The sequence below is a fragment of the Nicotiana tomentosiformis genome, chromosome 11 (assembly GCF_000390325.3).
Source record: "Nicotiana tomentosiformis chromosome 11, ASM39032v3, whole genome shotgun sequence".
Lineage (NCBI taxonomy): Eukaryota > Viridiplantae > Streptophyta > Magnoliopsida > Solanales > Solanaceae > Nicotiana > Nicotiana tomentosiformis.
The window spans coordinates 2012672-2156850 of record NC_090822.1 but is presented as its reverse complement, the minus strand read 5'-3'; the positions used below and the strand labels follow the sequence as shown (position 1 = coordinate 2156850).

General features: G+C 37.8%; 5 protein-coding genes across 7 annotated transcripts; 4 read left to right on the top strand and 1 right to left on the bottom strand.

The window, feature by feature from the left end:
- Window positions 1-64574: 64574 nt before the first annotated feature.
- LOC104116049 (probable alpha,alpha-trehalose-phosphate synthase [UDP-forming] 11) lies at window positions 64575-68008 on the top strand. 2 transcript variants are annotated; one of them, XM_009626821.4, is made up of 4 exons: window positions 64576-64891; window positions 65039-66937; window positions 67036-67309; window positions 67404-68008. In XM_009626821.4, exons 2-4 carry the CDS (start codon window positions 65058-65060, stop codon window positions 67734-67736), a joined length of 2487 nt encoding a protein of 828 aa, XP_009625116.1. In that variant the 5' UTR covers window positions 64576-64891; window positions 65039-65057; the 3' UTR covers window positions 67737-68008. The 2 variants fall into 2 exon arrangements, with proteins under 2 accessions (XP_009625114.1, XP_009625116.1); XM_009626819.4 differs by having other exon boundaries at window positions 64575-66937.
- Window positions 68009-94132: 26124 nt separating this feature from the next.
- LOC104096287 (cyclic nucleotide-gated ion channel 17) lies at window positions 94133-109199 on the top strand. 2 transcript variants are annotated; one of them, XM_009602642.4, is made up of 7 exons: window positions 94133-94469; window positions 95196-95748; window positions 99204-99416; window positions 99617-99918; window positions 100940-101051; window positions 107520-107756; window positions 108107-109199. In XM_009602642.4, exons 1-7 carry the CDS (start codon window positions 94441-94443, stop codon window positions 108833-108835), a joined length of 2175 nt encoding a protein of 724 aa, XP_009600937.1. In that variant the 5' UTR covers window positions 94133-94440; the 3' UTR covers window positions 108836-109199. The 2 variants fall into 2 exon arrangements, with proteins under 2 accessions (XP_009600937.1, XP_070044769.1); XM_070188668.1 differs by lacking the exon at window positions 94133-94469 and adding an exon at window positions 94669-94679.
- A 1966-nt stretch (window positions 109200-111165) lies between these two features.
- On the bottom strand, window positions 111166-118605 carry LOC104096288 (preprotein translocase subunit SECY, chloroplastic). The gene is made up of 8 exons (XM_070188678.1): window positions 118056-118605; window positions 115302-115403; window positions 114826-115211; window positions 113934-114233; window positions 113750-113842; window positions 113114-113237; window positions 112410-112573; window positions 111166-111635 (listed from the first exon to the last, which is right to left on the bottom strand). The coding sequence occupies exons 1-8, from the start codon at window positions 118117-118119 to the stop codon at window positions 111408-111410; spliced, it is 1461 nt and encodes a 486-aa protein (XP_070044779.1). The 5' UTR covers window positions 118120-118605; the 3' UTR covers window positions 111166-111407.
- Window positions 118606-127657: 9052 nt separating this feature from the next.
- LOC104086292 (uncharacterized) lies at window positions 127658-134067 on the top strand. Its single transcript, XM_009590526.4, has 10 exons — window positions 127658-127977; window positions 129863-130015; window positions 130295-130510; window positions 130677-130859; window positions 131250-131471; window positions 131988-132104; window positions 132188-132331; window positions 132723-132824; window positions 133069-133137; window positions 133424-134067. Exons 1-10 carry the CDS (start codon window positions 127780-127782, stop codon window positions 133655-133657), a joined length of 1638 nt encoding a protein of 545 aa, XP_009588821.1. The 5' UTR covers window positions 127658-127779; the 3' UTR covers window positions 133658-134067.
- Window positions 134068-136724: 2657 nt separating this feature from the next.
- Window positions 136725-141464, top strand: LOC108943403 (uncharacterized). The gene is made up of 7 exons (XM_018767369.3): window positions 136725-136882; window positions 138070-138246; window positions 138454-138536; window positions 139259-139414; window positions 140248-140358; window positions 140707-140773; window positions 140855-141464. Exons 2-7 carry the CDS (start codon window positions 138129-138131, stop codon window positions 141133-141135), a joined length of 816 nt encoding a protein of 271 aa, XP_018622885.1. The 5' UTR covers window positions 136725-136882; window positions 138070-138128; the 3' UTR covers window positions 141136-141464.
- The last annotated feature ends 2715 nt before the right edge of the window (window positions 141465-144179 follow it).

Sequence of the window (144179 nt, the reverse complement as noted above, 5' to 3'; positions counted from 1 at the left end):
ATCAATATTTTTGTTCAGATTTATCTTTACATGAAAAATGATTAAATTTCGATTACTTTTGAAATTATAATTATTTTTCAATTATCCCTTTGTAAATCTGACTTTTTTTAATTTCACGTGGTTTGCAAATAGAACTGCTATTTTACATGTCAATGTACAAAATTTGCTATTTATCACGCTCCTTAGTCCGATCCATTCCCTACTTATCATCATATACCCGAGTCCTCCTCGCCTTGAAAATTAATTTAAAATTTTGAAAATATAAACAAAAAATTAACTACGGTAGTGACAAAAATTAGAGGAACCCTAATCCTATATATTTGAAAGCGGATTTAGAATTTGAAGGGAAGGGAGCACATAAGCTAATTTCTTAACCAGTGTCTTGATCAGACTTTTGAACTTAAGGACTCTAAGCAAAATGTATAAACGTTCTCAAAATAAAAGTAATATATATATATATATATATTCAAAACTCTGCTGAGGTTAATGGAGTTTGATGACGCCTCTGCTCAATACATAGGTGTGCATCTGTTTATATCTAGTCAATGATTAACAACTCATGAATTGGTAAACCCAAGTCAAGTGGAGAGGTTGAGACCTCAAGTGTATACATATAAGCTTTGACTTAATTAAAAAGCATGTAAGTTACATTATGATTTCGTTTAGATATTGAAAAACCCCAAATGCGGTGCGGTCCTTTGTCTAATCCATTAGTCCGAGCCATAATTTTTATTAAGTAATGTCAAAATATATAAAAATAAACATATCAGAAAATTAAGGGGAGTCAACACATAGTATATATACATATAAATTTCTTTTTACCTACTTATACGGTATATTTTTTTCGCGAAGAGGTGTCATTTGACAAACTTTTCTGTAAGATGGCTCCACCACTGATTAGGTGATCAGATACATATCCATGCATTTTTCCCATGTAATAAAATCAGATTTTATGGTGGAGTAAATTGACTTTTACCATGCTCAGGGTGGAGGTGGAAGTTCACGGACAGAAATTTGTTGTTTTTGTTCCAACGGTATATTTCTTTTTGGGTAATAAAAATATTATATTAATCACCAGTGAAAACATTATAAAACAAGCATAGCTACACACAACTAGCTTCTCTGAGAAAAACAAAACAGTCTACCTCCTATTGGTTCTTCTATCCAGCAATGTAAGTCTATACATGTAAAGTTGGGCTTATGGATTGTATATTTGTATAAAAAAAAATCATTAAATATATTTACTTATTAAATTTAGAATTCATATAAAATTGTTGTTATAAAATTTTAAATACATAAAATTTTAACCTTGGCTCACCTTTAATTAATAAAGACAAATGTATATAATAGCGATAACTAATGCGCTAGCTTTTTGTATTTTTTTTCTTTATTTTGATATGATAACGTTGTTCCAATATAACGATTACGCAAATACTTATTCCTGTTCTACTTATATTTCTTCTCCAACCAAAATTGTACCGAAGTGTGGACCACACATGGGCGAATTTATAAGTTTAATTATGGATTCGTGAATCTATAATTTCTATGTAAATTTAGATATTTTATGTACATAATTTCTAAATTGGTATAATATTAGCTTATGACACTCATATTCTAAAAAGGTTGAATAGAGCACTTGGTCGACGGTTGAATTATTTACCAAGAGGTATAATGATCAATTCACACTAGATACATTTTTGTCTTCTTTTTTTAGAAGTGTGCACTCATCTACTAGAAAAAGTCAAGAAAATTAAACATATAGTATATGTATATAATATAATTTTTATACCTAACTACAAAGCATATTTTTCCCACGAAGAGTTGTCAATTAACACCATTTCGTATAAGGTGACTCCGTCACATATGACAACCAATATCAAACTTATTAATTTGTGATGAATCAATCTAACTCATGAAATATATGACTGATTAAGGACTTGATTAACATCCCAGTTGCAGTTATCAGCTTATGACTTTTCAAGAGATAAAGTGCATCCTATTTAACAATTGAAGGCTTATTTTTGTGTTATTGGTGATATAATTATTATCTCTAGACTATTAGTACACTAAGTTCCATTCTCACTAGAAGTCTCGAGTCGACTGCAAGTCCTGAAATAAAAAAAAAATCTCGATTAATGACTCTTTCTTTTTAATAAGTTTCTTGCGGTATGAATTCGGAATGTCGATACCGAACACTGAGATGGAATTAAAAAAGGTGAAGCCTTTGCTCCAACAAACAGAAAATATTTATTTATTTATTATTATTTTGGTAATGAAAAGTATATAGACTGCGGCTGCAATAAGTACATATATACTAATCATTTTTATTTCTGAAATGAGCATTGTAACTTATAAGTTGCTTCAACTTGATGATATTTTGGCTTTTCCTTTAATTGCAATGCCTGCAAATCTTTTGCAATCTTATACATTCAATTTAGAGAATCTACATTCAAGTTGTGCTATAGCCTATAAGCCTATGTTTTAGCCACCTTTTCTCCATAAAAGATGGTCTACACATCCCACCTCTACACCTACTATTTTACTCATTAATGAAAATTAAAAGTATAACTACATAAAGCGTGATTATTCAGAGTTTCTCCAATCCAAATGGTTTTAACTTATATAGACGGATAATGCTGAAATTTACTGACCCGACTCACCAAGTAGGTTGTTATAGTCAATTTCAAAGGTATGAAACATGAGTTCCACATCGGTGTTTTAATACGCTGATGTGTGGTTTATATATATCTTTGACTCTTCTAATATAATAGTTAGCTTTTGGGGTATGGTTCTATGAGGGTTGTATCAATAGTATTAGAGTCATCCACTACCGTATGTGCACATCATGCCATGGATGTTCGTTCGGGGTGCGAAGCGTGGTAGTTTGTTATGGTTGTACGGGAGTTAAGTCCCACATCGTTATTTCAATATGTTGATTGTGGGTTTTATATAGTTTTAGAGCATGTTTGACCATGAAATATTTTTCACTTTTTTTCGAAATTTTTTTACTTTTTTTCGAAATTAGTGTTTGGCCACAAAATTTTTAATTTTTACTTGAAAATAAATTTTGAAATTTTTAAAAATTTGAAAAACTCTAAAAAAATTATTTTTCAAAATTTTTACTCAGATCACTCAAAAAAATTCAAAAACAATCCAAAATTATATTTATGTCCAAACACAATTCTAAATTTCAAATATCATTTTAACTTGAATTTATTTTTTACTTTTATCGGAATTTTACAATTCTTATGTCCAAACGCACACTTAATCTCTCCCACCTTAATAACTAGCTTTGGAAATATGATTTTCCCTGGATTGTATCACAAACAGGGACGACTTAATACATTAGGGGGCCTAAAGTCAAACATTATTTAGAGGCCTTAAGTTTTTTCTTATATTTAAGAATCATATATATTTTTATGTAAAATATATTTTTCTAACTTGTTTGAGATTGGTTAATAATTTTTTTTATAATCAGTTTCTTCTAATAATTTTTTTTGAATTGAGAATACAGTCAATCTATTTAAACCTTTTCTGAGGCATTGTTTAAAGAGCTCCATGTTGAGATTGTATTAACGTTTCAATCCCTCTTTCTCTTCCTTTTAATTGTACGATTAATTAATCTCATTGATATTTTCTAATTGACAAATTTAAATTCTAAGGTAATATATAATATAAGAATAATACTTATATTAGGTAAAAATAACAAATGTCATATTAAAAGAAAAAGATAATAGACAATGAAAACATTAATAAAACATGATTCTAGAAACTGAATTACTTGATATTAAAAGAAAATTTATTGCTCTAATGCTTAAAAACTTGAGAAATAATGAAAAAGTATGTGCAATTTGTTCTTTGTGTTATTTTTGAGAGAATAGACAGTTCAATATGAAAAATAAAAGAATGTGCATAGTATAAATTTTAATAAGACTCGACCAAAAAAGAAAAGTATATTGATGACAAAAAATAAATTACTAAATGATTACTATTTAATAACTTTTTACATAAAAATATTGAACGCGTGATCCACTATTGGGGATAAAACTTTATCACTAACGATAATTAATTAATATATATTAAAAATTTAATATAATATTTTATTGTAATAAATTAACATGATTTGGTATAAATAATGAATTATATTGGATAAACAATCATAATGTGAACATAACAAAAGTGTAGGATCTTCTACTTTTAAAATATATATAAAGAAAATTTATGATATAATTACTAGCACATCATTTATTCAATGAGCCACCCAGCCGGCCTTTGTTCATACTGCTATTAGCCTTCTAGTGACTAATTATTATAATAATAATTACAAGAATTAATAAACAAAAATAAAATAAGGAAAACGTTATCATCAATATCTCTCTTCAGAATGGATAAAGTGGGACCCATTTACCCAATTGCCATCTGGCTAATTTTGGTAGGTCCTACAAGTCGGCCTGTTAATGGATAATAACTATCTAATCCAACCAACAGAAACCGAAAAAAAAGAGGAATAAATTTAATAGTTGAAAGAGATAAATTAAAATAGAAAAACTAGAGTTATATTGATGAGACATAAACCCGGGCACGAAATTGCTAAGATTAAATAATTTCTGAAAAACAGAAAAGTGTTCGTTTTTTAGACAGAATAAAGAATAAATGTCACATAAAATATGCAAAAGAAATACTCCTAACATTTTAGATCTAAATTGACTTGTTGCAAAAACATATATATATAAGAGTAGTTATTCTACTCGTTCTAATTTGTACAACACTCTCCTCAGTTCGGAACTATTCAAAATGTCAAATATCATTCCATTTTATAACTTTTTTACTAGTTTCAAAATTTTAAATACATAAACAATTCTAATTTTAAATGGTACAATATTTTTCTATCAATTTGATCACTCAATCATTATTTTATTTTAAAGCTATCACTAAAAACTTAGTCAAAATTAACATCTTTAATTTTGTTTCTAGTTAATTCGTCGTATGAAATTATTTAACATTATTAAAATAATATTTGAATTTTTTAAGCTCTAACATCAGAGGTTATCAGTTCGAGCCTTGTGATAACAAAAATCCTACAAAGAACACCTTTTTGATGGGTGTTATGTGGTACAATCATTAGTTAGCGATCGTTTGGTACATGAGATAAGAATAATAATCTCGAAATAAAGTTTGGATTAACTTTATTTTATGATTGATTTGGATATTAGTTAATCCGGGATAACATTTACACTAAAATGGTAAATTAGTTATCCCATTTAGAATGTGGGATAATTAATCTCATTGAATATCGCATCGGCGCATCATCTGGAATATCACACTATTGTATCAAACGACCCCTTAAAGTAAATCAAAAATTAATTAAAATCTAAAATATCACACAACTGTCATTACAGACCCACGAAAAATAGCCACGTGTATAACTTAACGACCACTCTCAGGGATAGAGGATTTTAGTTAGGTGACGTGTTTGGTTACCGAAACTCATGTCGTAAATTCGTAACTGAGCACGTCAAAGCGTGAAGTGGATTTAAAACTTAATAAAAAGGGAGTCAACGCCAAAAACGAAAAAGTGGAAGTGCAGGGTCCGTGATATTCTATTTACATTACATCTCTCCCAACCGAACTGGACATTGCCGCGTTTGGCTTCTATGCATGACACGTGTCCAATTGTAGGTGTGGGGTTCTCGTGCTTGCATGGACTAGGAAGATATTTCAAGACTCAAGTCCATTGGAGTGGGCTGAGGCACAAGCCGAACTACAGGTTCAGCCGAATTCAGTAGATTTTATTCAAACCATGTATTTAATATTTTGAATTCATAATATATATATATATAAATATTAAATTTAGAACTCAATCGTTAGCACTTAAAGTTATGATTTCAAAATTTAGAATCTATAAGGTTGAAATACTTACTCCGTCTCTGATTGCAGTATTGTCTTCTTTGGCACAACAAATCTCATGGATTTGTTCCTCTCGCTTTGTTATCATCGAGTTCAAAAGTGCGTGTACTTTTGTGAATTTATGTTATGTCGTATAAAGCTTTTCACTTTCATCTTCTATTCCAATATGAGATTCGCCTAAGGTGACATAATCTTTTTTCCGTAAGCTGGCCATCCAAAAAAACTTTTAATCCCGATTGACCTGTTCTCTATGCTAGTGAACGGAAGCCCCCCTTATCAAGCAAGAGGGAAGCTGCTCTTCCCATGGCAGGTTTTGGAGTGCCTGTCAAGAGTGCTAGCACATACCCTATGGTGATCATCACTGGTTGCACCTCACATCTCGACGAAGTTGATGCTGAAGTAGAAAGAAGGCTAATAAACGGATAAGAAGTCTTAAAACAATTAAGGATTTAAAATTTGTAATTTCACATATGTCATGGAAATGTGTATAAAAATTAACTGTAAATTATCTTATTAAAAATAAATTGAGATATTTTAAATTTCCTTGGACAAACTGATAAAAAGAAGGCATGCACGTGAAATAGGATAAAGGAAGTATTTTTTTATGCGAAGGTAATGACTTTGGTAATTTTGAATTTAACTTTAGTCGGTTTAATTTTTAGACAATTGCAACTGAATTCATTATACCTTATAATTTTGAATTCATAAATTTAATATTTTTAATTCCCTTTAAGTACTAAGACTGACCTATCTACTAACGTCGGCTCTAAATAAATATTAGAAACCAGCACAAGACATTTATAATCTTTTGGGCAAAGATGCACAAATTTTTCAATTTGACTCTTTTTTTCTAAATAAATGAGAAAGCATATTAATTAAATAAACCAATTTTCATGAAGAGATAAGTCCAAGGTTGAACGACTAGAGAATAAAATTACTAAATAAGGAAAAACAAGAGGTTAGTGTTTGTGGAAAAAATCAAGCTTTGCGTCTTTGTGCTCTTTTCTTGGATGGCCTATGTTTGTGTTCGCAATGCTTTTAGGTAGGGAATATTGACTTCTTTTATTTATTTATTTATTTTATTAAAGTATTGGGAGAAAAAGAAACAACCTAGTCAATATAGGAGATCGTCGTTTGAAAAGAGAAATAAACTAATCAATGAGTGTATTAGATTAAAATATAGTTTTATTATTGTGGTTTTTTAATATACTCTCGCACGTTCAGGACTAGACAATGTGGAACGTGGACAAAATAGCAAGGGGACGTGATATTGGGTAAACCAAGAATATAAATAGATCAGTATATGACACAACGTTAAGAGAATAAATCTTGAATTTAACACAACTTATAAGCTAGTATGAGGTGAGTAAAAAGGGCAGCTCGCCCAACACGCAAAATATTCTGTATTCACGGCTCAAGATTCGAAGAAGAGCCACATATATTAAAAGTTGTTTTTATGGCTTAAATATGTGATCTATAGGTCATACAGAGGTGAATATTACGCAAACATAATAACTTAGATAGTACGGCAAAGTGTCAAATATATCTCTCTACTTTCGAAAATAATCTAAGAATACCTCTCGTTATACTATTGGGTTATATATACCCTTGCAGTCATACTTTGGGTACAAATATACCCCTCTTTTAAACGGAGGGACACGTGTCATCGTCCTGTTGGTCAATTTTAAATATCTTCTAATTAATTAAAAAAACTCATTAATCATATACGAAAAGCAATTTTTTAAAGCAACTTTTTTTTTTTTGTGTAAAAACTGAAAAAAACTGAAATTATTTTTAATAAAAACTGAAAAAAAGATTTTTTTTTCAATTTTTTCAAAAAAACTGCTTTAGAAAAAACTGAAAAATATTTTCTAAAACAATATTTTTGAAAAAAATAAAATAAAAAACTGAAAATCAATTTTCTAAAGCAATATTTTTTGTAAAAACTGAAATTGTTTTTACTAAAAACTGAAAAAAACGAAAATATTTTTTTTTCCAGTTTTTACAAAAAACACTGTTTTAAAAAAAGCTGAAAAATATTTTCTAAAATAATATTTTTGTAAAAACTGAAAAAAACTAAAAAGCAAATTTCTAAAGCAGTATTTTTTTGTAAAAACTGAAAAAACATATATTTTCTTTTTTTTTTCCAGTTTTTAATTGCTTTAGAAAATTGCTTTTCAGTATTTATAAAAATATTATTTTAAAAAATATTTTTCAATTTTTTTAAAATAATTTTTTGTAAAAACTGAAAAAAAAATATTTTCGTTTTTTCCAGTTTTTAATAAAAATGTTTTTTTTTTTTTTCTTCAAGTTTTTACAAAAAAAAATATTATTTTTCGGGTATGAATAATGAGTTTCTTTAATTAATTAGGAGATATTTAGAATTGACCAACAGGACGATGACACGTGTCCCTCCGTTTAAATGAGGGGTATATTTGAACCCAAAGTATGACGGCAGGGGTATAGATAACCCAATAGTATAACGAGGGGTATTCTTAGACCATTATCGAAAATAGAGGGGTATATTTGGCCATTTGCCGTACTATCATGAAATTAAATGTATAAAGACATTATTAGCCCTATATCCTTTTGGATAAGGAGCAGGTTGTCCATTTTTCTTGTTTTCCTTCTTTTTTTTTCTTTTTTATTGTTAGAGTGGATTGGTTCTTGGTTATCCATATTGGTACTGAAGCTTATCAGACTAGGTAAATAAAGCAGAATTGAAATGAAAATCCAAAAGATACAGCTATACATAGTCAAAATTTTAATTGCTCTTGATTCTTGAAGATCTAGTGTAATAATATCAAATCTAATAAATTTTTGCATGAAAGTCAAAATTTACTGCTAAAGTTAGAAAAGGGCTTTAAATTGTCAAAAGTTGTGAAATTGACCTTATCCAGCTTTCATCAACCATATATATAGGTGCCTAAGTAATTTACTTTATGTCAAAATGGCAGAGAGATAATTAGCTTGAAATGGTCCAAATTTGAAATCCGAATATCATCCATTTGTAATGAGGATTTGATAACATAAAGTTTTTAAACTAAAAATAAATAAATTTTTGAACAAAGAAAAAAAAGACTAATATTATACATTTGTACTTAAATTAATATATCCTAATTTTCATGATAAATAGTTTACTTAATAAAAGTAGTGCGATAGTCTCAAATCGATAAATGCATAATACATAACTTATTATTATTATTATTATTATTATTATTATTATTATTTTACATAGATTTAACCGTCAACAATTCTTTTTTTATAATACCGTTTGACCTTAATATGAAAATCAATTACACATAATCAAGTGGAACATATTAATTGAGACGCTTATTACCGCATTAACGTTAATACAATAGTCTAAACCTTCATCCTTTTATAACCTATCCTTTTTCGCTCCCCCATTCTTTTATTTTAATCTCTCTAATTAAATTAGTCACCATTTTATTAATTAACGGTCAAAACTACTGGATAATCATTAATTAGCGTAAATTAAAGTTGCAATTTTCTTGGAACGGTGGGGCTGGCCGTTACATAGGGAGTGAAATGAAGAATATATATAACGGTGGGGCTGGCTATATATATATATATATATATATATATATATATATATATATATATATATAACTACCAAAACAATTAGAATAAGCTACAAATTTCGTCGCTAATCTGCCGCTAAATCGTTTGTAACCAACATAATTTCTTGTAAATTTATTGCTAAATAAAATTAGCAATAGATATTTCTATTGTAATGACCCAACCGGTCATTTTGACTTTTAGAAACTCGTTCCCTAAGATAAAACTTCTCGTATGTGCTTTTAATGATTTATGACTTGCGGGGATGGTTGGTTCGGGATTTGAAAGTGTTTGGGTTGAAATCGAAACACTTGGTTTCTTAAGATGGCTTTAAAAGGCCAAGTTTGACTTCGGTCAACATTTTGAGAAAATGACCCCGAAATAGAATTTTGACGATTCCAGCAGCTCCGTATGGTGATTTTGGACTTAGGAGCGTGTTCGGAATTTTATTTGGAAGTCCGTAATTAAATTAGGCTTGAAATGGCTAAAATAGGAATTTAAGTTTGGAAGTTTGACCGGGGAGTTGACTTTTTGATATCGGAGTCGGAATCCAGTTCCGAAAATTTTCATAGCTCCTTTATGTCATTTAAGACTTGCACGCAAAATTTAGTATCATTCAAAGTAGTATAAATATGATTCGGCGCGTTCAGAGGAAATTAGAAACTTGAAGTTCAAAGTTTGATCCAATTTGGTTTTGGGGTGTGATTCTTGAATTTGTTGTTGAATTTCGCATTTTGAGAGTTCGAGCAAGTCTGTATTATGTTTACAGACTTGTTGGTGCCTTTGGACGGGGTCCCGAAGGGCTCGGGTGTGTTTTGAACCATCCGGAGCTAAGTCGGAAAAACAAAAAAATTTCAGTTCTAGTTTCCTTCTTCGCGAACGCGTAAGTTCCCTCGCGTTCGCGATGAAGGAAATATGGGACTGGCAATTGCCCTTCGCGTTCGCGTGAAAGGCGACGCATTTGCGAAGCCTTGGGTTTTTGCCCTACACGTTCGCGAGGCAGGCGACGCGTTCGCGAAAGAGGATTGGGACCAGATGAAGTTTCCTTACGCGTTCGCGAAGGAGCTCACGTGTTCGCGAAAGGGCAAGCCAGGAGCCTTCGTGTTCGCGAAGGGAAATTTTGAGGCTGAGAAAATTGGCCTTCGCGAACACGAAGCCCTGACCGCGTTCGCGATGAATGAGTCTACTGTTCTGGACATAATGTCTTAAAAATGGGGTTTCACCATTTTTAACCCCATTTTTTCCATTGTTGGGCGATTTTGGAGCTTTTTGAGAGGGGAGTTCAACTAGCAACTTTAAGATAAGTTAAGTCTACACACTTTGAGTTAAACACATAGATTATGGGTAGATTATAACTTGTAAATCTTGGAAATCAAGGATTAGAGGAAAAACCCATATTTGTATAAAAATGAGATTTTAACCATGAAAATGGTTATGGAATTGGATAGAAATTATATATTTGAGTTCTTGAGATTATGGGTAACGTTTTCATCCGAGAATTTCCGGAATCCGGGCACGTGAGCCCGGGGTGAATTTTAAAAATTTTACCATTTTGGGTTAGGTAATTTATTTAATAGCCTAAATTTGAATTATTGAACATGTATTAATTATGTTATATAACATTTGGATAGTTTCGGATTTTTTCGGCATCAAATTGAGAATTTAATACGATGTGGTAATCGAAAAGTGGTCTTTGAGACAAGGTAAGTCTCTTGTCTAATCTTGTGAGGGAAAAATTATCCCATAGGTGATTAAATTAATAATTGTTGTTAATTGTGGGGTCTACGTACGCACGAGGTGACGAGAGTCCGTACGTAGCTACTATTAATGCTTAAGTCCGGGTAGTTTAGGACTCAAAAGCATGAATTACTTGTGTAAATTATATTCTTTACCTAATTAAATTATTTGATATATATTGTGAATTGTTAGGGAAGATATTAAAAGATGAAAATCTCATATGGTTAATTTTCTGTTTAAATTAATTAATTGTTAAAAGAAATTATTCATTCTCCCGAATTTATCTTATAATAAATATACTCTCTTTTTGGAGGTACATAAGAAAATGTCCTCCTTTCTTGTGGAGCGGGCCGAACGCCTCAGCATGATAGATGCATTTATATATCGCGCCGCACGTCCCTCGGCAGTGTACACGACACTCTGGATCAGGTCGTATGACCTCGGCAGGAATCGTGCCTAATAATAAGAATTACACAATACTTGGATAGTTTATTGCAGCTTGTAAAGCTAATTGATAAATTGAAAATTCATTGGAATTAAAGAAATTTAATTAATATATTGAGAATTGTTGCATTTGAAGGAATTTAATTATTTCTGCTAATTAAATAAAATTATTGTTGACTTTGTGAATCATGTTGAGTTAAATAAATTCTGTTTTATTCTATTTAATATTGTTGACCCTTAGTGAGTGTCAAAGTCGACCATCTCGTCTCTACCATTTCGAGATTAGGCTTGATACTTAGTGGGTACACGTTGTTTACGTACTCATACTATACTTGCTGCACTTTTTGTGCAGGATCTGAGACAGGCACTAGTGGAGGACCTATCATCGCACATCCCCGTTATTCAGAGGCGTAGTGGTGAGCTGCCTTTCTGAGCCGTTCTGCAGCTACCAGTGTCTCTTCTTGCATTTTATTCTGTCTATTTGTATTTCAGACAGTATTTGGAGTTTTGTATAATCTACTAGATGCTCATACACTTGTGACACCAGGTCTTGGCATACACATTGGTAGAATTTGGAATTGTATTATTTTCTTGTATTTAAGTTAATCAGTATCTTTTCAAATTTCTTTAATATTTCTCAAAAAAAAAAAAAATTACTTAGAAAATTATTCTGAAAATAATTGATATATGTTTAATTTATTTGTTGGCTTGCCTACTGTACTGATGGGCGCCATCATGACCTATAGGTGAAATTGGATCGTGACAACATGGTATCAGAGCACTAGGTTCACGTAGGTCTCACAAGTTATGAGCAGACCTAATAGAGTCTTGCGGATCGGTATGGAGATGTCCGTACTTATCTTTGAGAGGCTATAGGGTGTTAGGAAACTACCTTTCTTCATATTCCATCGTGTAATTAATGTAGTACTAAATATCTTTCTCTTATTCTCTCACAGATGGTGAGAACGCGCTCTAATGAGGTTCCAGACCAGGGAAGAGCTACTCCCCCAATTGCTAGAGGCCGAGGCAGACGGCGAGGGAGGGCTCCAGCCCATTGTAGGGGGCGAGGACGTCCCAGGACTGTTCCAGTTATGCCGCCAGTGGGTAAGGCAGAGAATCCCATTATTGAGGAACAAGGTGAGGTGCTTGTGACAGAGCCAACTCCGGTGGATTTCACATCTGCACCTGGATTTCAGGATATCATGGGTCATATGCTGCGGTTCATGGACAATATGACTCAGGTCGGTTTATTTCCGGCAGACCCACCCACATCTCAGGAGGGCGGGGGAGCACATACCCCTACAGCACAGACTCATGGATAAGCAGCTGCTATATATCAGACCCACGGTGCACACCCGTGGGTGGAGCCCAGCCAGTGGCAGCAGCTATACCTGAGCCCAGGCCAGCTGCAGCCGCTGATCCTCAGAAACTATTGGACAGATGGACTAGACTACATCCTCCTGTCTTGGGGGGTGAGCGACATGAGGATCCCCAGGATTTCATTGATCGGTGCAAGGATAGACTGTACAATATGAGGATATTGGTGTCCCATGGGGTAGACTTTGCTACTTTTCAGCTAAAGGGCAAAGCCCGTAGATGGTGGCAGTCTTATGTTCTTGGTAGACCAGCAAATTCTTCTCCCATGACTTGGGACATATTCACTCGTATTTTCCTGGACAAGTATATTCCACCCTCCCAGAGGGAAGAGTTGAGGTTTCTATTTGAGCAGCTCCAGCAGGGTCAGATGTCAGTGACCAATTATGAGGCAAGGTTTTCTGAGTTATCTCGCCATGCACTTATGATACTCCCTACTGAGACGGAGAGAATGTAGAGGTTTGTTGCGGGTTTACATATTGGCCTTCAGGCCACTATGGCTCGAGAGGTTGAGATGGGTACTTCTTATGAGCTAGTCATGGAGATAGCCCGCAGGATTGAGGATGTACGTCAGCGGAGCCAAGAGCAAGTTATGAGAGATAAGCGGTTCAGGTATTCTGGAGATTTTAGAGGTGCTCCGTCTGGGGGCAGAGGTCAGTTCGTTAGAGGGCAGTCCAACAGGCCCCCATATCCAACACCACCGCCTCCTCGAGGTGCTCCAGTGCAACCTTATCTCAGTACTATACCAGAGAGTTCTTATAGCCCACCAGCTATTCAGGGTCCTTCCAGTGGGTATTCAGGTCTCCAGGGCCAGACACTTAGTCAGCAGCCTATCGCACCGAAGAGTTGTTATGAGTGCGGGAATCCCAGTCACATACGGAGATTCTGCCCCAAGCTTCGAGGTTGTCACGGCCCAAACCGATAGACCGTGACGAGTGCCCGAGTTATACCTATCGAACACCCATAAGCATTCGTCTAAGATATAAACATGAAATAAGTGTAGGTCATGCATAACGTCTGGAAATAAACTATTAATTCATATGAACAACCTACGTGGGAAAACATGCCCAAAAGACAAATATATATACATACATATATATACTGTATGGCGAGCCGACAAGGCCACATACTATATAACTATACATGACTGTCTACAGACCCCTAATAGAGTGTACAACTGTATAAAGGAAGAGACTGGGCCCCGTCGTACCCATATATATATGTAAACACACCCTACCAAAACTCAAAGTAGCTCCGAATCAAATGGAGCACACCAACTCTCGCTGATCAAGGATCCTAAGAAGGGGGACCGTCAGCCTGCCTACCTGCACCTGCGGGCATGAAACGCAGCGTCCCCAGGCAAAAGGGGACGTCAGTACAAATAATGTACTAAGTATGTAAAGCATGAAAATCAGTACATAAAAGACATAGATGAAACATGGGGTAAAGAATTCCACCTATGAGTCTAAATAACTTTCTGAATCTTAAAACATTTATAATATCATGCACGTGCATGTAAATGTCGTATCATGCATAGGTATAGGTTTACATAACATCATCAAGCCTCTGAGGGTATCCCATCATATCATCTCGACCACTGTGGGCAAAATCATCAACATATACCAACTGATCAGGTGGTGGTGCGTATATAACGCCTTAACCTTTTCCCATATCCCATTTACATATAATATATGCGTATATAATTCCTTCTGGTCATACGGGACCTTCAATACAACAAAATCCCCAAATATACCATAATACACCCAATCAACAAATTATCAATTAGCCTGCAACTACAACGACGAGCGACCAGCCTACTACCCTAACACATGTGACGTTTCTCCATGCCATTTTTATCCTTCCAAACTCCATAAATCAGCAGCACAATAGACATCCCAAAAGCAACACAAAACAGTCCACTACAAATCAAATAACTCAAACTCACGGCTTCCGATCACCGTCTCGTGAGGTCTAACTATTAGGAGCGAATTTATCAACTTTTCTTGATATTTTAAAACTTAAATACAGAAATTATAAATTTTTATTAACTATTAAATACATTCCAAAACTCAAAATACAAAGAAAAAGAAAGGTGATATAGTGATACTTACGTCGTAGGGATCGTTCTGATATTATCGCTTCTCGATTTCATACCCGGGATGTTAGTATTATTTGAAGCTATTAGAGAGCTCAAAGACCATTCTTTTATGGTGTCTCTGGTCAGATTCTATGTAAAATGAAGAGAGAGAGAGAGAGAGAGAGAGAGAGAGAGAGAGAGAGAGAGAGAGAGAGAGAGAGAGAGACGAGTTAAAACATATTTATCAAACTTTTAAAAATTCAAAAGGTGCTAGCTTGGCACCCTCTGATTCGCCCATTTTCCAATGCTTATATTTTTTATCTGGATATCGTATGAATGAACGGTTAAGAGCGTTGGAAACTATATTCCAAGACCTTACATTTGGTATATAATATGTCCCAAAAATACCTCATAAAGCATACGAAATTTATTTCTCAAAAAGCTCTGTTATAGGGCAGATTCTTAGTCGGTTTTTCCGCAACTTTAATCCGATTTTCCCCAAACTTTATGTGTTTTGTCCAACCATCATATATAGTCATATTATGACTTTAAACTCATTTAAATCATGATTAACAAGTCTCATATTCATTATACGTCACCTTCAGACGTACATGGTGTAACAATCTTTCCCCATTAGAAACATTCGTCCTCGAATGTTAAACTCCTAGAGATTTATAGAAATTTTGGCAGAGTCTCCTCTATAATGGTATCACTACCAACCTGTTAGACAGAAAACCCAACAATACAAATCCACACAGGTCCACAATCATCAATAACACCAATGGTCTCACATAACCAATGACAATAACTAACATAAGAATCAAGTACCATATACGTACCTAAGGCTGTGATGTCTCAGTATGATCCTCCTTCGGAAGCGGAAACAAGTGAGGATACCTAGACTTCATGTATTCTTCAGCTTCCCAAGTCATCTCCTCCACATTAGTGTTCCTCCAAAGTACTTTAACCGAAGATACGTCTTTAGTTCTCAATCTCCGAACTTGTCTATCTAGTATAGCAATGGGAGCTTACTTATATGATAGATGTTCTGTGACCTGAATATAGTCAACTAGAACGACTCTAGAAATATCTCTAATATACTTGCGGAGAATAGACACGTGAAAAACTGGATGTACTGACTCCAAGTTGGAAGGCAAGTCTAACTCATATGCCACCTGGCCTACTCTGCGTATGATCTTATAAGGTCTAATGTACCGAGGGCTAAGCTTTCCTTTCTTACTGAATCTCATAACGCCTTTCATCGGTGATACCTTTAGGAATACCCAGTTATCTACCTGAAACTCCAAGTCTCGTCGTCGATTATCTGCATATGACTTCTGACGACTCTGAGCTGCTAATAGACTTTCCCGTATAAGCTTAATCTTTTCAACTGCCTGTTGTACCAACTCTAGTCGTACTAACTTAGTTTCCCCAACCTCGAACCATTCGATAGGTGACCTACACTTTCGTCCGTAAAGAGCTTCGTATGGAGCCATCCGAATGCTGGAATGATAACTATTATTATATGCGAACTCAATAAGTGGAAGATGATCATCCCAGTTACCCCTGAAGTCCATCACACAATCCCGTAGCATATCCTCTAGTGTTTGAATAGTACGCTCAGCTTGACCATATGTTTGGGGATGAAATGATGTACTAAAACTTATTTGAGTCCCCAATCCTTTTTGGAAGGACCTCCAGAAATTAGCTGTAAATTGAGCACATTTATCTGATATAATAGATATAGAGACACCATGAAGTCGTACTATCTCCTTAATGTAAATCCTTGCATAATCCTCTGCTGAATACGTAGCCCTGACAGGCAGAAAATGGGCTGATTTTTTAAGTCAATCAATAATAACCCATATAGAATCGAACTTACGCTGGGTACGAGGTAAGCCTATGATTAAATCCATGTTAATCACTTCCCATTTCCAAGTCGGAATCTCTATAGCCTGCAATAATCCACCGGGTTTCTGATGCTCAATTTTAACCTGCTGACAATTTGGGCACTGAGCAACAAACTCTGCTATATCCTTCTTCATTCCGTCCCACCAGTATATTACCCTGATATCATGATACATCTTCGTCGCTCCTAGATGAATGGAATAACGAGAATATTGAGCTTCTCCCATAACCTGTTGGCGCAACCCTGCTACATTAGGAACACATAATCGACCTCGATTTCTGAGGACTCCATCTCCTGTAATCTCCAATGGTGTCTTCTCCTTTTAAGGGGTTGTAGCTCTATAGTGAGCTAGCACAGGATCTTCATACTGGTGTTCCTTCACTTCAGTTACTAGAGAGGATATTGTCGTGTCCTGAATAGTAACTATGGTACCACCTGAATCTAATAATCGAACTCCAAGATTAGCTAGCTGATGAATCTCATAAGTTATCTCACTCTTCTCTGGCTGTAAATATGATAAGCTACCCATAGATCTACGGCTGAGGGCGTCGGCCACTACATTCGCCTTTCCTGGATGGTATAAAATATCCACATCATAGTCTTTTAGTAGCTCCAACCATTTCCTCTGACGTAAATTAAATTCCTTTTGCTTAAATATATACTGAAGGCTCTTATGGTCCGTATAGATATCTACATGAATGCCATACTAATAGTGCCTCCATATCTTTAGTGCATGAATCACCGCGGCTAACTCTAAATCGTGGGTGAGGTAATTCTTCTCGTGGTTTCTTATTTGTCTAGAAGCATAAGCGATAACCTTACCATGTTGCATCAATACACAACCCAATCCAACGCCCAAAGCGTCATAATAGATAACATAACCATCGGTCCCTTATGGAAGTGTCAGAACCGGTGCTGAAGTCAATATGTCCTTCAATGCTTGGAAACTCCGCTCACAAGCATCAGTCCACTGAAACTTGGTTGCCTTCTGAGTCAACTTTGTCAATGGTGCTGAAAGGGAAGAAAACCCCTCTACAAATATCCTGTAATAACCTGCCAAACCCAAGAAACTACGAACCTCTGTCGGTGTCGTGGGTCTAGGCCAAGTCTTCACTGCCTCAATATTCTGTGTATCGACCCAGATACCCTCACCCGAAATAATATGACCAAGGAAGGCTACATAATTCAACCAGAATTTACATTTAGAGAATTTTGCATACAACTTCCTTTCTTTTAGATCTCTGAGCACAGTACGCAAATGATCTGCATGCTCAACCTCTGGACGAGAATAAACCAAAATATCATCTATAAATAAAATCACGAACAGATCTAGAAAGGGTCTGAACACACGGTTCATCAAGTCCATGAATATCACTGGGGCATTTGTCAAATCGAATGACATAACACGAAACTCAAAGTGTCTGTATCTGGTCCTGAATGCTGTCTTCGGAATATCCTTTTCTCTAACCCTTACCTGATGGTACCCTGACCTTAAGTCTATCTTTGAGAAACACATGGTACCCTGCAACTGATCAAATAAATCATCAATCCTCGGGAGTGGGTACTTATTCAACTGTCTGTAATCAATACACATCCGCAAGGAACCATCTTTCTTTCTCACAAATAACACAGGTGTTCCCCACGGTGATGTACTAGGTCTAATAAAGCCTTTTTCAAGCAAATCCCTAAGTTGTTCTTTCAACTCTCTCAGCTCTGCAGGTGCCATTCTATAAGGAGGAATAGATATCGGCTGAGTATCTAGTAATGTGTCAATAGCAAACTCAATCTCCCGCTATGGCGGAAGGCCTGGAAGCTCATCGGGAAAACATCGGGAAACTCATTAACCACCAGAATATATTGAAGGGTCGGCGACTCTGCTTTCACATCCTGTACCTGAACTAAGTGATAAATATAACCCTTTCTGATCATCTTCCTTGCCTTGAGATAGGAAATAAACCTACCTCTCGGCGATGCAGTTTTACCTTTCCACTCTAGAACTGGCTCCCCTGGAAACTGGAACCGAACCATCTTTGATCTACAATCAACGTTAGCATAACAAGAAGCCAACCAATCCATACCCATTATAACATCAAATTCTACCATATATAGCTCAATCAGGTCTGCTACTGTAGAACGACTAAGAACTCCTACTATACAATCTCTATATACCAGTCTAGCTATCACTGTATCCCCAACAGGTGTAGACACCTCAAAAGGTTTAATCAACTCAGGTTCTATCCCAAACTTGCTAACAACCAACGGAGTGACATACGATAAGGTGGAACCTGGATCAATCAATGCATATACATCATATGAAGAGGCTGATAATATACCTGTAACAACATCAGGTAACGACTCCTGATCCTATCGACCCACTAATGCATAAATGCGGTTCTGAGGACCACTCGAGCTAGATGTTCCACTTCTGCCTCTACCACGACCGACTGATGCCTGTGATCCTTGCCCAGGGGGGAGTACTGATGATGACAAACTAGCTACAGATCCCGCTGACTGGACTATACCTGCACCACCTCTCGTCGGACAATCTCTCATAATGTGGCATGGATAACCACAAGTATAACAAATACCCAACCCCACGAGACACTGCCCGACATGATACTTACAGCACATCATGGCAAGGGTGCCTCATCTGACTTGACTCACCCCTATACTAAGAACGAGAGGCCCTGGAACTCTGACTGGGCCCTGAATATGTGGAACGATCAAATCTCCTACCAGAAAACTAAGGGGGTGCACTAGATGATGGCTGAGCTGGATACCTCGGGTACTGCTGTCTCTGACCACCTCGAAACTCACCAGAAGGACCTGAAGATCTCGCTCTCTTACTATAGCCCCTATCATGTTCACGATCGGCCCTCTACTTCTCCTTACGCTCCTCTACACCCTAAGCGTATGCCTGAATACGAGAAATATCAATGCCTGGATGAAGTGAGACCGACATACAGTCATTGAGCAGGTGCGGCTCCAACCCCATCACAAACCAGTGAACCCGATCCTCCATCTTAGCTACAATAGTGGGAGCATACCTCGCCAAAGAATCAAACTGAAGGATGTACTCCCGAACACTCATATTACCCTATCGAAGGGTCAAGAACCTATCAACCCTGGCCCGTCTAAGCTCTGGTGGCAAATAATGATGAAGAAAAGCCTATGTAAAATCCTGCCATACTGTTGGAAGGGCATCCTCACCTCTGGACAACTCCCAAGACTCGTACCAATTAATTGCAATATCCCGAAGTCTATAGGAAGCTAGCTCAACTGACTCAGTCATAGTGGCCTTCATTACTCTCAAATTCCTCTGCATCCTATCGATAAATACTTGAGGGTCCTCATTTGGATCTGCTCCAGTGAATATCGGAGGGTCCAAATTAATGAAATCACGAACCCTCACACTAATGGCCCTATCTGCATGACCAATACCAACCTCCTGACGTCGAGCTTGTGCGGCCACTAACCGAGTCAATAACTGAATAGCATATCTCAACTCCTGACCCGGTGCATCTGGATGAAGAGTTGGGGGTACTGGAGCGAGTGCTAGAGCTGGTGCCCCTCGGATCTCCTCTGGAAAGGGCAGGGTGTGTGAAGTCTGAGATGGAGTCTCACTATGCGATTCTCCCCGAGAACTGGTAACTCGTGGCGCTCTACTTGTAGTTTCATCATCCACGGACTTCCCTTTCTGGGCGGATGTAGCCTTCTTGGGCACCACTAAAAACATAACATGTCAGTAGGAAAATGAATTCTTATATCGCACGATCTAAGATAAGAAAGAAGAGTAACCATCCTAAATATCTTGTAGCCTCATGTCTATAAGTGTGGTGCACAACACACCCATAAACAAGACTCTACTAGACACGGTCTGTAGACAACCCTAGGACAGAACAGCTCTGATACCACTTTTGTCACGACCCAAACCGATAGGCCGTGACGAGTGCCCGAGTTCTACCTATCAAACACCCATAAGCATTCGTCTAAGATATAAACATTAAATAAGTGTAGGTCATGCATAACGTTTGGAAATAAACTATTAATTCATATGAACAACCTACGTGGGAAAACATGCCCAAAAGACATATATATATATATATATATATATATATATATATATATATATACTGTAGGGCAAGCCGACAAGGGCACATACTATATAACTATACATGACTGTCTACAGACCTCTAATAAAGTGTACAACTATATAAAGGAAGAGACAGATCCCCGTCGTACCCATATATATATATATATATGTAAACACACCGTACCAAAACTCAAAGCAGCTCCGGATCAAATGGAGTACACCAACTCTCGCTGATCAAGGATCCTAAGAAGGGGGACCGTCAGTCTGTCTACCTGCACCTGCCTGCATGAAACGCAGCGTCCCCAGGCAAAAAGGGACGTCAGGACGAATAATGTACTAAGTATGTAAAGCATGAAAATTAGTACATAAAAGACATAGATGAAACATGGAGTAAAGAATTCCACCTGTGAGTCTAAATAACTTTCTGAATCTTAAAACATTTATAATATCATGCACGTGCATGTAAATGTCGCATTATGCATAGGTATAGGTGTACATAACATCATCAAGCCTCTGAGGGCATCCCATCATATCATCTCGGCCACTGTGGGCAAAATCATCAACATATACTAGCTGATCAGGTGGTGGTGCGTATATAACGCCTTAACCTTTTCCCATATCCCATATACATATAATATACACGTATATAACGCCTTCTGGTCATGGGTCAATGTACATGTATAAATGCATGAAATGCATAAGAAATACGTTAATAAGATTTCTCGAATATCACAAAATTTATATTCCTTTCGGACAAACTTTATCAAATACATATTTTTCTGGGACCCATGAATAGAGGATATAATAATAATTCACATGGGGAATCAATAATATAGACACCCCTAGTATTTCTATGAATAGAGTCATTTATAAAAGTTGCGTATTTTGCTCGTTTCGTTTGTATCATTTGGATCATGCCAAAAAAAAAAGAAGGGATAGCCTTAACATACCTCAAGTCGTCAATGAAACTCAACAAAAAGCTTATGACAACTAAAGTGCCAACCTTATAGCAAAGATTTACGTGTACGATTTAGATAGCGGTAGTATATTACGTATCTCAAACGATAACTCGATTCTAAAATAAAACAGGCAGCATTTCCCCTGATTTTACTACTCCCGCAAGCCTACTATAGGCGACATACAAACATAATACAATCAGTAACTTAAAACCAACCTAATTACAATCCGGGACCTTCAATACAACAAAACCCCCAAATATACCATAATACACCCAATCAACAAATTATCAATTAGCCTGCAACTACAACGACGAGCGACCAGCCTACTACCCTACCACATGTGGCGTTTCTCAATGCCATTTTTATCCTTCCAAACTCTATAAATTAGCATCACAATAGACATCCCAAAAGCAATACAAAACAGTCCACTACAAATCAAATAACTCGAACTCACGGCTTTCGATCACCGTCCCGTGAGGTCTAACTATTAGAAAATGAATTTATCAACTTTTCTTGATATTTTAAAGCTTAAATACAGAAATTATAAATTTTTATTAACTATTAAATACATTCCAAAACTCAAACTACAAAGAAAAAGAGAGGTGATATAGTGATACTTACGTCGTAGGGATCGTTCTGATGTTATCGCTTCTCAATTTCATACCTGGGATGTTAGTATTATTTGAAGCTATTAGAGAGCTCAAAGACTGTTCTTTTATGGTGTCTCTGGTCAGATTCTATGTAAAAATGAAGAGAGAGAGAGACGAGTTAAAACATATTTATCAAACTTTTGAAAAGTCAAAAGGTGCTATCTTGGCACCCTCTGATTCGCCCATTTTCCAATGCTTATATCCTTTTATCCGAATATCGTATGAATGAACGGTTAAGAGCATTGGAAACTACATTCCAATACCTTCAATTTGGTATATAATATATTCCAAAAAGACCTCACATAGCATACGAAATGTATTTCTCAAAAAGCTTTGTTATAGGGCAAATTCTTAGTCGGTGTTTCCGCAACTTTAATCCGATTTTCCCCAAACTTTATGTGTTTTGTCCAACCATTATATATAGTCATATTATGACTTAAAACTCATTTAAATTATGATTAACAAGTCTCATATTCATTATACGTTACCTTCGGACGTACATGGTGTAACAAGGGTAAACTAGTGCAACAGTGTCGGCAACCTATGATTACCGGACTAGTTGCTCCACCAGTTGTCCGACCACCATGAGGTGGAGTACAGGTAGGTAGGGGCCATCCTAGAGGTGGAGGTCAGCCAGTGGAGGCCAGCCAGTTGGCGCTCCAGCTCGGTTCTATGCTTTTCCGGCCAGACCAGATGTAGAGGCCTTAGATGCTGTGATTACAGGTATTATTTCTGTTTGCGGCAAAGATACCTCAGTATTATTTGATCCAGATTCTACGTATTCATATGTGTCATCTCTATTTGCTCCATTCCTGGGTGTTTCTCGTGAGTCCTTGAGTACTCATGTTTATGTGTCCACTCTTGTGAGCGATTCTGTTATTGTGAACCGGATCTACCGGTCCTGTATTATTACATTCTGTGGTTATGAAACTTTAGCGAATCTTCTACTGCTTGAGATGACAGACTTTGAAATTATTCTAGGCATGGATTGGTTATCTCTATATCATGCTATTCTAGATTGTCATGCTAAGACTGTTACCTTGGCTATTCCAGCATTGCCTAAGCTAGAGTGGAAGGGTTCGTCTGTTAGTTCATTTAATCGAGTTATTTCTTTTATGAAGGCTCAACACATGGTTGAGAAGGGTTGTTTAGGTTATCTAGCCTATTTTCAGGATACTACTGCAGAAACTCCGGCTATTGATTCAGTGCCTGTAGTTCGGGAGTTCTCCGATGTATTTCCTTCAGATCTTCCAGGCATGCCACCTGATCGTGATATTGATTTCTGTATTGATTTGGCTCCAGATACCTAGCCTATATCTATCCCACCGTATCGCATGGCTCCGAAAGAATTGAAAGAATTGAAAGAACAACTTGAAAAGTTACTAGCATAAGGGTTCGTCAGACCGAGCGTATCACCTTGGGGTCCACCGATGTTATTTGTGAAGAAGAAGGATGGAACGATGCGAATGTGTATTGATTATCGTCAATTAAACAAAGTCACTATTAAGAACAAGTACCCGTTGACGCATATTGATGATATATTTGACCAGTTACATGGTGCTAGGGTGTTCTCTAAGATCGACTTGAGGTCGGGGTACCATCAGTTGAAGATTCGGGATTCGGATGTTCCGAAGACTGCTTTCCGGACTAGATATGGTCATTATGAGTTTCTGGTGATGTCCTTCGGTTTAACTAACGCCCCGACAGCGTTTATGGATCTGATGAATAGGGTATTCAGGCCATATATTGATTCATTTGTCATTGTTTTCATTGATGACATTTTGATCTACTCACGCAGTAAGGAGGAGCTTGAGCAGCATATGAGAGTAGTGCTTCAGACGCCGCGGGAACAAAAGCTATATGCTAAGTTCTCTAAATGTGAGTTTTGGCTAGAGTTTGTAGCATTTTTGGGGCATATTGTATCGGGCGAGGGTATTAAGGTTGATCCCAAAAAGATTGAGGCAGTTCAGAATTGGCATCGTCCCACTTCGGCGACTGAGATTAGGAGTTTTCTGGGTTTAGCAGGTTATTATCATCTCTTTGTGGACTATTTTTCATCTATTGTAGTACCTTTGACCAAATTAACCCAGAAGGGTGCTCTGTTCCGATGGTCCGATGATTGTGAATTGAGCTTTCAGAAGCTCAAGACACTATTGACTACACTTGTCTTCCGGTTCGGGGATGTATACAGTGTATTGTGACACTTTACGTGTTGGCTTGGGTTGTGTATTGACACAGGAAGGGTGAGTTATTGCATATGCTTCACGCCAGCTGAAGCCCCACGAAAAGAATTATCCGGCACACGATTTGGAGTTAGCTGCAATTGTTCACGCTTTTAATATTTGGAGGCATTATCTTTATGGGGTGTCTTGTGAAGTTTACACTGATCATCGCAGTTTGCAGCATTTGTTCAAGCAAAGGGACCTAAATTTGAGGCAGCGCAGATGGCTGGAATTACTGAAAGATTATGATATTACTATCCTATATCATCCGGGCAAAGCAAATATGGTTGCAGACGCCTTGAATAGAAAGGCGGAGAGTATGGGTAGTTTGGCTTTCATTTCAGTAGAGGAGAGACCATTAGCTTTGGATATTCAGTCCTTAGCCAACAGACTTGTGCGGCTAGATATTTCAGAGCCCAGTCGAGTTATTACATGTGTTGTTGCTCAGTCTTCACTATTTGAGCAGATTAAGGCTTGCCATTATGATGATCCACACTTAATGGTTCTTCGAGAAACGGTACTACAGGGTGGTGCCAAGGAAGTTACTATTGAAGTGAATGGTGTTCTGCGACTCCAGTATCATCTATGTGTTCCTAATGTGGATGGACTGAGGAAAAGGATCCTAGAGGAGGCACACAATTCTCGGTATTCTATTCATCTAGGTGCTACGAAGATGTATCGTGACCTGAGGCAGCATTATTGGTGGCGACGAATGAAAAAGGACATAGTTGAGTATGTAGCCAGGTGTCTAAATTGCCAGCAAGTTAAATATGAGCACCAGAAGCCAGATGGCCTACTTCAGCAGATGACTATACCAGAGTGGAAATGGAAACGCATCACTATGAACTTTGTAGTTGGGTTGTCGCGGACCTTGCGGAAGTTTGATGCAGTTTGGGTCATTGTCGACAGGTTGACCAAGTTGGCACACTTTATTCCTATTGTGACTACGTATACTTCAGAGAGGTTGGACCGGATATATATCCAGGAGATAGTTCGGTTGCACGACGTGCCAATTTCCATCATATCAGATAGGGGCCCTCAGTTTACTTCACATTTCTGGAGAGCAGTACAGAGTGAGTTGGGGACCCGTGTAGAGCTCAGCACAGCTTTTTATCCGCAGACCGACGGGCAGTCAGAGCGGACAATTCAGATTTTGGAGAATATACTCAGGGCATGTGTGATTGACTTTGGAGTTCAGTGGGATCGTTTCTTACATTTGGCCGAGTTTGCTTATAATAACAGTTATCAATCCAGCATCTAGATGGCTCCATTTGAGACTTTATATGGTCGGCGATGTCATTCGCCCATCGGGTGGTTTGAGCCCAGTGAGGCTAAGTTATATGGTACTAATTTGGTGAAGGATACCTTGGAAAAGGTAAAGTTGATTCGGGAGCGACTTCGTACAGCGCAGTCCAGACAGAAGAGTTACGCAGATCAGAAAGCGCGTGATTTATCCTTTATGATGTGTGATAAAGTTCTCTTGAAAGTTTCGCCGATGAAGGGAATCATGAGATTCGGGAAGAAGGGCAAGTTGAGCCCAAGGTTTATAGGCCTATTTGAGGTGTTGAGACGAGTTGGAGAGGTTGCTTATGAGCTTGCATTGCCTCCTAGTATATCGGGAGTTCATCCGGTTTTCCATGTATCTATGTTCCGAAAGTATCATGCCGACCTATCACATATGTTAGACTTCAGCACAGTTCAGCTAGATAATAGTTTGGGCTATGAAGAAGAACCAGTTGCCATTGTTGATAAACAGGTTCGCCAGTTGAGGTCCAAGAGGATTTCTGTAGTAAAAGTCCAGTGGAGGGGCCAACCAGTTGAGGAAGCGACTTGGGAGGCCGAGGAAACATACGGAGCAGATATCCACACTTATTCAGTACTTCAGGTATAATTCTAAATCCGTTCGAGGACGGGCGTTTGTTTAAGATGTGGAGAATGTAATGACCCAACCGATCATTTTGACTTTTAGAACCTCGTTCCCTAAAATAAAACTTTCCGTATGTGTTTGCAATGATTTATGACTTGCGGGGATGGTTGGTTCGAGATTTGAAAGTGTTTGGGTTGAAATCGGAACACTTGGTTCCCTAAGATGGCTTTAAAAGGCCAAGTTTGACTTTGGTCAACATTTTGAGAAAATAACCCCAGAATAGAATTTTGACGATTCCAACAGGTCTGTATGGTGATTTTGGACTTAGGAGCGTGTTCAGAATTTTATTTGGAAGTTCGTAGTTAAATTAGGCTTGAAATGGCTAAAATAGGAATTTAAGTTTGGAAGTTTGACCGGGGTGTTGACTTTTTGATATCGGAGTCGGAATCCAGTTTCGAAAATTTTTATAGCTCTTTTATGTCATTTAAGACTTACACGCAAAATTTGGTATCATTCAAAGTAGTATAAATATGATTCGGCGTGTTCAGAGGAAGTTAGAAACTTGAAGTTCAAAGTTTGATCCAATTTGGTTTTGGGGTGTGATTCTTGGATTTTTTGTTGAATTTCACGTTTTGAGAGTTCGAGCAAGTCCGTATTATGTTTACAGACTTGTTGGTGCCTTTGAACGGGGTCCCGAGGGGCTCGGGTGTGTTTTGAACCATCCGGAGCTAAGTCGAAAAAACCGAAAAATTCGAGTTCTGGTTTCCTTCTTCGCGAACGCGTAAGTTCCCTCGCGTTCGCGATGAAGAAAATATGGGACTGGGAAATTACCCTTCGCGTTTGCGTGAAAGGCGACGCATTCGCGAAGCCTTGGGTTTATGCCCTACGCATTCGCGAGGCAGGCGATGCGTTCGCGAAAGAGGATTGGGACCAGATGAAGTTTCCTTACGCGTTCGCGAAGGAGCTCACGTGTTCGCGAAAGGGCAAGCCAGGAGCCTTCGTGTTCGCGAAGGGAAATTTTGAGGCTGAGAAAATTGGCCTTCGCGAACGCGAAGCCCTGACCGCGTTCACGATGAATGAGTCTATTGTGCCGGACAGAATGTCTTAAAAACGGGGTTTCACCATTTTTAACCCCATTTCTTCCATTGTTGGGCGATTTTGGAGCTTTTTGAGAGGGGAGTTCAACTAGCAACTAGAAGATAAGTTAAGTCTACACACTTTGAGTTAAATACATAGATTATAGGTAGATTATAACATATAAATCTTGGAAATCCAGGATTAGAGGAAAAACCCATATTTGTATAAAAATAAGATTTTAACCATGAAAATGATTATGGAATTGGATAGAAATTATATATTTGAGTTCTTGATATTATGGGTAACGTTTTCATCCGAGAATTTCCGGAATCCGGGCACGTGGCCCGAGGTGAATTTTAGAAATTTTACCATTTTGGGTTGGGTAATTTATTTAATAGCCTAAATTCGAATTATTGAGCATGTATTAATTATTTTGTATAATATTTGGATAGTTTTGGATTTTTTCGGCATCAAATTGAGAATTTAACACGACGTGGTAATCGAAAAGTGGACTTTGAGACAAGGTAAGTCTCTTGTCTAATCTTGTGAGGGGAAAATTACCTTATAGGTGATTAAATTAATAATTGTTATTAATTTTGGGGGCTACGTACGCACGAGGTGACGGGAGTCCGTACGTAGCTATTATTAATGCTAAAGTCCGGGTAGTTTAGGACTCAAAAGTATGAATTACTTGTGTAAATTATATTCTTTACCTAATTAAATTATTTGATATATATGTATATATATATATTGTGTATTGTTAGGAAAGATATTAAAAGATGAAAATCTCATATGCTTAATTTTCTGTTTAAATTAATTAATTATTAAAAGAAATTATTCATTCTCCCGAATTTATCTTACAATAAATAAACTCTCCTTCCGGAGGTACATAAAAAAATGTCCACCTTTCTTGTGGAGCGGGACGAACGCCTCGGCAGGATAGATGCATCTATGGATCGCGCCGCACGTCTCTCGGCAGTGTACACGACACTCTGGATCGGGCCGTACGACTTCGGCAGAAATCGTGCCTAATAATAATAATTATACGATACTTGGATAGTTTATTGTAGCATGTAAAGCTAATTGATAAATTGGAAATTTATTGGAATTGAAGAAATTTAATTAATATATTGAGAATTGTTGCATTTGAGAGAATTTAATTATTTCTGCTGATTAAATAAAATTATTGTTGACTTTGTGAATCATGCTGAGTTAAATAAATTCTGTTTTATTCTATTTAATACTGTTGACCCCTAGTGGGTGTCAAAGTCGACCATCTCGTCTCTACCACTTCGAGATTAGGCTTGATACTTAGTGGGTACACGTTGTTTACGTACTCATACTACACTTGCTGCATTTTTTGTGCAGGAATTGAGACATGCACTATTGGAGGACCTATCATCGCACATCCACGTTATCTATAGGCGCAGTGGTGAGCTGTCTTTCTGAGCCGTTCTGCAGTTACCAATGCCTCTTCTTGCATTTTATTCTGTCTATTTTTATTTTGAGACATTATTTTGAGTTTTGTATAATCTACTAGATGTTCATACACTTGTGAAATCAGGTCTTAGCACACACATTGGTAGAATTTGGAATTGTATTATTTTCTTGGATTTAAGTTAATCAATATCTTTTCAAATTTCTTTAATATTTCTATATATATATATATATAATTACTTAGAAAATTATTCTGAAAATAATTGATATATGTTTAATTTATTTGTTGGCTTGCCTAGCTGTAGTGTTGGGCGCCATCATAATTTATAGGTGAAATTGAATCGTGACATCTATTTAGCTGCATATTTTGTCCGTCGCTAATTCATATTTTCTTTAGTAGTAATAAATATCGCTTATCTAATTTGTAAGGTAGTAACTCTTCCACGAAAAACGCATAAATTCTATATCCAAACTAATAAACTACAAGCAATTATACTATATAGGGGTTTTATTATATATATTATAGGCTTTTCAGATATTGAAACACGTGATAAACAGTACTACCTCCTGTCCAAGATAATTGTCGTTTTGTTCAAATTAGTTTAGTTTAAGAAAATAGGAGTCGCATTAGAAATTAAGATGTCATTAATTATTTTTTATCCAAATTATACGTCAAAATTCTTTTTATTCCAGTTTAGCCCTTACGGAAAATTTTCACGTTGATCACTTTTTTTCTTTTGGATTGTTTGGCATTATTTCTAGGAGGGAGAAGCAAAACGCCAGAATAATCAGTCCTAAAATTTAGAAAAAACTGAAGGACATATAAAAACAAAAAAGAAACTGTTAAATTCTCTTTTGTATAGAACGTGTTGTTAAAGCCAATGAAAAAGTGATTTGGCGGTGAATTATATATATATAATGTTATCATTTAAGTGATTAATTAGTGTAAATACTTAGTATACATATCAATGTATAGAAGTTAAATTACATATTATATAAGTTAAATTATTTCATTCGGTCTATTTTAAATGTCATTTTAATTAACCTCCAACGTGGAATTTCTCAGCAAGAATTCTGATTAGTCGGACCTCAAAATGGATACTGAATATCGGCTAGAAAATAATTAAAAAACGCTTTAATCAAATAAATTTGATCTAAAATAAGTGTCGTTTCAAAAATAAAAACTAAGAAGGCTTAATTATTTTTTTGTCGAATCCTGCTCATGCTCAAATAAATTATTAATACAATCTATACTATATTAAAAGCACTAAGTCTCTTAGCGAAATATCGTTCGTATTTTTTACCCTTTAAAGTTAGAGTTCTCACTGGATAAAATAGTCATTTTATTATTTATTTTTAATATTTATTATTTAGGACTTCAAATTCGACTAAAATTTTGGTCATTAAATCTTTTGCTATTGAATTAGGTAGAAAGTTGTATAGGGTAAAATATGATATGACACGTGGCTGATTAAAAGGAGGACACATGAAATCCGAGATGGAATGGTCGAGGACCGAACGCAGCCACTGCGCTTGTCACCGGAACGGATAACGTTCATAAAAGAGTATTAAATGCCCTTCGCCCGGTAGCATTTACTAAGGAATATTCTACAGTATTAAGAGCGAAGGTCCGTTACAGAGAATTTGGCATTTATGCTCAACGTTACATCTTCATCAATGACCCTCATAATCGGCATTAAAGGAAGGCACGATCCTAGTACCTCTCTCCCTAGGCATAACTATAAATATTGAGCTCAATTACCATTGTAAATGACACGAAATTTCCGGCAAGAACATAGACTATATTTTACAAAGCTTTATGCAATTTCACTCTCTTACTTTTTGATCTCATCATTGCTATGTCCGAAAATCGTGCTCACGGAATCACTATTTTTGCTATTTCATTAACATTCTAAGGCTAAGTATTGTGTATTTCTTAATTTATTATATAATTTTAGGATAAAATTATTTTACTTTTCTAGAAACTATATATAAATTCAACTGTACCGTTTTACGGGTAAATAGTTTGGCGCCCAACGTGGGGCCTAGACATTCGTGCAATTAAATTGATCCTTGCCTTTTTTACTAACGTGTTTTGACTACTTTGTCTTAGAAAAAGTCGCAAAAATAGCAGATAACACTATTAACGATGCACACAACCCTGAAATTCGAGGGGATCAGCCTTATTTAGAGAACTCAATCAGTGATACCCACAACGAGGGGAATGATGCCACGCCGGTGCATGACAGACGGTACCCTCGACAGGTCCGGGAGAGAACTCTCGATGATGCTGACGAAGAACAAGTAGCGGATGTTGTGAGGATCCTGCAAGAGCAATAGGAAATCATTCTAGGCGATCTCACGCGACAGGATCAGGTTATGACGGAGATGAAGCATGCACTATCAGGTGCTTAGAATAACGCAAACAGGCGCGATTGATTCCTCTCGTTGTTCCCGCAGACCAAACAACACAGAGAGTCGATAACAACACTCCCAAGGGTGAAGTTGGCTCTGACGGGGCTGGGGGGAGCAGATCAGGTCTTAATAACGAGAACGATTCATTCAAAGATGAGCTTTTACGGTTCATGAGGGAAGTAACGCATGCATGGATCAAATCCCGGGTGCACCACCAGTATTGAAAGGCCCGAACTTGAAGAAGTATGTTCAATTACCGTACAAGCCAAGTGCGGCACCAGTACTGATCCCGAAATATTTCAAAATGCCTAAAGTTCCAAAGTATGATGGAACTTCATACCCACAGGAACATATTACCACCTACACAACGGCGGTGAAAGGAAATGATCTAGCTCCTCACGAAATTAAATTTGTGTTGCTAAATAAATTCGACGAAACTCTCACGAGGGGAGCCCTAACGTGGTATTCATTACTTTCCGAGCATTCCATAGATTCCTTTGAGATGCTAGCGGATTCTTTCATTAAAGCCCATGTCGTGGCTAGAAAGGTGCAAGCCCGAAAGGCCGACATATTCAGAATCACACAAGGAGAATCGGAATTGTTATGAGAGTTTGTCACCCGATTCTAGAAAGAAAGAATGTTGCTCCTGGTTGTCCCGGATGAATGGGCAGCTGAAGCATTCACCAAAGGATGAAATCCAAGAAGTTCAGATGCTTCCCGGAAGCGGAAGGAAAGCCTGCTTGAGTTTCAAGCAATAACCTAGGCAGATGTTCACAATCGGTACGAGTCAAAGATAAGGATCGAAGATGACCAGGTCGGTTCTACATCATCAGCCAAAGGACGGGAGAAGAATAGAGAAAAATCAAAGGATGACTACGACGAGAATATACGGATTTCGAGGGGTCATGTTTTGCCCTACGACCGTATAAAAGGATGTGGCAGATATTTTCGAGCAGCAAACAAGTTCATCACTGACGGAGGACTGATCATGGTCGAAACAATAGATTGCATCAAGATAAACAAATATCGGGGCCTCGAGACCTTTCTTACCCCAAGTTGTCAGAATATAACCTTGACGTCAGCGTAGTGGAACTGGTGTCAGTCATGAGGAACATTACAGAAGCACGATTTTCGAGACCTATGAGGTCCGATTCCAGCCATAGGGATCCCGATTTATGGTTCGAATACTACTGGACGAACGGTCACCAGACAGGTGACTGTCGACATCTTTGGGAGGAGGTGGCAACGCTATTAAATAATGGTCATATCCGAGAATTCTTGAGTGATCGATCTAAGAACAATTACGGTTGCAACAATGCGAAATCTTCGAAAGCAGGAGAAGAAGCCCCACGCCAGATGATTAACATGATCTTTGGGGGGGAACGAAATTAATGGGGTCACCTTTTCGGCGGCAAAGAAGACTAAAGTATCAATAACTCACAGCAAAAGACTCTGGGAGGACGATATCACTTTCACGGAGGAAGACGCAGACGGATTACTGTTACCACACAATGACGCACTGGTAATCTCTTTAAATGTGTTAGATTTTAAAATTAAGCGTGTTCTAATGGATCCAGGAAGTTCGGCTAATATCATACAATGGAGGATATTGGAACAAGCTAAACTCACCAGAAGCATTATTCCGGCAACAAAACTCCTCGCTGGATTCAACCTTGCGAGCGTGACAACCTAGGGAGAGATCCTGCTGCTCACGAACGCTGAAGGAGTAGTGAAAACAACTCTCTTCGATGTAGTGGACGGTGATATGGGATATAACATCATCTTAGGAAGGCTATGTCTACACGAGATGAAAGTCATACCTTCGACGTATCACCAATTACTGAAATTTCCAACGCCCGAAAGAATCAAGCAGATAAGAGGTGACCAACCGGCAGCAAGGGAGATGAATGCAATCTCAGTTTCTAGCAGCAAAGGTAAAGAGCGCACGGCATAGAAATTACAGGAACTGACACCTAATCCCGAGTTAGAAGAGGTTATTCCAGGGGCAGAATCACCAGAACTATATCAAGTGCCGAGATATTTCCAAGTTTCAGAAGAAACGGATGCAACAAAATCCACGGTAGAGGAACTAGAGCAAGTGTCATTGTTCGAAGAATTCTTAGAAAGAAAATTTAACTTGGGAACAGGACTGTACCCCGAGCTCAGGTCTAGTTTTATTGAATTCCTTAAAATTAACGTTGATTGTTTTGCATGGTCGCACGAGGATATGACAGGTATACCGACGGAAATAGCCGTGTACAAGCTGAGTTTGGATCCCAACATACCACCGGTACGACAGAAGAAGCACCCTATTGCCGAGGCCAAGAATAAATTCGTAAAAGAAGAGGTAACCCGCTTGCTTAAAATTGGTTCGGCCAGAGAGGTAAGATATCCACACTGGCTAGCCAATATAGTAGTAGTTCCTAAGAAGAAGAATAAATTTCGTATGTGTGTAGACTATAAAGATCTTAATAATGCGTGCCCGAAAGATTTGTTTTCACTGCCAAATGTCGATCAAATGATTGATGCCACGGCGGGGCACGAGTTAATGAGTTTCCTTGATGCTTATTCCGGGTACAACCAAATTAAGATGAACTTGGAAGATCAGGAAAAGACTTCATTTATAACAAATTTCGGTACATATTGTTACAATGTAATGCCCTTCGGGTTGAAGAATGTCGGAGCCACTTATCAACGACTCGTAAATAAGATGTTTGAAAAACAAATAGGAAAGACCATGGGCGTTTATATAGACGATATGTTTGTTAAGTCTTTGAATGTAGGTGACCACCTTAAGCATTTGCAAGAAACATTTGATATCCTGAGGATGTATAGCATGAACCTTAACCCCGAGAAGTGCGCGTTCAGGGTCAGCTCCGGTAAGTTCCTGGGGTTTCTAGTCTCACAAAGGGGAATTGAAGTAAACCTCGATAAAATCAAGGACATAGACGATATCCCAGATCAATTATCAAACGTGAAAGAAGTCTGAAGGCTCACAGCTTTGAGCAGGTTCACTTCCCGATCATCGGAAAAGTGTCATCACTTCTTTACATTGCTAAAAAAGAAGAACAATTTTGAATGGATGGTGGAGTGCCAGCAGGCTTTGAGGGACTTGAAAAAGTACTTATCAAACAAAATAACCAGTGCAGTATAGAAGTATAAAACTAATAACGGAAAGCGAAAATCAATAAATGGCTCCATTGCTCTCGAAATCGAAAGAAGGCGAAACATTGCTAGTCTATCTCACGGTTTCAGAAGTTGCGGTAAGTGCGGTTTTAGTCCGGGAGGACAAATATACGCAGTTTCCTATTTATTACGTTAGCAAAATTTTAACGGGAGCAAAACCTCGCTACCCACATTTGGAAAAACTGGCCTTAACTCTCGTAGACGCCGCTTGGAAGCTGAGGACCTATTTTAAATGCCACCCAATAGCTATGGTGAGTACTTTCCCTTTACGGAACATCCTTTATAAACCCGAGCTCTCGGGCAGATTAGCCAAATGGGACGTCGAAATGAGTGAATTCGACATAGAATATAAATCGAGGATTGCAATTAAGTCACAAGTCTTGGCTGACTTCGTGGCCGATTTTAGTCTAGGACTGCTACCTCTGGCAACCAAGGAGGCAGTAATGGTGTCGGAATCGACATCAGGGGTTTGGACCTTATTTACGGGTAGAGCCTCAAACCTAAAAGGGCCCAGGTTTGGAATAGTTTTAATCACGCCTTCGGGGGAAACCTTAAGGCAAGCCATCAACACGATCTCTTTAACTAACAATGAAACATAGTATGAAGCTTTGATTGCATGGCTCGAATTAGCCCGGGGACTTGATTCTGAGGTTAAAGAAATCAAATGCGACTCACAGTTGGTGGTAAATCAGGTTTACGGGATCTTTGATACTAATGAAGAACGTATGCAACAATACGTGGTAAAGGTCCAGGATCTTTTGGCACGCTTCCGTGAGTGGTCAATAACTCATATCCCGAGAGAGGATAATGCAGAAGCGGATGCATTAGCAAACTTAGGTTCAATGACGGAAATAAAGGGATCGGAGTCCGGAATGGTAGTACAACTGATGAGCTCAGTCCTTGATACAGATTGTTACTACGAGGTGAATTCGACTAGTTTGTTCTGGGAGTGGAGGAACGAAATAATCAACTACCTCGAGCACGGGAAGTTGCCCGACAAACCCAAAGCATCAAGGGCATTACGAACCAAAGCTGCATGTTATAGCTTCAGGAAAGGCCAATAGTATAGGAAATCTTTCCCAGACCCGCTGACCCGGTGTTTAGGTGCCCCAAAGGCTGACTATGTCATAAGAGAAATCTATGAAGCGATATGCAGCAATCACTCGGGCACAAAGTCTTTGGTGCTGAAATTGATACGGGCAGGATATTACTGGCTTCGCATGGAACAAGACATCAAAGATTTCATACGAAAATGTGATAAGTGTCAATGCTACACATTACTAGTACATCAACCGGCAGAACCCTTACATTCGGTTCTGTTCCTATTGTCGTTCATGAAATAGGGGATGGACATCGTCGGACCGCTGTCATCGGCTCACGGAAAGGTAAGGTTTCTTTTAATTTTGACCGATTATTTTTCTAAATGGGTGGAAGCAGGTACTTATCAGAAGATCGGAGAACACAAAGTGGTCGATTTCCTGTGGGAAAACATTATTTGCAGGTTCGGAATACCAAAAGAGAGAGCATGTGACAATGGGCCACAGTTTATAGGTGCAAAAGTTACAAAGTTCCTCGAAGACTTGAAAATAAAGAGAATTACATCTTCGCCTTATCACCCGAGCGCAAACGGTCAAGCGGAGTCGACAAATAAAGTGATCATTCAAAACCCCAAGAAAAGGTTGGGAAAATGGCCCTAGGAGTTGCCCGGAGTTCTATGGACCTATCGAACAACGGCCAAATCAAATACAATAGAAACTCTTTTTTTCCTCGTATACAGTGTTGAAGCCTTAATTCCGGTTGAAGTGGGCGAACCCACTTTGAGATATTCTTAGACAAATGGAGAATCGAATAACGAAGCAATGTTAATCAACTTGGAACTGCTCGAGGGACGCAGGGACTTGGCGCATGTAAGAGTGACAGCTCAAAAGCAGAGGATGGAGCTATATTACAATCGAAGAGCCAATTTTTATTTTTTCAAAGTAGGAGACTTGGTTCTAAGGAAAGTAACAAAAAATACCCGGGAGCTCAATGCAGGAAAGTTAGGTCCAACATGGGAAGGTCCCTAACGGATTTCAGCTGTCACTGGGAAGGGTTCATACGAGTTGGAGAACCAGAATGGGGATAAGTTACCCAACAACTGGAATGTGGCACACCTCAAAAGATATTATTGCTGATGAACAATACTCAAATAGAAAGTATGTGTTGCACTCTTTTTTCCTTCGCTCAGTTTTTGTCCCAATTGAGTTTTTCTGGCAAGGTTTTTAATGAGGCATTGACAGAAAGCATACTACGAAGACAGCAACAATAAGACCTTTGATTGCAAGGCAAACGAACAAGCTTCCACCCGGGGACGATTAGGTAATCTTTGGTTCGATAGCAAATTCCCATCGGGAAGTTAACTTTGCTACGGAACAGAGGTTATCCGACCGTTCACGGGAACAGACCACCAGAGGACTGTTAGGTATTCTTTCACTCGATATCATGGATTCCTAAGCGGAAAAAAAAAATATGTTGTCGAGTGAAGGATTACCTAGCAATTCATTGGTGTGACCTTCGAAGATACAAGACTTCTAGTGTTCCAATTCGCATTCTTCGCCGAACACTGGGGGGAATGGTATAAGGATACGGAAACAATGACTGTCACGTCAACTGGGAATGAAAATCCAGAAACAAAATGCATCATGGGGACTGAGGACTGCGCAGCCAGCCCCGTAGAAACAAGTTGTACAAGATAGCCACAAGTAATGGAAATTGCTTTTCTGCATAGCAAAATGCTTGTGTAATTTCTGAAAATAGAAGGAATAAAATGAAATCCTTTTGCTTTTATCTTGTTTCTTGTCTGAGCGATGAGCTCATTATGTCTTTTTAAAGTTAAACAAGTACTTCAAATGTTAGTGCCGTAATGAACAGGAGACGTCCTATTCAAGAGCACCGTAAACACAAGAGGGCCCTCTCTTATAAAAACCCTCACCTTAAAGGGTTGGTTACGGAAGAATCAATGCCCCAAATCCAAAATTACATCGAGAAAAAATACACCCGAAGTCGCATATGATAGCACGAGCTAGCCAGTTTTCAGACTAGGAATTCAAAAATAGCATGCGTTTGTAAAGTCATTGAAAAATAGCCACTATTTTACTGCAACACGGACCGATCCAGCATAATATACTGGAGATTGGTGTACATGTGTATGAACTTCCAGCATATTATGCTGGAACTCCAACACGCGGAAAGTTCCAGCATAATATACTGGAGATTGAAGCACTTGTATATGAACTTCTAGCATATTATGATGGACCGATATATTATATTGGAACTCCAGTATATTATACTGGAATATTTTTCGAATTTTGAATAGTGTTTTTGTTCAGATTTATCTTTACATGAAAAATGGCTCAATTTCGATTACTTTTGAAATTGTGGCTATTTTTCAATTACCACTTATAAATCTGGCTATTTTTTAGAGGGAGGAGAGAGAAGATCTGGCAAAAAGGAGGCGACTCATAGGTGATTTTTCACGTGAGAGCTCCAATGGCCGCTTCGGCCGGCGGCCAGCTCATTGTTCCGGTTGGTCTGCCTTCCCCCTCCATCGCCCCATCCCCTGCTACAACAAACACTAATACTCAGCCCCTAGATTACAGCCATATATTAAAACCAGTCGCATTGAATTATCCCATGCACGCGAGTTTGAATTCGAAGCCTACTGTTGATTCTATTCCATTCAAACAAGCAACCTTCTTGCATGGACAACCTTTTGTGAAGTTTACAGAATCAGAAATTGATCGCATGAATGTAATAGAAGGCCTGCAATATGCTGTGTTAGGTAAATTCTCATATGGATGGCAAGACCTACAAGAGTTACGTCGAATCATTCCAGTACAATGTGGTATTAAAGGAGATTGCAACATTGGATTCCTAAGAGATAAGCATGTGTTGATTAGATTAACATTATGGGAGGATTTCATTAAGATTACATCCAAAAGCACTTATTATATTAAGGCGAAGGATGGGTATGAATATCAGATGAGGCAGCTTATTTATGATGCAAAGTTCAAAGCCGGAGAAGAAACATCAATGGCTATGGCTTGGATTTCATTCCCACACTTGCTACCTATGTATTTTGTTAAGTAGTGCTTGTTTTCTCTAGCTTTAGCTGTTGGAAAACCTCTACATCTTGACATGGAAACTATAAATAAAACAAGGCCTAGTTGTGCTCGATTTAAGGTGCTTGTTGATCTATTAGCAGATTTGCCAAAAAAGGTTCGCATGGACATAGAGAATGAGGCTACAAGAGAGGTAAGAATTGAATGGGTTAAAATTCAATATGACTTCATGCCAAGGTATTGCAAGTAGTGCAATTTTAAAGGTCATGATATGATCGAGTGTTGGAGGTTACATCCAGAGTTGATGGAGAACAGAGATGCTGAGAAATAGGTTGCTGATGATAAGGCAGTGGAAGGAAGTAAGGAAAAGGTAAAGAAACTACCCCATTGATGATTCTTTCCAGTGAAAAGGCTGTTAGTAATGTAGGTGCACAATGGAAGGAAGTAAGGGATAATTGTGTGCAAGGTAAGGAAAAGCAACTAGGTGAACAAGATAAAACTGGGCAGGAAATTGTGCCAATTGATAATGCTGCTCAACAGGTGCAAATAATGAACAAATTTGCTGTTTTGGAGGTGGAACAAAGTGATGTTAATGAGAACAATCAGTTGGTGTTGGTGGAATAAAAGACAGTTCAAAAAACCAAACCTAATCCTAAGGAAGCTGGGAGTGTAAATCCAGCAGTAGTTGTTGGTAATCCTAAATCACCTAGGATTAAAAAGTCGAGGAATGGGAACAATGCTAATCGTACTGAAACTGGGAAAAGTTTTAATTCAGCAGCCCCAATGAATAGTCCTAATCCAGTTGAGATAGATACAGAAGATGATCGAGAAGATACAAGGCCTACTAGGAGAAGGACTGAAGATTGAACAAATAAAGAATCCACAGCTCAGTGGGTGCAAAGAACTTTCACTGGGAATGTGGTTTCTACTAATACTTCTTGCCAAGACATTCTATCACAGGATACTCGTGTGGAAGGGGAGCTGGCCAAAAAATCTAATGATAGAGTGAGAAATTTAAGAGTAATGAGAAGATACAATGGAGTGGAGGAAGACTATGGGCAGAGCAAATTGAAGAGGATTCTAAGGAAGGGGAAATATCAGATGAAATGCAAAGTGAGGATGAAGTTGTTGATGAACCAATAGAAGAGGAGGATCAAAGTGTGAATGGGGATGTTAATGTTACTAAGCCCACTAAAGATGGGAATTTTATCAATGAAGATGTTGATCCCAAAGAGCAGGAATACACCAATGTGAACCAGGTCAATATAGCAACAAATAAGACAGGTAAACTGATTACTAAAGGAATTGATCAAAATGTTATTGATCCAGGAGGAACTGGAATGGATGTTATAGGTGATGTTGCTGTTAATACAAAGTTAAAGGAAAATGCAAAGTCAGGTAACAAACAGATGACTCAAGCTCAATTACCTGGTGACACTGGAAACACTAAACCAGTAGAAATCACACAGTTGAAGAATAAGAAGAATACTAGGGAGCAGGCTGTGATCATTAAACCTAAGAAATCCAGTATTGTGGCTGCATTAGATGATAAATAAGGAGCAGATCATACTGAACAAACATGCAAGGATTTAGATGAGGAGTCGACTGCCCAGAATTTCCTTAATATTGCTAAGCAAGGTGATCTTTCTCCAAGACACACTGACAAGGTAAAATCAGCTTCTAAAGGAAGAAAGAAACAAGGTAAGGACAACTTCATTGCACCTACAGCTGGAGTACAAACGAGAAGAACTCTAACCAAATCCAATAATTTATAATGGATGCAATTATTTGGAATGTTAGATCAGTGAATACAATGCAAGCTTTTGAGAGGCTTATCACAATGCATATGCATCACCACTTTGAATTTATTGGAATTCTGGAACCAATGCAATATGCTCGAAAAATGGAAAGGTATAGAAGGAGGATTGGATTGGCACAGGCTGTGGTGAATGTTTCAAACAATACCTGGGATTTCATTGATGAGGTATATGAGGTTACTATTTTGTATGACATGGTACAATAATTGTCACTGAGGCTATTTCATACTGAAACATAGGTTGAACTCATTCTCACATTAGTGTATGCAAAATGCGATGCTATTGAGAGAATAGAACTGTGGAACTCTTTGTATTCAATGGCTCGAGACATGACTATCCCATGGCTTGTTGGGGGAGATTTCAATATGATATGGGATGAAGAAGAAAATTTTGAAGGCTTACCAGTTTCATTGAATAATGTGGATGATTTTAGACATTGAATCAATACATGTAATCTATCAGATCTTGGATTCAAAAGAAGTATCTTCACTTGGTGGAATCGCAGGGCAGAGGAGGACTTTATTTTCAAAAGGCTGGATTGTTGTCTTGCTAATATGGAATTCTAGCAGATGTTCCTAGGATTGGAAGTCACACACCTATCCAAGATTGGGTCAGATCATTGTCCTATGTTACTGAAGTGTGATATTGAAACTGCTCCAATTAAGAAATCTTTTAGGTTTCTTAATTTCTAGGTGAAGCATGATACATTTAAGGATGTGGTGAGGGAAAATTGGCATGCAGATTTCAGTGTTGATCCATTCATCCTATTCAACTACAAACTAAAGAAACTGAAGAAGGCACTGTCTACTTGGAGTAAAGCAACCTATGGGGATATATTTCAAAAGATTGCGAGCTTGGAGGAGGTTGTTTTGGTACATGAAAGGCAGTTCGAATCAAGGCCTACTCAGTAGAATAGGGAAAGACTACAAATGGTGCATGCTCAGCTGATTAGATACCTTGCACTGGAAGAAGAATTTTGGCAACAAAAATCTGGTATGGCATGGTTTAAAGATGGTGATAGGAACACAAAGTTCTTTCATGCTCAAGTTAATATTCGAAGAAAATGATTGCAACTCAAGAGGATACAAAACAGTGTAGGCAACTGGATGGAGGAGAACGATCAAATTGCAGAAGAAGCTACCAATTTTTTCAAGGAACAGTTCTGTGAGAATGTAGTTCATACTGATTTTGGAATCATTAATCATGTGCCTTATTTGGTAGACATGGAGCAGAATGCAAGATTGATCAGTCATCCTACAAGAGATGAGGTTAATATAGCAGTGCTTGGATTAAATGGGGAGAGTGCAGGAGGGCCAGATGGCTTCACAAGTGCTTTCTATTATTCATGTTGTGAGATCATTGGTGAGGATATCTATAACATGGTTAGGGAATTCTTCAGTGGTAGGCAGTTACCAAAATGTGTGACACATACTAATGTGGTACTCTTACCAAAGAAGAATGAGGTAGCCATCTTATCATATATGAGGCTTATAAGTTTAAGTAACTTCAGCAACAAAATCTTTTCAAGGGTGATTCATGAGAGATTGGTGGAGTTACTTCCTAACTTAATCTCAGAAGAACAAGAAGGATTTGTGAAAGGGAGAAGTATTGTCGAAAATATGCTTTTAACTCAGGAAATCATCATATATATTAGGCTAAGAACAAGATCTGGACCAAATGTAGTGATTAAGCTCGACATGACAAAAGCCTATGATAGGTTATCATGGATATTTCTGACTAAGGTGTTAAGGATAATGGGATTCTGTGAAAGATTCATTGGCTTGGTGTATGATATTGTTGGAAACAACTGGTATTATGTGCTCGTTAAGGCCAACATCATGGTTTTTTCAAATCTTCAAGGGGTGTTAAGTAAGGTGATCCACTCTCACCCACACTATTAATCCTAGTTGTTGAGGCTTTATCAAGGGGTTTGAATGCTTTGCATTTGAATCTATATTTTTGTGGCTTTGGTTTGCCTAAATGGAGTCCAAAAATTAATCACCTAGCATACGCAGACGACACAATTATCTTCTCGTCTTCAGATGCGACGTCTTTACAGTTGGTGATGGAAGTGTCAAATGTATATGAGGCTGCATCTGGACAGTTGGTGAACAAGAGTAAATCTGCAATTAAATGCATCACTCTACTAGCTTGGAGGTTGTTACAAAGGTAGAGAGGATTACTAGTATAGGAAGGCAGGATTTCCCATTTACATTTCTTGGATGCCCTATATTTTACTCAAGAAAGAAGATGGACTATTATCAAGGCCTTATCTCTAAGGTGCTTGATAAGTTACAGTCGTGGAAAGGTAAGTTACTCTCTATAGGTGGCAGGGTAGTATTGATTTCTCATGTCTTTCAGAGTATGCCAATCTATCTATTGTCTGCTGTTAACCCCCTAGTTATGTCATTAACAAACTCCATAAGTTGTTTGCACAATTTTATTGGAGTAGTTCCATTGGAGGTAACAGTAGGCATTGGGCATCATGGAACACTTTATGCATGCCATGTGAGGAAGGTGGAATAGGCTTTAGATCACTGCACGATGTGTCTAGAGATTTATTCTGCAAATTGTGGTAAAATTTTCGAACAAAGCCAAGCCTTTAGAGTTCGTTTATGAGTCAGAAGTATTGTAAGAAATTAAATGCAGTGATAGTACCATGGAGAGAATGATCACATGTCTGGAGAAAGATGTTGGAATGCAGGGATATCATTGAGCATCAAATTACTTGGCATACGAAAATGGGATCTTCTCTTTTTTGGTTTGATAACTGGACAGGATTGGGAGCTTTGTACTTTCTTGTTCCTTCTCATTTTGGGGTAGATGAATCCATCTATAATGTGTATGATGTACTGGAAGATGGTGGGTGGAATACAGACAGGTTGTTAGAAATCGTACCTGAGGAGTTTGCATAACATATTGTGGAGAAGATTAGACCTTTTGTTGTGGAGGATGTCATTGATGTACCTTATTGGATGCTACAGACTCGTGGTCATTTTACTATCAAATCTGCTTGGGATTATTTAAGAAGGAGGGATGAACCTAAGATAGCTTACAAAATAATATGGGTGAAAGGTTTGCCATTTAAAATAACTTTCTTTATGTGGAAAATGTGGAAAGCTAAACTACCTCTTGATGATTTCATGGGAAGGTTGGGGTATTTCATGCCATCGAGGTGTTGGTGTTGTGCTGAACCTAAGGAGGAAACTCTAGTGCATTTGTTTTTCACATCAAATGTTGCTACTAGAGTTGGGAAGTACTTCTTATCGAGGGCATGAATAGCAATGGATGAGCTGTCAATGCATCAAGTTATTACCAAGTACTGGACTGCCCAGGTAATCCCTCGACTTAAACCAATTATGCAAGCTTTGCCTTCATGTATTGTCTGGGAACTATGGAAGAGAAGGAATAGCTTCAAGTATGGAGAAACAGTATCCATCAGTAGAGTGATCTATCAGGTTTCCACTGCACTGCAATATCTTGTTCAAATCAGAAAGCCTGGCTTAAATGTTCCTCACAAGTGGCATGACCGGTTAACTATGATGGAAAACTATAATCCAAGTCTGAAATATCAAAAAGTTATCTGGGAACTACCAATGGAGGGCTGGATTAAAGTCAATATTGATGGTGCATCGAATGGAAATCCTGGAAGAAGTGCAATTGGATTTTATGTGAGGGATGAAGCAGGGGAGGTCAGATATGCACTGGGAAGGGAGATCAATGAAGGCACAAATACATAAGCAAAAGCAGAAGCAGTTGTGGAGGCACTAAGGCATTGCAGATTGCACAACTACACTCATATATAGTTGCAAATAGATTTGATGCTGCTGAAGAACATAATTGAGGGTTTATGGAAGCCACTCTCGTGTATAGTTTATCAAGTGGAGGAGATTAGGCAACTGATAGAGGGGTGTACAACCAAGGTGACACACATTTATATAGAAGGAAACAAACTCGTTGATCACCTTGCAAATTATGCTCTTGAGGCTGGTACAATTGAATGCCATGATTTTTGGCACTTAGATTCACAAGGCTGAAGGTTAGTGAATGAGGATAAGATGCAATGTCCATATCTAAGAGTAAAAGTGACAAAGAATTAGGAGGTAAAGGAGAAAGATTAACAAAGGGGAAGGTGATCACTCGAGGGCACATACTCAATTTCCATGCTCAAATCCTTATGGAGGAGAGCATGATGATGCTTTTTTACACTAACATGGTTTTCATTTTTGCAGGAGAAACTACTGTATCTATGCCCTATCCTTTGAGGAACTTTCAATTGGTGGTATTAGTACTTTGTACTCATTCCACTGGAGGGGAATTAAAGGTAGGCACAAGCATAGAAGAGAGGAGGAAGGTGAGGGCACCAAGGATTACCAGTACAGTGTGGACCTTTAGATATCGAAGGTTAGTTTTCCACACAACTCACTCTGGTATCCTAGTTCCTATACTGTGTTTCAGTAGCTCCCAATTAGAGCTACACAATGGGGATACAAAAGAAGGGACATATAACATAAGTCTGCCCAGAAAGTTTTTGATAAGCAGGCACTATTGGCAATCCAAAATGAGATCAAAGGAGGTGTTATGGGATGATAACCAAATGTAGATCACTGCCTCAAATTCACAGGAAGGGAGTCACACAATTCTTTATACAGATCAACATTGGAACTCACATGCAAATTTCGTCAAAATGTACTGGTTCAACTATGTGCAAAACTGGTGCATAGTTGAAACTAGTAAGCATGAGTGTGGATGTGCTGTTTTTTGTTATGCTGTAGGCATACTGATGGATCCTACACATCACGAGGAAGAAATAATCACTTGGGATTGGACTGGTAGAAGCAAGGATATACAAGACATGAATCTGGAATATAAAAAACATGGCAACATGGTGGACTTTGCGATAGGAAATGCTAATCGATATGAAGATCTTAGGAATTGCTCAGATCCAGATGTGTCACGACCCAAACCGATGGGCCATGACGAGTGTCCGAGTCCTACCTATCGAATACCCCTAAGCATGCGTCTAAGATATAAAAATAAATTAAGGGTAGGTCATGAATAACATCTGTCAATAAACTGCTGAATCACGTAAATAGCATACGTGAGGAAAACATGTCCAAAATACATATATACATATACATGCAAAATACGGTAGGGCGAGACGACAAGGCTGCTATAGACAATTATATATCCAAAACTAGAAGCCGGCAAGGCCACATACTTTTCAACTATACATGACTGTCTACAGACCTCTAATAGAGTGTACAACTGTATGAAGTACGGGACTGGGCCCCGTCGTACCCATATCTACATACAAAAATAGTGTACCAAAACTAATAACAGCTCCGAATCAAGTAGAGCACACCAACTCTCACTGATCAGGGCTACTAAAAAGGGGACCTCCAGCCTGTCTAACTGCACGTGTAGGCATGAAACGCAGGCCCCAGGAAATAGGGGCGTCAATACGAATAATGTATCGAGTATGTAAGGCATGAAAATCAATACATAAAAGACATAAATGAAACACGGAGTAAAGGAATCCGCCTGTAAGTCTAAATAACTTTGTGAATCCTGAAATATTTATAAAGTCATGCATGTGCATATAAATGTCATATCATGCATAGTTATATGTGTACATAACATCATCAAGCCTCTAAGGGCATCCTGTCATATCATCTCGGACTCTGTGGGCGAAATCATCAATGTATACCAATTGATCAGGTAGTGGTGCATATATAACGCCGTAACCTTTTTTCATATCCCGTATGCATATAATATACGCGTATATAATGCCATCTGATCATGGGTCAATGTACATGTATAAATGAATAAAATGCATAAGAAGTAAGTTTATAAGATTTCTCGGAATGTCATAAGATCAATATGCCTTTCGGATAAACTTTATCAACTACGTATTTTTCTGAGACCCATGAACATAAGATATAATAATAAGACACATGGGGAATCAAGAACATAGGCACCCCTAGCATTCTATGAATAGAGTCATTTATGAAAGTTGCGTATTTGCTCATTTCGTTTGTATCATATGGATCATGCCAAAAGGAAAGAAGGGATAGCCTTAATATACCTGAGCCGATTCTCTTGACAATCCCTCTAACACACGTCAATCGCGACAAAACACATAATGGCAAAATCGGAATAAGGAAAATCAGTATGATATTCTTGAGAAAGATTGCACCATACTCCCTTAGAATCGCAAATCTCACGTTGCTATCGTATTATGAAGTTTCATATGAATTCATTTTTGAGAATTCATCTGTTACCTAGCAACCATAACATCACAATCAATGATGTAGGGAAAATCTCTTATAATTGTAGGTTCATAAGAACTTTTGAAGCCACACCCGTAACTTAGTTAACATGCACATCCCCACTTAAATGGTGTAGGAAATCCTCTTATCTTTGTGATTTGTGGGACCCAATTTTGTGGATTATTTTGCCCAAAATCCCCTAATTGTGCCACCTAATTACATACACCAAAGAGTCATTGCTACTTATGCCCCTTGCTGCCACGTTGAGGATGATGTTTCCTTTAAGCTTATACACCAAAAATCAACTACCATGTTAACCTCCCACTAAAAATCAATAATTAACCAATTATCCACATAACTAAGAATTACCTCAAATTACTTAAAATACTAGTCACTTTTAACATACTTTATATACCTTACTATCATGGTCATGTGGTACCTTATATGGCACTAGTCTATAAATATCGGGTATTATAGCTTGGACCGTATTTTATCCTAAATTGACAAACTTCAATGAATACTTATTCTTTGATTTGTTTAACCTCTAATCTTCACGGCACTCACTTATCACTTGTTACAAATAACATAAATACTTATAACCTCAAAATTAATCTCATTCCCGAGCCTACGTCGATTAACTTACGATGAAACTTTAACATACAGAAACGCGAAATGTAACATCCTTCCCCCCTAGAAACATTCGTCCTCGAATGTTTAATTCCCCGAGATCTATATATATTTTTGCAGAGTCGCCTTTGTAACAGTACCACTACCAACCTTTCCTATAGAAAACTCAATAATCCAATGCCACATAGGGTCGTAATCATCAATAATGACAATAGCCTCACACGACCAATAATAATAACTAACAGAGGAATCCATACACGCACCTTAAGGCTGTGATATCTTAGTTGGATCGTCCTCTGGAAGAGAAAACAAGTGGGGATACCTAGACTTTATGCCTTCTTCGGCTTCCCAAGTCATTTCTTCCACATTATTGTTTCTCCAAAGTACTTTCACCGAAGCTACGTCTTTAGTCCTCAATCTCCGAACCTGTCTATCTAGTATAGCAATGGGAGTTTCCTCATATGATAGCTTCTCTATGACCTGAACATCGTCAACTGACATGACTCTGGAAGGATCTCCGATACATTTACGGAGCATAGACACATGAAAGACTGGATGTACAGACTCCAAGTCATAAGGTAAGTCTAACTCAAATGCCACCTGACCTACCTTGCGTATGATCTTATATGGTCCAATATACCGAGGGCTAAGTTTTCCTATCTTACCGAACCTCATAATGACTTTCATCGGATATACCTTTAGGAATACCCAATTATCAACCTGAAACTCCAAGTCTCATCGTCGATTATCCGCATAAGACTTCTGACGGCTTTGATCTGCTAATAGCCTTTCCTATATAATCTTAATATTCTCGATTTCCTGTTGTACCAACTCTGGTCCTACTAACTTAGTTTCCCCAACATCAAACCATCCTATAGGCGACCTACACTTTCGTCCGTAAAGAGCTTCGTATGGAGCTATCTGAATACCGGAATGATAGCTATTATTATACGCGAACTCAATAAGTGGCAGATGATCATCCCAGCTACCCTTGAAGTCTATCACACAAGCCCGTAACATATCCTCCAGTGTCTGAATAGTACGATCAGCCTGTCCGTCTGTTTGAGGATGAAATGTTATACTAAGACTTACCTGAGTCCCCAATCCTTTTTAGAAGGACCTCCAGAAATAGGATGTAAACTGAGCTCCACTATCCAAGATAATAGATATAGGGACACCATGAAGTCATACTATCTCCTTAATGTAAAGCCTTGCATAATCCTCTACGAAATATGTAGTCCTAACAGGTAGAAAATGGGCTGATTTTGTAAGTTTATCAACGATCACCTATATCGAATCGAACTTACGCTGGGTACGAGGTAAGCCTATGATGAAATCCATATTAATTACTTCCCACTTCCAAGTTGGAATCTCTATAGCCTACAATAATCCACCGGGTTTTTGATGCTCAATCTTAACCTGTTGACAGTTAGGGCACTGAGCAACAAACTCCGCTATATCCTTTTTCATTCTGTCCCACCAATATATTTCCCTGATATCATGACACATATTTGTTGCTCCCGGATGGACAGAATAATGAGAATAGTGAGTCTCTCCCATAACTTGCCGGCGCAGTCCTGCAACATTAGGGACACATTATCGTCCTTGGTATCTGAGGACTCCGTCTCCTGTAATCTTAAATAGCGCATCTCCTTCTGAGGGGTTGTATCCCTGTAATGAGCTAACACTTGATCCTTGTACTGGCGTTCCTTCACTTCAGTTACTAAAGAGGATGTTGTCGTGTCCTGAATAGTAACTCTGGTATCACCTGAGTCTAGTAATCGAATTCCAATACTAGCTAGCTGATAAATCTCATGGGCTATCCCCATCTTCTTTGGCTATAAATACGATAGGCTACCCATAGATCTACGGCTGAGGGCATTGGCTACTACATTCGCCTTCCCTGGATGGTATAAAATATCAACGTCATAATCTTTCAGTAGCTTCAACCATCTCCTTGATGTAAATTCAATTCCTTTTGCTTCAATATATAATGATGGCTTTTATAATCCGTATAGATATCAACATGAATTCCATATAAATAGTGCCTCCACAAATTTAGTGCATGAATCACTGCGGCTAACTCTAGATTGTGGGTCAGGTAATTCTTCTCGTGCTTTCTTAGTTGCCTAGAAGCATAAGCTACAACCTTACCATGTTGCATCAGTAGATAACCCAATCCAACGATTGAAGCATCACAATAGATAGCATAACCATCAGTTCCCTATGGGAGTGTTAGAACTGGTGCTAAAGTTAGCCTGTCCTTTAATGCCTGGAAACTCCGTTCGCGAGCATCGGTCCACTGCAACTTAGCTACCTTCTGAGTTAACTTTGTCAATGGTGCTAAAAGAGAAGAAAATCCCTCTACAAATCTCCTGTAATAACCTGCCAAACCGAGAAAGCTATGAACCTCCGTCGGTATCGTAGGTCTAGGCCAAGTCTTTACTACCTTAATCTTTTGTGTATCAACCCGGATACCTTCACCTAAAATAATATGCCCAAGGAAAGCTACAGAATTCAACCAGAATTTACATTTAGAGAATTTTGCATACAACTTCCCTTTTTGTAGAACTTTGAGCACAGAACGCAAATGATATGCATGCTCCATCTCTGAATGAGAATACACTAATATATCATCAATAAATACAATCACGAACAGATCTAGAAAGGGTCTGAACACACGGTTTATCAAATCCATAAATACTACTGGGGTATTGGTCAAAGCGAATGACATAACACAAAACTCAAAGGGTCTGTATCTGGTCCTGAATGTTGTCTTTGGAAAATCTTTCTCCTTAACAATGGTACCCGGACCTCAAGTCCATCTTTGAGAAACACTTGGCACCTTGCAACTGATCAAATAAATCATCAATCCTCGGGAGCGGGTACTTATTCTTGATCGTCACCTTATTCAACTGTCTATAATCTATACACATCCACAAGGAATCATCTTTCTTCCTCACAAATAACACAGGTGCTCCCCACGGGGATGTACTAGGTCTGATAAAGCCTTTTTCAAGCAAGCCCATTAGTTGTTCCTTCAACTCTCTCAGCTCTGCAGGTGCCATTCTATAGAGAGGAATAGATATTGGTTGAGTATATGGTAATAGGTCAATAGCAAACTCAATTTCTCGCTCTGGCAGAAGACCCGAAAGCTCATCGGGGAAAACATCAAGAAAATCATTAACCACAGGGATAGATTGAATGGTTGGTGACTCTACTTTGACATCATGTACCCGAACTAAGTGATAAATAAAGCCCTTCCTGATCATCTTCCTTGCCTTGAGATAGGAAATAAATCTACCTCTCGGTGATGCCGTATTACCTTTCCACTCTAAAACATACTCCCCTGGAAACTGGAATCGAACCATCTTTGATCTACAATCAACGTTGGCATAACAAGAAGCCAACCAATCCATACCTAGTATAACGTAAAATTCTACCATATCTAACTCAATTAGGTTTGCTACTATTGATCGACTATGAACTACTACTATACAATCTCTATATACCTATCTAGCTATCACTAGATCCCCAACAGGTGTGAACACCTCAAAAGGTTTAACCAACTCAGGTTCTATTCCAAACATACTAGCAACCAACGGAGTAACATATGATAAGGTGGAACCTGGGTCAATAAATGCATATATATCATATGAGGAGACTAATAATATACATTTAATAATATCAGGTGACAACTTCTGATCATGTTGACCTGCTAATGCATAAATATGAACCTGTCTCTACCTCTACCACGACCGATTGGTGCTCGTGAACCTTGCCCAAGGGGTCGTACTGATGATGACGAACCAACTACAAATCCCGCTGGCTAAATTATGCTTGCACCAACTCTCATCGGACAATCTCTCGTAACGTGGCCTGAATAACCACAATATAACAAACACCCAACCCCATACGACACTACCCGGCATGTTGCTTACCACACTGAGCACATCGTGGAAAGGGCGGACTCATCTGACTTTACTCCCCAATACTGAGAACTTGAGGCCCTGAATATGTGGAACGATCAAATCTCCTACCGGCAAACTGAGGGGGTGCGTTAGCCGATGGCTGGGCTGGATACCTCAGGTATTATTTTTCTCTGACCACCTCGAAACTCACCAGAAGAAACCGAAGATCTCGCTCTCTTACTCTGGCCCCTATCATGTTCACGATCAGCCCTCTGCTTCTGCTTCTTCTTACGCCCCTCCACACCCTGAGCGTATGCCTGAATATGAGAAATATCCATGCCTGGCTGAAGTGAGACCGATATACAGTCGTTAAGCAGTTAAGACTCCAACCCCATCACGAACCGGTGAACCCGATCCTTTATTTTAGATACAATAGTGAAAGCATACCTAGCCAACGAATCAAACTAAAGATTAAACTCCTGAACACGCATATTACCCGGCTGAAGGGTCAAGAACCTATCAACTCTAGCCCGTCTAAGCTTTGGTGGCAGATAATGATAAAGCAAAGCCTCTGTAAACTCATGCCATACCGCTAGAGGGGCATCGTCACCTCTGGACAACTCCCAAGACTCGTACCAATTAACTGCAACATCTTGAAGTCTATAGGAAGCTAGCTCAACTGACTCAGTCGTTGTGGCCTTCATTACCCTCAAAGTCCTCTGCATCCTATCGATAAATACCTGAGGGTCCTTGTTCGGATATGCTCCAGTGAATACCGGAGGGTCCAAATTAATGAAATCACGAGCCCTCGCACTGATGACCCTATCTGCATGACCAATACCTACTTCCTGACGCCGAGATTGTGCGGCTACTAGTCAATTTAATAGCTGAATAACATCTCTCATCTCCTGACCCGGTACATCTGGATGAGGAGCTGGATGTACAGGGGCAGGCGCTAGAGCTGGTGCCCCTCGGAGCTCCTCTGGAGAGGGCGGGGTATGTGAAGTCTGAGATGGAATCTCACTATGAGACTCTCCCCTGGTAACTCGTGGCGCTCGACTAGTAGTTTCATCAGCCACAGACTTGCCCTTCTGAGCAGTTGTAGCCTTCTTAGGCATCGCTGAAAACATAACATATCATTAGGTAAATGAATCCTTATATCGCACGATCTAAGATAAGAAAGGAGGATAACATCTTATATGTCATGTAGCCTCCTGTTTATAAATGTGGTGCACAACACACTCATAAACAAGACTCTACTAGACACGGTCTGTAGACAACCCTAGGACAGAACTGCTCTGATACCACTTTTGTCATGACCTAAACCGATGGGCCATGACGAGTGCCCGAGTCCTACCTGTCGAACACCCCTAAGCATGCGTCTAAGATATAAACATGAATTAAGGGTAGGTCATGAATAACATCTGTCAATAAACTGCTGAATCACGTGAATAACATACGTTAGGAAAACATGTCCAAAAGACATATATACATATACATGCGGAATACGGTAGGGCGAGCCGATAAGGCTGCTATAGAAAACTATATATCCAAAACTAGAAGTCGATAAGGCCACATACTTTTCAACTATACATGACTGTGTACAGACCTCTAATAGAGTGTACAACTGTATGAAGGAAGGGGTTGGGCCCCATCGTACCCATATCTGCATACAAAAATAACGTATCAAAACTAATATCAGCTTTGGATCAAGTAGAGCACACCAACTCTCGCTTATCAGAGATCCTAAAAAGGGGGACCGCCAGCATGTCTACCTGCACCTACGGGCATGAAACGCAGGCCCCGGGAAATAGGGGCATCGGTATGAATAATGTACCTAGTATGTAAGGCATGAAAATCAGTACATAAAAGACATAAATGAAACATGGAGTAAAGGAATCCGCCCGTAAGTCTAAATAACTTTGTGAATCCTGAAATATTTATAAAGTCATGCATGTGCATATAAATGTTGTATCATGCATAGGTATATATGTATATAACATCATAAAGCCTCTGAGGGCATCCCGTTATATCCTCTCTGGGCGAAATCATCAACGTATACCAATTGATCGGGTAGGGGTGCGTATATAACGCCGTAACCTTTTCCCATATCCCATATACATATAATATATGCGTATGTAACGGCATCTAGTCATGGATCAATGTACATCTATAAATAAATGAAATGCATAAGAAGTAAGTTTATAAGATTTCTCGGAATGTCATAAGATCAATATGCATTTCGGATAAACTTTATCAACTACGTATTTTTCTGAGACCCATGAATAGAAGATATAATAATAAGACACATGGAGAATCAAGAACATAGGCACCCCTAGCACTTCTATGAATAGAGTCGTTTATGAAAGTTGTGTATTTACTCGTTTCGTTTGTATCATATCGATCATGCCAAAAGGAAAGAAGGGATAGCCTTAACATATCTGAGCCGATTCTCTTGACAATCCCTCTAACACACGTCAATCGCGAAAAAACACGTAACGGCGAGATCGAAATAGGTAAAAATCCGTATGATATTCTTGAGAAAGATTGCACCGTACTCCCTTAGAATCACAAATTTCATGCTGCTATTGTATTATGAAGTTTCATATGAATTCATTTTGGAGAATTTATCTGTTACCTAGCAACCATAACATCACACTCAATGATGTAGGTAAAATCTCTTATAATTGTGGGTTCATAAGAACTTTTGAAGCTACATCCGTAACTTAGTGTAAACATGCACATCCCTCTTAAATGATGTAGGAAATCCTCTTATATTTGTGATTTGTGGCCCCCACTTTTGTGGATTATTTTCCCCAAAAATCCCCTAATTGTGCTACCTAATTACATACACCAAAGAGTCATTGTTACTTATTCCCCTTGATGCCACGTTGAGGATGATGTCTCCTTTAAGCTTATCCACCAAAATCAATTACCTTGTTAACCTCCCACTAAAAATCAATAATTAACTAATTATTCACATAATTAAGAATTACCTCAAATTACTTAAAATACTAATCACTTTTAACATATTTTATATACCTTACTATAATGGTCAAGTATTACCTTGTATGGCACTAGTCCATAAAAACCGAGTATTACAGCTTGGACCATATTTTATCTCAAATTGACAAACTTCAACGAATACTAATTCTTTGATTTGTTTACCCTCTAATCTTCACGGCGCTCACTTATCATTTTTTACAAATAACATAAATACCTATAACCTCAAAAATAATTTCATTCCCGAGCCTACGTCGATTAACTTACACGAAACTTTAACGTACGAAAATACAAAATTTAACAAGATGCACGCTGGAAAAGGAAAAATGTGGATACACAACTGGAGTCACTATGTTTATACTTGGTACAGCAAAATGAAGATGGCCAAAATTGCAACAAGCGGAGATTACATAGGGGCTTCAATTGCGATGACTTAGCATGGCTAGTTTTTATAATTGAGTTTAATTGCTTTAGTAGTTTGCAAATTGTAATATCAGTGTTGAGTACCTCGCCCAACATTGATAATAGGAATTATGTACTCGTCAAAGTTTATTTCTTTCATCGTGTAAGACCTCCTGACATTTTATTTTATTTTTGAATTATATATATAAAAACTAGCCCTAGGCACATTGCCTAGTGAATTTTTTAAAAAAAAGGACGCAAAAGGAAAAAAAGTGCAAATATTCATAAAAACCCTCACATAAAAGGGATAATACTCGGAACCAAAATGCTTCGAAGAAAAGGCATCCGAGACTACACATAGTAAAGAGCGAATTGAATAGCATGCGCAGAATGCTCGAGCAAATGCAAAAGTTAAAAGCTTGCATGGATATTGAAACGAAAGTAAGACTCAAATTACACTTGAACAAAAAAATATGTCTTTATTTACAAGAACATGCCAAAACGTTACAAGTACAAAATAAGAAAAGAAAGGAAAAGCTAAGGTGCAGCGCCTCCGGGACCAAGAGGAAGAGAAGTATTTGCATTGCCGGAAAGAGTAGTTGGTTCTGCCGATGGCTCAATGCTTTCCCTAGTTTGGCCTTCGACCTCATCGCCTTCCAATCCTTCTTCAGTTCCCGAAAACTCGAAGCCGGAATCAGAAGAAGCTGGAGCATCAGACTGCGCCGGGAGTCCATTATTTGCAGCCAACTCAAGCTCTCTCGGGCCTTAGCAATTTCGGCATCAACATCGATGATACCAGCTTTGGCCACTTCCAAGGTTTTTCTCCCCATGCTATACATGGAATAAGTTTTTTCAATAATGAGGGAAGTCGCTCGGCGCTTAAATTCTTCTTTGAGTTGAGTGACCTCGGCGAAAAGGTTTTCCCGAGTGGATCTAGGAGATTGGAGGCTGACGTCAATCTCACGAACAGTTGAACTAAAGAGCCTATTATACTCGATAGTTTTCCTGTAATTCTCTTCTATCTGGGCATGTTTCGCCTCCACGGCAGCAAGCTCTTCACTTTTGGATTTCAAGGTTGCTTCCAAGTTAATCACTCTTTCAGCGGAGGCAGCCTCGCGGTCGGTTGCAATAAGAACGGCGTTCTGAACTTCTGCCCATTTGGCCTTAGCCTCGTCAAATCTAACCCTCAATATGCCTAATTTCTTAGCTAAGGGTTACCATTTCTTGCTTACTTTGCTGCAAATAAGCCTCCAAAACAACGGCCTCAGCAGCTCTGGTTTCCAGTTCTGAGAGGCGAAGAACAGTCTGGTTCCGTTCCGCCAAAAGTTGATCCCGTTCAGAAGTAAGTTCTTCCTTCTCGCGAACAACGTTTGAAGGCCCTCAGAAGCAAGAAAGTTTGCCTATAAAATAAGAAGAGGTAAAAATACATTCGTTCAAAGTAGAAGAAATAACAGAGGAAGGAAGGAACGTACCGATGCGGCATTGTGCATGGCATTATTCAACAAACACTCTCCCGAGAGTGTCTGAATCTTTTCCCAGTCCTTCTCTGAAGCCAAAGGCTTTAGATAATTAGCAAGCTCCACCAGCCGGGACAACAAGTTACACCCGGTAGAGACCGAAAGAGTAACATTCCTCCTCCTTTGTGGATTTTCAGAAAGTGCAACATAATTTTGCCCTAAAATCCCATGAAGTGGGGACTTTGGAAGAGGAACACCTTCTTCATGGTCAGGTGCGGCCAATGGAGATGGTGTAGCAACCGCTGGTGGAAGAGTAGATGAAGATGAAAATGATGTAGCAGTTGCTAGTGTTGGTGAAGGTGGAGATGAAGCTGATGGAGTTAAAGAGTGAGAAGCAGCTGCATCCAATACAGTGTTGGTTGTTTGATGCTCGCCAACCAAAGACGGCAGGGACCCGATACTCAGCCTCGCAGCACCGGTTACAGCAATTGGGGGCCGTAAGCGGGAGTTGGCATATTCTACTAAATCATATTCTCCCCAAAGTTTTGAGACGTCGTCTTCAGTTGGTGCAACTATCTCAACAAGTTGAGCATCCTGTTGAGATGATAAGGATCGTCGCCTTATGTGTAAAGAAGCTCCCTCATCAATAGCTTATTCATCATCATCAATCATCACGGTGTATACGACCGGCCCAGAAGGAGAACCAGTCATCATCGCCATAGGAGACGATTCGGGGGCATCCGTCTTTGCCCTTTTATTCTTTTTCCAGGCTGCGGAGGAGCATCTTCTCTTTGTTTGTTTATCCTCCGGTCGGGGACTCCGTAATGAAATATTTGCACCTGAAATAAGCTCAGAGATACATGTTCGAGTAAGTGCTTCCTGAAGCAGCCTCACTGCATCAGCAGGATCAGCCAGAACATCCTCCTCGGGGACAGCAACAGAACCCGTAGGTAAACTCAATTCCATGAACAAAGTCAGAAGGGTTCAACCAAGTTCTTCATATACAAAAATAGAAGCAAGGTAAATTAGAGTTACCATGATTTTTTGCCTTCCACCCTTACTTAAGGGTTGGTTCTTTCCACGAACGAGTTTCGGGCGTTGTGACGTCCAAAATCTTCTGAACCCACCAGTTCAAACCTTTCACCACTGGTGGGAGCCATCGAGTTGCTGAAACATGCGAAGGGTGAAGAGATGATACGGCCATAGAAGAATATCTAGTAAGAGGAATATTATACAAAAAACTTACGAGTGTGATTCCAAGAAACCGGAAAGGATGAAGTAGTTGTCTGAATGATGTCGTTGGTGGCAACTGCAATGAACCGTTCCATCCACCCACGATTGTTATCATCATCCATGCTAGACAGCAAAGCATGGTGGCCACGCTTGCAAAAGTTTATCATTCCCCTGCGGAAGATTTTGGGGGAATAGATATTCATCGCATGAGCTAAGGTTAGCTCCTCTCCAGTTTCTTGGCACAAGCGTCGGAAGCAGGCAATCGTCCTCCACACTGAAGGATTTACCTGTGCCAAACTCACCTGGTAGCGAAGGAAAAACTCCGCAATCACGGAATCAAGCTCTCCGCTCAAAGAAAATGCACCCAAAGTAAAGGGATGCGTGAAAAAGTATGTAAAACCTTCCTTGGGAAGGGTCACTCGCTCCAATAGATCAGGAGCGATAATTTCCAACTCATTACAGCGGTAGTCCTTCTTCACAGCAGGAATACTGGAAGGACGAATGGAAGAAGGGTACTTACTAACAATTCATGTACGAGAGTTAGTATTAGGAAATTTCTCTTCAAAATCCTTCGAAATGCTAAGCCTTCTTTGGGATGATGGAATCCACTGTTGGAGGAACGGAATCCTCGGTTTTGTTCTTATTCTTTGTAAAACCACCACGTTTGGAGGAAGAAGCCATTGGAAAAGAAAAAGGTAAAGAGTTTATGTTTGAAGAAAATTAGAAAACAAGGATGCAAATCAGAAGCTCAAGCAATTGTGAAACGCTAAGGAAAAGAAAGTTGCGTATAAGTAAAATTTTAGCAGCTAAATTCATGGCCATGATTATCTCGATAATCGGCAAAAGTTGTGCTAAATCACGGGATGACGCGTGTTCGGGGCATTAAATGTGGAGAGACGTGCGTCTAATCAACTGTCAGAGACCTTCAAAGGGAATTATAGTAATTCCCGCCAAAAAGGTGTCTCTACCAACTTTCCGGTAACACAAGTTATGTCACTGGAAAGCAAGAAGACTATCTGTATAGGGTAAAATATGATATGACACGTGGCTGACTAAAAGGAGGGCACGTGGCTGACTAAAAGGAGGACACGTGGAATACGAGATGGAATGGCTGAGGACCGAACGTAGCCACTGCGCTTGTCACCGGAACGGATAACGTTCATAAAAGTGTATTAAATGCTTGCGTCCGATAGCATTTACTAAGGAATATTCTACAGCATTAAGAGCGACTGTCCGTTAAAGAGAATTTGGCATTTATGCCCAACGTTACATCTTCATCAATGACCCTCATAATTGGCATTAAAGGAGGGCACAATCCTAGGACCTCTCTTCCTAGGCATAGCTATAAATAGTGAGCTCAGTTACCATTGTAAAGGACACGAAATTTCTGGCAAGAACATATACTATATTTTACAAAGCTTTATACAATTTCACTCTCTTACTTTTTGATCTCATCATTGCTGTGTCCGGAAACTGTGCTCACGGAATCACTATCTTTGCTATTTCATCTATATTCTAAGGCTAAGTTTTGTGTATTTCTTCGTTTATTATATTATTTTAGGATCAAATTAATTCACTTGTCTAGAAACCACGTATAAATTCAATTGTACCATTTTACAGGTAAACAAAAATCCTAATATTTAGAAATTTAAAATCAATTAAAATTTTACTTTTAACTCAAAAAGGAAAGGATCACATCTATCTTAAGATAGTATGTATTATTTCAAATTATTTATACGAACACTAAATTAAAAGATAGACCACGCAAGGTTCGTTTACAATAGAAATAACTTTAATTAATATATAAATTAGAAACATAATATGTAAACGGTTTCTTCTATGTATACACATAAGAACACACTATTAACTGATAATAATCATGGATACTATTTTGGTTTGAATGAAGAACTTAAAGATGAAAATTTCCTTTCATAATATAAAGCATAAGATTTGAAAGGGAAAAAAAAGGAATTAACTTGGATAAAAATTTATTCACAACCTGTGTTTACACAAGTCTAAATGCGTATATCACACATGCCTTTACATTCACTATTATCATTAAATCATAGTTAAATAATACACACCCTCAATTCTCACCTTAATTTAAAGGTATTTTACTGCATATAAATAAAATATAAAACCATAAATTAAAATCGAGTATTTTTTTGAATTCTTTATTTTATTTTTGATTTTTATTAAGTTCAACTAAGATCATTTCTATAGAATAGTCGGTTAGCAAATTTTATAGGTATGGATTTGATGAATAAAAATTAGTCATAATAAATTAGTTGTATAGTTAAGTATTTTTACATTGATTGAGGATTCTTTGTTTTCTTTAAATATGTTGACAGATGATTGAGAACTGCCTTGTGGCAATTCTTTTTTTTATTGAATTAGCTATATAAATTAATATCCTTTATTTTCATAACTTACACTTTTATTTTATAAATCAAACATAATTTTTAATATAATATTTACTTAATTTTTAAAAAAACTTTTACTCATTTAAATAAAGTACACACGCATCGCGTGTACCTATAATTAGTGTATTTTTATTAATGTGTTAAAATCTTAAACTACATTTGAAAATAGATTGGAAATAATAATATCTTACATTCTTTCTCAAGCCAAACACGATTATATTAAAAATTATATATATATATATATATATATATATATATATATATATATATATATATATATATAATGAAAATAGTAAAGTAATTCAAACATTTTTGTTTTTTTCTTTTTACATTGTTTTTCTTCTTCTCATAATTTGGTCGACATTAAAGAGGAGAGGCAAACACGCTGTTGTAACTGCTATCTTTGTCTCTACGCGCCCAGCTGTATTTCTCTTTATCCAATTTAGCAGCGTCGCCTCGTCACAGCTGTTAAAAACCAAAAGGTCCCATAAACAGAGAAAAGGCCCTCTTCTAAAAACGTGTTACAGTATTATTTTCCCTTCTTTATCCGATGTGAGTGTTCGAATCAGTTTATGCGCATCTCAATTATTTTATTTAATATATATTATTTTCGATCACTACAGTTATCAATTACTCTATCCATTAAGACTTGAGCAAAGGACAGTTCGGTGAATAAAGTATCTCGCATTTACGGAGCCAGAAATATAAAATATAATTTTTAACCTATATAGACAATATAAGTTTTTATATATAGTATAATATTTCGATGAAGGGTTTTCCGTTGACCTCCCTAGCTTCAATGTATGTGGCTTGTCACTGCACGCAGGGCCGGGGAAGAATTACACCTCAAGGGTGTGATGTGGACAGTGTAACACTTAATGCAAGTATTAGTAGATATTTTCACGGCCCGAACCCCTGCTCTACAAGGCTTGAACATATGAGAAGAAATTATCTAATCTTTTTTTTTATCTCAGATAAGATTTGAACTGAATATTTCATGGTTTTTCACCCAACGTTTGGTATTGGCCACAACATTGTGTACTATTTTATCTTTATCAAAACCTATTCTTTCCTTTTAAACTACCATCATCCGTTATTTTCCTATTCATTTTCACATTTTCCCCATTTAATAGCTTCTCTATTTAATTCTTCCGCTTGCTAAAGACTAAATGGTTTAATAGATCAAGGTGAAGTTGTTGAGACCAATTAATTATACAAGAAAATCCTTTTAAAATAGTACTATACCCTCTTGGTAGGTATTATACGGATAAAAAATAAGCACTTACGCCAAGTATTTATATTACATTGTTTTAATTTATTGCAATTAAGTGATAAATAAATATTAAATTTAAATTAATCAATTATGGTCTAGTGATACATGTGTATGTGATGACACATATGCATATTATGCATTTATTTAGTTGGTGTAGCTTCCGAGTGCAAAAAAGAAAATCAGTTAAGAAGTTGTAATCTTTGTAAGATAAATTAAGTGATCCTTATTGATTAAAAAGGGAGAAAGGGTTTAAATTTATCTTTTTATTATATTAAATATCTTAATTATATCTTTTGTTACACTTTAATTTGGGGTCATTCATATCCTAGCCGAATAGCAAATTGTGTATCTAAATACTTCAGAAAAAATGTTCAAATTTAATTACCCCTTTATTTTGTACCACAATTTAAATTCATTATATATTATACTTAAAATTAGAGTTCTATTAAAGTTAAGAGAAAGCATGAGACAATTTATTAACATGAAAGATATACAATGGACCTAAAATATATCGGATGTTAATCGGTAGGTAAATCTCCTCACATGATATGATATAAAACTCTATTGCTATAAGCCTGTTATCAAGTTACAAATATGTACTTTTCTAACAATAGATAGTAAGACAAAGATCTTAAGCTAAATCGTAATTGCTTTGCAATTAAATTCAATCAAAAATATGACAAGAGATCAATCAAATTTTGTTTTGTGCGCTACATTATTTACTCATTTATTTTTTTATTTTTTATCATTACAAAACTCCACGAAATCATGAGTAAGATTACTTTCCTCAAATAACAACTTATTCAAGCATTATGAATGTGCGCCATCATTATCATTTTTCTTAAACAAATTATTTTTGTGTGTTTTTCATTTTCCTTCTCTTGTCAAATGTTGAAAATGATATTGGTTTTATCCATATAAACAAACAAAAACGTGAAAAAAGAAAATTCTTTTCCTTAGCATAGAATGTCAAATGGATAAGAGACCAGTCAAATATCTTATACATCTCAATGAATATTTTTTGAAAATAAGAAGAAAAGGTACACAAGTCAAGGAAAAATGAACCTATACGTACATTAGATCACCTTTTTTATAAGTATTTCAAGTCATAAATATGTAATTAAATTTAACTGTATATAATAAGCCAAATGTTGTAATTACGTAAATCCTTTTGGTAATTAGATTTAAGAAGGAAACAAATTCGATGAGATCAACTAAATTTGTCTCGATTTCAACAATTCGTGGGGTGGTTTTAAAAACTTTTGAAATTCAAAATTTATTTTTTAAACTATTGAAGAAAACACAACCAAACAAATTTTTTAGCTACATATATATATTGCTAATCTATTTTGTTTTTGGTCACTATATAACTATACAAAATGATATCTATAAGTAAGATCACATAATATATTTTTTTCCCTAATCTCTAACAAATTACTCAAATATATTATGATTGCGCGCCAATATTATCTTTATTCATAATTTGAAATTCAAAATTTATTTTTTAAACTTTAAAAAAAATAAAGATAACGTTAGCGCGCAATCATAATATTATATTTTAAAAAATATACGATACAACAAAGCAACCAATTGTTATTGGTAGCTACATAATTGTCTAAGTTAAGTTGTTTTAGTCATTACATGACTTTATTTCCCTAATCTCTATCAACTTACTCAAACATATTATGATTACGCGACAATATTATCTTTATTCATAATTTGAAATTCAAAATTTGTTTTTTAAACTTTTAAAAAAATAAAGCTAATGTTGGCGCACAATCATAATATTATATGTTGGAAAAGATACAGTCAAAACAGACAGATCGGATACAACAAAGCAACCAATTGTTATTTGGTAGCTACATAATTGTCTAAGTTAAGTTTTGTTAGTCATTACATAACTTTATTTCCCTTATCTCTAACAACTTACTCAAACATATTATGATTGCGAGCCAACATTATCTTTATTCATAATTTGAAATTTGAAATTTGTATTTTAAATTTTTTTAAAAATTAAAGATAATGTTGGCACGCAATCATAATATTATATTTTGAAAAAAATACAGTCAAAACAGACAGATCAGATACAACAAAGAAACATAATTGTCTAAGTTAAGTTTTTTAGTCATTACATATCTTTATAAAACTAGATCTGTAATAAGATTGCAATATATTTACTTTCCACAAACAACCTCTAACAACTTACTCAAACATTATGATCGTGTATCACCATTATAATTTTTTAAAAACAAATTATTTCCCGTCTTTATCCTCCTTATCTTGTCAAATAATGAAAATGATGTTCGTTTTATCCATACTAAAATTAAATCAAAAAGTGGAAAAGACCACAAATTAGATGTAATTTTCCAAGAAGTATATTATAGGGCATCCGTCCTAATTTATGTTATTTTTTGAAATTCAAACGTATTAATTTTGATTATGCATTTGAATATAGAATATTTTAAAATAAAATTTTTTATTTTTTGAGATTCAAACTTATTAATTTTGATTATGCATTGAATATAGAATATTTTAAAATAAAATTTCAATATTTAAAAATTACGCAAAAAGTAATATAAATCTTAATAACTAATAATTCACATTAAAATAGCATATAAAAAATTACGATTAAAGAATAATTTATTTGACTCTCAAAATCGTAATACTTTCATATTAATTAATGAGTAGTATTTAAACTCATTAAAATCTACAAGCACCACTAGCGAAATTTCGTGTCAAAAAAGACCACGTTATCTAACATGTGACCTAATAATTGTAATAAATTAGCCCCTCCCACTAATAAATATTTACATAAATATTGACCCTTAAAATATTATACACACAACATTAGATATAGAGAGAGAATACAAAGATTTTATAGAAAGAGAAACGTTACAACTAACACAATAGAAGAGGAAAAGATCTCATTGAAGATATATATGAGGAAGAATATATATAATCTAGTCAAATCTTGACCATCCAAAAATATACTAGTCAAATCTTAGCCTTCCATAAATACACCCCTTACCCCACTACCCCCTCCACCCCCACCCCCACCCCCACCCCAAACAAAATCTCAAACCTTCTAAAACCCATTTACGTAGTACCCATATTGGTGTAAAGTCGGTCTTGTTCCCTTTCGTTCTTATCCTCATCACCACCACCTTCCTTGTGTAGAAAACACACACACACACACTTAATATATATAAGACTTTTAAGTTTTAATTAGCTTTCCATATTTGTATCTTCATGAAACTCTTATATACTTCTTGTTTTTTCATTAACTACACACTTTTCATTTGTAACACCCACCGGTAAAACCAAAAAAAAAACACACACACACTAAATAATCATATTTCATAACACCCTTTTCACCCTTTTTCTTTCTCCATTTGAAATTCAAGAATTCTTGGAGTTTGCTATTTTTCTTGGTTTTTATGGTATAAAGTTCTTAACTTTATCTTAAACTCTTAATCTTTCATACCCAAGATTTTTTTTTCCTTTTGTTTTGGTTCTTTTTTTGTAATTATGTTGTCAAGATCTTGTTTCAATTTGCTTAATCTTGATGATTATTCTGTTATTGACAGAGCTAGAATTCCAAAAGTGATGAATGTTCCAGGAATTATATCAGATTTTGAAGAAGAGAATAAAGAAGTGAAAAAAAATGAGAGGAGAATTATTGTAGCAAATCAGTTGCCAATAAAAGCTTATAAAGAGGGGGGGAAATGGTGTTTTGAATGGGATAAATTTGCTTTAGATACATTAATTTTGCAGCTAAAAGATGGTTTATCACAAGATTTGGAGATTATTTATGTTGGATGTTTGAAAGCTGATGTTGAAGTTGTTGATCAAGAAGAAGTGGCAGAGTTTTTGTGGGATAAATTTAGGTGTGTACCAACTTTTTTATCATTGGAATTAATTAACAAGTTTTATCATGGTTTTTGTAAGCATTATTTATGGCCTTTGTTTCATTATATGTTGCCTATAACATCAAGTCAAGGTGTTAGATTTGATAGGAATTGTTGGTTGGCTTATGTATCAGTAAACAAGATTTTTGCTGATAAAGTTTATGAGGTAATTAATCCAGATGAAGATTATGTTTGGATTCAAGATTATCATCTCATGATTTTACCAACTATGTTAAGGAAAAAATATAATAGAATAAAGGTTGGATTTTTCCTACATAGTCCATTCCCATCATCTGAAATATACAGAACTTTGCCTGTTAGGGATGAGATATTAAGAGCTTTGTTGAATTGTGATCTTATTGGATTTCAGACTTTTGATTATGCTAGGCATTTCTTGTCATGTTGTAGTAGGATGTTGGGTTTGGATTATCAATCCAAAAGGGGTTATATTGGTATTGACTATTTTGGTAGAACTGTGACTATTAAAATACTTCCGGTTGGTATTCATATGGGACAGATCCAAAATGTTATGTCGTTGCCGGATACTGGAAAGAAGGCGAAGGAATTGAAAGAGAAGTATGAGGGGAAAATTTTGATGTTAGGCATTGATGATATGGATATGTTTAAGGGAATTGGTTTGAAGTTTTTAGCAATGGGACATCTTTTGGATCAAACCCCTCGGTTGAGGGGGAAAGTGGTATTGGTTCAGATTACAAACCCCCCGAGAAGTAGAGGGAGTGATACTCAAGAGGTTGAAGAAGAGGTTAAGAGAATTGCTAGTGAAATTAATAAGAAATATGGGAAACCGGGGTATGAGCCGATTGTTTGTGTTAATGGTCCGGTTTCGACGCAGGACAAGATTGCACACTATGCGATTTCTGAGTGTGTTGTTGTTAATGCTGTTAGAGATGGGATGAATTTGGTGCCTTATGAGTATACAGTTTCTAGGCAGAGCAGCAATAATTTGGATAAGGCGTTGGGGATAGGTAGTTCTGCAGCGTCGCGAAAGAGTGTGATTATTGTTTCTGAATTCATCGGTTGCTCCCCGTCTCTTAGTGGGGCGATCAGGGTTAATCCGTGGGACATTGAAAGTGTATCGAATGCTATGTTTTCAGCAGCCACAATGAATGATTCGGAGAAAGAACTGCGCCACGAGAAGCATTACAAGTATGTCTCTTCTCATGATGTTGCGTATTGGGCGAGGAGTTTCGATCAGGACCTCAAGAGAGCTTGTTCCGAGCATTATCACAAGAGATGTTGGGGTATCGGCCTTGGTCTTGGCTTCAGGGTTGTCGCCCTCGGGCCTAACTTCAGGAAGCTATCGGTAGAGCACATTGTCTCTGCTTATAACAGGACAAACAACAGGCTTATCCTGCTCGATTATGACGGTACTATGCTGTCGGAGGAGAGTGTGGACAAAACCCCGAGTGAAGATGACATCTCAATTCTGAATGGTTTATGCAGTGATCCAAAGAACGTAGTTTTTATCGTGAGTGGCAGAGGAAAGGATACACTTAGCAAGTGGTTCTCTCCGTGTCCGAGACTCGGCCTATCAGCAGAACATGGATATTTCACTAGGTAACAATTGCACTGACACTTCAATCTGTAATCCAAGATTAGAGTTTTTATCTTTATCTGCTAATATTCATGTTTCAATTGCGTTGTATTTCATTAAGGTGGAGTAAGGATTCCGAGTGGGAATCTCGTCCAGTAGCTGCAGACCTTGACTGGAAAAAAATAGTGTTGCCTATTATGGAGCGCTACACAGAGGCAACAGATGGTTCGTCGATAGAGCAGAAGGAAAGCGCCCTCGTGTGGCATCATCAACATGCTGGCCCCGACTTTGGCGCTTGGCAAGCGAAAGAGCTCCTCGATCACCTCGAGAGCGTGCTTGCTAACGAGCCAGTGGTTGTTAAAAGAGGCCAACACATTGTTGAGGTGAAACCACAGGTATGTAAAAAAAAACGGATGCCTAAATCTAATGGTATTTCAAACTATATTATTTCAGATGTTGCTGATCATGTATGTATATTATGTATTGCAGGATGTAAGCAAAGGTCTAGTTTTTGAGAATCTCTTGGCATCAATGCAAAGTAGAGGGAAGTCACCCGATTTCGTGCTGTGCGTAGGCGATGACAGATCGGACGAGGACATGTTCGAGAGCATTGCAAGTTCTTTAGCCAATAATTCTCTGCCTGATAAAGCAGAAGTCTTTGCCTGCACCGTCGGGCAGAAGCCGAGTATGGCGAAGTACTATCTTGATGATCCAACTGAAGTTATAAAAATGCTTCAAGGCCTTTCCGCAGCTACCGCCGCAGTGCAGCTACCGCCTAAATCGCCGGTACATCAATCCTCTACTGAAGTCATTACTCCATAGTTAGTCATACAGCTTTTGTATAGAAACTTTCATAGAATTCAGAGGTTATCCAAAAAAAGGTCAGTTGAAGGAAACATAGTTAGTTTTCAGCAAAATTTGCATTTCATGACACCTTTTAGGGATTTGCAAATTTAGCCATTTTCTTGGTTCATAGTTTGCTCTATGACTTGCTTGGGAGTTATACTCAGTGTAGTTGAAGGTCCTTAAAAAGGTGAAAGTAGTACATTTTTTGGTAAATTTTATACAATGGGTCATTTGGATCTTTGGCATAATTTTCCATCATCTTTAATTCAAACAAATCATATTTATAGATGGCTTGATCTTCTATTGGAGTCGCTGACACACTGTTAACCAAAGTTGACTCCGGAAGCAGTTAAGTAGTTATGTTGGCTCTGAAAGCGATCAAGTCTTTTTTATAACCATCTTTACAATCATCGAATATTTTTTTTTTGTTGATGAGATCGATATAGACTAACAATCTTGATTTTTTTTTTGATGAGATCGATATCGATTGTAACAATCTTGATGTTAGTAAAGATTTTTCTGATCACCTTACTTGTTTGAGCTTTCGCTCGAATCAGAACCTAACATTTTGCATGTAGTGAACTTGGACTTGTAACCAAGAAAAGTGACATCTATCTACTTACAAAGTTTATAGAATTACAAGAAGTCCTCAATTAGATAAATCCCAAATCTTATCCATTTTGTTGAAAACAATTCAAAATGGGGCATACTAAAAGCATATCAAAATACAGAATACAGGACTATTTCAACAATGTTCCAAGATTTTGCTTCTTTCTTATGAACCACTTTTGGATTTTATGTCTCAAGTTTCAACACTGACATTTTATATCATATAAAAAGGCAGTCCGATGCATAAAATATTTTGCATTCACGTAAGGTTCGAGAAGAATCGTATTATAAGAGGTGTTATATAGACAGCCTACCTAATAGTTATCCATTATCTTGAAAACTCTTCAAAATGGGCCATACTAAGAGCATATCCAAATAGAGAATACAGGACTATTTCAACAATGTTCCAAGATTTTGCTTCTTCTTATGAACCACTTTTGGATGTTATGTCTCAAGTTTCAACACTGGCATTTTATACCATATAAAAAGTCAGTCCGTTGCATAAGGTATTTTGCATTCGCACAAAGTTTGGGGAAAGGTCGTATTATAAGGGGTGTGATATGGATAGTTTATCTAATGCAAGCATAAGTGGTTGCCTCCATCAGAGGTGGATCCAGGATTCGGTGGTTGTGGGGCACTATAAAATATAAATTTATCACTGCTCATAAAGATTGGTACAAGAGTCTATGTTAATATCTGATTATTTTTTAAAAATATTTGTAAGGTATGGAGGTTTTGCCGAAGTTTTCGGGTGCGGTGACCCCTTAACTCATCATGTGCGTCCGTCTCTGGCTTCTATGGCTCGAACCCGTAAACATATAAATATGTTAAATACTTCTCATTTTGTGAATTTTCTAGTAAGATAGAGGGTTTTTTCTAATATGGACAAAACAGAAGCTGTTGGTAAAGATAAGAATTAAAAATAGATTGTTCATATGGCGTGCTTAGTTGCTGGTAATTTCTTATCCTTTTGTTATATTTTATATATAACATGACAAAAGTCTTGGTATAATGAAAAAGGTTCATAATCTATATAGATTTTGTTTGGTTTGGAAGATAAGTTCCTAAGCTTTTAGACTATCTTTTGGTGCATGTTTGTCTGTCTATGAAAAGGTATGTTTAAACCATTGGTAGGAACACACAAAAACAAAAAAGAAGAAGGGAAAATTACATTTTGAAATCAAGAAATAGAGACTGTTTGGGTAAACAATGAATATTAGGCGTTGTGCGTATCGACCCGTGTAGTACTGTAGCTAACGTATTAAGTATCTTGCATGGGGAGTACGTTCGCAAAAATGAAACTCAAATGAATTAACGGGGGCAAATCTCTAACTTGAGTAAGTGCCAGCCAGGCAAAGGGGTTAGCCTGAAGTGGTAGGTTAGCCAAAGAGAGAACATGTAATGTCCAGAATTTGAGCAGGGAGGCCATGACTTCTCGATAGAAAATTCCAAAAAAAAATTGTTTATCAACACACCTTTTTACACATCAACTGTTATTATCAATTTTAGCAGTATCCATGCAAACATGTTACCTATTATTTATTTTATAAAATCAATTTCTAACACTTAACATTTTTTGTTGTAATTTATTCATAACGTGCCATGAAAACCTTGTTTATATTTGTTTGATTTGGAAGATAAGTATCCAATTTTTTTAGACTATCTTTTGGAGCTTGTTTGTCACCGTTCAAAAAATTATATTTTTTAGAAGGAAACTTCTTATAAAAAAAAAACGTGTAATGTACTGTGATCAAGTTTAAAAAAATATAAAAGTACAGAGTAGAACACTTTTGATATGACAATTTGCCATATAGGACGAAACTCAACAAGATGAGGAACTATTCAAAATAAGTTGATAGTACTAAGGATTAGAGCTTTTGTTTCTTATCAGTTAAAAAGATAGTTTAAACAATTGTGGTAGCAATACATTAACAAGAAAAAGAAAAAACTAGTGATTGAGATTCAGAATTAAGTTATTCAAAATTGACGGAGAAATTCAAAAATAGTCAGATTTACAAGTGGTCATTTAAAAATAGTCACAGTTTCAAAAGTAATTGAAATTTAGTCACTTTTCATGTAAAGATAAATCTGAACGAAAACACTGTTCAAAATCCGGAAAATATTCCAACATAATATACTGGAGTTCCAGCATAAGTATACTGGAACTCCAGCATATTATATTGGACTTCCAGCATAATATACTGGAGTTCCAATATAATATACCGATCCAGCATAATATGCTGGAAGTTCATACACAGGTGCTCCAATCTCCAGTATATTATGCTGGACCTTTTCGCGTGTTGGAGTTCCAGCATAATATGCTGGAAGTTCATACACAGGTGCACCGATCTCCAGTATATTATACTGAAACTTTCTGTGTTGCAGTAAAATAGTGGGTATTTTTCAATAACTTTGCAAATACTGACTATTTTTGAATGACCAATCCGAAAACTGACTAGCCCGTGCTATTTTTACAAAATTGATAGGACACTCTGTGACAGAACCATCAATAATTGTGAAACAATATAAATTTCTTACCTTCGCGAGAGAGTAAGGTGTGAGCAAAGGCAAAGCTAGTTTTAAATTCTAGTTTTTTAAAATTATTGGATTTTAAATTAAAAATATTTGTTAATACAAATACACAGTTTCGACCAAAGTTACTGGATTGGCCGAACCCGAAAACGCAAAAATGAAATTATCGCGAACAACAAAAATTTACGACCGGTCTTTTCACCAACTATCAAACGCAAACAGACAATAGAATTTCGATAAAATTGAAACGATATAAAGAAGATTAGCAGTCTGTTCAAGGATAACACGTACAAATCTAGCAACATGGAAAATGGGCCTGTTGAGAAATCCATTTGCCATCACGGCCATAGTGCTAAATTTTAATGGGCTGTAGTGTCCAAAAAGAAGTCCCATGATCGCATAGAAGATATAGAGATCAACTAACACTTCTCAAAAATTGAAAATCTTGATCATGTAATGTTTCTTTGTCTCTGTGTTTTATTTTTGGTCACACGACGTTAGTATCCATATTGGGATCCCAATTAATTTAGATTCTCACTGTTACATAAGACCAATTAAGAGTACAAGTGCTCTCACTCCCGATAATCGAACTCGAGATCTATGATCAAGAATGAGGGGAACACTTAACCGAAGGTCTTCTCCGTGTCCCATGACCGAATAACTGTACTCAAGAATGTTTTTATTGATGAGTAGTGCATAAGACTATTTTATTAGGTGGAAGCATAAATCGTAAACGGTGACTGCGAGTTAATTCAAATATGCGACTTATAAATCGCATTTACTGAATGTGACGTATACTTATAAATCGCATTTGTTGAATGCAATTATAATCGCTATTAGCTACTGCGACCTATAATCTCAATCCGACTTGTATATCATTTTTCTTAGATTGCAACTAGTTCCGCTTCTATATTTAATGGCCTTTGAACTCTTGAGTTATAATATATGGAAGTATGAGTTATAGCTACAGTTGCTTGTTCAAGTGGCAAAATTTTTTTATTTGAGCCGGTGTCCTACATGATTTTTTTTCTATTACACATTGCACAAATTATTAATTTAGTTGCACAATTGAAATTAATTAATATGCAACCCTGGAAATGAACAACTTCTTATAGTTCAACTCATTCAAGGATGGCTTCTTCATACTACACAACCTACTATAATTATTCATTGCTGTCCAAAACCATGATCCAATAGAACATATAGAGATCAACTAACACTTCTTATTAGTGGATGATATTTCTCAAAAATTGAAATTCTTGATCATGTTTTTTTGTTTATGTTTTTTTGGGGGGGTTTTCACATGATATCGTATCCGTATTGGAATCCCAATTAATTTAGATTCGCGCAGCGTAAAATTCATTAAAGATATAACGCTCTCATTCCTGATAATCGAATTCAATACCATTCATTTCACCGGAATACTTGATGGTGGCAATGTTGTTACTTAAAGGAAGGTCTTCTCTGAGTCCAATACACTGAATTGACAAGATTTGTGTATGCAACAAATGGTTCAAAGGTTTTAAAAAAGAAGAAACTATATTGCTAATTCCAATAAAAATTACTTTTGGAAGTCGAGAATTATTCTCCATTACTTAAACATCTAGCTATTCTTAAAAAAAAGAGAAAATTTCAAGGATCAAGGGCTTATATTAGTTTTCCATGATTTCTTTCATTGTTTTTGTTTTATTTTGTACTTTTGATACTAAGAATGTAAACTTTACTAGGCACAAGATTGACAACCTTAATACTACTACAATTGCATCATCAAATTTTAAATTTCTTGCAATACCATTTTCCTTCTTTTCCTTTCTTTTCTAAGTTTCTAAGGATATTCTGTATCCTATCTTAATTTGTTCTAGTACATTGGGGCATGTGTATGATAGGCCCCATAAGCGTCAAAGATAGGTGATGTTGTCACGATAAATGTGACGATAGTATACTGGATGATTGAAGGACCTATTAACTTATATTAACTTTCCGTAGCTAGTAGGGAAACTTTAATATAATTGTATATCCAAGACTCTTACATAATTGAGTATAGAAAGAGAAATCGTCTTACGTGTTGATTGGAGTGCGTGATAGAAATAGATGATTCGATAAGCTTACTTCTTTCAGAAAAATTAAAATCTTTTAGTCTTCCAGTTTATGCACTCTTTAAGAAAGACATCTAATAGTCTTTAATCACAATTCCCGTTACATCTAACAATCATAATTTGTTAAATATTTTAGTAAACTTAAAAGATCAATATTGCCCAAAATTAAAGTATATATTAAAGGACTATTTTAAACATAATTCCAAACATAAGGGGCCGTTTTTTGTTATTTTATCTTCCCATTTCTCGCACAAAATATTGTAGTTCTACATGTAGTAATAGATGACATAGTGCCTTAAACTTTCAACCAAAAACGTTAGCTCTAATATTTCCTATTAGCACCTTTTCACTCTTAACTACCCATTTGATGGAACCTTTCTTTGCAAAACATGTCTAAGGCTAAAACTCTAACGTAAAGTTAGTGGTAAAATGAGACTAGAAAGTAAAGAATGAAAGGATGGTTAACAAGCTTCCAAACCAACTGACCTAACCCATGGATACAAGAAGTGAAAATAGCTAAGCTAAGAGCTAAACTTAATTAATAGTAGAGCTTGCGAAATATTTAGTAAGTATTCGTACTAGGGGTGGGCATTCAGTATTTAAGAATTACGGTTCGGTACTTAGTATTCGGTTTATCAATTATATATATCAAATACCGTACCAAAGTATTTCGGTACGGTTCGTATTTCTTGTTTGGTTCGATACGGTATCGGTATGATTTCAGTATATCAGTTTGCATTACAAATTTTCATATGAATATAAAAATTAGGAAAGGCAGCAGCGACTAGATATTAAAAAGTGAACCATAGATACTCATGGCATAAAACTTTCAATTTTACTTTGTGATCTCACATTGAATCTTGAAAAGTTTTTAAGATCATGCATGTTCCAATAGTTTTTTTTCTTTTTCCAACATGATATGATAGTCAACTCAGGAAACCCGGTAGAGTAGAGACATAGCAGTTATGTCACGACCCAATTTTACCTATAGGTCGTGATGGCGCCCAACACTACGGCTAGGCAAGCTAACTTAATAAATTAAGCATACATTGACAAAATTTAAAATCAAGAAAAAAATAAAAATACCAAATTCTACCAATGTGTGTGCCAAGACCTGGTGTCACAAGTGTATGAGCATCTACTAGATTATACAAAGCCTCAAATACTGTCTGAAATAAAAATAAACAGAATGAAAAATACAAGGAGAGACACTAGTAGCTGTAGAACGGCTCAGAAAGGCAGCTCACCATTATGCCCCGGGATAACGTGAGTGTAAGACGACAGGTCCCCCACTAGTACTTGCCTCAGGTCCTGTACAAAAAGTGCACCAAGTGTAGTATGAGTATGTAAACAACGTGTACCCAGTAAGTATCAAGCCTAATCTCGAAGTGGTAGAGACGAGATGACCAACTTTGACATTCACTATGGGTCATTAATAATAACTAAAATACAATTAGAATATCTAAATCAGCATGATTCACAGAATTTACAATAATTTATTAAACCAACGGAAATAATCATATTCCTTCAAATGCAACAATTCTCAATATATCAATTAAATTTCTTAAATTCAAATAATTTTTAATTTAGCAATTAATCTCATTTACAGGAATAACAATTTATTCCTTAACAAGCAGGAATAATAAATTCATTAAATTTCAAGGATTCTCCAATTTATCAATTAGCTTCGCAAGCTTGAAATAACTATTAAAGTATCGTGTAATTATTATTATTAAGCACGATTTCTGCCGAGGACGTACGGCCCGATCCAGAGTGTCGTGTACACTGCCGAGGTACGTGCGGCGCGATCCATAGATGCATCTATCCTGCCGAGGCGTTCGGCCCGCTCCACAAGAAAGGAGGACATTTTCTTATGTACCTCCGAAAAGAGAGTATATTTATTATAAGATAAATTTGGGAGGAAGAACAATTTCTTTTAACAATTAATTAATTTAAACAGAAAATCAAGCATATGAGATTTTCATCCTTTAATATCATTATCTAACAATTCACATTATATTCATATATATCAATTAATATTAATTAAACAAAGAATATAATTTACACAAGTAATTCATGCTTTGAGTCCTAAACTACCCGGACTTTAGCATTAATAGTAGCTACGCACGGACTCTCGTCACCCCGTGCGTACGTAGCCCCCGCAATTAGCAATAATTATTCAATTTAATCCCTATGGGGTAATTTTCCCCTCACAAGATTAGACAAAAGACTTACTTCGTATCGAAGTCCACTTTCTGATTATCACGTCGCGTTGAATTCTTGATTCTACGCCGAAAGATCCGAAACTATCCAAATATTATACACAATAATTAATATATCCTAAATTATACGAAATTTATCTATTAAATAAATTACCTTATCCGAAATGGTAAAATTTTTAAAATTCACCCTGGGCCCACGTGCTCGGATTCTTGAAATATTTGGATGAAAACGTTACCCATAATCTCAAGAACTTAATATATAATTTCTACCCAATTCCATAACTATTTTTGTGGTTAAAATCTGACTTTTATAAAAATCTAGGTTTTTCATCTAAATCTTTGATTTCTAAGATTTACTAGTTATAATCTACTTATAATCTATGTATTTAACTCAAGGGGTGTGGAATTAACTTACCTTTGAATTGCTAGTTGAAACCCTCTTCTCAAAAGCTCTGAAATCGCCCAAAAATGGAGAGAAAATGGCAAAAGTGGTGGATTCCCGTTCTTTTAAGCTTTCTGCCAAACAGGCCTTTCGCACCTGCGGAGGTTGGAAGGCACATGCGGCTCCGCACCTGCGGAAAAATCCTCGCAGGTGCGAGTTCCACTCGACTGGCCAATTCTCGTATCTGCGCGTCTAGCCTCGCACATGCGCGTTCGCAGGTGCGCCCAATATTCCGCACCTGCGGTGGCAGGCCTCCCATTCCTTTTCCGCTTCTGCGAAGAAATCTCGCATCTGCGAGTGTCGCGCCTGCGAGCTTCTGTCGCATCTGCGAATGTCGCACCTGCGATTGGCCAAGCGCAGGTGCGATTCTGACAGTAGTTGGGAGTTTTAGTTTGGGCTCCCAACTTTCAATTTGGTCCGAGCCTCGTCCGATTGACACTCGAGGCCCCCGGGACCCCGCCCAAATATACCAACAAGTTTGAAATCATAAAACGGACTCGCTCGAACCCTCGGAACACGTAAAACAACATCAAATCTAAGAATCATACCCTAAACCAAATTGATTCAAACTTAAGAATTTCAAGTTCTTCAATTTACTTCCAAGGCGCCGAAATATACTTAAACTACTCGGAATGACACAAAAATTTACGTGCAAGTCTTAAATCACTATACGGAACTATTCCCAAACTCGAAATTCCAAACGGGCCTCAATTACTCAAAATCCTACTCCAAACCAAATTTAAAGAATTTTAAACCTTCAAATAGTTAATTTTTACTATTAAGCGTCAAAACGCTCCCGGGTTATCCAAAACCCGATTCGGACATACGCCCAAGTCCAAAATCATCATACGAACCTATTGGAAATGTCCAATCCCGATTCCGGGATTGTTTTCTCAAAATATTGACCGAAGTCAAACTTGTCCATTTAAAGCTAACTTAAGGAACCAAGTGTTCCGATTTCAACTCACACACTTTCAAATCCCGAACCAACCATCCTCGTGGGTCATAAATTAATAAAAGCATGTTCGGGGAGTTTTATTTTAGGGAACGGGTTTATAAAAGTTAAAATGACCGGTTGGGTCATTACATTCTCCACCTCTTAAACAAACGTTCGTCATCGAACGGGTTTAGAATAATATCTGGAGTGCTAAATAAGTGTGGATATATACTCCGCATGTCCTCCTCGGCCTCCTAAGTCGCGTCCTTGACTGGTTGGCCCTTCCACTGAACCTTTACTGCAGAAATCCTCTTGGACCTCAACTAGCGAACTTGTTTATCAACAATGGCAAATGGCTCTTCTTCATAACCCAAACTCTTATCTAGCTGAAATATGCTGAAGTCCAACACATGTGATAGGTCAGCATGATACTTCCGAAGCATAGATACATGGAAAACCGAATGAACTCCTGATAGACTGGGAGGCAATGCAAGCTCATAAGCAACCTCCCCAGCTCGTCTCAACTCCTCAAATGGGCCTATAAACCTTTGGCTCAACTTGCCCTTCTTCCCGAATCTCATAATTCCCTTCATCGGCGAAACCTTCAAGAGAACAATTTCACCTACCATAAATGATAAATCACGCGCTTTATGATTCGCGTAACTCTTCTTTCTGGACTGTGCTGTACAAAGTCGCTCCTGAATCAACTTTACCTTTTCCAAGGCATTCTTTACCAAATTAGTACCATATAACTTAGCCTCATCGAGCTCAAACCATCCGATAGGTGAACGACATCAACGACTATATAAAGCCTCAAATAGAGCTATCTCGATGCTGGATTGGTAACTGTTATTATAAGCAAACTCGGCCAAAGGCAAGAAACGATCCCACTGACCTCCAAAGTCAATCACGCATGCCCTGAGCATATCCTCCAAAATCTGAACTGTCCGCTCTGACTGCCCGTCGGTCTGCGGATGAAAGACTGTGCTGAGCTCTACACGGGTCCCTAATTCACTCTGTACTGCTCTCCAGAAATGTGAAGTAAACTGAGGGCATCTATCTGATATGATGGAAATTGGCACACCGTGCAACCGAACTATCTCCTGAATATAAATCTGGGCCAACCTCTCTGAAGTATACATAGTCACAATAGGAATAAAATATGCCGACTTGGTCAACCTATCAACAATCACCCAAACTGCATCAAACTTCTTCAAGGTCCGCGGCAATCCAACTACAAAGTCCATAGCAATTCGTTCCCATTTCCACTCTGGTATAGTCATCTGCTGAAGTAGGCCACCTGGCCTCTGGTGCTCATATTTAACTTGCTGGCAATTTAGACACCTAGCTACATACTCAACTATGTCCTTTTTCATTCATCGCCACCAATAATGCTGCCTCAAGTCACGATACATCTTCGTAGCACCTGGATGAATAGAGTGCCGAGAACTGTGTGCCTCCTCCAGGATCTTTTTCCTCAGTTAATCCACATTAGGAACACACAGACGATCCTGGAGTCACAGAACACCATCTGCACCAATAGTAACTTCCTTGGCACCACCTCGTAGTACTATTTCTCGAAGAACCATTAAGTGTGGGTCATCATGCTGGCGAGCCTTGATCTGCTCAAATAGTGAAGACTAAGCTACGACACATGCAAGAACTCGACTGGGCTCTAAAATATCTAGCCGCACAAGTTTGTTGGCCAAGGACTGGATATCCAAAGCTAATGGCTTCTCTTCTGCTGTAATGAAAACCAAACTACCCATACTCTCCGCCTTTTTACTCAAGGCATCTGCAACTACATTTGCTTTACCTGGATGATATAGGATAGTAATATCATAATCTTTTAGTAATTCCAGCCATATGCGCTGCCTCAAATTTAGGTGCCTCTGCTTGAACAAATGTTGCAAACTGCGATGATCAGTATAAACTTCACAAGACACCTCATAAAGATAATGCCTCCAAATCTTAAGGGCGTGAACAATCGCAGCTAACTCCAAATCATGTACCGGATAACTCTGCTCGTGGGGCTTCAACTGACATGAAGCATATGCAATAACTTGCCCTTCCTGCATTAATACACAACCCAAACCAACACGTGAAGCGTCGCAATACACTGTATACATCCCCGAACCGGAAGGTAACACTAACACATGTACTGTAGTCAATTCCGTCTTGAGATTCTGAAAGCTTGCCTTACAATCATCGGACCATCGGAACTGAACACCCTTCTGGGTTAATTTGGTCAAAGGTGCTGCAATAGATGAAAAACCTTCCACAAACCGACGATAATAACTTGCTAAACCCAGAAAACTCCTGATCTCAGTCGCCGAAGTGGGTCTATGCCAATTTTGAACTGCCTCAATCTTTTTGGGATCGATTTTAATACCTTCGCTCGATACAATATGTCCCAAAAATGCTACAGACTCTAGCCAAAACTCACATTTAGAGAACTTAGCATATAACTTTTGTTCCCGCAATGTCTGAAGCACTACTCTCATATGCGGCTCGTGTTCCTCCTTACTGCGTGAGTAGATCAAAATGTCATCAATGAAGACAATGACAAACGAATCAATATATGGCCTGAATACCTTGTTCATCAAATCCATAAATGTTGTTGGGGCATTAGTTAAACCGAAAGACATTACCAGAAACTCATAATGACCATATCTAGTACGGAAAGCAGTTTTCGGAACATCCGAATCTCGAATCTTCAACTGATGATACCCCGACCTCAAGTCGATCTTATAGAACACTCTAGCACCCTGCAACTGGTCAAATAGGTCATCAATACGCGACAACGGGTACTTTTTCTTAATAGTAACTTTGTTCAATTGGCGATAGTCAATACACATTCGCATTGTGCCATCTTTATTATTCACAAATAATACTGGTGCACCCCAAGTCGATACACTCGGTCTGACGAACCCTTTGGCTAGTAACTCATCAAGATGTTCTTTCAACTCTTTCAATTCTTTCGGAGCCATGCGATACGGTGGAATAGATACAGGCTGAGTATCTGGAGCTAAGTCAATACAGAAATCAATATCCCGATCAGGTGGCATACCTGGAAGATCTGAAGGAAATACATCGGAGAACTCTCGAACTACTGGCACTGCATCAATAGCCGTAATCTCTGCAGTAGTATCCCGAACATAGGCTAGATAAGCCAAACAACCCTTCTCAACCATGTGTTGAGCCTTTATAAAAGAAATAATTGATTAAATGAACTAACCGACGAACCCTTCCACTCCATCCTAGGCAAAGATGGAATAGCCAAGGTAACAGTTTTGGCATGACAATCTAGAATATCATGATATGGAGATAACCAGTCCATACCCAGAATAATTTCAAAATCAGTTATCTCGAGCAATAAGAGATCTGCTCTAGTTTCATAACCACATAATGTAATAATACAAGACCGGTAGATCCGGTTCATAATAACAGAATCGCCTACAGGAGTGGACACATAAACATGAGTATTCAAGGACTCACGAGAAACACCCAGGAATGGAGCAAATAGAGATGACACATATGACTACGTGGATCCTGGATCAAATAATACTGAGGCATCTTTGCCGCAAACAGAAATAATACCTGTAATCACAGCATCTGAGGCCTATGCATCTGGTCTAGCTGGAAAAGCATAGAACTGAGCTGGAGCGCCAACTAGCTGGCCTCCACCTGGCTAACCTCCACCTCTAGGACGGGCCCTACCCACTTGTCCTCCACCTCTTGGTGGCTGGACTACTGGTGTAGCAATTGGTCAGGTAAGCATAGGTTGTTGACCCTGCTGTGCTGGTCTACCCCGAAGCCTCGGGCAAAACCTCTGTATGTGACTGGGATCCCCGCACTCGTAACAACTCTTCGGTGCAATGGGCTGCTGACTAAGAGTCTAGCCCTGGGGACCTGAATACCCACTGGGAGGACCCTGAATAGCTGGTGGGCGGTATGAACTCTCTGGTATAGCACTGACATAAGGTCGCATTGGAGTACCCCGAAGAGGTGGTGGTACTGGAAATGGGGGTCTGCTGGACTGCCCCCTGACGAACTGACCTCTGCCCCCAGACGGAGCACCTCTGAACTCTCTAGAGTACTTGAACCGCTTATCTCTCATAATCTGCTCTCGGCTCCGTTAACGCACACCCTCAATCCTCCGAGTTATCTCCACAACTAGCTCATAAGAAGTACCCATCTCAACCTCTCGAGCCATAGTGGCCTGGATGCCACTATGTAAACTGGCTATAAACCTCCACACTCTCTCCACCTCAGTGGGGAGTATCATAAGTGCATGGCGAGATAATTCAGAAAACCTCGCCTCATAATCGGTCACTGACATCTGACCCTGCTGGAGCTTCTCAAACTGAAACCGCAACTCTTCCCTCTGGGAGGGTGGAATATACCTGTCCAGGAAGATATGGGTGAACCTGTCCCAAGTCATGGGAGAAGAATCTGCTGGTCTGCCAAGAACATAAGACTGCCACCATCTACGGGCCCTGCCCTCTAGTTGAAAAGTAGCGAAGTAAACCCCATGAGATTCCAATATCCTCATGTTGTACAGTCTGTCCCTTAAACGATCAATGAAGTCTGGTGGATTCTCATATCGCTCACCCACGAATACAGGAGGATGTAGTCTAGTTCATCGGTCCAATAGTTTCTAAGGATCGGCTGCTACAGCTGGCCTGGGCTCAGGTGTAGCTGCTGCCACTGCCTGGGCTCCACCCATAGGTAGTGCACCCCGGGTCTGATATACAACAGCTGCCTGTCCATGAGCCTGCACGGTAGGGGTCTGTGCTCCCTCGCCCGCCTGAGATGTGGCTGGGTCTGCCTAAATAAACCAGCCTGAGTCATATTGTCCATGAACCTCAGCATACGACTCATGACATCCTGAAATCCCGGTGCAGATGTGAAATCCACCGGAGCTGGCTCTGCCACAGGCACCTCATCTTGTTCCTCAACAATGGGGTTCTCTGCTGGACCCACTGGCGGCATAACTGGAACAGCCCTGGGACGTCCTTGCCCTCTACCACGGGCTGGAGCCCTCCCTCGGCCTCTAGCAACTGGGGGAGTAGCTCTTCCCTGGCCTGGAACCTCATTTGAGCGCGTTCTCACCATATGAGAGAGAATAAGAGAAGGATATTTAGAACTATATCAATTGCACGATGGAATATTAAGAAAAGTAATTTCCTAACACCCTATAGCCTCTCGAAGATAAGTACAGACTTCTCTGTACCGATCCGCAAGACTCTATTAGGCCTGCTCATAACTTGTGAGACCTACGTGAACCTAGTGCTTTGATACAATGTTGTCACGACCACATTATACCTATAGGTCGTGATGGCACCCAACACTACAACTAGGCAAGCCAACTCAATAAATTAAGCATACATTGACAAAATTTAAAACCAAAAAAATAATAAAACACCAAATTCTACCAATGTGTGTGCCAAGACCTGGTGTCACAACTGTATGAGCATCTAGTAGATTATACAAAGCCTCAAATACTGTCTGAAATAAAAATAGACATAATGGAAAATACAAGGAGAGACACTAGTAGCTGCAGAACGGCTTAGAAAAGCAGCTCACCACTATGCCCCTCGATAACGTGGGGTGTAAGACGATAGGTCCCCCACTAGTACTTGTCTCAGGTCCTGCACAAAAAGTGCAGCAAATGTAGTATGAGTACGTATACAACGTGTACCCAGTAAGTATCAAGCCTAATCTCGAAGTGGTAGAGACGAGATGACCAACTTTGACATTCACTATGGGTCAATAATAATAACTGAAATACAATTAGAATATCTAAATCAACATGATTCACAGAATTTACAATAATTTATTAAATCAGCGGAAATAATCATATTCCTTCAAATGCAACAATTCTCAATATATTAATTAAATTTCTTAAATTCAAATAATTTCAAATTTATCAATTAATCTCATTTACAGGAATAACAATTTATTCCTTAACAAGCAGGAATAATAAATTCATTAAATTTCAAGGATTATCCAATTTATCAATTAGCTTCGCAAGCTTGAAATAACTATTAAAGTATCGTGTAATTATTATTATTAAGCACGATTTCTGCCGAGGACGTACGACCCGATCCAGAGTGTCGTGTACACTGCCGAGGGACGTGCGACGTGATCCATAGATGCATCTATCCTGCCGAGGCATTCGGCCCGCTCCACAAGAAAGGAGGACATTTTCTTATGTACATCTCGAAGGAGAGTATATTTATTATAAGATAAATTCACGAGGAAGAACAATTTTTTTAACAATTAATTAATTTAAACAGAAAATCAAGCATATGAGATTTCCATCCTTTAATATCTTTATCTAACAATTCACATTATATTCATATATTCACATTATATTCATATATATATATATATATATATATATATATATATATATATATATATATATATATATATATATATATATATCAATTAATATTAATTAAACAAAGAATATAATTTACACAAGTAATTAATGCTTTGAGTCCTAAACTACCTGAACTTTAGCATTAATAGTAGCTACGCACGGACTCTCGTCACCTCGTGCGTACGTAGCCCCTGCAATTAGCAATAATTATTCAATTTAATCCCTATGGGATAATTTTCCCCTCACAAGAATAGACAAGAGACTTACCTCGTCTCAAAGTCCACTTTCCGATTATCATGTCGCGTTGAATTCTTGATTCGACGCCGAAAGATTCGAAACTATCCAAATATTATACACAATAATTAATATATGCTAAATGATTCGAAATTTATCTATTAAATAAATTACCTTATCCGAAATGATAAAATTTTTAAAATTCACCCCGGGCCTACGTGCTTGGATTCTGGAAATTTTTGGATGAAAACGTTACCCATAATCTCAAGAACTTAATATATAATTTCTACCCAATTCCATTACTATTTTCGTGGTTAAAATCTCACTTTTATAAAAAACTAGGTTTTTCTCTAAATCTTTGATTTCTAAGATTTACTAGTTATAATCTACTTATAATCTATGTATCTAACTCAAGGGATGTGGAATTAACTTACCTTTCAATTGCTAGTTGAAACTCCCTTCTCAAAAGCTCTGAAATCGCCCAGAAATGGAGAGAAAACAGGCAAAAGTGGTGGATTCCCGTTCTTTTAAGCTTTCTGCCAAACATGTCTTTCGCACATGCGGAGGCTGGAACGCACATGCGGCTCTGCACCTGCAAAAAAATCCTCACAGGTGCGAGTTCCACTCGATGGGCCAATTCTCGCATATGCGCGTCTAGCCTCGCACCTGCGCGTTCGCAGGTACCCCCAATATTCCGCACCTGCGGTGGCAGGCCTCCCATTCCTTTTCCGCTTCTGCGAAGAAATCTCACATCTGTGAGTGTCGCGCCTGCAAGCTTCTATCGCATCTGCGAATGTCGCACATGCGACTCGCCAAGCACAGGTGCGATTCTGACACTAGTTGGGAGTTTCAGTTTGGGCTCCCAACTTTCAACTTGGTCCGAGTCTCGTCCGATTGACATTCGAGTTCCCCGGGACCCCGCCCGAACATACCAATAAGTTTAAAATCATAAAACGGACTCGCTCGAACCCTCGGAACACGTAAAACAACATCAAATCTAAGAATCATACCCTAAACCAAATTGATTCAAACTTAAGAATTTCAAGTTCTTCAATTTATTTCCAATGCGCCAAAATATACTTAAACTACTCGGAATGACATGAAAATTTGCGTGCAAGTCTTAAATCACTATACGGAACTATTCCCAAACTCAAAATTCCAAACGGACCTCAATTACTCAAAATCCTACTCCAAACCAAATTTAAAGAATTTTAAACCTTCAAATAGTTGATTTTAACTATTAAGCGTCAAAACGCTCCCGGGTTATCCAAAACCTGATTTAGACATACGCCCAAGTCCAAAATCATCATACGAACCTATTGGAACCGTCAAATCCTGAATACGGGGTCGTTTTCTCAAAATTTTGACCGAAGTCAAACTTGTCCATTTAAAGCTAACTTAAGGAACCAAGTGTTCTGATTTCAACTCACACACTTCCAAATCCCGAACCAACCATTCCCGCGAGTCATAAATTAATAAAAGTATGTTCGGAAAGTTTTATTTTACGGAACGGGTTTCTAAAAATTAAAATGACCGGTTGGGTCATTACATTCTCCACCTATTAAACAAACGTTCGTCCTCGAACGGGTTTAAAATAATACATGGAGTGCTAAATAAGTGTGGATATTTACTCCGCATGTCCTCCTCGGCCTCCCAAGTCGCTTCCTCGACTGGTTGGTCCTTCCACTGAACCTTTACTGCAGAAATCCTCTTAGACCTCAACTAGCGAACTTGTTTATCAACAATGGCAAATGGCTCTTCTTCATAACCCAAACTCTTATCTAGCTTTACTGTGTTGAAGTCCAACACATGTGATAGGTCAGCATGATACTTCCGGAGCATAGATACATGAAAAACCGGATGAACTCCCGATAGACTAGGAGGTAATGTAAGCTCATAAGCAACCTCCCCAGCTCGTCTCAACACCTCAAATGGGCCTATAAACCTTGGGCTCAACTTACCCTTCTTCCCGATTCTCATAATTCCCTTCATCGGCGAAACCTTCAAGAGAACTTTTTCACCTACCATAAATGATAAATCACGCGCTTTATGATCCGTGTAACTCTTCTGTCTAGACTGTGCTGTACGAAGTCGCTCCTGAATTAACTTTAACTTTTCCAAGGCATCCTTTACCAAATCAGTACCATATAACTTAGCTTCACCGGGCTCAAACCATCCGATAGGTGAACGACATCGATGACTATATAAAGCCTCAAATGGAGCCATATCGATGCTGGATTGGTAACTGTTATTATAAGCAAACTCGGCCAAAGGCAAGAAACGATCCCACTGACCTCCAAAGTCAATCACGCATGCCCTGAGCATAACCTCCAAAATCTGAACTGTCCGCTCTGACTTCCCGTCGGTCTGCAGATGAAAGGTTGTGCTGAGCTCTACACGGGTCCCTAATTCACTCTGTACTGCTCTCCAGAAATGTGAAGTAAACTGAGGGCCTCTATCTGATATGATGGAAATTGGCACACCGTGCAACCGAATTATCTCCTGAATATAAATCTGGGCTAACCTCTTTGAAGTATACGTAGTCACAACAGGAATAAAATGTGCCGACTTGGTCAACCTGTCAACAATCACCCAAACTGCATCAAACTTCCTCAAGGTCCGTGGCAATCCAACTATAAAGTCCATAGTAATTCGTTCCCATTTCCACTCTAGGATAGTCATATGCTGAAGTAGGCCGCCTGACCTCTGGTGCTCATATTTAACTTGCTGGAAATTTAGACACCTAGATACATACTCAACTATGTCCTTTTTAATTCGTCTTCACCAATAATGTTGCCTTAAGTCACGATACATCTTCGTAACACCTGGTTGAATAGAGTACCGAGAACTGTGTGCCTCCTCCAGGATCTTTTTCCTTAGTTAATCCACATTAGGAACACAGAGACGATGCTAGAGTTGCAGAACACCATCCGTACCAATAGTAACTTCCTTGGAACCACCTCGTAGTACCGTTTCTCGAAGAACCATTAAGTGTGGGTCATCATACTGGCGAGCCTTGATCTGCTCAAATAGTGAAGACTGAGCTACGACACATGCAAGAACTCGGCTGAGCTCTGAAAATATCTAGCCGCACAAGTCTGTTGGCCAAGGACTGGATATCCAAAGCTAATGGCCTCTCTTCTGCTGAAATGAAAGCCAAACTACCCATACTCTCCGCCTTTCTACTCAAGGCATCTGCAACTACATTTGCTTTACCTGGATGATATAGGATAGTAATATCATAATCTTTTAGTAATTCTAGCCATCTGCGCTGCCTCAAATTTAGGTCCCTCTGCTTGAACAAATGTTGCAAACTGCAATGATCAGTATAAACTTCACAAGACACCCCATAAAGATAATGCCTCCAAATCTTAAGGGCATGAACAATCGCAGCTAACTCCAAATCATGTTCCGGATAATTCTGCATGTGGGGCTTCAACTGACATGAAGCATATACAATAACTCGCCCTTCCTGCATTAATACACAACCCAAACCAACGCGTGAAGCATTGCAATACACTGTATACATCTACGAACCGGAAGGTAACACTAACACTGGTACTGTAGTCAATTCTGCCTTGAGCTTCTGAAAGCTTGCCTTACAATCATCAGACCATCGAAACTGAACACCCTTCTGGGTTAATTTGGTCAAAGGTGTTGCAATAGATGAAAAACCTTCCACAAACCGACGATAATAACCTGCTAAACCCAGAAAACTCCTTATCTCAGTCGCTGAAGTGGGTCGATGCCAATTCTGAAACTGCCTCAATCTTTTTAGGATCAACTTTAATACATTCGCCCGATACAATATGTCCCAAAAATGATACAGATTATAGCCAAAACTCACATTTAGAGAACTTAGCATATAGCTTTTGTTCCCGCAATGTCTGAAGCACTACTCTCATATGCTGCTCATGATTCTCCTTACTGTGTGAGTAGATCAAAATGTCATCAATGACGACAATGACAAACGAATTAATATATGGCCTGAATACCCTGTTCATCAGATCCATAAACGCTGTCGGGGCATTAGTTAAACCGAAAGACATTACCAGAAACTCATAATGACCATATCTAGTACGGAAAGCAGTTTTCGGAACATCCGAATCTCAAATCTTCAACTGATGATACCCCGACCTCAAGTCGATCTTAGAGAATACCCTAGCACCTTGCAACTAGTCAAATAGGTCATCAATACACGACAATGGGTACTTGTTCTTAATAGTAACTTTGTTCAATTGGCGATAGTCAATACACATTCGCATTGTGCCATCTTTATTCTTCACAAATAATACTGGTGCACCCCAAGGCGATACACTCGGTCTGACGAACCCTTTGGCTAGTAACTCTTCAAGATGTTCTTTCAACTCTTTCAATGCTTTCGGAGCCATGCGATACGGTGGAATAGATATAGGCTGAGTATCTGGAGCCAAATTAATACAGAAATTAATATCCCGATCAGGTGGCATACCTGGAAGATCTGAAGGAAATACATTGGAGAACTCTCGAACTACTGGCACTGCATCAATAGCCAGAGTCTCTGCAGTAGTATCCCGAACATAGGCTAGATAAGCCAAACAACCCTTCTCAACTATGTGTTGAGCCTTTATAAAAGAAATAATCGATTAAATGAACTAACCGACGAACCCTTCCACTCCATCCTAGGCAAAGATGGAATAGCCAAGGTAACAGTTTTGGCATGACAATCTAGAATATCATGATATGGAGATAACCAGTCCATACCCAGAATAATTTAAAAATCAGTCATCTCGAGCAATAAGAGATCTGCTCTAATTTCATAACCACATAATGTAATAATACAAGATCGGTAGATCCGGTTCACAATAACAGAATTGCCTACAGGAGTGGACACATAAACATGAGTACTCAAGGACTCACGAGAAACACCCAGGAATGGAGCAAATAGAGATGACACATATGAATACGTGGATCCTGGATCAAATAATACTGAGGCATCTTTACCGCAAACAGAAATAATACTTGCAATCACAGCATCTGAGGCCTCTGCATCTGGTCTAGCCGGAAAAGCATAGAACTGAGCTGGAGCGCCAACTGGCTGGCCTTCACCTGGCTGACCTCCACCTCTAGGACGACCCCTACCCACCTGTCCTCCACCTCTTGGTGGCCGGACTACTGGTGGAGCAACTGGTCCGGTAAGCATAGGCTTCTGACCCTACAGTACTGGTCTACCCCGAAGCCTGGGGCAAAACCTCCACATGTGACTGGGATCCCCGCACTACTAACAACTCTTCGGTGCGATGGGCTGTTGACTAAGAGTCTGGCCCTAGGGACCTGAATACCCACTGGGAGGACCCTGAATAGCTGGTGGGCGGTAAGAACTCTCTGGTATATCACTGGGATAAGGTCGCACTGGAGTACCCCGAGGAGGTGGTGGTGCTGGAAATGGGGGTCTGCTGGACTGCCCCCTGACGAACTGACCTCTGCCCCCAGATGGAGCACCTCTAAACTCTCCAGAGTACCTGAACCGCTTATCTCTCATAATCTGCTCTAGGCTCCGCTGATGCACACCCTCAATCCTCCAGGCTATCTCCACAACTAGCTCATAAGAAGTACCCATCTCAACCTCTCGAGCCATAGTGGCCTGAATGCCAGTATGTAAACCGGCTACAAACCTTCGCACTCTCTCCGCCTCAGTAGGGAGTATCATAAGTGCATGGTGAGATAATTCAGAAAAAACCTCGCCTCATAATCGGTCAATGACATCTGATCCTGCTGGAGCTTCTCAAACTAAAATCGCAACTCTTCCCTCTGGGAGGGTGGAATATACCTGTCCAGGAAGATATGGGTGAACCTGTCCTAAGTCATGGGAGGAGAATCTGTTGGTCTGCCAAGAACATAAGACTGCCACCATCTACGGGCCCTGCCCTCTGGTTGAAAAGTAGCGAAGTCAACCACATGAGATTCCAATATCCTCATGTTGTACAGTCTGTCCCTGCAACGATCAATGAAGTCCTGTGGATCCTCATGTCGCTCACCCCCGAAGACAGGAGGATGTAGTCTAGTCCATCGGTCCAATAGTTTCTAAGGATCGGCGGCTACAGCTGGCCTGGGCTCAGGTATAGCTGCTGCCACTGGCTGGGCTCCACCCATAGGTAGTGCACCCTAGGTCTGATATACAACAACTGCTTGTCCATGAGCCTACACGGTAGGGGTCTGTGCTCCCCCGCCCGCCTGAGATGTGGCTGGGTCTGCCGAAAATAAATCGATCTGAGTCATATTGTCCATGAACTGCTGCATACGACCCATGACATCCTGAAATCCCGGTGCAGATCTGAAATCCACCGGAGCTGGCTCTGCCACAGGCACCTCATCTTGTTCCTCAACAATGGAGTTCTGCTGCTGGACCCACTGGCGGCATAACTGGAACAGTCCTGGGACGTCCTCGCCCTCTACCATGGGCTGGAGCCCTCCCTCGGCCTCTAGCAACTGGGGGAGTAGCTCTTCCCTGGCCTGGAACCTCATTCGAGCGCGTTCTCACCATCTGAGAGAGAATAAGAGAATGATATTTAGAACTACATCAATTGCACGATGGAATATGAAGAAAAGTAATTTCCTAACACCCTATAGCCTCTCGAAGATAAGTACAGACGTCTCCGTACCGATCCGCAAGACTCTATTAGGCCTGCTCATAACTTGTGAGACCTACGTGACCTAGTGCTCTGATACCATGCTGTCACGACCCAATTTCACCTATAGGTCGTGATGGCGCCCAATACTACAGCTAGGCAAGCCAACTTAATTAATTAAGCGTACATTGACAAAATTTAAAACCAAGAAAATAATAAAACACCAAATTCTACCAATATGTGTGCCAAGACCTGGTGTCACAAGTGTATGAGCATCTAATAGATTATACAAAGCCTCAAATACTGTCTGAAATATAAATAGACATAATGGAAAATACAAGGAGAGACACTAGTAGCTGCAGAACGGCTCAGAAAGGCAGCTCACCACTATACCCCTAAATAACGTGGGTGTAAGACGATAGGTCCCCCACTAGTACTTGCCTCAAGTCCTGCACAAAAAGTGCACCAAGTGTAGTATGAGTATGTAAACAACGTGTTCTCAGTAAGTATCAAGCCTAATCTCGAAGTGGTAGAGACGAGATGGCCAATTTTGACATTCACTATGGGTCAATAATAATAACTGAAATACAATTAGAATATCTAAATCAGCATGATTCACAGAATTTACAATAATTTATTAAACCAACGGAAATAATCATATTCCTTCAAATGCAATAATTCTCAATATATTAATTAAATTCCTTAAATTCAAATAATTTTTAATTTATCAATTAATCTCATTTACATGAATAACAATTTATTGCTTAACAAGCAAGAATAATAAATTCATTAAATTTTAAGGATTCTCCAATTTATCAATTAGCTTCGCAAGCTTGAAATAACTATTAAAGTATCGTGTAATTATTATTATTAAGCACGATTTTTGCCGAGGACGTACGGCCCAATCCAGAGTGTCGTTTACACTGCCGAGGTACGTGCAGCGCGATCCATAGATCCATCTATCCTGCCGAGGCGTTCGGCCCACTCCACAAGAAAGGAGGACATTTTCTTATGTACCTCCGGAAGGAGAGTATATTTATTATAAGATAAATTCGGGAGGAAGAATAATTTCTTTTAACAATTAATTAATTTAAACAGAAAATCAAGCATATGAGATTTTTATCCTTTAATATCTTTATCTAACAATTCACATTATATATATATATATATATATATATATATATATATATATATATATATATATATATATATATATATTAATTAATATTAATTAAACAAAGAATGTTAATTTACACAAGTAATTCATACTTTGAGTCCTAAACTACCCGGACTTTAGCATTAATAGTAGCTACGCACGGACTCTCGTCACCTTGTGCGTACGTAGCCCCCGCAATTAGCAATAATTATTCAATTTAATCCCCATGGGGTAATTTCCCCCTCACAAGATTAGACAAGAGACTTACCTCGTCTCAAAGTCCACTTTCCGATTATCACGTCGCGTTGAATTCTTGATTCGACTCCGAAAGATCCGAAACTATCCAAATATTATACATAATAATTAATATATGCTAAATGATTCGAAATTTATCTATTAAATAAATTACCTTATCCGAAATGGTAAAATTTTTAAAATTCACCCTGGGCCCACGTGCTCGGATTCTTGAAACTTTTGGATGAAAACGTTACCCATAATCTCAAGAACTTAATATATAATTTCTACCCAATTCCATAACTATTTTTGTGGTTAAAATCTCACTTTTATAAAAATCTAGGTTTTTTATCTAAATTTTTGATTTCTAAAATTTACTAGTTATAATCTACTTATAATCTATGTATTTAACTCAAAGAGTATGGAATTAACTTACCTTTCAATTGCTAGTTGAAACCCCCTTCTCAAAAGTTTGAAATCTCCGAGAAATGGAGAGAAAACGGGCAAAAGTGGTGAATTCCAGTTCTTTTAAGCTTTCTGCCAAACATGCCTTTCGCACCTGCGGAGGTTGGAACGCACCTGCGGCTCCGCACCTGCGGAAAATTCCCCGCAGGTGCGAGTTCCACTCGACTGGCCAATTCTCGCATATACGCGTCTAGCCTCGCACCTGCGCGTTCGCAGGTGCGCCCAATATTCCGCACCTGCGGTGGCAGGCCTCCCGTTTCTTTTCCGCTTCTGTGAAGAAATCTCGCATCTGCGAGTGTCGCGCCTGCCAGCTTCTGTCGCATCTGCGAATGTCGCACCTGCGCCTTGCCAAGCGCAGGTGCGATTCTGACAGTAGTTGGGAGTTTCAGTTTGGGCTCCCAACTTCCAACTTGGTCCGAGCCTCGTCCGGTTGACACTCGAGGCCCCCGGGACCCTGCCCGAACATACCAACAAGTTTGAAATCATAAAACGGACTCGCTCGAACTCTCAGAATGCGTAAAATAATATCAAATCTAAGAATCATACCCTAAACCAAATTGATTCAAACTTAAGAATTTCAAGTTCTTTAATTTATTTCCAATGCGCCGAAATATACTTAAACTACTCGGAATGACACGAAAATTTGCGTGCAAGTCTTAAATCACTATACGGAACTATTCCCAAACTCGAAATTTCAAACGGGCCTCAATCACTTAAAATCCTACTCCAAACCAAATTTAAAGAATTTTAAACCTTCAAATAGTTGATTTTTACTATTAAGCGTCAAAACGCTCTCAGGTTATCCAAAACCCGATTCGGACATACGCCCAAGTCCAAAATCATCATATGAACCTATTGGAACTGTCAAATCTCGATTCCGAGGACGTTTTCTCAAAATGTTGACCGAAGTCAAACTTGTCCATTTAAAGCTAACTTAAGGAACCAAGTGTTTCGATTTCAATGCACACACTTCCAAATCCGGAACCAACCATCTCCGCTAGTCATAAATTAATAAAAGCATATTCGGGGAGTTTTATTTTAAGGAACGAGTTTCTAAAAGTTAAAATGACCGGTTGGTTCATTACAAGCTAGCTCTAGCAACTAGAAAGTATTGTGCAACTAACGAGCAACATCAAAATATTTGTAATTTAAAGCCCATAATATTTCTAACATTTTGAATAACCCATAATAGATCTAAGTTTTAACCGGCTTTAGAATCAGAACAATTAAAGGATAAGCAATTAGCAATGAAATTTGCAAATAGGAAAAAGAAATAATAGATAGTATGAATCTTGTAAGAGAAAAATGATGAGTTGCACGAGGGCTGCCTGCTAAATACCTAAACCTAACGGAAAGATACAGCTAATGGTTGTATACGTTGCTGCTGCCTGCGAATTGTGACTAACATTTAGTAAAAAAGTTCGGTATTTTGGTTAAACCGAATATCAATATCTTAACTGTACCGAAGTACCAAACTTTCAAAAAATCCATACCGAAGTACCGAAACCGAAGTACTGAATTAATTTGATCCAATCCGATTTTTTAGTTTTTTGAATTTTATGCCCACCCCCTTATTCGATGTCCTAAATCGTGGCGCGAAAGCCTTTTATATATGTTCAGCGCGAAATAGTTGTGAGTTAAAGAATCATGAAACAATGACCATTATAATGGAATTACTTCACAATTAAGTGTGTAGATCATTCTAAGTAAAATATAAGCGGAACATACCGAATACTTTCTTTGTTCAATTATCAGTTATCAATTATCATTTCAGTTATCAGTTATCATCTATCATTTTAGTTATTATTTATCAGTTATCATTTCAATTTTATTTCAATAATTATAAAAATAAAATTACATATTTTTTTTTATAATTTACGAAATTTTTCAATAATTTTATTAGTTAGTTGCTTGAAATTTATAGCAATTGTTCTTTTGGAGGGGCGAGTATACGAACTCGCTAGTCGTTAAAAATTATGTCTTGTCCAAAAATTTAATAAGGATACAAAAAGTTTCTATTTTAACACAAAGGTATAACTCTGGTGGTAAATTTATCAATTAGAAAACTTAAAAAAGAAAAGTCATAATATCTTTTTTTCCTTTTTCCAAATGAAGCCTAAAATATCTAGAAGACATGAATCCTATTTTGTTTTTCTTTCATTATGAGGAAAATTAAGAAGAAGTAAATAAGTCCACTAGCAACCATGCCTCCAATAGGATAATTTTTGCTTAAAAAAATTGTACTGGGACCCACAGATGAATATGACATCACATGATTGTTTTTATTTAATAACAAAAATGCATTTCATTACAGTCCTAGTTCTGGTCAACATTTATTGACTAATTGCATCTGCACCCTTAATTAACTCCAAAACTTAATACTACTAACAACTCTTAAATATTAAAATAAAGTTTCCAAATCTATAAAAACCAATCACTAACTTCCTCATTCACTTCCTCTTCGCACTTCCCATTTATTCGTCAGAATTTATCAGAACTCTGCAAATCTTAAAACAGACACCACCAAAGAACTTGCAAAGAATGTTTTATTTTTCTCATTTAAATTAGATTCTTGATTAAAGGGCTTTTTGGGTATTTTTCAGTTGTAGTTCACTGTTGTGCTTTGCCCACTTTTTCTTAAGACTTGTGTTTGTTTGTGTTCACATTAGAAGGGGGAAATAGACTGGAAGATTTAAAAGAGTAAAGGGTTTTGAAAAAAACCATTTTCTTGGGTTTATTGTTTCCCTTCTTGGGATGGAGCTAAAGAAGGAGAGATTTGTAAGGTATGTGATATTTTTAGTTTTGGGTTTTTGTCTTTTTTTGTTTTTCATTGTTCTTTGATTTAGTTTATGTGATTTGGTAAATTGTGGTGTAATAATTTGAAAAAAGAGATTTTGTTTTTTAATGTGTTGAAGAATTAAGGACTTTGGGTATTGAAAGATTTGATTTTTGTATTATTGTATTGCTTTTAGGAGTAAGGAGAGGTTTGTAAGGTATGTGATATTTTGAGTTTTTGTTTTTCTGTTTTTGTTTGTTCTTTTGGTTTAGTTTATGTGATTTGTTAAATTGTAGTGTAATAATTTGGTAAAAAAGAGATCTTTTTGTAATATGTTGAAGAATTAAGGACTTTGGGTATTTAAAGATTTGATTTTTATGTTATTGTATTGCTTTTAGGAGTATGTTTTTCTTATTTTTGATGCAAGATATTGAGATAATTTGCATTTAGTTAGAAAGTTTATGTACTCGCTGAAGGGTAGCCTTGGCGTAACCGGTAAGGTTGTTGTCATGTGACCAGGAGGTCACGGCTCGAGCTGTGGAAATAACATATTGCAAAAATGCAGGGTAAGGCTGAGTACAATAAACCCTTGTGGTCCGGCCCTTTCCCGTACCCGCACATAGCGGGAGCTTAGTGCTTGGGCTGCCCTTTTTTTATGTACCCTCTTTTAATGAAATTTTATTATAAGATGGATTTTCCTTTTTTGCTAATAGTTGATTTATGCATTTGTTAGGTTCTACTCCGGTGAAAAACAACAGGGTGGCTTTTTGGGAGGAAAAGCAGACAGTTCAAACCTAGAGAAATCATCTTCGGGATATAGATATTCATCTCCTTTATACTCTGATGGCAGATATAAAGTCAATGATACCCTTAAATTTGGGAGGTCTAAGGTGTATCCTGAGGACCACAACGGGTCATGGAGGAAGCGAATACTTGATCCGGGGAGTGATATTGTAATCCAATGGAATAGGATTTTCATTATATCTTGCTTGCTGGCTTTGTTTGTTGACCCGTTGTACTTCTTTTTGCCCATCATACAAGGAACTAAAGAGTCGAGTTGTGTGAAATCAGATTTGAATTTGCGAATTGTTGTCACCATTTTCCGAACTATAGCTGACTTTTTCTATCTGTTACATGTGTTCATTAAATTCCGGACTGCTTATATTGCCCCAAATACAAGGGTATTCGGGAAGGGTGAGCTTGTCATGGATCCTAAAAAGATTGCTCTCAGATATTTAAGATCAGACTTTTTTGTTGATCTGATTGCAACCCTTCCTCTGCCTCAGGTATGTCGTTCCACTTCATGACATTCAAATCAATACATTTTCTTTCATGTCCATATGTCCAGATATTAGTGTGAATATTAGTGTTTTATGTGAGGCGTAGTTATTGTTTTTGTGTACTGGGTTTTATGTGCCAAATTTGCTGCATATTTGGCCTTTTGAGATACTTATCTTGGAGTCAAGGTGGTCAAAATTTTGGTTTATGAGGAACGCAATGTTCAACAATTAGTTCCTTCAGCTTCTTGTCCCAATAGACTGTAATCCTTGTAAGTTGCTAATATTGGCCAAATTTGTAATCGAAAATGGTATGCACTATCATATGAAAAAATATGTTATTTTCCTATCCTCACTCTAAAAAAGAATAAAGAAAAAGACAGAGATATTCTCCATTTCTCCTCTTCCGCTTCCCTCAAACATATCCCCATTACAGAAGACCCCCACAATGCTACCACCCTCTACTATGATTTAGCAACACCCTTAGTCACAACAAGTTCGCTCTTTGCATTTGCACTTCTTTTCTCTAGAATCTGGTTGCAGTCCTGTCCTGTAAAATATAAGTACAAATGCTTACAGATACTCCTTTCTTATTTGTCTTGCTCTTGACTCTCTTGCGATTATAAGTGTTTTATCGATAGGAAAAAAAATCCTCGAGCCAAGTTTTAGAGCAACATGAAGTGTTTTACCTTGAACCATTTCACCAGCTTCTGTACTTACAGGGATTCTTTAAGAATTTATCTATAGCAAATAATAGGTACGGGGGTGGGAGGTCTTTCGCCCTGCTTAAAATTGATAATGTTGCAATACTAACCAAGTAATTGAATTGCTGCTGTCTTGATGTGCTCCTTCTTCTTATGTAAACTATGTGTGTACCGTTTTGTGCGAGGAGGTCTAAAGTGGTAGTAACTTTTGGGGTTTCATTTTCTTATTCTTTAGCTTTTTTACACATTTATCATTTAGTGTTGTGTGATTAGTGGCATGTCTATTTTTAGATATAAAGCGCCCAAACATGGCTTTTTTTTCTGTCCGACTTTTTTGTTTGTATTATGTTCATTTTATGAATTTCATTCCCATGAGTTTTATTGGCTTTTGATTTAGTTTCATAAACTGTCTCTAGAACAAATCATGTACGAGTAAGACTCTTTTTAGAGTGATAAGATGTCTGCTTTACGATGTGCTTGAAGTGGCTTGACAAGGGGCTAGGGGACAGGACAGGTGTCGCAATAAGGTGGTATGGACGTAGAGTTATTGGATCAGAGTTCTGATAATTGGGAGTAGTCAGTGCAGTGGCGGAGCCAGGATTTTTATTAAGAGGGGTCAAAATATAAAGAAGTAAACCCACGAAGAAGCCAAGAAGTGTCAATATGTAGTATATATACATAAATTCTTTTTTTTATCTAGCTAAACAGTGTAATTTTCTGACGAAGGCGTGTCGGTTGACACCCCTTGAATACATGTGGCTCCGCCACTAAGTCAGTGACTAGGGAACTGTTGTGGGTTTGGTTGTTGATTCTTTTTTCCCTTATGGAAAACAACTATATGTGCCGCTTTTGGTTGGTTCAGGGATCAAAATATACTTCTTCAAATAGTTTGAGGACCTCCAGTATCATTTGCCTCAAATCATTACCATGTCTCGCGTCCAGCAAACAAGTCAACCACCTTACATGGCTTATGCTTAACATCTGTTGTAGGAATAAGTAACTGATGGTGAAACGTTAAGTGAACATGTTTAATTTGGTTTGACTTGAAAGAGATGTGGATGTTAACCATCTCGTTTCTCCACTTCTTTTTGCTACTTGTGTGTGGGATTTCTTCCCACATACCGGAATGAGACATGATGATAGAAAAAGTCTGTAGCTTGTGCTGATACCGTATGATGGACAATTAAAGAAGAGGTTGTATTTGTGAAACCATTTAGTCGTCGCAAGTGAAACTACTAATCTGTAGAGGGATAGGTCATGGCACCTTCGAACACAACTCTTACATAATAAAGAATGGTCTGCATTGGGACAAAGCCTCGTTTGAAGTGCCACTATATCCTGTGTTCCTTGCTTTAACTGACAGAAGAAAATAGTGCGGTTACATCGCAATGGCTTTTTGATTTAATGGATTAGGTGAGAAATACTGAGAAGTCTCGAAAAAGGTAACATTTGCTGAGATCAAGCACCTATTTGTCGAGGGATCAAAGCATTTATAAACCTTTTTTGTAGACTAGAGTACCTAAAAAGACACATTTGATAGCCTTTGGCTGAAGTTTGTCTTTTCTAGGGGTAAGATCATGAGCAAAAGAGGTACAACCAAACACACGTGGAGGAAGTGGGAACAGAGTCTGGTCCGGATAAAAGACCGAGAATGGACTCTTGTTCTACAAAACAGAAGAAGGCATACGATTGATTAAATAACAAGCAGTACTAATGGGATCACCCCAAACACGGAAAAGCTACATAGTTGTGAATGAGTATGTCCAAGCCATTTTGATGAGATGTTTGTTCTTCCGTTTAGCAATTCCATTTTGTTGTGGATTATGCGCACAAGAAAACAAGTGTAATAAACCTTGTGATGACATAAAGGAAGAAAGAGAAGACGAGAAATATTCTTGGGCATTATCACTGATTAATTTCTTTATGATAACACCAAATTGATTGTTAATTTCAGTACAAAAATTCTAAAAAGTAGAGAACAATTTAGACCTATTTTTTATTAAAAATAACCAGTGCAGCGAGAATAGTCAATCAATAAATGTAATAACATTATGTAAGCCTAGTGAAGTATTGACACGACTTGGACCCTATATGTTCGAGTGAACAACTTCAAACCTAGAGAAAGCCCTATTATTGGCATGTTTTGAGAAAGAAGCACGAGTATGTTTTCTAAGTTGACACGACTCACATTCTAACAAAGATAAACTAGATAGAGTCGGAGTACTAGATAAGGCAGGACATACAAGAGATGTTTGTTGGTCTCTTTATGGTAGGCCTCTACGTAATAATGATCGTCCTTGACATGCAATAAATGTGGCTCACGTTAGGGGGCGTTTTGAGACATAATATTATAAATTAATTAAAAGTATGCTATCTCTAACAACTTAAGCTTTTAGAGAGAGAGCATGTTTTTAATTAATTATATTATGTCTCAACATAATCTGTAAGTGGCTTTAAAATATAAGCAGTTGTTTCTTCCGATTCTACTATACCACTACATGATCATAAAGATAGCCTGATTTCGGGCAAGTGTACTCCTGATTTTGGACTAGTGATTGTGCCACATATTTCCAATTTCTTGATTCTATTTGGTAGCAGAGTATTTGATGCATTTGTTTGTTAAATGTGGTAGTTTTACATGTCAAGGAAATGATAACCCGTTCTTCTAGTTTTATCTCATTAGTCATCATTGCTTTCAATTTTTTCTCTCTTTTTACTGGAGTGGAGCGGGGTATGATGAAAAAGTAATCTTTCTTGCAGATGGTTATCTGGTTTATTATACCAGCGACAAGAAGCCAGCATGCTAATCATAACAATAATGCCCTAGCGCTGATTGTCCTACTTCAGTATGTTCCCAGATTGTATCTTATATTCCCATTAAGTTCACAGATTATCAAAGCAACTGGAGTTGTCACAAAAACTGCTTGGGCAGGGGCTGCATATAATCTACTTCTCTACATGTTGGCCAGTCATGTATGTAGCTCCAACAACCTTATTTTCAAAGTTGATGCTTTAAAAGTCTGGTTAATGTGGTATTAACCTGAGGGCCTCACAAAATATTGGTTTAAAACCATTGCTGTTATGCAAGGGTTTTTCTTTTTTGTTTTTTCTTTTCTTTATGTTTTCTTTTCTTGGGAGTTTGATGTAACAGCAGTCTATTTGTTTTTCTTTAGGTTATAGGGGCAGCATGGTATTTGCTTTCAGTTGATCGATATACTTCATGCTGGAAATCAATATGCCGAAATGAAAACAGCTCTACGCAGTGTGTGCTTCGCTACTTGGATTGTGATACTTTTGACCAAAATACTCGTAAGAGTTGGGCAAATATCACCAAGGTTTTTGAAAGTTGTGATCCTGATGGGGATAGTACTTTCAAATACGGAATATTTGAAAGCGCAGTTAAAAAGGATGTTGTCTCCTCAAGGTTTATGGCAAAGTACTTCTATTGCTTGTGGTGGGGCTTACAACAACTGAGGTAATTTTCCTATGTGGTTGGACAAAATAATGATGTCTTTTACATTTATAATGTTCTTATCTAGTGTTTTTGGCTGTAATTTATAGAAATGGTATCCCAGTTAGACATTTCCAAATTCGAAAGCACATGGTTCTTATCTAGTGTTTTGGTATTTAAAAAGAGAAAAGATAGAAGCAAGCAAACCAGTAGCATATCAGATATTACCTCAGTTCTAATTTGCTTGACCATTTATCTGTTTAGTCTATCCAGTTTATGAGACCTATTTTATAAGATGGATAACTATGTTATCTCTAACAGTCCAAAAATTCCATAAAATAATTCTATTTCGATTGTTTTGAACTTGAGTCTGTACTTCTTCAACAACTAATACTTGTTTAATCACTTTGAGCTTGTTTGACAATCTGCCCCACGTACCATCTTTCAGCCTGATTAAACACATCTAACTAACTCCAACAAAATACTGTTCAAAATTGTTGATTTTTGCAATAGTCAGTGGGGTTATCCAAGTTATGAAGTCAGAGCCTCTTGTTTCAGCCTTGTCGATGGTGGATCAGAGTTCAACTGAGTTTAGGCAACCCGGTTAGGCGGGGCAAACCTCAGTGCTGAGTCTAGGCGAATCCCATGCGGTGGGGCAAACCTCAGCGAGGACGCTGAGTCCATAAGAGGGAGTGTATGTAACACCCCAAACTTTAGACAGAGTCTCACATCGACAAAATATAAAAGGGATGCTGGTTATATAAGTTAACAAGCCTTAGATCCTAGTGACACGTTTAAAGCGGTGCGGGCCTATGCCCAAAGCGGACAATATCACTAGCGGGCTGGGCTGTTACAGAAACTCGTTATGTGTGTGGTTTTGTGCTGCTTTTTCTTGAAAATACTTAGATGGAGTCATTGAAAAAGGTTCTTAAGGATGAAATTACATTGAGAGAGTAAATGTGCTAGTTGCACTTCTAATCCAACCTTTAACGAGCCATTTGAAGGAAGTTCTAAACTTGAAATCTTTCGTCTTCTTGTGTTACAGTTCTTACGGGCAGAATTTGTCAACGAGTACATTTATTGGGGAGACATCCTTTGCTATACTAATTGCAATTTTGGGTCTGGTTTTGTTCGCACACCTTATTGGGAATATGCAGGTAAATCAAAGGCTCTGCTGCTTTTCATTCTCCCTCCATACGAGCTTGTTTTGGTAGACCTTGTAACTTTCTCTCGACTGTTAGACAATTATAATTACTGTTCTTGATTTAATATATGCAAGATTCTGCTTGATTGGTGAATTTTCTGCATGCTATTCCTCTTTGTACATTTATATGCAAGTAGAAAATGTAGAGAACTTTTAGAGTTAGAGAAACATTCATACCGGCTTATGACATAGACGGAGAGGGTTCATAAGCGGACCTCAACTTGCTTGGAATGAACATAGTTGTTGTTTTCTTCTTAATAGTGTAGTAGATTCCTCAAAACATCTTCTACTTCTTATGTCCCAAATGGTAAACCTTGGGCTATCCTTCAGTTGTACTACACAATGTTGTCAAAGGCGCGCTTAAAGCGCGCAGGGCAAAATATGTTGAGCGCTTCGCCTCGCTTATCGGGCGCTTCAATGTCGTCATCATGGCTCGAAGGCATACCGTTCTTTGCAAATGAGCGTAATCCTGAAGAGGCGACACTAAACAATTGGTATTTCACTTTATTGTAAATATTTTCAATTTCTTTGTCCATATATTTATTATTCATGGTTATAATTATTAGTCTTGAACTACACATATACATTTGTATTTTTTTCTCCAATTGCGCCTTTGTTCACTAAAGCCCACGCTTTATTTGCGCTTTGCGCTTAAAGCCTTAACAGACCTTAGAGCTTTTTTGCGCTTTTCGCCTTTGATAACACTGCTACATAGGCTATATAAATATGTTCTCCCACGCGGGAGACCTTAATGTTGTGGGAGGTAAAAATACCAAAAATTGAGCAGAAGATTTCAACAAATAGCATGTGTTAAATCCTTTTTCTAGCATTGTTCTTATGCTGGTTGCTCAACCCAGCTTAATTATAAACATTCTTTTTGAATTTGGCTATATTTTTAGAGAAGGGGGCAAAAAGACCTCTTGAGTCTTGAACAAAGGATCAGAGACTTTGGCTATATCAAAGATAATTAGGTGAATTGGGGCCTGATTGTAATTTCTAAAATGTTGCGGGAACATATTAAAATCTGAAAATCTCCCACTTTTATAATTTCAAATTTAATTTGTTGGTTCCTTCTCTTTCTTTCTTCATCTTCTTCCTTCTCCTCCTCCTTCTTCTTCTTCCTTCTCTTTTCCTTCTCTCCCTCTTCCTCTTCTTCTTCCTTATCGTCTTTGCAATTTATTTGTTCTTCTTTTTGGGTTTGTTGTGACAATTTCTGGAGATAAATTTGCGAATATAGATTTTTGAATCCATGGATGAAATTCTAAAGTCCACAAAAAACAACCAAGAATTGTTTAAACAACGTCACATTGTTTATTTCAAATAGCTCAAGAGTTGTTTTAACAAGGTTGTATAGTTCAAACAACCAGGAAATGTTTAGGCATCCTCAAGTTGTTTAGTTAAAATAATCAAGAAATGTTTAAACATCCGTTAGTTGTTTGGAGGTGGTGGAAGGGGGAAGCGGGAGCGGAGGGTTTGTGAAAATAAAATAAACTTTGGGGCTTTTTCATTAACACTAATAAAAACGAGTACCTCCCACCTATTTCATAAGATTTGAGTCTTTGAAACTTAAATAAAAGACTAAAAGGTCTCTTATAAATTTTCCCCTATGTTATTAATATGCATACTTTTCATTGATTTACTTGTAGAAATGAATAAGAAGCTTAGACAAGCATTTGAATCACTGCAGATTTAGATTTTTGATCTACATACCTCTCCAAAAGCAATGTTAGATACTTTTTATGGTTAAACCTGATTAACAGAGAACTCAATTAATGTTATTTTACTCCCAAAGTTTTCTAAAATATAATTGAGGTTTCATCCCTTAGTTTCCCTTTAGCCTTTGAATGTTGTTGGTATAGAGGTTCCAAAATAAATTGTTTGACGTGGTAGATTCCACAACCGATCTATTTGGACATCAATCGGGTTGAGGCTGGAGTCGTGGTCCCTGGAAAAGTTAATATGCTACTATTAAAACCTTATGATTTGCAAGAACGCATATCTTTGACATGCTTGAATTGAGTATGAGTTGAAAATGGGCATGTATTCACCTCGTAACCTGAAAGTATGTGCCATTGAGCGGAAAACTTCCTTTCATAGCCGACCGACATGGTATATGTTAGACAAGAATAGCGGTGAATGACGAAAATTATCATCACTTTCCTATAATAAGAATTCTAACAGTTTGTGGGCCTTTTCTTACCAGAAGTGTCCCTCTCACTGTTTGAGAACTTGCGTCACGTATGCTGTTGTATGTGAAACATGTTTCATCATCTTATGGTCTGCCAGTTTCTTGGGAGTTGCATTGTCTTCCTGGTGGCTTACTAGAATCAACTGTTTCACGTGATATGAATTTGGTACATGAGGGGGAATTAACTTAATTAACCTATTATCTTTTTCTCAGGCTTCCAAAATTAACTTAATTTTCCCTCGTGTACCTAATCAATATCACGTGAAACAACAAACTCTATTTAGCCTCCGGGAAGACTGTGCAACTCCTAAGAAACTGGTAATTATGTGATGTTGAAACATGTTTCACATGCAACAACATATGTAAAGCACGTTCTCAAACAGTGAGAGACAATTCTGATAAGAAAAAGCTCAGAAATTATTAGAATGCTTGTTAAAGGAAAGTGATGATAATTTTAGTCATCCACTAATTTTCATGTCTAACAAATACCATGTCGGACGGTTATGAGAAGAAGTTTTCCGCTCAATGGTACATACTTTTATGTTAATGAGGTGAATACAATCTATTTTCAGCTCATCTTCAATCCAAGCATATCAAATATAAGCATTTTTGCAAATAATAAGGTTTTAATAGTAGCATATTTGCTTTTCTCAGGTTTGCTGACCATAACTCCAGCCTCAACCTAATTGATGTCTCAAGAATTTGGCTATGAAATCTGTTAAGTCAGACAGTTTACTTTGGAACCTCTTTATTAACAATTATTTAAAGATAAAAGCGCAACTAAAGGATAAAATCTCAATTATTTGTAAAATGTTTTGAGAGTAAAATAGCACTAAATGAGTTCTTTGTTTGTCAAGCTAACCACAAAAACTATCAAACGTTGCTTTTTTTGGGTATGTAGATAAGAAACCTAAGTCCACAGTGGTTTAAATGCTTCTCTTAGCTTCTTATCTATTTCAACCAAGTAAATCAATTAAAAATGTGCATGATAATAACATAGATCCCGTTTGGACTAGCTGAATAAAAGCAGCTTTTAAGTACCAAGTGCTTAAAAGCACTTGTTTTAAGTGCTAGAGCTGGTTCTATAGATAAACAGTTACGTGTTTCGATAGAAGTACTGTAACTTAAACTATGCAATGATGTATTTGGTAAGAAAGTGCTATAAGCACATTTTTTTGTTAAAATTACTGATATGTCCTTAAAGTTGTTGTTTGTGAAGATTCTTTTCCAAAAAAAATTATTTGTGTTTAGGTATTGGTTTTTGAAATTACTATATTTAGTGCCATATATTAGTTTTCTTTACTGGCAAACAAGTATAGCGTTGTTTGTTAACAAAATCTAAAAATTGAAACAGAAAAGATTTTCAAGAAAAAAAAAAATTATTTGTAAATACTTACTAACCGAAGGACTAAAATGTTAACAAAAAAGTACTAAAATCTGTACAAAGCAATTACTATATTTAAGAATCTGAATAACTCATATAAATAAGATATTCATTTATTTGCCATTAGGGGCAGTATCTTAGTTACCACCTTGAAAAATCAACAAAAGCCAAAAAATGAAAGATAAAAGAAAAAGGGAAAGTGGAAAATGGTTGACAAAAAATAAGAATTCGTAAAAGATAGCAGATAGAAAACATTGAGATATGCCATGGAGATGGCGCAATTGCAGCAATGGTAGGCAAAGATGGAAAACCAGTGGAGGGAAGGAGTAGGGGATAAAACGAGTACAGCTAGGCTTTTACTTATGATGGGTTTTTTGGGTATTATAGAAAAGTATAGAGGATAACATAGTAAAATATTTGGTCAAAGTGGAACTGCTTTTAAGCTAAAAAAACAAAAAGTTGGGCTTGCCTAGCTTCTTGGTTTTTGCTTATTTTGGCTTCAAAGCACTTGGCTTTTAAGCTGTTTTGATACTTGTCAAACACCTAAACAAAGCCAGAAAGTGATTTTAAGCTGGTTTGACCAGCTTTTAAGCGTATCCAAAGACCCTTGTAGTCAAATTCAAAAGATGGTTTAAAATAAAGCTGGTGTAAGCACCCACCATAAGAACAAAGCTTGAAACTAAGGAAAAAAGATTTAAACACATTCCTATCTTCTTCTCAATTTATGGTATTTTTACCTCCCACAACATTAAGGTCCGCTGCGTAGGAGAACATGTTTATACAGCCTATGTAGTAACAATTGAAGAACAATCCAAGGTTTACCGTTTGAGACAAAAAGAAGTAGAAGATGTTTTGAGTACTCTGCTAACACTATTTAGAAGATAAAATTCTCTTTGCATGCATAATGTTCCCGTGAATGCCAATTGGATGCCTCAGTTTTTAAGTGTATGTTAACAATATCAAAGTTTACATAATAATAGTTGGTAGAGTATCAAACTCCCAGTTCCCGCAACTAATTTACATGATCAGCATGAGATAGATAGTCTGGTCATATCCCACGTCGATCTTCAGCTGCATTGCATCAGTGGTTAGGCGTGAAACCATGATGAGTGAAGATGTTAAAAAGAGACGAGGTAGACCTAATATTATATGGAAGAAAGTCGTTTCGAAAGACCTATAATTTTTTGGAATCGATGTAGGCATAGTGAAAGAGACACATCTATATAGGCAATACCAATTAATTGGGATATATTTTAGCCTTGTTGTAAATTTACTTTAGGTGCTATGATTTCTATGAGTTCTTTTAGCCTTGTCTGACATTTTTATGCCAATGAAAAGAACTAATACTTTTTTTTAAAATTTTTGTATAATGTTGGCCTGAGATGTATTTAAATGTAGAAACATGGTCACCGAGGATTCATATAGCCGACACTCTTGTTTGGGACTGAGATGTAGTTTGTTTATAGCATCATCATGAATAAAATCAATAGTATCTAGTCATATGATGACACAGGGTTTAGACAGTTTTACAATGTATCATTAGCGGGAAAGGAGACTTTTAAGATTTTGCTTTGAGGTATTGATTCTCTTGGGACACTTCCTGTCATTTCAAAAGCTTCTCAAACTCATTACTGAGGTGGTTTCATTACATCCCTGTTTAATTTGGTGCCTGAAGATAAACTGGAAATATATGACTTTCTATAACTTGTCAATAATGGGATGGAGTGTGGACTGACAATATTTAGAAGCTGTAACCATTTAGGGACGCTGTAACATCCCTGAGGCATGAGCTGTATTGGATACCTTCACATTAACCGTTTACCTAAAAACTTCTTTCCTTTTCAAGAATGATCGTTTCTGCTAACTTCAGTTATAAGGTGGTGGATAGAGGAGCCAGGCTCAAGTCTCACAAGTTTGGTTGGCCTTGTTTGATCAAAAGAAATGACGTTAATCTTGAATTCACTTTTATAAGACAATATCATTGGCGCTATTGGTTATGATACTTAGAAGAAAATTTCCAAGAAGTGATCTTCTTGCTTCCTGGTTTGCTTAAAGGAGTCCCTCCCTGTTCTTGGGAGACACCAGTTATTTGATAGGAAAAACTTACTTCTTTACCATATCCTTAAAATATCAAACGAATAATATAAAGACAATAAAAAATGAATATCAAATGAATAATATTAACCATTTTTCTTTATTTATAACATTAGTTGTTAGCAGTCTTACTTGCACATCCTTTTATAGAAGTTTTATACATGACAATAGTTAACTAACTTATAGTTCGTTCTCTTGCCGTTGCTCCTTTTACATCGAGTTCTTGTCTTCCTTGTTTTCTATTTCTTTTTTTTTTTTTTGGGGGGGGGGGGGGGGCGGCTGGAGAAAGAAGACCGTGAAAGTTTTATTTTCTTTTTAGTAGTATCATGTAAATGATTTTTGGTTTATTATGTGATTAATAATGTTAAACTCTAATTGGGTGTGAACTTGACAAGACCCGTCTTCTCTGGGTAGGTAACGGCTCACGGCCCCCTGAATTCCATTTATACAATATCCATGGGATCCCGACTTTGTTTTCCTTGAGGGAGGTCCGATGTGATGCAAGTTGTACATAACCTTACGACTTTGTAATCAACTTCTCATATCTGAAAAAAGGGGCAACCCGGTGCACAAAACATCACACGTTAACTCAGGGTCGTGGAAGGGCCGCAACCCAAGGGGGTGTGATGGCTGATTCCACGGCTTGAACCCATGACCTATAGCATGACCTATAGCCTATAGGTCACACGGAGACAACTTTACCATTCTCATATCATTCTATTTGGGTATAACCCTTCATTTTTTCTTGCATGTAGACATACCTGCAGTCTTTGACGGTGAGGCTCGAGGAATGGAGACTCAAGAGAAGAGATACTGAAGAGTGGATGGAGCATCGTCAACTTCCAGAAGATTTGAGAAAGCGGGTTAGGCGTTTTGATCAATATAAATGGGTTGCTACTAGAGGAGTAGATGAAGAGACAATTTTGCATGGTCTGCCTACTGATCTTCGTCGTGACATCCAACGTCATCTTTGCCTGGACCTTGTCCGACGGGTATGATTTTCCTTCATCGGAACTGATTCTTTTCCAAGTATTCATATATTTATCAAAAAAACACGTGCCCAAATGGTGGCTTCTAAAAAGATAGACACTTGTATTGTAGGTTTATTTTCAACTTCTTGGGTCTGTTCTCAAAATGTATCTTTATTAATTACACCATCCTTTTTGGCCCTGGTTTCTTGCATTAACGGGCCTACCGCTTTCATATGAACACATTTTTATGTCCTCACTTTTCAATCAGTGCAGGACAGATGTGTGTTGATTCAGTTGCAATTATATAAGCATTTGTTGTAGAGGCATTTGCTTGTTAAGCTCATTTCACTTATTTTGTTATAACTGTTTAGGTTCCATTTTTCTCCCAAATGGATGATCAATTACTTGATGCAATATGCGAACGTCTAATCTCGTCCTTAAGCACCGAAGGCACCTATATCGTCCGTGAAGGAGATCCAGTTACAGAGATGTTATTTATCATCAGAGGTAGGCTCGAGAGTTCTACTACAAATGGTGGTAGGACTGGTTTCTTCAATTCCATCACATTGAGGCCTGGAGATTTTTGCGGAGAGGAGCTACTCGCTTGGGCTTTGCTTCCAAAATCAACTGTGAACTTGCCTTCTTCAACCAGAACAGTCAGGGCACTTGTTGAGGTGGAAGCATTCGCGTTGAGAGCCGAGGATCTCAAGTTTGTCGCTAACCAGTTTAGACGTCTTCATAGCAAGAAGCTCCAGCATACATTCCGGTTCTACTCTCACCATTGGCGTACATGGGCAGCATGTTTCATACAGGCTGCATGGAGGCGACACAAGCGGAGGACAATGGCGAAAGATCTTGCAGCACTTGAGTCATTTGCTCTGGATGAGAGAACGGTCGATGAGACAGAACAAAGTGAGGAGCAAGATCAAGGTAACGCTAGCTCAAATCCATCCCCGAGAATATCCCACCTTGGAGTCACAATATTGGCTTCGAGATTTGCTGCAAACACAAGAAGAGGAGCTCAAAAGCTTAAAGATGTACGTTTGCCTAAGTTACAAAAACCTGAAGAGCCTGATTTTTCAGCTGAGCCTGATGACTAGTAACTTGCATCAGGTAGATATATCCTACAGCTAATAGTTTTCATTCAGATATCGATAAGATGACCAATTCTAAAAATGAAGTTTTCTGTAAAACGTTCTTGCACTCGGATCATCGTTGTAAATGTGGAAAAACGTGTTTCTAGACGATAGAGAGTGCTGTAACCTGAGAAGTTTTGGCAAGGGAATGCGGGACGGGTTTTTATCCTTTTTGGTTAATGTAATTGTATTTAATAGTAGTAGGTTTTTCAGTAGCAGGATGCTCTTCTGTACTATATAAACTAAATAACTTCTTGAGTTATCTGTAAAAGCTCTCTTTTAAGAGTTGCTAGTTCCATACTACCAGTAAATAAGCATTTTATTCAAATTTTACTGTGCTTACAATTACAGAGCTTAGCTTGTCTTCTTTTTTTTCCCCCTTCCTGCAAGTCTCAGGCTACTACATGTTTGTTATGCTTAAAAAATACATGCTAGTTATGTTGGGGGTTATAACTACTGCTTATGCTTGAAATATCTAAACAATATCTAAACACATGAAATCCACTAAATAGATGTTGCCCCTTAAATAGTGTGAAAGGCTGGTAGGTAGAACTATGGGACTCTATATCTTCTCGGGTAGATAATCGATAACTAGAGGAGTGAAAGAAAGCCTAGAACAAGAGGACGTAGGCTGCTAACACTAAAAGATTTGCTATCACATACTTTCAAAGACAATGCTTAGATCGTTACGCTTTTCGTGAGGGTCGGAACTTACATGACTAGAAATTTCGCTACCTTAGGACTATCATAATTACGGTCGCTGTTCAGTGGGGGCTTCGGTCGTCCGCGCCCCGGTTGCCAATTTCCTTGACCTTCCAGCACTGGGCAGGCGTCAACCCCCATACATGGTCTTACAACTTTGCGGAGACCTGTGTTTTTGGTAAACAATTGCCCATGTTTGTTATGAAGTGAATAATAATACGTGGAATGTTATGCAAGGATTACCTACCATATTGCTAATACATATAATCATATTTCAGATTTCATTCCGTATAAAATAATACCTTAAACTTCTGCATAACTTAATATGGATATTATTTAATACTGTAAACTAAATGTTGCATTAGCTATGCGAGGATTATTTTTTTCTTATATGACCAACCAAATAATGCATTAGCTATGTACGAAATGTTTTTTCCTAATCCTTCAACCAAACGATCCACTATTATCAGCCTTTAATTAATCCAAGCCAAATAGGCCTTGAAAATCAAGTTACTTTTTGTTTCAGACCAGGAATGGCAGTTTTGAAAGAAAGATTCTGTCCTTACTTGAGTTGTCTTGGATCTATTTTTGCAGTTGCATTTGTCAAAATCTACCCTAAAGAAGTTAATTAAAGACAAGTTCTCTCTTCTTTTGCTAATGATAATGGCAGTGGAAAACAAAACTAGAAAGCACCTTCATGAGATAGTTGATTATGATTTCTAGCGTCAAATAAAAGGGCAACCCGAGATACTAAACTCCCACTATGTGCTGGATCCAGGTAAAGACCGGGCCATATTGGTCTGATCTATGCAATCTTACCTTGAATTTCTACAAGAGGCTGTTTTCGTGGCAAACTTTACCGCTCCGTCTATTTCGTGTTTTGTCCTATGACATGTCTCATCACATCATATCCCTTAACGATCAATTTGCTTTCCTCTCAAGTCAACCTACGCAACGCGAATTTGAATTAAGTGGACCAATGAATTTCAAATACCGAAAGCATAAAGGAAAAAAAAATATGTTCTCGTGCAAGACAAGACACGGGGTGAATACTTGGTGAAGGGCGTGAATCACAATTCCTTTACTATCTCTTTGCACTCCTCATCTCAGATGCATAAGCTACTACTTATTTTCTTGAAAGGTTTAGAGAAAAAATGTGCACCTGAATTTAACAAGTCATTTATCAGTTGTTACATAGTCCAATATAAACTCTTGAGAGACTAAAGGTTTCACAATTTCCCTCAACTTTATTTTTCAGAAATATGATGAGATCCGATGTACAATCCAGGTAACTACAAATAAAAGAGAAACTTGGTGAAAGAATCAAAGCTGAGCTTTCAAGTGATATAGTTCAATAATTTGAAAAGGGAAATTAAAAGAAAGGACAACCCGATGCACTAAGCTCCCGCTATACGCGAGGTCCGGGAATGACCGGACGACAAGGGTCTATTGTACGCAGCCTTACCCTGTATTTCTGCAAAAGGTTGTTTCCACGGCTTGAACCCGTCACTTCCCGATCACATGGAAGCAACTTTACCAGCTACGCCAACGTTCCCCTTCAGAAATGCAGGGTAGAGACTAAATACAAAAAATAAAACACAAAAAAGATGGCAGTTTTGTGTCTGCATTTTACAGATCTAAGAAACATGTACATCTAAGTTGTTAATACAGAGACTACTAGAATACATTGATTAAGACAAGTAGGGGGCAGGGGAATCAAAAGTAGAGGCTCTCGCGTCCAGATCAAACTCAATGAACTAGTTTGTATTCCGGCTTTTATGTTTTCTTTATGTATTACAGGCTCATTTCTCCAGCTTTAACCAGATGTCTCGACTCAATATTTATTATCAATGTCGTAAAACTCTATGTTCTTGTACTTTTGGGATATAATCTCCGCTTGCACTTTCCTTGCAGTGTCTGTAGCACAACCCACGAGAATAAGCACTGACGTCCCTGCAAAGCCCCGGAAAGCAGTGAGGTGTGTTGCCTGTTCAATTACAGCAGGGCCAGCAGCAAGAACTGCCAAGAATGCAGAACCAAGAACTGATATCCGGCTGAGTACCTGTAATCCCCCGTTTTAAGGCATAATGAAATGACGAAGTACTTTGATCTTTAAATCATAGTTAAACTATTTGATAAGATTACCATGTGACGGACGGTGTTCATGTACTATTACATATGCAATACATCAGTTACTTACCTATTCTAGAGTATCAAGTATACACTAAGAGAGACTATCTTTTACAAGAAAAGAAATGGGAAAAGTAAGAAAACCCCCGTAAATCCAAATCATATAGAAGGTTGGCTACTTTTAACAATATAGGGAAATATATATGAATCTCAGACAAAGCATTTGAGCTTTATCCAGTCTGAAAGTTAACTTGGATTTGTGTTACAGACACTTATATTGTCGGCATATATATGAATGAATATACACAAGTTTTTAATGGGCTAATTTGAACTGTGCCTAAAATGAGAAGCCAATGAATATTAGCCCTGCCTGCCCACCCAAATCTGTGTGGGTTGGCGGACTATATTTTCTTGAACTACCTAATTGTGACTTATAGTACTTTCATTTTTAGAAATTTGAAGAATCTATGTCCAAATTCAAGTGTTTTGACCATCGCGTCTATTCACATGAAATGGGACAGAGGGAGCACATCTTATATATAAAGATCTAAATAAATCAACAGTTTTCTGTTATCTCCAACCACACGCTGAACATGACTACTGTCTTATAAGAAAGAGTGCACGTCCTGCTAGATTAGAGAATCAAGAGACGCAATGAGTAGAAAGAAAAAAAGGCCATCACGGAAACCAAAGAAGGCAATAATACCGTCTTGATGAATGCTGCTGTGCTTTTACCCGGTCGAACAAGTGGGATTGAGGCACCTTGTCGCTTCAATTGTTCGCTGACATCATCAGGGTCCAATTGCAGGAATGTATAATAGTAATTGAAGAAGGCAATCAACAAAACATTTGCCGGGAGATAGTAAGAACCTACAAAGGAACATCTGTTTGGTCAAAGCCCTCAAAATATTATAAAGCGAAAATAAGTCCACACATGCATGAACAGAAAGAAATGCACTGTCAATAATGAACTATTTCTCCACTTGTTTTGCTTATCTCCTTTTCGTTGAAAATACAAATACCATTTTATCTTTAACCTTTTCTTTCCGAAATTATGGTCATCGATAATCTCTTCAGAGAGAAGAGTTAGGAAAAGACCCTACGTAAAAATCAATATTCCTCTGTAGTCGAGTACCACCTATTCCACCTTAGAAAAGTCATTTTTCAGATTCTGTCTCTAGTTGCTCTATCTTCTACGTAGTACCACTAACTCAAAAGTATTGCACAACAGGTTTTACAAGACTACACCTCTTCGTTTAAGGATAGTCGTCAATTTGTTTCAAAACTTTAGTACATCAGGACAGGGAGTGTATATGCACTACAAGTTCAAAGGTAGTCGAGTTTAAGGCACAAGCTTTATTCAGTGGAAAGTGCATGTGAAGTGAGGAAACTGCACTATCTTTTACTTACCTCCAGGGTTTAAACCTGCTGCAGCATTCCTCAGGACACCTACACCAGTGAAACGTGCCAGGGTGCCAGGAAGGGCTAGTGATGATGTAGAGAAAATAATCGGCATTACTCCTGTACTGTTCACCTGACCATTGTAACTATAGTCATAAGTTGTATCTAAGAAGGATCATAATTTACTAACTGTACAAAGAACTTCACTGCATGCTTCCATCAAAATATAAGGATTAACGTGAAACAATGGCTCCCCTTGTCCCTTAGCCGATGTGGGAGACTCAACACCCCTTCACACACCCAAGTTTGCCAATTGGAGCATGAACAATATAATACGGGGGCCCAACATCGATGAAACAAAGGACTGAGATGGGTCTGGCTCTGATACCATATTGAATTGTGTGACCATCTCATCTAAAAGCTTAAGCTGTTAGAGAGAGTCCCCTCAACACTACTTATCGCATGTCTAACCACTAATGAAACAGCAGGAAATTTTAAACAAGTAGCTAAGTGATTTCCTCCATAAGGAAACAGATTTCAACCCTCATTCTTCTCATCCAAAGAAGAGCTGATGCCCCACTCTTCTTAAGGAGTACAAGCCTTCAAAACTAACTAAACGAAACAAGAGAAGAAAAGAATACTAACTTTAAACGGTAAGTATGCAGATTTTTGAAGTCCTCCACCTGTTCTGCCAGAATATCTTGATGCATAATTTAGCGGAATTTTCCTCTCTGCTTCCTGAAAATCTTGGCTGAGAGCACTGTTAACAATTTCCCTCAAAGGCATGACAAGAAGTTAAATGTTACGTAACCTAGAAATAAGAACATACCTGTACATATACAATGCTAAGGACTAGGAGGAAGAACGAGACTAGGATGCCGACAAGCCCAACATAGTTACCATCTTGATATGCTTGTGCGACTGTCCTACCAAAGGATGCTGGCAAGTAGGAGATGATATTTGTAAAGATCAAAAGGGATGTACCATTTCCAAGTTTTAAATCAGTGATTCGCTCCCCAATATACGTCGTAAGTACAGAGCCGAGGGTCAAGAGAACAATAGAAGAAATTGCCCACTGGGTACTGAAGTCATTGACATAAGGTCGAAGGAATAATACTTGGCCAATTGCCTGCCGCAGAAATTAAAGATAAGTGTAATTTGCCAATCGACTCTGTATTTATGCATGAAATGCAATTCTTCAACCACAATGTACAAGTGAGAATCAAATTGAAACAAACTACTACTACTCAATTGTACAGGAAATATCTCATATAGAGAATGCTTCTTCATTCAAGTAATACTCCTACGTTTCATCTAATGTGCCGGTGTTTGACTGGGCACATAATTTAAGAAAGAAAGTATGACTTTTACAGCTTGTGGTCTTAAACATGCCATGACATTTCATTGGCTATAAAAGATTGTCATTAAGGGTAAAATGAAAATTTTAAGTTAATTTCTTTTCAAATATAGATAAGTATCATTCTTTTTGTAACAGGCTAAAAAGGAAAGAGTGTCACATAAAATGAAACATGGAAAGCCGAGGCGAATCCATGATTTAAGCTCTATGGGTTCATATCTACTATTTGTTGCAATTTTAGAGAATTTTTAGACATAAATTTATGCTTCACGTCGAAAGTACTGGGTTCAGACGAACCCGGTATCGATGTGTTGCATCCGACACTAAGGGAGAATATCAGTTTTTCTAGGAAAAACAATATTACCTGTACTACAGCAAATCCAACAGAAGCATAGCGAGTATACTGAAGAACTTTCTTTCTTCCAGCTTCACCTTCTTTTTTCTGAAGGTCTTGCAACTTGGGGTAGATTTGAGCAAGAAGTTGAAACACAATTTGTGCATTGATGAAAGGAACAATACCTAGCGAACATATTCCAAGGCGACCTATGCCTCCACCAGAAAAGGAATCCAAAGTACTTAATATACTATTCTCATCTAAATTTCCAACAAAGGCCTCCCGATTTACTCCACCAAGCGGTACATAGATTCCGAGTCGAGACAAAGCTAAAAAGCCTAATAGCTTTAGAAACTTTCCTGGTAATGGACCTTTGAAGAAGTCCCCAAAATCAATGCTAGTATCTTCAATTGCAGCTGTCAGTGACAAGAAATTCTAATCAAAGGCTAAGATATGTGGGTGCAATCAACAACGTAAAAACACAATTTTGTAGATAGATATGCTACCTGCGAACCCTCGAGCTGATGAAGTTTTGTCTTTCCTAGTATTTGAGGAACTTTCAAATGTCTCAAAGAACAAGCTCACCAAATTATCCCAGGATGATTTACCTGAATTGATACCCAACGGATCAAATACTGAACTATCACAGCTGGAGAAAGAGGATATCAGTCAGAAAGAAGAAAAGAGTAAAGGTTATGGAAATTGGTACAAAACTAATTAAATCGATGAAATGGAGCAACAGAAGATAGTAGTGCAAAAAGATCAAGGAAGGAGAAAGCTTATGTGAAACAGAAGATAACATTTTAAGATTTCATGCACAACCCCAACGACTTCACAACCGCAAAACCATAAGAAAGAGTAATGAATATGATCAAGACAATAGAACAGAGAAGTTATATTCAACCATTACAGACTTTGATGTCCCCGATAAGCATATATTTCTCTAGTTCAAGTTTGGGAGTTTTTTCTCTTTCTTTAGTGAGCAAGAGTCATAAGGTGGATAGCCTTTTTGTCGAACGGCCAAAGTTAAAAAAGAAAAAGAATAAAAACTTTCACGCGCAACTTGAATCTTTCAATAAGTCGCAACCAGCCTTTTCTTTATATATCCATCTGGTATCCAGTACCCATTGTCAAGGCACATTAAAGGGGAAAATGCCTCCTACTAGGGGTTTCTCCATTTCTAAGGCTCGAACTCGAGACCTCTAATAAAGGGTGTACGGATACCATCCATACCACCAAACCATTTGGTCTACGCTTTCTCTAGATTCCCCTTGCATAAGACTTTTTATTTTGGTTTCAAGATAAGGGTCCTTTAGACCAAATTTCATATTAATTACTCCTATGTTTCCTCTATTGTTCTCTAATAAAAGTCTCTAAGGTCTCTAGTATGTTAGAAATTTGTTGGACTTCCTCATTGAAAAAGAAAAGAGAGACTACTTATTTCACATTTTTAACTGCTGTGAGAAGGCACGGGAGAAAATATATTATTGATATTAGATGATAAATACAATACAAGAGGTCCCTATTTATAGCTATACACTACAAGGAGAAATTACTCCTCTTCCAATGTGGGACAAGACTACACTATACATATCTGTAAACTAACACTCCCCCTCAAGCCGGTGCATACACATCATATGTACCGAGCTTGCTACACATGTAGCTAATACGAGAACCAGTAAGAGACTTAGTGAAAATATCTGCTAGTTGATCATTCGACTTTACAAACTTTGTAACAATATCTCCTAAAAGTATTTTTTCTCTAACAAAGTGACAGTCGATCTCAATGTGTTTAGTTCTCTCATGGAACACCGGATTTGACGCAATATGAAGAGCAGCTTGGTTATCACACACTAGTTCCATCTTGCAGATTTCTCCAAACTTTAACTCCTTGAGCAACTGCTTGACCCAAACTAACTCACACGTCGCCATAGCCATGGCCCGATATTCGGCTTCGGCGCTAGATCGAGCAACTACATTATGTTTCTTGCTCTTCCACGAGACCAAGTTACCTCCTACTAGAACACAATATTCAGACGTAGAACGTCTATCAAAAGGTGATCCTGCCCAATCAGCATCTGTGTACCCAACAATCTGCTCGTGGCCTCGATCCTCGAATAGTAATCCTTTGCCTGGAGTTGACTTTATATACCGAAGAATGCGAACGACTTCACCCCAGTGACTATCACAGGGAGAATCCATAAACTGACTTACAACACTCACCGGAAAAGAGATGTCAGTTCTAGTCATTGTGAGGTAATTCAATTTGCCAACCAATCTCCTATATCTCGTAGGGTCTCTAAGAGGCTCCCCCTGTTCAGGCAGAAGCTTAGCATTCGGATCCATAGGAGAGTCAATAGGTCTGCAACCCATCATTCCAGTCTCCTCAAGAATGTCTAAGGCATACTTCCGCTGTGAAATAACAATACCTGAGCTAGACTGAGCGACCTCAACAACAACAACAACAACAACAACCCAGTATAATCCCACTAGTGGGGTCTGGGGAGGGTAGTGTGTACGCAGACCTTATCCCTACCCTGGGGTAGAGAGGCTGTTTCCGATACGCCCTCGGCTCCATCCCTCCAAGAACTGCCCACCTTGTTCTTGGGGTGACTAGAACTCACAACCTCTTAGTTGGAAGTGGAGGGTGCTTGCCACTAGAGCGACCTCAATACCTAGAAAATACTTCAATCTGCCCAGATCCTTAGTCTGGAAGTGCTGAAAGAGATGTTGCTTCAGATTAGTAATACCATCCTGATCATTGCCTGTAATAACAATATCATCAACATAAATCACTAGATAAATACACAGATTAGGAGCAGAATGCCGATGAAACACAGAGTGATCAGCCTCACTACGAGTCATGCCGAACTCCTGAATAATTGTGCTGAACTTACCAAACCAAGCTCGAGGGACTGTTTCAAACCATATAGTGACCTGCGCAATCTGCACACACAACCATTAAACTCCCCCTGAGCAACAAAACCAGGTGGTTGCTCCATATAAACTTCTTCCTCAAGATCACCGTGGAGAAAAACATTCTTAATGTCTAACTGATAAAGAGACCAATGACGTACAACAGCCATGGACAAAAAGAGACGAACATATGCTACTTTAGCCACGGGAGAGAAAGTATCACTATAATCAAGCCCAAAAATCAGTATATCCTTTTGCAACAAGACGAGCCTTAAGCCGATCAACCTGGCCATCCGGGATGACTTTGACTGCATAAACCCAACGACAACCAACAGTAGACTTACCTGCAGAAAGAGGAACAAGCTCCCAAGTGCCACTCGCATGTAAAGCAAACATCTCGTCAATCATAGCATGTCGCCATCCTGGATGAGATAGTGCCTCACCTGTAGACTTAGGGATAGAAATAATGGACAAAGAAGATATAAAAGCATAATGAGGTGACGACAGGCGATGATAACTTAAACCGACATAATGGGGATTAGGATTAAGTGTGGATCGTACACCTTTGCGGAGTGCAATTGGTTGACTAAGAGGAGACAAGTCTGCAGTAGGTGCAGAATCTGATGCGGGGCGTGAATCACCTGGGCCTGATGCTGGATGTGGACGACGATGATAAGTCAAGAGTGGTGGAGCTGCAGAAGGTTGAGCTGGATTATGTGGAGGAACAGGAGCTATAGGTGATGGAGCTACAACTGGAGCTGTAGGTGGTGGAACTGGAGCTATAGGTGGTGGAGCAACAACTGGAGTTGTAGGTGGTGGAGCTGGAATGACTGAATCTCCAAAAGATGAAACTGGTAGTACCTCAGAAATATCTAAGTGATGACCTGAACCTGTTTAGTATGATTGGGTTTCAAAGAAGGTAATATCAGCGGACATAAGGTACCGCTGGAGGTCAGGAGAGTAGCATCGATATCCCTTTTGTGTTCTCGAGAAACCCAGAAATACGCACTTAAGAGCACGATGAGCTAACTTATTTGTTCCTGGAGTAAGGTTATGGACAAAACAAGTGCTTCCAAAGATACGGGGTGGAAGAGAGAACAAAGGTAAGTGGGGAAACATGACAGAGAATGGAACTTGGTTTTGGATAGCTGAAGATGGCATACGATTAATAAGATAGCAAGATGTAAGGGCTGCATCCCCCCAAAAACGCAACAGAGCATGAGATTGTATGAGTAGAGTACGAGCAGTTTCAATAAGATGTCTATTCTTTCTTTCAGCTACCCCATTTTGTTGAGATGTGTACGGACAAGATGTTTGATGAATAATCCCATGAGATTTCATAAACTGCTGAAATGGGGAAGACAAATACTCTCGGGCATTATCACTACGAAATGTACGAATAGAAACTCCAAATTGATTTTGAATTTCAGCGTGGAAGGTCTGGAAAATAGAAAACAGCTCAGATCGATTTTTTATCAAAAATATCTAAGTGCACCTAGAATAATCATCAATGAAACTGACAAAGTAGCGGAATCCCAAGGTGGAACTGACCCGACTAGGACCCCAAAGATCTGAATGGACTAAAGTAAAAGGTGACTATGCTCGATTATCAAGACGCTGAGGGAAATGGGAGCGGGTATGCTTACCGAACTGACATGACTCACACTCTAGAGCTGACAAGTGAGATAAACCAGATACCATTTTCTGAAGTTTTGACAAACTGGGATATCCCAACCGTTTATGTAATAAATCTGGTGAATCAGTAACAGAACAAGTTGTAGAAGGAAGACAAGATGTGAGTCCAGTGATTTAGCAAGGATAAGGTAATAAAGTCCGTTTGATTCACGCCCGGTACCAATGATCCGCCCTGTACTACGTTCCTGTATAAAAACATGGTCATCAAGAAATAAAACAGCGCATTTAAGTGATTTGGCTAAGCGACTAACATCTATGAGATTAAAAGGACTATTGGGAACATAAAGGACTGAATCTAAAGGTAAGGAAGGAAGTGGGCTTGCTTGACCTATTGCAGTTGTCATGGTTTGAGACCCATTGGCCATTGTGACTTTTGGAAGAGATTGAGAATACGAAATAGTAGTGAAAAGAGATTTGTTACCAGAAATATGATCTGATGCACCTGAATCAATAACCCAAGACTCAGCGGATGAAGATTGGGAGAAATAAGTCACACTATTACCTGTTTGAACAACAGAAGCTATCTCAGAAGATGTCTGCTTACATTCTTTATACTGAAGGAACTCAATATACTCTGCTAAATAAACCATCCGACTATTCAAAGCATCGGTTCCCATGTCGCTACAATTTGTAGTAGTAGGGTTAACTTGAAATAGTGAAAATAAGTAACTCCTGTGAGAAAACTGAAGAAATAGCTTGAAAAACACTGTTTACAGCAGGAAAACAGAACAATGTTCTGTGCCGGAAATACTGTAGCTCGCCGGAAAATTCCAAAGTTGTCGGAATTTGTCGAAACCATGATGGATAGACTCGGAATGTGTATCAGAGAAGGGGTCGAGTGTGTGACATGGAGAAAGGGACCTCGTCTAGGGGGGGTGGGGAAATGAGGGCTATTGTTGCTTATGGAAGTTAAGATCCTTTCATGGAATGTCAGGGGGATGAATGACCCAAACAAAAGGGCCATCATCAAAGTGGGAGTTAGGGAGTGGGGTGCCAACCTAGTTTGTTTTCAGGAGACCAAAATGGAAGTTTTGTCGGATGCGATCGTGAGAAGTGTCTGGGGAGGTAGTTGGGTGAAATATGACTGGGTCCCTGCAGCGGGAAGTGCCGGGGGCATTCTACTTATGTGGGATGATAGAAGTTTGGAGGTAAAGGAGATTAGGAAGGGAGCTTTCTCTTTGGCAGCTCTCGTCAAAGATAGAGTGAGTGGGGTGGAGTGGGGATTTGGGGGCGCGTATGAGCCGGTAGGGGAAGGGTCCAAAGTGTCTTTCTGGGAGGAACTTGCTAATATTATGGGGGAATGGGACATTCCATGGGTTCTAGGGGGAGACTTTAACACAATTAGATTCCCGGAGGAGAGATTAGGGTGCAATTTGATTTCGAGGGCCATGGAGGAGTTTTCTGACTTCATCAAAGATCACTTTCTCATTGATCTTCCTCTGTCAGGGGAAAGGTTTACTTGGGCCAGGGCGGAGGATTCAAACTCAAGGTCCAGACTCAATAGATTTCTGATATCGTCCTCCTGGGATGAGCTGGTGCCGAATGTGTTGCAGATCCCTTTACCTAAGCTGTCTTCGGATCACTTGCCTATCTTGCTAGATGGATGCAAAGGGAGGGGGGTCCGTGCTCCCTTCCGGTTCGAGAACATGCGGTTGAAAGTGCCAGGATTTTGTGACAAAGTGAAAGAATGGTGGACCAACTACGGGGTATCAGGGTCACCCTCATTCCATCTGTCGAAGAAACTCAAATTGCTCAAGGGAGATATTATTAGGTGGAACAAGGAGGTCTTCGGGAGGGTGGAGGTCAAAATGAGGGAGCTTATGCATGAATTGGGGGAATTAGAGAGAGGGGAAGGGGCGAGGGAGCTAGATGAATCTGAGAAAGTGAGATTGGGGGAGGTTAAGAGTGAAATAGTCGAGCTAGCAATAGCTCAGGAGACTAGTTGGCGACAAAAATCAAGGGCGCTCTGGTTAAAGGAAGGGGATTCGAATACTAAGTTTTTCCACAGGGTTGCGATTGCAAATTGAAGGAGAAACTTCATACAGTCCTTAGTTGTAGATGAGGTGAGGATCGAGGGAGAAGAGGAGGTAAAAGGGGCGATAGTGGGGTTTTATGAGAACTTATACAAAGAGAAAGTTAGTTGGAGGCCTACTTTGGGGGGAATAGAGTTCAACCACATAGGGGAGGGAGACAATGAGTGGCTAGAAAGAGCTTTCGAGGAGGAGGAGGTGCACGATGCTGTGTCGAGCTGTGATGGTGATAAGGCCCCTGGGCCTGATGATTTCTCCTTGGCCTTCTTCCCGCTCTGTTGGGACACTGTTAAGGGGGAGTTGATGGAAGCCATCGAATACTTCCACGTGAATGGTGCTTTCGAGAGAAGCATCAATGCTTCTTTTATTACCATTGTGCCTAAGAAAGAAGGCGCATCTTGTATCAGAGACTATAGGCCTATCAGTCTAGTGGGGAGCATTTACAAGATTATTTCTAAAGTGCTCTCCAACAGACTAAAGAAGGTTCTTGACGTGTCTGTTTCGTCCTCCCAGAATGCGTTTGTGGAAGGTAGGCAGATCCTGGATGCTGCTCTGGTGGCAAATGAACTTGTAGACTCCAGAAGGAAAAATAGAGAATCCGGATTACTGTGCAAGTTGGACCTTGAGAAGGCTTTCGATCATGTCAATTGGGAGTTCCTGGACTTCATTATGAAACGGATGGGGTTTGGGGAAAGATGGATCAAGTTTTGCATTTCATCAGTCAGATTCTCTGTCCTGGTTAATGGTAGCCCGTGTGGTTTCTTTGGTAGCTCCAGGGGGCTCAGGCAAGGTGACCCCCTATCCCCCATGCTATTCATTTTAGTGATGGATGCTCTGCGTAAAATGATGGATCGTGCAGCGAGTGGAGGCTTCTTGAGAGGTTTCTCAGCTCCGATCGGGGTGCTCAGTGCCCGAAGGGTCTCTCATTTGCTTTTTGCGGATGACACCCTAATTTTCTGTGATGCCGATATGGATCAGTTGACCTGCCTGAAGCAGGTACTGCAGTGGTTTCAGATAGTATCAGGACTCAAAATCAACCTCGACAAGTGTGAGATTTTCCCGGTGGGTGAGGTTGCTAACATTGATGCTTTGTCTCATGTTCTCGGATGCAAGATGGGCTCTCTCCCCACTACCTACCTGGGTCTACCATTGGGTGCTTTGCAAAAGGATACTACTGTTTGGAATCCAGTCATTGAAAGGGTTGAAAAACGATTAGCAGGCTGGTAGAAACGGTATTTGTCAAAAGGCGGTAAGAAAGTGCTTATTAAAAACACTTTGTCAAGTATCCCTACCTATTACTTATCCCTGTTGCAAGCACCTGTGAGCATCACAGAAAAACTGGAGCGGCTTCAAAGGAATTTTCTCTGGGATGCGGCAGATGGAACTAGAAAGTTTCATCTAGTGAATTGGCAGACAGTCACTTCCCCAAAGAAGTGGGGTGGACTTGGAGTAAAAGATCTTAGGGTATTCAACAGAGCTTTGTTGGGGAAGTGGTTGTGGAGATTCGGGGTAGAAGAGCATGCTCTATGGAGGGAGGTCATAACAGAAAAGTACGATTCCACGGGAGGGGGTTGGAGGACCAAGGCAATCACAGCACCGTTCGGGTGTGGCATGTGGAGGAACATCATGAAGAACAGGGAAGCTTTCTATGGCAACATCACTTACAAGGTAGGAGATGGAAGGAGAATCAGCTTTTGGAATCACAGGTGGTGTGGAGAGGATACTCTGAGGGTCTCTTTCCCCACGTCTTCAGAGTTTCAAACCAGAAGGAATTGATGGTCCAACAAATTCGCAAGGAGCATGAAGGGGGATAGTATGGGACCTCTCTTTTAGAAGGAACATGCAAGATTGGGAGATTGCGGAGCTCCAAAATTTGTTGGCACTGCTATACGGGCAAGATATGCCCCATCCATCTTATGATTCTTGGAGATGGGGGTTGCGTGGCGATGGCTTGTTCACCGTAAAGTCCTTCTACCAGAGTATGTTGGTGAGACAGGAGGCTACTTTCCCATACTCATCGATCTGGATTCCTAAGGCGCCCACGAAGGTGTGCTTCTTTGCATGGCTAGCAGCGAGGGGAGTGATCTTGACATCTGAAAATCTGCGAAAGAGAGGAATTACACATGTTAGTTGGTGCTACATGTGTAAAAGCTCAGGGAAGAAGTTGATCATCTTATGCTGCATTGCCCTGTGTCCTGGGGTTTATGGAGGGCAATCCTGAATCTTTTTGGTGTTCAATGGGTGATGCCAAACACTGTAAAGGAAATGCTATATAGCTGGGCCGGTTTCCGTAGAAGAAGCAAGCAAAAGGCGTGGAAGTTCGCCCCGTTAGCTCTCATGTGGTTAGTTTGGGGAGAGAGAAATAGGAGAGTTTTTGAGAGGATTGAGTCTCCGTTTTCACATCTTAAGAATAGTCTTTTATCTTTGATCGCTTTTTGGTGCACACATGTAGCACCTACTTGTGTAGAAGATTGGGCGTCATTTGTAGAGAATCATGTTCTGATGTAAATTCTCTACTTTTTGTATACTTCTTGTATGCGGGAGCTTTTTTTCTCCCTTTTGATTAATACAATTTACCTTATCAAAAAAAAAATCAAGACGCCGAGGGAAATGAGAGCGAGTATGCTTACTCGCTGACATGACTCACGCTCTAGAGCTGACAAGTGAGATAAACCAGTTACCATTTTCTGAAATTTTGACAAACTGGGATGTCCCAACCGTTTATGTAATAAATCTGGTAAATCAATAACATGACAAGTTGTAGAAGGAAGACAAGATGTGAGTCCATGTGATTTAGCAAGGATAAGGTAATAAAGTCCGTTTGATTCACGCCCGGTACCAATGATCCGCCCCGTACTGCGTTTCTGTATAAAAACATGGTCATCAAGAAATAAAACAGCGCATTTAAGTGATTTGGCTAAGCGACTAACAGCTATAAGATTAAAAGGACTAATGGGAACATAAAAGACTGAATCTAAAGGTAAGAAAGTAAGTGGGCTTGCTTGACCTATTGCAGTTGCCATGTTTGAGACCCATTGGCCATTGTGACTTTTGGAAGAGATTGAGAATACAAAATAGTAGTGAAAAGAGATTTGTTACCAGAAATATGATCTGATGCACCTGAATCAATGACCCAAGACTCAGAGGATGAAGATTGGGAGAAACAAGTCACGCTATTACCTGTTTGAACAATAGAAGTTATCTCAGAAGATGTCTGCTTACATGCTTTGTACTGAATGAACTCAATATAATCTGCTAAAGAAACCATCCGACTATTCAAAGCATCGGTTCCCAAGGTGGAACTGACCCGACTAGGACCCCAAAGATCTAAATGGACTAAAGTAAAAGGTGACTCTGCTCGATTATCAAGACGCCGAGGGAAATGGGAGCGGGTATGCTTACCGAGCTGACATGACTCACACTCTAGAGCTGACAAGTGAGATAAACCAGATACCATTTTCTGAAGTTTTGACAAACTGGGATGTCCCAACCGTTTATGTAATAAATCTGATGAATCAGTAACAGAACAAGTTGTAGAAGGAAGACAAGATGTGAGTCCAGTGATTTAGCAAGGATAAGGTAATAAAGTCCGTTTGATTCACGCCCGGTACCAATGATCCGCCCTGTACTACGTTCCTGTATAAAAACATGGTCATCAAGAAATAAAACAGCGCATTTAAGTGATTTGGCTGAATGACTAACAGCTATGAGATTAAAAGGACTATTGGAAACATAAAGGAATGAATCCAAAGGTAAGGAAGGAAGTGGGCTTGCTTGACCTATTGCAGTTGTCATGGTTTGAGACCCATTGGCCATTGTGACTTTTGGAAGAGATTGAGAATACAAAATAGTAGTGAAAAGAGATTTGTTACCAGAAATATGATCTGATGCACCTGAATCAATGACCCAAGACTCAGAGGATGAAGATTGGGAGAAACAAGTCACGTTATTACCTGTTTGAACAATAGAAGTTATCTCAGAAGATGTCTGCTTACATGCTTTGTACTGAATAAACTCAATATAATCTGCTAAAGAAACCATCCGACTATTCAAAGCATCGGTTCCCATGTCGCTACGAGATGTAGTAGTAGGGTTAACTTGAAATAGTGGAAATAAGTAAATCCGGTGAGAAAACTGAAGAAATAGCTTGAAAAACACTGTTTACAGCAGGAAAGCAGAACACCGTTTCTGTGCCGGAAACACTGTTCACGCCAGAATCTACTGTAGCTGACGAAAAAACTCAAAGTGGTCGGAATGAAACAAAACCAGTGAGGGTAGGATCGGAATTAACAGGCGATCCTACTGTTCAACTGAAACTTTTTCAAAATTTGGCCAGAACAGTGCTCACGCGCCGGCGCGTGGGTCCGATCTCGCCGGAATTTTTCTTTTCTTTTCCAGGCGCGTGAGGGCGCGTGGACGTGTGTTTTCCGGTGGGGTTGACTGGGGTTTGGTCGCCGGAGCCTGAGGAGTCTTGTGGTGGTGTTTGTTTTTGCACAACACAAACAGAAAGTGATTTGCTTACGGACAACCTTCTAAGTCGCCGGAAAATTGCACGGCGAAGAGGTCTTTCTTCCCGGATGTCGCTGGAATGATGCACAGCGACGAGTTTCTCACTAATGCTCTGATACCATATGAGAAGGCACGGGAGAAAATATGTTATTGATATTAGATGATAAATACAATACAAGAGGTCCCTATTTATAGCTATACACTACAAGGAGATATCACTCCTCTTCCAATATGGGACAAGACTACACTATACATATCTGTGAACTAACAACTGCAAAAAGCCTTAAAAGCTCCATCCTAGCAATAGCACCATTTCACAATTGTCCAGAACTAGTTTTGAGAATTTTTCAGGAAAAACTAATCCAAGACAGTATTTCAAACTCAACATGAAAGTAGATATTACAATCCCAGAAAGAAAAAGCAACACAGAAGTCTTAAATTTGACGAAATTAGAAGCTCGAAACAGGAATTATCACAATAAACAATCGGAAAGTTCAAGACTTTTTTCCAAAAAACAAATGAATTAAATGAAAGTAAATACTATAACCCCAGATAAAGTAAGTAAACAATTAAAAGTCTTTTTCTATAACAGTTGCTTACACGAAACTACATTAATTCTATTGATATACCTCCCACCAGCAAAAGGTACCCGTTACAATAAACAATGAGAAAGTTCAATTCTTTATCTTCACAACATATCTTTTCAATAAATTAGAAGTTTTAAACAAGACCCATTACAACAAACAGTGAGAAAGTTCCAATCTTTATCTTCAAAACATATTTAATCAAATTGACATATTTATCAAAATTGAGTAAAATTCAAAGCATATAAGAGCAAAAAGAACAAAAAGGTATATTTTAATTTCAAGAATTTGTACCTATTTGTGGAGTGAAGAAGGCCAAGATTCCATGTTGGGGCAGTGGTATTAGTGTTTTTTCTATTAAAACTGAGGCTGCTGGCTTTACAAATTGGAGTGGACCTATTTACCTTTAGAGAGTGTAGCTGCTTGGAATTATTATTATTAGTAGAAATGAGAGAATTGAAGAGCAGAGAAGAAGAAGAAGAAGTAGCAACTTCTCTGACTGTTATCAACATTATTATCCTCACACCCTGTTCTTTTTCTATCTTTGATTTTATTTATGGATATTAGGATTCTTGGACTAGTCAGTTGGAGTTGAAGTAAGAAGCTTATTATATACTTTAGCTGTTTCTGATTTATATAGTTTCATCGATGATCACTTGGCCCCCTACAGTTTAGAAATATTGGTTTTTGGCTTATCTAGTTTGAGAAAGTTGGTCATTCAAATCCATCATAATAAATGCTTACAGACAGTAACATGTAGGATTTCAATTTTCACCTATTAGCTTATTAAATCAACTCTTATTAGCTGATTAATTCAAGTTATACTTATTTTAAAAAACATTATAATTAGAGTATAAATTATGCCAATATCTACAACGATATACTCAACATCTTTTAGAAATACTTTTAAAATAATACTTATACTAATATACATAATCTAATAATAATTTATATAATTTAAAAAATTATATTTATTGGATCCTAAAAGTAATTTATAAAAAGAGAGAAAAAGAGAAAAGAATTTGAAAGAAGAGGACCTCAATTGTCCCTTAAAGTTTTGTGTAAGTTCAATCTCATCCTTTCGATATAATAGTTGTTTCCTTGCACTTGTTTGCCTTTCCCATCTCAAAAAAGTAAATAAAAAATAAGAATAAAAATACAAATTTTAGGACTTTACCGAGCTCTAAAACCCTACCTCTGACATCACTCTTCTTCCCTACAACTCCAGCTCCTGAGTTAAAGCTTTAACAATGGAACTTGGAACTTGTTTTAATGCTTCTAATGTCAATCAAACAATGTTTTTATTAGTCCCCATTACCCAAAAATCGAATTATCTTCCAAGTTCTTCGCTTAATCCCTTCAATTTTTCTTTTCCAACTTTAAAAAACAATTCTTGCAGAGCATTAGCTAAAGGGTCCATCGTCAGTTCCTTGAAAACTCAAGAAAAGGTTAGCTCTTTTGCTTTTTTGGTTTTTTTTTTTTTACATAGTACTTTGTATAGCAATTCTCTTATTTTGTTTGTTGTTTATGTTACATGGAGCAAATGTTTCATTTTTTTGGAGAGTTTTTAATGTGTTTTAAAGAATATGGATGAAAATTCAAGAAAATGTTACTTTTTTTTTCTATTGGTTTTTTTTTTATATGAGCTGAAATTTCCATTATTTTTGTTTTGTTAATTTTTTTTTTTTTTTGGGTGGAGTTTATGTTACATGGAGTAAAGTTTCATTTTTTTGGAGAGTTTTTAAATGCGTTTTAAGAATCTGGATGAAAGTTCAAGAAAAGGTTACTTTTTTGTCTATTGTTTTTTTTTATATGACTGAAATTTCCATTATTTTTGTTTTGTTAATTTTTTTTGCTGGACTTAATGTTACATGGAGTAAAGTTTCACTTCTTTGGAGAGTTTTTTAGGGTTCCTTTGGTACGAGGGACAAGGAATAATTAATCCCGGGACTAAATTTAAGATGAGTTTATCTCATGTTTGGTTGGGAGAAAATTGTGGTATAATTAATCCGGGATTGTGTTTTTTTATCCCCATGGAAAGGTGGAATAACTAATCCCGGGATAACATCTTTCCAACCAAACGACCCCTTAATGTGTTACAAAGAATCTGGATGAAATAACCATGCCCATATCATTCTTTTGTATATATGATATGAAGCTTCAATTTTACATACTATGTTTAAGCAATTCTTATTTATGTTTTATTAGTTTTTGATGCTGGGGTTTATAATTATATGGAATAAAATTTCATTCTTTAGAGGGGACTTTAATGCGTGATAAAAAATCTGGATGAAATAGCTAAGACCATGTTATTAGTTTTATTAGCTTTGATGTCAGAAGATGCTGGTATTGGAATGGTTACTTTTAAGTTCTAACATTTTTAATGTATTTAATGATTTGCGCTAACACCAATCAAATACTCTTCCAACACTGGTATGTTAGGTCAAATAAATTTTCCATGAAACAGAACTTAGAGATGGCCGATTTTGGTATATGCACATTACAATAAAGGTGCAGTCTTGATGATGAAGAGTTCGGTTTTCCCTCTTTCAACATAAGAAGAAACTATAATACACTGAAATATTGTAATACAAGTTTCATCGTGGTATTACTTCATCTCTCTATTAGTTATGTATTTTATTCATCTATACGGCATAGTAGATGAAGATTTAACAATAACTTGTTAATCTTGATAAAAAGGAGACCAATATCTTGTGTTAAAAATCTGTTTGAGAATACCCCTTTTTTCAAAGATAAGAAAAAATGAAATGCTGCTGAGATTGTTTAAGTTTTAGACTCAAACAATAATTTCATATGCTTGGTAGAAGGTCCATAAAAATCAAGACTCTGTTCAGGCTGTGGAGGGGGAAAAAGATTATAATGGTGAAAAAATCTAGTTGTCAATAGATAATTACTTGGCCTTCTTTTCCCTCTTGGTTGGATTGAGGATTATCCTCCCTCTTTCCTCCATTGTTTGCTTGCTAGATGTAACAATTCATGGTTTGAAAATTTGTTGTATATATCTACATGTGCTTCTAACGGGACCTAGGCCTCTCAAAATTTCTGCAATTTACGGAACAAAGTGTCCAATTTGCCGTCTATACTTGTCGAAAAGATTAGAACGCTCATTATGTTACCTGCGGCATAAGCTTGCTCTATAAATATGCATGCCTGCCCTATGGATGCTTTTTAACAAATGCGTATCTAGTGTGGAGTTCATCGGCACTCAGCTCATCTTTTTATTATTGTCTCGTGGACCAGTGGCTCTTTTCTTTTCTTGGAGAAGTTATGGCTTACATGATTTACTGACATAGTATCTTTTTAACTTCGTAGGTCACAGAGATGTCTTCTGATCATTCTCAAGATCTAGAACTCTCAAGTTTATCAGCTCTATGCCCATTGGATGGACGTTATTGGGGTAAAGTCAAAGAATTGGCTCCTTTTATGAGCGAGTTTGGCTTAATTCGTTTCCGCATTTTGGTTGAGGTTGTTACTTTTTCCTCTTTGACTATCTCTCACTAAAGTTTAATTTCAAGATCATTTGCATTTGGAATTTTTCAAACTGATACAAAGTTCTACTGATCCGCTGCATCTAACACTCTCGTTGAATTACTCTCTGGTACTTCGAAGTATCTTCAGTTATGCCAACCTAAATCAAACTTCTGACTTTTTAGATTCCATGGGCATCTCAGCTCATTGTATTGCTGTTAACACCCCCTCCCCAAGGTAAGCAATAATGATAGTTTGACGTCTCTGTTTTGTCAGATTAAATGGTTGTTAAAAATGTCTCAAATACATGAAATCTCTGAAGTTCCAAACTTCTCCGAAGGAGCTCAGACATTTTTGCAAGACTTGATTGATGAATTTAGTATGAACGACGCCTTGGAAGTTAAGAAGATTGAGAGAGTCACGAACCATGATGTGAAAGCAGTGGAATACTTCTTGAAACAAAGATGTCAATCACATCCAGAGATAGTTAAGGTATGGATAAATCTCTGGCGTATTTTACACGTTCATCTTCTTTCAATCTAAGTAGGAAATTAGAGTTAAAGAGATTTATGTGAAAACTATCAACCCAAAATCTTTATGTGATGTAACTAACTCTGAATTTATCTTGTTCCTATTGTTGTCCCTCTTTCTGTGGTAGGTGCTCGAGTTTTTTCACTTTGCTTGTACATCTGAGGACATCAACAATCTTGCCCATGCATTGATGCTAAAAGGAGCTTTGAACACGGTCATTTTGCCGGTCATGGATGAATTGATTAGAGCGATATGTGACATGGCCACAAAATATTCTTCTGTTCCCTTGCTTTCTCGCACCCACGGGCAGGTATAATTTTTTTTCCCCGTACATCCTCTAGTTAGGTGTACTTTGAATAGGTTTTGATACGAGAAGCTTAACCTCTGAGAAAATGGTGGTCATCTACAGAGGCGTAGCCATGATTTCAACTTTATGGGTTCTGGATTTTAGAACGATGACTTCAAGTGCTAATAATTGGGTTCTAAATTTAATATTTGTACATATTTGATGAAACTTCTTAACACAAATACACTGTTTGAACAAAAGCTACTGGGTTCGGCCGGACCCGTAGCGGGGCTTCTAGCTCCGGCCTTGGTCATTCATCTATATGCTTAGTGACTGCATAATGCAGTTTGCTTCTTAATAATTTTTGAACACTTCTTTTTTCAAAGCATTGCTCATTCTTTTTGCAACTTGTAGCCAGCTTCACCAACAACCCTTGGAAAGGAAATGGCAATTTTTGCTTATCGATTAAGCAGGGAAAGAAAGGAGATTTCTCAAATTGAGATGCTCGGGAAATTTGCTGGTGCTGTAGGAAATTACAATGCACATGTGGCTGCATACCCTGAAGTAAACTGGCCACAAATTGCTGAGGAGTTTGTGATGTCACTTGGATTAAAATTCAATCCATATGTTCCTCAGGTTTGTTTTACAGATTGAATCCTTTTGATTCTTCAGCACCATATTAGGCTTACTGTGCCTTTTCTTTTAATTGTTTGTATTGGTGCGGCATAATTCATTTCATAGTTGAGCTTTGTTCATTAGTTAGAGGGAGGATTATAGTTGTTTGTGAGGTACTCCATTTGTTTTAGTTTATACGACGGTATTTGACTAGGCACATAGTCCAAGAAAGAAAGACTTTTAAGACATAAGCCAAATATGTATATCATACTAAAATAACCCATAGAATCTTGTGGTCTTCAACGTGCAACATTTCCTATAAAGCATGTGATTAAGGCAAAATGCGATATTAATATCAAAGAGTTTCCAAATATAGAAATGTGTTGATCTTTTTGGAATGGACCAGAAACGAAAGTTTGTGTGTCGTACATAACAGAAAGGAGGAAATATGTGTATTTAAAGTTTATATACCTTTCTGAATGAGTGCATAAATTAGAGACTGTTTTCAACTTCTGACTCAATTTCATTGTAATGCAGATTGAAACTCATGACTATATGGCCAAACTTTTTCACTCAATTGTCCAGTTTAACAACATTTTGGTTGATTTTGATAGAGATGTTTGGGGATACATTTCTCTGGGTTACTTTAAGCAGGTGAGTATCCTACATTTTGGATATCGTCTATTATTATTCTTTTGTCGGATAATGGAGTTCATAATTCTTTTTATGTTACGTAGACAACTAAAGCTGGTGAAATAGGGTCCTCGACGATGCCTCACAAAGTAAATCCAATTGACTTTGAAAATAGTGAAGGCAATCTTGGAGTAGCTAATGGAAATCTATCCCATTTGAGCACTAAACTACCTATTTCACGTTGGCAGGTATGTCTAATCCGGTCATATTTATCTCTATCTTTATCTTGAAAGTTGTTACAGCTTGTTGCTACTGTTTCCTTTGTCGTTATTATCTTTTTGGCCCTCTTTGTTGATATTTCTTGTTTCTACTGTCTCTTTTCACCTTTCTCGAGCTAAGGGTCTATAGGAAACAATCTCTCTAACTTTCCAGGGTAGGGGTGAGATCTGCATACACACTACCCTCCCCAGGCCCCACTTGTGGGACTTCACTGTGTTGTTGTTGTTGTTGTTCTTGATAGTAGCAAAGGCAAGACATTTAGAGCATGATAGTTTGTAGGTTCTGTTGCTATTCTGATTGTTTCAGTTCCATCTATCTTGTTCGTAATTTTTCTGTGATCCAAATTTTGTCACTTTGCAGCGGGATTTGACAGATTCAACTGTTCTGAGAAACATGGGAGTAGGACTAGGACACTCTCTTCTTGCTTACAGAAGTGCATTACAGGGGATTCAGAAGCTTCAGGTAAGCAGTACAAGTTGAAACTGCATGTCGTATAAGTTCCTTTATTATCCTTTCTCCATTATATATCGTGATGCTTAGACTGCCAAGTGCTATAAAATGTACTTTTCCCATTTTCTCACATGACATTAAATAAAATGTGGATGCAGATATTGGCGAAGTTACTGTACTGTAATGTACATGTTCACATTGTCATGCTGAAGTATTGATTTATTAGTTTGTTTTGACTTTTCGCTTTTCCAACCAGGTGAATGAAGCTGCTCTGACTGAAGATTTAGATAAATGTTGGGAGGTTCTTGCCGAACCAATACAAACGGTATGCAGCTTTTGTTGCCTTGTGTATGCAATAGGTTTAGATTCCAAACTTGAGTTTTCCCGTATGATCGATGAAACATATTGTAGAAGCAATGCCTGATAGTGTTTGCTAGAATATGTTTCAATTGGTCGAGTCTTTCAGAGAAACAAGCATCAAAACTAATAGTCTTTCAAGAAATCTTCTTGAGCCCCGACCCCACTATTCTTGAGTCCCTCCCATGTTCCTGGCATAATAAAACTTGACGAATTTAAAAAGTTTATTTTTTCTATTTTTGTTTGGTATTTAGGTGATGCGAAGGTATGGAGTGCCGGAGCCTTATGAGAAACTGAAGGCGTTAACCCGAGGAAGAACAGTGACCAAAGAAATTTGTAGAGAATTCATACAAAAATTGGACATACCAGCTGATGCAAAGACAGCTCTCTTGAACTTAACACCTCATACTTACATTGGAACAGCTGCAGAATTGGCTAAGAACATAAATGAGGCCATAAATCTAGAGAATGGAGCTCAAATCTTTTGAAACGAGAGCCGAAAATGTTCACAGCCCTCTGCATCGGTGGCGGATGGAGCATACAATCAACAGGTTCTACTGAATCCAACATTTTCGACAGAGAATATAGATCTTTTGTGAAAAATCACCTAAGATTTCAAAAGAGTTCGATTTTTGAACCATTAGATTCAAAAGTGTAATGGGTTCAGCAATAAGAACTTAAATGTTGAACCCATCGAATTTAAATTTTGGATCCGTCTTTACTCTATATTATTTCCATCCATGAGTGGTTATCGACGTGCTAAATCATTGGAGATATAATGAAACTTTGTTCTACTTGTAACATCTTTTGTTTGTTTAATGCACTACAATGTAAAATAACTTTGAGAAGATCAGTCTTGAATTTATTTTAGCATCTATTATGAATTTTTTTTGTTTCCCTGTATTGAAATTTGCACCGTGTGAACTTCACAAGGTGCAAATTATTAATTATAATTTGGGCGGGTCATTGACGCAACCCATTTTAACGCATTTGATACCCTAGTGTGAAGCTCTTTAAAAGAGGAAAAAGCTCGAATTCGAAACCTTTGAATAATGGTGGAGATATATCTATCCTACAAATCAGGGTGGTATCTATGGTGATTGTTACATTAAGTAAAATCTTTCAAAGGGCAGTAGCATTTGAGTGGAAAGAAATGTAAATGCAATCGATGTATATATTGTATTAATAAGTCATATATAACTAATAGAAATATTACTACAAAACTCCTTAAGTGACAACGTTATGGTTGCATTAAAGTACGCTTTTTAAGACTTCAATAATTGAAAAATTAGACGTAGGATGGAGGTCGGAGTTGCATAGTAGGCTCCAAATTGCATTATTATTTTTGGGGTGGCGGTCCGAAACTAAAAACTAGATTAAGTTCGATCTTGACATTGATAAGTACTCTTTCATAATTAATTATAGGTTTCGAGTTTGAGCCTAGGTATGAAATCGTTGTTGGTAAGGAGCGTTTTACTTCTAAAATAAGACTTTTTGGTACAAATTCAAATTAGCGGACCTAAAAGCTGAGATTGGACACCGAATAAAAAACTAAAAGACAAAAAAGAATCTCTCCCTCCTATTACCAAATTGGAGCCAGTTATGCTCTTTTCTTGAAAATATCAAGCCTACTCTGAATAATGTCCCAGACAAATGTCTGAATAGCCTGTCTGGCCAGCTTCTCAAGAGCCCAAAAGTGTTTTTTTCTCAAAAACATTTTTTTTCTTCTAACTTGAGGTGTTTGGCCAAGCTTTTTTGGGAAGAAGCAGAAAAAAGTAGTTTCTTCCCAAAAGCAGAAGCAGAAGTAGTTTTGACTTTTCTTCTTATCAAAAATACCCTTAACAAAATATAGTATATACCAAAATACCCGTTAAACCTAATACTTAGGATATTAATGTATAAATATTTTTTATTATTTTTAGGATAGCTTTCTAATATATAGTGACTTTAGGGGTGAATACTTTTATATTTGTTGAATGATTTTTAATATATTTAACTTATATTAAAAGAATTAAGTATTTTTAAATTTTATTTTCATATTTTACTTAAATAAAATGAAAAGATTTAATTATTGCATGTAATAATAAATTTTTAAGATTATTTATTTACTTATAATATTAACTATTAAGTAAATCTATTCATGTCTTTATTCATAATTTGATATTTAAAAGCACTTTCTGAAAAGCTTGGCCAAACACAAATTATTGCTCAAAAGTGCATTTTAGAGTGATTAGCCAAACATAAACTGTTTCTCTCCAAAAGTACTTTTTTCGAAAGCACTTTTGAAAAAAATACTTCTCAAAATAAACTGATTTCTCCAGTTTGGCCAAACAAGCTATGAAATCACCTGATGGAATCATGAAACTCAACATTGATGGGTAAAGGCAATTCAAGCAATTCGGGTTAATGACTGTTCAAAAGTTAACCTGATGGAATCATGAAACTCAACATTGATGGGTAAAGGCAATTCAAGCAATTCGGGTTAATGATTGTTCAAAAGTTACTTGGACTGAGATGAGCTAGGTTAAGATGGGCTAAAATTTGGATCATAACCCAATTCGTACAAGTCTTACCAAGCTTTAATTAGAGGGTGTTTAGCTAAGCTTATAAGATGGTCAAACTGGCTTATAAGCACGTTTTGACTTATCTACACGTTTGGCAAACACTCAAAGTGCTTATAAGTCAAATGCTTATAAGCTAAAATCAGACATAAGTCATAAGTTGGTCATCCCCAACTTATGATTTTTCAGCTTATAAGCACTTTTAGTTTGACCAATGTTTTTACTAGTTTATCCTTAATAATATTTTTTAATTCACAAAATACTTTTCTCAAAATAAATTTCCTGACTTTCTCTTTGTTCCATATTCGTTGTTATCCTTTTCTTTATAAAGAAACTTTTTAATTTATAATCTTTTATAAAAAAATTAAGGGTATTTTAATCATTTTAATAAAAGAACAACTTATCAGCACTTTTCTGCCAAACACATCAACTGCTTATTATCAGTTTTAGCACGTCTATCCAAACACATAAATGCTTAATTAAAAAAATCAGTTTCAACACTTAAAAATACTTTTTCAGCACTTCAAGCTTATCAGCAATTTATAATCAGCTAATCCAAACGGGCTCTTATTGTGTGTTGTTTTCTTATAAATTATTTAATTATCAATTACGACTTTTTTTCTTTTGTAATGATCATATAGAATATATCAAGTAAAAAAAAAGATATTTTACCTGCTTCATGCCTTTACTCGTTTCTTGTCTTTGGGTCAATTGATGTTAATTTGTTTGTTCGTGAATGCAACCCGATGAGAGAAAGTTTGGACTCTTATGTGCATGAAAATATATATTGCGCTTCAGATTTATTTGGTCTTAAGTTTATTTTTAAGTATAATTTTTATACTTTAGACTTAATTTACTTTAAGTGCATTGAACTTATTTTTTTTTTCTTTCTTGATCCTAAAGTGAGTAAACTTGTAAATTTTTGTGGAAAGTGTATAACTTTAATGGTGAGTCTAAAACTAGGTATAAATACAAATGCTCCTAATGTGCCAATTAGGTTGAAGGACTATATAATATGAGATTTTATGGATTTCAAACTTAAGAGGCCTAAAACGAATAAATTGACGTCAATGGCCCAATTTGGATCTATTCGGCCAGAACTTGCTTGGGTTCTTGTCAGCTTCCATCATCTTTTTTCTGTGGCGAATTTATGTAAGTTTCAAAAAACTGTCAACTCCGATTTTTGTCTTTCTCTGTGAACTTTTACCGGTTAATATGCATTACTATTTTCCTTCCCCCCCTTCATTTTGATTTGAGTGGTAACTGAGGTGGATTTATAGTTTAGTTTCTGTTGTATACAACCCGTTTGATAAAATGCCTGTTAGATCTTATGGGGTTGATTCAATGTTAAAGTCACAATTTGAGCTTGAAAACGTGTGTGTACTACTATTAGTTAGTCATGTGATTTTATTTGTGCCAATTTTGCACTTGAGAAATATATTGTTGTTCACATTTGCATATACAGAAATTAGTTGCATTCAAAAAGCGTTGCTCTTACAATTTTTGAGGGTGTTAGGTTTATATGGCTTTGGAAGAGAAGAAATGTTAGGAGGGGCTAAGAAGGAATTTAATTTACTTTCCCATAAAATGGCAGCTGAATAAAATATTTCTTATTTACGTTTGAGGACTGAATTCCACTAAGCATAGTTGGTCCCCATTGAGCCGAGGGTCTATCGGAAACAACTCTCTTTCTTTGTAAGGTAGGGGTAAGGCTTGCCTACGCATTATCCTCCCCAAACCCCATTTATGATATTATACTGGGTTTTTTGTTTTTTTTGTTGTTGTAGTTGTTGTTGTATAGCTGGTCCCAATTCCAGATAAATGAGGGTTGCGCGTAAAAGTAGTTCTGTAGTGCTGCAATCTGAAATGTTTCTCTTGTTTCCCCTTCATCCTAAGTTAGATTATTTAGTGAAGTGCTTATAAAAAGAAAGTGAGATTATAACTTTTGCCTATATAGAAATCTTTCACCAGTTGTTACGATCGACTCTGAATTTAAATTATTCTTAAGTGTAAGCTAACTCTAACTTTTAGTAAACATGTTTAAATTGCAGAACATGTGCTTGGTGAAAAGTCCTTTCAAACAAACATATGTGATTACTCAAAACTCATTGATGAAGTGCTATTTTTTTGTTACTTCAGTTGGTTCATATCTTTCTATGGGAGACCAAAGAAGGACAAAGAAATAGTAGCTCCTATTAACAAGGGAATTGATTCCAGATTGTGCATTTAATTTGAATGATCTGATGTTTTTTGGCTGAACATTGTCCTGCTATGTGCATAGTGTGGTTCACTATCTCACCATGCTAGTGTGAAATTTATTGTGTTTTTTCTCTTCATAGATGAACTGATATAGTGTAGCTGGACTTGTTGATTGAGAGACCTTTTGTAAGCTGAAAAAATGGTGGGCTGGCAACGACATCTTCAGTGCATGCTTCATCAAGCTGGGAGGAGATGTCAACAAAGTCGAACTGTTCCTTTCAATTCATATTATCACTCAAAGTCATCTCTAGTACTTGGTAATGGTTATTTTTCTGTTTAAGTTTGATGAATTCATTTTGCTGATATCTCACGATGACTGTGAATAGTTAATGTGACCTGTCAATAGAAGCACGTCAAGTTAGGGTTCAGGGTTGTGTTCACTGTCTTCCTTCAGTTGCTTTTCCTTTTTTTATTTCTCAAGTCATATATCAACTTTTGATGGTTGAGCAACATGTAATTTCTAGGTGAGGCACCTTACTTACCAAGCTTGCGGAATATGGTTTCATCTGGCATCTCAAGGCCGTTATACCAGTATCTACAACATTTGGTAATGTTACAATATCATTTAGTTCATATACGTATGTGGCCTTGTATAGTGAATTGAGGTGGCATTGTGGTCGTGAATCTTTATCCCACCATTTTTTGTTTTTCTTTAATAAACTTTTGTTGTTTTGATTTCTCATAGTCGAAACAACATATCATATTGCATACTATCTATTTTACAAAACTTTCTATTTTTAGTGTTACAGGTGCTTGCCTAAGTAGTAACTGAGTGAGCCTGTCTATTTAAAATATAGCACCTTCACAGGTTTTTTCTATTTATATATATCATGTTTTAGTTCTGTATAAACTCGTTTTGTAATCCTTTATGGTCATGCAATCAACTATTTCCCAATTGGTATATTGATAAACCCATCTGTACATAAAATTCCCGTAATATACATATGACGATACTTATATAATTCTATTAGGAATTAAAATCACCATTTCATCATTTTTTAGGTTTTCTCATTTTTACAAAAGCCATTTCCAAGAATGTGTAGCCAGTTTGACAGCTATCTTTCCACTTCAAATATGCAAGTTTAGATGGCTAAAGTTTGTGACTCTTCGTTATCTTGAATTACAATATATTCACTGCTTCTCTGCATGCTGTATTTATAGAACATTTTTCCTATTAATAAAATTCAAATTAGTTAAACTGTTTCATAGTTCTAAATGTTGCTTTTTTTTTTCTTCTTCTTTTCCTCTTTTTTTTCTTCTTCCTGACAGCGGCTCTCTAGTTCAAGGACCTTACTTGCAGACTCAACCACACCAATTTCTTCCCCATTAACACCGCTTCTAACATCAAATACTGGAAATAAAGAAGCTGAGAAAGCAACTTCTAAACCTTCAACAGTTCAAGCAGTTTTGAAGGGGATAAAACAGGTATGAAATGCCACAGCCTTTTAGATATGGTGAATATCTGATTTACCTGACACATTAGCAGAATTTGCATGATGAGTTACGATTTGGCGAGTAAATGTGGTTACAGAGAGTCTTGTCGTTCTTATTATCTAATCTCCTGGTAAACTTCCTTTTCTTTTTGGAAAGTAATCTCCCAGTTACTTGATTACATATTAAATGAGTATTTACAAAGACATGAAAGTTTCTGCCGGCCCCTATGTCTTAGACTGATAAAGTTTTAGAATATTGCTCTTTTATGTAAATTAGGAGGCAAAGCCTGCTGATTTAGCAACATGACAGTGAGTACTACTTTATATCCTGCAGTATATGAGCACAAAGGAGAATGTTAGAATTTTGGAATGTCTTAGCACTTGTTCTGATTGGTTCTTGATTCAATATTTTTGGTATTGGGGAGGACAGTGTGATTAAAAATGCAAATATGAGATAATATTGAAAAATAGGGACTTTATATGACTACATATCTTCTTTTGTTTCATGCTGTTTGTGTAAGCAGACATTTGTCCCATTGGAATGCATGTGACAATTGGGACCTGTCTTAGGTATTGTTATGATGCAATTTATAACTTAGTGAAAGAATACTTTGCTCCAACAAAGAACAGGTATTGTTGGGACCTGATTGTTTCATCGATCCCCGTTTTTAAAGTATTGCTTAATCTCCTTGTTTCTTTTTTTCTTGACGAGTTTTGTTTCTCTTTCTTTACTCCGTTCTGTCAAAAATCTCTTTCCTACCCGAATAAAGAGTGAGGAATCTTACCATGCCCTCCTTTGATTTCTACTACACATGTCCCTTTCAGAGCCCAAAGAAGATCAATTTGGTTGCAGCATTAGTTCGTGGGATGCGTGTTGAAGATGCATTATTGCAGTTGCAAGTGACTGTAAAACGAGCTTCAAAAACTGTCTATCAGGTGAGGCTTCTGACAATTATCTTATAGTTGCACAGAAAAAGATCAAAGGAAAGGAAATTGTTTCTTTTATGAATCATGTAACTATAGTTTATAAGCAGGCTCTAATTCAAATTTTAGTCTCGGCCTTTCTGTTTCCTTCTTTATTAAGAGCATTCTCTAATGTGGCTGCCAGACATATACTGCGATAAAGAATTCTGTGTTGAATAGTAACCTCCATTGTAGTGCGGCTCCCAAACAATACATTAGACCAACCTTAAAGTTGTAGGACTATTGCAAACATGGCTCCTGAAGTCAAAAGATTATTTACAGTTCAGGTGTGATGTAATAGGAACCTTTCATATTTTGTAGGTTATACATTCAGCTCGGGCAAATGCAACCCACAATTATGGATTTGATCCAGATCGTCTCCTTGTTGGTAAAAAAGGCAAACTGACGATCTATGCTCTCCTCTTACTTCTAATCTTGAACTGATTCATTCTTTTCATATTTGGTACAGCTGAGGCTTTTGTTGGGAAAGGACTTTTCAAAAAAAGGGTGTCCTACCATGCTAAAGGAAAGTGTGGAATAAAAGTGAGGCCTGAATGTAGACTGACCGTTGTAGTTAGGGAGATAACTCCTGAGGAGGAGGCCGAGATCGCTAAGTTGAGAGTACACAACTTCAAGAAGCTGACCAAGCGCGAAAGGCGTCTAGTTCCTCATAAGCTCATTGAGACTACTCCAATATGGGACCGCAAAGGCAGAGCTAAGAGCAATGGACCAGGTGCTGCTGCTGCTTGAGCACAGTTATGTTGGTAGTTCACCTTCACTAGAAAGCTTTATAGTTCCATAAAAATCAGTTTGGGATGAAATGATGTGCCTCTTGTCATATTTCTTTTTCAAATGTTCTCTCATACATCCCTGGTAATAGCAGCTTAGGTCGAGATCTTCAGCTTCATTTGTAGGCACCTTCCTCCCTTTATTTGGCATTTCAAGTGCCTCAAACTTCATGTACTTTTATGGCCTTTAGGAGGTTGTTTGGTTTGAAGACAAGTTATGCCGAGATTAGGTATGCTGTGATTAGTTATCCTGATATTATTTCTTATTGACCAGTTGATATGTTGTATTAATCTTTGGATTGTCAATTTTACTGCTTTATCCTGGGATAACATACCTTAGGATTTTTATTCCACCCTTTGGCAGGTATAAGTTATCCTGGTACTATTTTTGATCTTCGGATAACTTATCTTAGGATTAGTAACCAAACAAGGGATAAGGCGGTATTAAATTTTTATTTCAAGATTAATTTTGCTTTTCCATTATATCAAACGACCCCTTAAAGTACTCAGATGACTGATTGAATATGTATTTATGATGGACATGTATTTCCATTTTGGTCATTGTATATTACATTCTGCGTTTTTGTATGTTAAAGTTTCGTCGTAAGTTAATCGACGTAAGCTCGTGAATGAGATTATTTTTGAGGTTATAAGTATTTATGTTATTTATAACAAGTGATAAGTGAGTGCCGTGAAGATTAGAGGGTAAACAAATCAAAGAAAATGAGTTTCGTTGAAGGTTGTCAGTTTGGGATAAAATACGGTCCAAGTTATAATACCCTGTATTTATGAACTAGTGTCATACAAGGTACCATATGATCATGATAGTAAGGTATATAAAGTGTGTTAAAAGTGATTAATATTTTAAGTAATTTGAGATAATTCTTAATTATGTGGGTAATTGGTTAATTATTGATTTAGTGGGAGATTAACATACTAATTAGGAAATTGTGGATAAGCTTAATACCTCCCAACGTGGCAGCAAGCAGGGGTTCTAAATCAAGCCTAGTATTGACTAGGTGAGTTATGGGGCTAGGTGGCATATTTAGGGAATTCTTTGGCTAAGTCATCATATAAAGTGGGGCCTACACCCACTATGATAAAGACACCTCCCTATATCATTGAATGAAAAGGTATATGCTTGCTAGTAACGGATGAAAATTCTCAAAAAGGAATTCTTATGAACCCCTACAATGCTATAGCAGCGTGAGTTGCAAATTCTAAGGGAGCGCGGTATAACTTTTCTCAAAAATATCATACGGATTTTTTCCTACTTCGATCTCGCTGTTACGTATTTTATCGCGATTGACGTGTGTTAGAGGGATTGTCAAGAGAATCTGCTCAAGTATATTAAGGCTATCCCTTCTTTCATTTTGGCATGATCCATACGATACAAACGAAACGAGCAAATGCACAACTTTCATAAATGACTCTATTCACAGAAATATTAGGGGTGCTAATGTTATTGATTCCCCATGTGTCTTATTATTATATCGTCTGTTCATGGGTTTTAGAAAATATGTAAACTGATAAAGTTATTTCGTGATATTACCCGAAGGCATATTGATCGTATGACATCCCGAGAGATCTTATTGACTTACTTCATTATGCATTGCATTCATTTATACATGTACATTGACCCATGACCATATGGCGTTATTTACGCGTATATATATGTATATGGGGTATGAAGAAAGGTTACGACGTTATATACATACCACCACCTGATTAGTTGGTATACATTGATGATTTCGCCCATTGAGGCCGAGATATATGATAGGATGCCCTCAGAGGCTTGATGACGTTATGTACGCATATACTTATGCATGATATGACATTCATACGCACATGCATGACATTATAAATATTTCAGGATTCACAAAGTTATTTAGGCTTACATGCGAATTCCTTTACTCCATCTTCTTTTATGACTTCTATGTACATTATTCTACTGATTTTTCTTACATACTCGGTACATTATTCGTACTGACGCCTCTATTTCCTGGGGCATGTGTTTCATGTCCGCAGGTGCAGGTAGATAGGCTGACGGTCCCCCTTTTTAGATGCCTTGATCAGCGAGAGTTGGTGTGCTCCACTTGATCCGGAACTGTTATTAGTTTTGGTATGCTATTTTTGTATGTAGATATGGGTACAACGGGGCCCAGTCCCGTCCTTTATACAGTTGTACACTTTATTAGTGGTCTGTAGACAGTCGTGTATAGTTGAATAGTATGTGGCCTTGTCGGCTTCTAGTTTTGGATATATAGTTATCTATAACAATCTTGTCGGCTCGCCCTACCGTATTCCGCATTTATATGTATATATCTTTTGGACATATTTTCCTCACGTATGTTATTCATGTGATTCAGCAGTTCATTGACAAATGTTATTCATGACCTACCCTTAATTCATGTTTATATCTTAGACGCATGCTTAAGGGTGTTCGACAGTTAGGACTCGGACACTCGTCATGGTCCATTGATTTGGGTCGTGACAAAAGTGGTATCAGAGCAGTTTTGTCCTAGGGTTGTCTACAGACCGTGTCTAGTAGAGTCTTGTTTATGAGTGTGTTATGTACCACATTTATAAACATGAGGCTACAAGACATATAGGATATTATCCTCCATTCTTATCTTAGATCGTGCGATATATCATGATCTAAGGATTCATTTCCCTATTGATATGTTATGTTTTCAGCGATGCCTTCAAAGGCTACTGTCACGACCCAAATTTCCTTCCGTATAATGTCGTGATGGCACCTAGTTTTAAGGACTAGGTAAGCCTAACAGTTACTGGTAACTCAACCAATATTTATTAAATATGAAATAGAAATTTTCTACAATCCCAAAACCGGTAGTACAAGTCACAAGCTCTACAGAGTTTACTAGAACAATCTCTAAATACAACTGTTCCAGAATATAATCAACAGTGCAGGAAAAATATCAAAAGGTGACTCTGGGCCTGCGAACGCGACAACATGTATATCTTAAGTCTCCACATCAATGT

Bases quoted from the DNA above. Each gene is read 5' to 3' on its own strand.
- LOC104116049 (XM_009626819.4), top strand. From the start codon at position 64,980: ATGTTGTCAAGATCTTGTTTCAATTTGCTTAATCTTGATGATTATTCT. The intron at 66,938-67,035 runs GTAACAATTGCA...TATTTCATTAAG, and splicing joins GAACATGGATATTTCACTAG to GTGGAGTAAGGATTCCGAGT. The intron at 67,310-67,403 runs GTATGTAAAAAA...TATGTATTGCAG, and splicing joins TTGTTGAGGTGAAACCACAG to GATGTAAGCAAAGGTCTAGT.
- LOC104096287 (XM_009602642.4), top strand. From the start codon at position 94,441: ATGGAGCTAAAGAAGGAGAGATTTGTAAG. The intron at 94,470-95,195 runs GTATGTGATATT...TGCATTTGTTAG, and splicing joins AAGAAGGAGAGATTTGTAAG to GTTCTACTCCGGTGAAAAAC. The intron at 107,757-108,106 runs GTATGATTTTCC...ATAACTGTTTAG, and splicing joins GCCTGGACCTTGTCCGACGG to GTTCCATTTTTCTCCCAAAT.
- LOC104096288 (XM_070188678.1), bottom strand. From the start codon at position 118,119: ATGATTGACGAGATGTTTGCTTTACATGCGAGTGGCACTTGGGAGCTT. The intron at 115,404-118,055 runs GTAAGTCTACTG...GTATCAATTCAG, and splicing joins GCTTGTTCCTCTTTCTGCAG to GTAAATCATCCTGGGATAAT. The intron at 111,636-112,409 runs GTATTATTGCCT...GGGGGATTACAG, and splicing joins CAGCAGCATTCATCAAGACG to GTACTCAGCCGGATATCAGT.
- LOC104086292 (XM_009590526.4), top strand. From the start codon at position 127,780: ATGGAACTTGGAACTTGTTTTAATGCTTCTAATGTCAATCAAACAATG. The intron at 131,472-131,987 runs GTTTGTTTTACA...ATTGTAATGCAG, and splicing joins TCAATCCATATGTTCCTCAG to ATTGAAACTCATGACTATAT. The intron at 132,332-132,722 runs GTATGTCTAATC...GTCACTTTGCAG, and splicing joins TACCTATTTCACGTTGGCAG to CGGGATTTGACAGATTCAAC.
- LOC108943403 (XM_018767369.3), top strand. From the start codon at position 138,129: ATGGTGGGCTGGCAACGACATCTTCAGTGCATGCTTCATCAAGCTGGG. The intron at 138,247-138,453 runs GTAATGGTTATT...TGTAATTTCTAG, and splicing joins AAAGTCATCTCTAGTACTTG to GTGAGGCACCTTACTTACCA. The intron at 140,774-140,854 runs GTAAAAAAGGCA...TATTTGGTACAG, and splicing joins TCCAGATCGTCTCCTTGTTG to CTGAGGCTTTTGTTGGGAAA.